Below are 144,179 nucleotides of genomic sequence, written 5' to 3' on the forward strand. Positions count from 1 at the left end.
CTGCTCTTGGGTGTAAACGAAAACAGGCACCTTCACTTGCTCACTACAGAAAGGATTAGAGCATAGGTTTAATATTATCAGCAATGTTATCAAGCAGGACCCTCAGTGGTGTAGCTAGGGTACCAGGGGTGCTATTGCAGGCAAGGGAGATGGACCCACTGCCTTAGTGCTTTGCAATCAAGGTTGAACTGGCTGTACTGGGCATGGACACTTCCCGGAAAGGCAGGAAGGGTCAAGGTGTTTTTTTACTGCAAGCATTCAAGACCTGTTATAACTTCTCTTGTGAGCTTAGAGTCATTCTCCTGCTTTGTATGTGTCTGTTTCACTGTCCTTTAACTCAACTCTATGCCACTCCACTTTCCCAAACTCTACTCCACTCTATTTCACTCCACACTACTCCACTCTATTCCACTCTATGCCACTCTTCACCACTCTACACTACTCCGCTCCACTCAATGTCGTTCTACTCTTCGCCAGTTCACTCTATTACACCCTACTCTACTCCACTCTACTCCAAAACACTCTGTTCCACTCCAGTATATGCTAATCTACTATACAACTCTCTCCTCTAATCAATGACACTCCACTCTATGACACACCACCAGACTCCACTCTAGGACACTCTACTCTTCTCCACTCTACTCTACTCCTCTCCATAACACTCTACTCTACGACACTCTACTCAATTCTATGAAACTCCACTTTATGACACTCCACTCTACACCATTCTACTCTACGCCATTTTAAGCCACTTTACTCCACTATGCACCACTTCACTCCATGACAATCTATTTCACTCTACTCTGCTCCACTCTACAACACTCTTCTCCACTCTACTATACTTTATGCCATGCCACTCTATGCCACTCTGCTCTAGAACATTCCCCTCCACTCCATGCCAATCTACTCTAAGACAATTTACTCCACTCTGTGACACTATTCCGAATACGCCATACCAATCTTCATCATTCTACACCACTCCACTCTACTCCAACCTATGCCACTCCACTTAACTGCACTCTGCTGCACTTCACTCTATTCATCCTCATCCTCAGTAAAGTGTGGCCTAAGGCGACTACACTGGCTCCCCGTTAGGGAAAGAGTCACCTTTAAATCCCTTTGTATTGCACATCAGACCTTTTGGTCGTTAGGCCCAGTAATCAATCAACCCCTCATCACGCCCTATCATCCTGCCAGACAGCTGCGCTCAACCCATGCCAATCTGGCTACTGTTCCTAAAATAAAGAGAACAAGATCAGGAGGCCGCTCCTTTTCCTATAATGTGGCCAAGATGTGGAATGCTCTTCCCCAGCACCTAAGGTCCAACCCCGATCTTATTTCATTTCGCAAACAGCTGAAAACGCTCCTGTTTAACAATCAGTAGTCGGGTAGATATCCGTCCTTTAAGCAACCTAAATCTCAGCGGTAATCTCAGCGCTTGGACGCCTCAGGGCAGCTATGTGCGCTCTATAAAAATCATTTCATTCATTTCATTCTAAGCTACTCCACTCTATGCCACTCAACTCTACTCTACTTCACACTACTCAATGTCACTCCACTCTACTTCACTTTTTGATACTCTACTCCACAACACTCTACTCCACAACATTCTGCTCCCCTCCAGTCTATGCTAATCCACTATACCACTCTCTCATCTAATCTGCAACACTCCACTTTATGACACTCAACTCAGACACTCTACTCCATTCTATGCCACTCCACTCTTCTCCAGGCTACTTTACTCAACTCAATGTCGCGCCACACCACTCCACTCTATGATGCTGTACTCCACTCCACTCCACTCTACAACACTCTACTTCACTCTATGCTACTCCACTCTACTCCATTCTATGCCACTCCACTAAATAACACTCCACTCAAGACACTATACTCCACTTTACGGCAGCCATGCTACTTTACTCTATGTCAATTCACTTCACTCTACACTGCTCCATTCTACTCCACTTCAGGACACTCTACTTTATTCCTTTCTTTAACACCCTACGCTATGACCCTCAAATCTACTTTACTTTATTCTATGCCACTCAACTCTATTACACTCCACTCTATACGCCATTCTACTATATGCCACATTAAGCCACTTTAATCCACTATATGCCACTCCACTCCATGATACTCTATTTCATTCTACTTCACTCTATAGGATAGGGTTGACAGTGGCAGTGTCTCCCCGTTCTGCTTGAGGACAGACAGCTTGCATCAGGACAGGCATACAGGAACGAGGTATTAACTGCCTGTAATCAGGAAACTGGAATATTTTAATTGCGTCGTTTGGTTGATTTTAAAAACCACTCGTTTGACCTGCTCACATAGTAAAAATCTGTTTGCATGCTCTTTAGTGCATTGGGGGTGATTTTAAAACTTACTTGCACTCTGCAGTCGGTGCTCGATGTTGTGGCCTGCCCGCCCCGGTCCGACTCGGCAATTATTGCCGTAGAGCGAAGGGCGGACAGGTAAGAGCCTGACAAACTTCCTCACTTCCGCTAGTGCATCAGGTAGCGGTCTAGCCTCCCACAAGGAGGGGCTATTTAGGCAGCGAGGAGCTGCGTGCTGTTCGCGGATAGGGTTGACAGTGGCAGTGTCTCCCCGTTCTGCTTGAGGACAGACAGCTTGCATCAGGACAGGCATACAGGAACGAGGTATTAACTGCCTGTAATCAGGAAACTGGAATATTTTAATTGCGTCGTTTGGTTGATTTTAAAAACCACTCGTTTGACCTGCTCACATAGTAAAAATCTGTTCGCATGCTCTTTAGTGCATTGGGGGTGATTTTAAAACTTACTTGCACTCTGCAGTCGGTGCTCGATGTTGTAGCCTGCCCGCCCCGGTCCGACTCGGCAATTATTGCCGTAGAGCGGAGGGCGGACAGGTAAGAGCCTGACAAACTTCCTCACTTCCGCTAGTGCATCAGGTAGCGGTCTAGCCTCCCACAAGGAGGGGCTATTTAGCCCTCTTGTCGCCCTGAGCGCGCAGCGGTCGCGCGCAGGGGAGCGCCTGAGGACGCGCCTGAGACAAGCCAGAGAGAAGCCCGTCTGTGCCCGTCCGTGACTGGACGGGGCCAGGGGCAGGACACCATGGCTGTCTCATCTATCATCTCGAGAACTCCTGGTGTTGGACGCCTAACATATTCCTCACAGGTATTATTGGACCTACGTAACAGCACATGTAACACATGCGATGTCACCTTTCATTCGAATCTAGAAGGACCATTCACATGTTATACCTGTTGCACACATTTCGGCCTTGAGGTAGTGGCCGACAGTCCCCTGCGAGCTCCAACCGCAAGGCGATGTTTAACACACAACACTGGCCCAGTAAAGACCACAAAGGACCCCACTCCCATAGGAAGTAAACATCTGCTATGTAACGTGCGTTCATTGACAAAGCACGCTATACAGGTGTGGGACTTGATATCCACAGAGAAGCCTGACCTCTGTTTTTTAACGGAGACATGGCTCAAGCCTTACTCAGTCCCAGCCATTACACTAGGCATCCCGATGGGATATAAGGTCTCCAGATTGGACCGCCTACATAAAATAGGAGGTGGAATAGCCATCGTATACAGGGAGGAGTTAACTGTTACAATACTGGAGGAAATTAGCACCCCTCTGATGGAACTAATGATTTTTAAACTCAGCTCTGCCTCTAGGGAGAATAGAAGGGGTGCGGTTTTATATCGACCCCCAGGTTCGAGTGTGGATTTTTCTATCTCCCTTATGGAGGTTCTGGCACCATTTATTGTGGATAATCAGAACTTCCTATTGGTGGGAGATTTTAATTTCCACAGTGAATCAGAGACATGTATGGAGGCCAGAACACTTCTTATGGATATGGAATATCTAGGTCTCAAAAAGATGAATCAGGGACCCACACATGAGGCAGGCCATACGCTGGATTTGGTGTTTTCCAACTCATTTTTAAATATGTGTACACCCCCCACTCAGGTAGAATGGACAGATCACTTTATCTTAAAATTCTACACTGAGCCTATGGGCAAATTAAGTGCGCCGACCGCCCTGTCGACCAAAAGGAGACCATGGCACAAATTAACACTGGACACCTTTCGAGGAGCCTATCAAGCTCCTATAATTAACGATCATAAGGGAATTATGCCAACTGAGCTCAATCGGTTTGTAAATGCAGTGAGCGAAGCAATTGATGGCATCATTCCGCTGAAAACGTATAAACCCCGCCAAGCAGGCAGACAAGAAATCTGGTACTCCGAAGATCTGAGACAGATGAAACAAAAGTCCAGGAAGCTGGAAAAAGTATGGAGACAATACCGGAGATTGGAGGATAAACAATGCTACTTAACATCCCTCAGGTCATATCATAAGGCTATAAGGACGGCTCGAAAAAGTTATATTGCTATGTAACTTGCAGAGGCTGGAAAGGACTCTAAAGCTCTTTTTCAAATCCTGCAAACTTTTACTAAGCCTGCAGCATGCGAGACGGCAGAGGCTGCTTCTCAAGAATTATGTGATGAGATCTCACACATCTTTATGAAGAAAATTGATATGATCTATGCAAAGATATTGGCCACAAAAACGACTGAGGTAGCCGACCCCAATAACCCCCCTCATAATAGTATACAGCAGAATGTGCAGGTCAATTGTCTAAAAAACTTTCCCCCTATTTCCTTAGAGGAAGTCATTGCCCTAACAAATATGATTAAGAGCGGTAGCCCGCAGGACATTGTCCCCGCCCGCATCATGCCCATGTTGGCCGAAATCCTTGGTCCAGATATTCAGAAACTAATTAATCTATCATTAAGTACGGGAGAAGTTCCGAGAGACTGGAAAAGGGCATTGGTAAGACCGTTGAGGAAAAATACCACCATTCCTTGGACGGATCTTACTAACCTACGACCTATCTCTCTCCTTCCCTTTATGGGTAAAATGATAGAAAAATTCGTCAATAGCCATCTGTCCAGTTTCGTCGAGGAGACACATGGACTGGATCCATCCCAGTCGGGTTTCAGGCCGAGACATAGCACCAAGACCACCTTGCTGTCAGTCGCAGACGATCTACACATGTTCCAGGATGGGGGTTATTCTGTCATCCTGGTTCTGTTGGATCTGTCTGCGGCATTTGACACCGTGTCACATGACATCATGACCACCAGACTTGTGAACATCGGTCTGGAAGGTGGAGCTCTGGCATGGTTAAGGAGTTTCCTGACAGATCGCACCTAGACAGTCACCTTGGGTGCATACCGGTCAGAGGAGTTGGGGATCTCAAAGGGGGTGCCACAGGGCTCTTGTTTAAGCCCGACCCTGTTTAATATCTATGTGGCCCCCCTAGCGAACATCATGAGATCCCATGGGTTCATCCCTATGTCATACGCGGATGACACCCAACTCCTCTTTCCATTTAAACATCTTACGGACAAGGTCAGGAACTCTTTCTCCCTGGGGATGAAGGCAGTGGCCCACTGGATGGCATCTAACTTCTTGCAATGTAATGTTGCAAAAACAGAAGTGATGCTGTTCGGTGAGGCAAAGCTCCTATGGTCCCCAGACTGGTGGCCGCAAGATCTAGGCCCAGTCCCAGAGCCAAAGCAGGTGGTCAAAAATCTCGGTGTGCGTCTGGACCAGGAGCTCTCTTTGAAGCAATACAGCAACCAAGTGGTGAGCTCATGTTTTCATGTGATCGCCATGTTGAGGAAAGTCTTCCCTATGCTCCCTGACTCAACTAGGAGGACGCTAGTGCAGGCCCTGATACTGAGTCGTCTGGACTACTGCAACGGGATGCTCCTATCAGCAAACGAGGGAGTTATTGCGAGATTGCAGGTAGTCCAGAACACTGCGGCCCGTCTTGTCCTAAATCAGCCTCCCCGTACTCCATCGAAACCTCTCTTGAACACCTTACATTGGCTTCCCATTAAGCAAAGGGTGAAGTATAAGATAGGTTGTATTATACATAAAAGCCTTCAGAATAAAGGCCCAGGGTACCTAAATGACAGATTCTCCCCCTATAAACCTGTAAGATCCTTGAGATCTAGTGATCAAGCTCTATTACAGGTCCCGAGAGCCAGAAAGGCCAGGCAAGGTGGAAGAGCCCTTTCAATCGCCGGACCAAGGCTGTGGAACAGCCTCCCTCTCTCTTTGAGACTCTGTCAGGAATATCTCCCGTTTAGAAAACAGTTAAAAACCTTTCTATTTCAAAACTAGCGATACCTGACAACCTACTGTCACAAGCTGAAAGGTTTTCAAAGGCGCGGAGATACTCCTCCGGGAGGTGATCCTAGCGCGTTATAAACCCGCAAATAAATAAATAAAAAATAAAATAATGCACTCCACTCTACAACACTCTTCTTCACACAACTACAATGTACAACATGCCACTCACTGGTTCTCCCTACAACAATTCGATCTAATGACTTGCAATGTAAAGGTATCACGTACTAACAACGTTGTAGAAGCACTGCAATGTAATGGAAAAGTTGTCAACATTACATAGGGGCACTTGGCAGCTATGAGCATAGAATAAAACAATTCCTTGAAGTGACAGAATACTCAATGCTTGCACCACTTTGTCCTATATCCAGCCGAGCACCATATGCTAATTGTTAGGGGTGAATTTAAGTCAATGCCCCCAACCACATTTTAGCATGATAATACCACAACTGTGTTGTTACCACAAGTTCCATTACAGTGCAAGCCATTACAAAGACTAACTTTAGGGAAGCGCAAGACTTTGGTATAGTTGAAATTACTATTCCAACTCCAGGCGGTGTATCAGTAGGGAGGGTGCTGGACTTAAAATCCAACACCAGTTCAACACCACTTTCCCTAAAGCAAGTCGTTGTAATGACTTGCGTTGTAAGGGAACTCATAGTAATGTTGCTGTCATAGTACTGCATGTGTTGTAAAGGCACTACGTTGTAATGCCTGCGTCGTAATAGATGTTTCCCAACCCTAACATATACCTGAATCTGACTAAAGATCAACACAGCAAACAAGCTGTGACAAACATCCATACTTTGTGATTTCATGTCTAGCATCTCTCTCTCTGTACTCTGACCAGATCTTGCATCTCTCTCTGTTCTGTAATATCTGACTGTGAGGATTCTCCTCTACTACCACGCGAACCATCTGACCATTCCAACATGGCAGCCGCCATGTGGAATACAGGAAGTTGGGTCGGCGGTGTAGGGGGCCAACTGGACATTCCAACATTGTACCAATCAGGGAACAGACAGACGGGGCCTTGGGAGACAAGAAAGTGGCGTTTGAGGCACCAGAGAGTCCGGAGGAAGGAGTGGAGATGAAGGAATACGGTACGTGGGAGACCAACGAAGAGAGCGAAACTGATGAGGACGGAGCTGAAACCAACAAGGAGTAGAGCGTAGCAGAGGAGCAGGTGCCCGAGGACATGTGTCCCACCGATGAGGAGGAGCAGTGTGCTGAAAACCGCTCTGGGAGCAACGCGACTAAGTCCAGCACTCCAACCTTGGAAGGAGACGCTGCGACTTCCAACTCCATGGCCCAGGAGAGTCATGAATTCAGGCATGTGCCCAGGACTGGATTATTTTCATTTAGGGGTTGGTGGGCGGGAGTGTAGGGCCACACCACCTCCAGTCACTGAACTGTTCCTAAACACTTAGGCACAGCACGCTAGGGACACACTGGTGACGGGAGCACTTTTTCCCTCGATTTGCTTGAGACCCAAAATGGAGGTCTAATTCTATTTTTTTTGTTATTTTACTTTTATCCCTGTGACGCCCACTGTCAACATCCATCTCCTGCTGCGCACCGAGGAACGCCAGAAGGGCAGAGACGACACCAACATGAAGGAAATCACCACCAGCGGATGTGGACTGTGTTTTATTAACCTCTCAATCAAACTGCGTGATTTTCTTTTCATTTTCCCAATCCACAAACATAAAAAGGGAACCCATGACAGACATCCAAGATGTATGGGATATCTGACTGATTTGCTGTTAATAAACATCCTCATATTAATCTCCTTAAAATCCCTTCTGTGTATTCTTCTTTGCGGTCAACATCGACCGTTGGCGACTAACTCACAGTGTTGTCAGAAGTGGGATTGGGTGTCTGGTGAACATGACACAACCCCTCACAATGGAAGCAATGATAACCCAATTAGCAGAGGTACAAAGCCACCTACAGTTTCTGTTTGAGGAACAGACAAAAATGGCACAACAAGAACACAAAGCGCTACAAACAGCACTAAAGGAGCAGGCTACCCATATGTCAGCCAATTAACAACTCCAAGACGCATCCATTTTGCATCTTACTGGAAGAGGTATGGCGCCACGGCCAGGGCGACTGTCTGACTCTGGAATCTGGGGATCATGGTTCGATCCCCGGTGCCAGCGGCAGATTAGCCCAGCACCATGTGACTCTGGGCAATAGCTTGCTTAATCTTCCCGACGGCCCCCAGCGCCTAGAGACCCTTGCGGGTGATTGTTCACCCTTTACAAATGTGGATTATTATATTATTATTATTATTATTATTACTGACTCTATAACAAATGCCAGAGTACACCCCAACGTCCCCAGTACTAACTTACAAAAATATCAGGAAGGGGATGACCCAGATTTTTTTTCATGAATTTTGAAAGGTTTGCCTCCACGGCCTGCTGGCCCCCAGAGAGATTGGGTCAGTATATAGCCCCTCTGTTGTCCGGCGAACTACAAGCGGCCTTCCAAGCCACCAATCACGCAGGTACTCCCCCCATACAGAGATGAAATGGGCCATTTTAGAGAGATTAGGGTGCGACCAAGAGTACTATCGAGCCCGATTCCGTAAGGAGAAATGGACAGCTGGGGACAGTTCATGGGCCCTTTACTACAGGATTAGAGACTTGGGGAATCGCTAGCTCCAACCCTCCGCTGCAACCATGGATGACGTGACTGAGAAGATCTATTGGGAACAATACCTGGAGGCCCTCCCTCCCCAGACTAGGTCATGGGTCAAAGAATATCCCCACCTCACAGTGACAGTCGCAGTCGACCTGGCATGCACCTAGTACAGGTCCCCTGAATTCAGAGCACAACCCCAGAGTCTACCCCCGAAGCCCCTGGGACCCAAAACTAAAATTAATAATAATAATAATAATAGGCACATTTATAAAGACCATGGTTACACTTGGCCAGTGTGTCCCCGCACTGTGGTGCAACTGCACAGATTGCCACAGCCTGACCTAGACAGTCCTAACTATCCTGGGGGAAGAGATGCATTTTCAAATTTTTCATGAAGGTGCCCACCCGGGCCTCCACCCGGAGACTCAATGGAAGTCTGTTCCATTGCTGGGCAGCCAGAAAGCGCAAGGAGCGCTCACCCATCCTTGCTTTCTTAATAGCAGGAACGTACACCAAACCCGTCCCCATGATCTTAGTTGGCGTGTTGGGAGATAAGGAGTGTGTAGGTCAGACAGATAGGAAGGAGCCGTCCCCATAATAATACAGTGGCAGGCGCACAGTGCCTTGAACAAGACTCTCTCCTATCGGCAGTCAGTGGAGTAGAGCCAGCGCTGCCTTCGAGGAGGCCCTTCTCAGGCGCATGAGAACCAAGCGAGCTACACCCAGGAGTCTAAGCATACACTTCGTCGTTGCACCCATGTATAGAATGTTGCCATAATCCAGACGCAATGTCACCATGGCATGAAACATGGTCTTCCTGGCTGCGGTCGGCAACATGTCCAGGGTTTTGCGAAGGCTCCTCAGGACTCCAAAACAGGTGCCTGCCACCTGCCTGGTTTGGTACTCCAAGGAGAGTTTTGTGTCCAGCAACACCCCCATGTTCTTTCCCTGAGCGCAGGGCATAGGGGTGGACCCCAAACTCTGGGGCCACCAGGCCGATGACCACATCGACGGGGCTCTCCCTACCACAAGCACCTCGGTCCTATTGCCATTCAATTTCAGGCATTTGTTAGCCATCCATGAGGCCAGCTCTTGCAAGCATGCCACGAAATTGGAGGCTGCCGTATCCTGTGCCTGCGTCAGGGAGACCACCAATTGAGTGTCATCAGCATAGGACACGACCCTGATCCCAAACACATCAGCAATCTTCGCTAATGGAGCCACAAAAAGATTGAACAAGGTCGGGCTCAGGTTCGTCCCTGCGGCACCGCCTATCTTAGTTTGATGACTTTCGAATATTGGGAGCCCTGCCTCACCTGAAAACTGCGCATCCAACTCAGTGCACTGCCAGACACACCTCCTTTCCTCAGGCACTGCACCAGAGTGTGATGGGCAACAGTGTCAAAGGAGACATTTAAATCCAACATGATTAAGGCCACCGTCTGACACGCATCCACATATTGCCAGATGGTTTCCGGGGCAAAAAGCTGACCCCTAAGGAAGTAAACTGATGTTTATGGCTGATAATAGCAGCAACCCCGCCTCCAGCTTTCCCTGAGGACCGGTTTGCCTGAAGGATGTGTTAGCTGTCTGGAACTGCTGCTAAAATATTCGGGGCAGACTCTTCAGTAAGCCACGTTTCAGTGAGGAGGAGTATATCTGGGTTTTCGGATTGAAAAAGCTGAAAAATTTCAAGCTGGTGTTTCATCATTGAGCAGGTTTTCAAATAATAGATTGTGAGTCCCGTAAGTTTCTGAACCTTGCGGGTATCAGAGGTGGGAGAGGTCATGTTGTGGGGAGAAGGGCTACTACACGTTTTCGAACAAACCGTAAAACAGAACATTTAAATGTACCACATTGATCTCACCTTGCTCACCCGAACCTGGCTTTTGTTTCACCTTTTCGCAAACACGTGGATTTTGTCACCCCGTTTCACTGTTTCGTATCACCATATGATTTGTTTTGTGTAGGCTCACTAATGCAACATGAGCTCACGCACACACCGTTTGGGATATAAGGTTGATTATTACTACTAGTACACATCCCGTGTTTTAGACAAAATGTGAAACGCAAATGTTGAAATTACAAAGATTCTAATGTTGTGTATATTTTCCTTGTCAGATTATGAAGCCCCTGAAGAAGGGCTAAGGGCCCAAAATGCATTGGGCAATTAATTGAACATGAGATAAAACAATGATGTGAAGATAACATCATCAAAAAATGATTTAATTTGAGAAGAAACTGAATAAAATTCCCTTGTGAACTTACAAACAAAGGATCACAAATCATTTGAAAAAACTTTCATTTTGAGTGCATTTGGGGACGATGTCCACACTTGGTATAACGCTTTACTATTAATTTCTATATCCTCTTACTCAGGAGGAGTTACCAAACAGCACCTACCTACCATCAACACAGTGCACACCAGCTGACAGAACAACGAGTGCGGGTGCTTCCCTCACAGGATCACAATCCATTCAAGCTGTCTGAGTAATAAAGCACCATGCACCAACATACAATATGCAATTCGAAGATATAATCATTCTCACGGATCAAAAAGCTGACACCTTTAGATATTCTGAGGAAGATACACAACGGTTATATGCACTCATCGGAGAAACAGAGAAAGTAACACCAAGCACTGGATCTAAACAAAACATCATTTAGCAATTGCTCTACATGTCAAAAAGAACTGTAAATCAACGGCTGCATGCCAGTACGCTAATAAAATATCATAGGGTGCAGAGGATACCTCGAGGGCTACGGATCTCGTTGAAATCCACCTAGTGCAAAAATAATTAAAAATTCACCGAGAAATGGCAAGCTATACTTAACAAATGTTTCTCTCGATCTTATCCTTTTAATTATAGAGGAGTTGGCCAAACTAATTGAAGAGCTTACTAAGGAAACCCAGCAACTCCAACAAGAATTGAGTCAGATGCCCACATCTGAAGAAATGGATGAGATTTTGGATGATATAAACAAACAATTGGATGCATACACGAAAGAAATTAATGACAGAAAAATCAGGAAGTTTAAACGAGACACCATGCATTATAAACTGGGGGAGGTTTATAACTGGGCAGATATCTATGCCCGGCATAGACAAGAGAAACCTAACTTTGGGTCCACGGACGAAACATCGTCGTCAGATGACTCCCAACACAGGAAACGTGCACCATTTGGGAATCAAGATCAAAGAAAAAGAAAAGAAACAGCTTCCACATCCACAATAGGTGGAGCTACACAATCGAATTTTCCCAATGTGGCTTTTTTAGAGAAAGGCCAGATGCTAACAGAAGAACCAGGAGGAGCCAAAGGAACTACCCCAGAGGACTCTATAGCGAAGAACACAAGGAGTCAAAAAACCTAGTTATCAACCTGTCTAAACATCAAATCACCCCTTTTGAAACACAAGTCTTACAGAAGGGACCCTCTTTTGTATCCACATTTCATTCCACCGCATTGGATTCTCAAGTTTGTGTTTACAAATTTATGAGATTGTTGAAATTAAAACATTTCTTTACCAATGTTATTCCAGTATCTGAATGACCATCACCAAAAGATACCCTCATGGGATTAAGAACTAAGAGTAAGTTCATACCACCAACTTCCCACAAGGGGCTAGACGCATTTGAGAAAGTCGTTTCCAAGGACATTGAACATATCTATAAACAACCTAAATCCAAATCCACAAACCTTACAGTGAAAGAAAAACAAACTCTAAAAAATATGGCTAACAATCCCAATATCACTATACAACAAGCGGATAAAGGAGGAGCCCTGGTGATCATGGACACACAATTTTACATTGACCACGTGAATGAACATGTATCGGACGTCAACACTTACTACAGAATCGATCAGGATCCGAGAATGGAATTCACCAAAATACTAACTATCATCATCGATAAAGCCATAAGTTGTGGAGCCATCGGAAGAAAGGAAAAAGATTTCTTGCTAAAACAAAATCCATCCACACCATACATCTACGTGATTCCAAAAGTACATAAGCATCCTACTCATCCTCCTTGTAGGCCCATAGTATCTACCATCAACTCCATTCATGAGCCAGTTGAAAAATACTTGGACAAACACTTACAACCCATAGTCCAAACCATGTCAACATATATTAAGGACACTACCAACTTTTTGAAAATACTGGAAGAACACGCCACAACTTACACCGAAGAAATGATCATGTGCACCATTGATGTAAAATCTCTATACACATCAATACCACACAATCTTGGCATAGAAGCAGTGGCATCATTTTTAATGTTGACTGACATGGATGAAGATCTCAAAACTTTCCTTATGGAATTATTACATTTCACCCTTTACCACAGTTATTTCAACTGGAATAAAGAATTCTTTATTCAATCATCTGGAACTTCTATGGACAACTGCGCGGCTCCCGCGTACGCGAATATATTCATGTACCGTTTTGAACTAGACAACATTCTTGCCAATCATGAATGGTCAAAAAATCTTCTACTGTACAAAAGAAGGGTACATTGATGACATTTTTGTACTATGGAAAGGAAATTAATCTGAATTGACCACACAGCAATTTCCAAATTAAATCAAATAAATGAAAGAATTGAAGTCACGCATACCATAAACAACAGCTGTATAACATTGTTAGATGTCATGATACACCACACGAAAGGAAAACTGAATACTACTGTCTATACCAAAAGTACAGATAGAAACAATCTTTTACATTTTGAAAGCTTCCACCAACCATCTCTCAAGAAGCATCTTCCTTATTCTCAAATGTTAAGACTAAAGAGAATTTCTTCCACTGAAAATGCTTGCAATGACAGCATACAGACAACAACATCCAAATTCAGAGATGGTGGTTATCCAACAGGTATCCTAGATGAAGCTGTACTTAAAGTACAAAAAATAGATCGTACCAGCTTACTCAAAACACTAGTCAAATCCAAAGAGGAACAAAGAATGGTCTTTATTTCCAAATACTCTAAAGAAAGTCAACAAATCAAACAAATCATCTTGAAACATTGGCCTTTATTAACACTAGAAGAGGATTTCAACGGAATATTTTCTAGTCCACCTAGATTTGCATATAAACGCAGTAAAAACATTAAAGAATTACTCACCCAAAAGAAGGACCCAACACATCGTTGTTATAAAGGCACTTTGCCATGTCATAACTGTGCTAATTGCAATGCTATCATCAAAGGAACAAAGGTTCAGCATCCCAGCCAAGGAACCAAAATTAAGTTGAGAGTGAACGCTACATGTGACAGTCGGAACTTGATTTATATGATTAAATGTCCATGTGGACTTGCCTATGTGGGCAAGACAGAGCGTAAAATTAAAACCAGACTGACAAGAGTAACATCCGCACAAAAAACTGTAAATCACCTCTGGCATCAAACTGTAACACCCACAATCATAACCCCAGTCAAATCAGATTTTTGGTATTAGAACAACCTCAAATTCTCCCTGGCAGAGACAACTCTCAACATCTCCTAAGACGCGCAATTTTTTGGATTCATTTCTTAAACACGGTTCATCCGAAAGGACTTAATGATCGGATGGATTTTAATTGTTTCCTGTAACTGTGCACCAGACCTTTACCATTGATGAGTGATGGGAGCCAGATTTGTTGACATTATACTGTTTTTTGAAAGTACTCCTTTCTTAATCAATTCCATCTCTCAAATAATGATTTTGTATCACTGTAATGTGACATGTACAGCAAGTGTTTAATTTGAATTGTCAATATCAATATTCCGAACTAACCGGCACAACACACACATATTACTTATTTTATTCTTTATTTTTTATTTTATTTTTATTATTACTTTATTATTACTTGTTTACTGCTCGTGATTCACTTTAAATCAGATCTCACACTTTGTGCATTCGCATATAGTATTTTTTCTCTGTTTATCAGTGCGCACCTTTATCGCGTCATCCAACCGCGTCCTTTCACCCACCCGGAAACACGGAGGACACTGCATACGCCGAACGCTCTTGCCAAATATGGGGTAAGGCGGACTCCCTCCGCTCTCATTTTACATTTTGGTGTAATTCACGACGGATTGAATCAATCACACAGACCTTTATTCATTACAGAGTGTGAAACCGGCATCGCCCAGATTTGACATCTCGTTTAATCGTGTAAATGTATTGCACTTTATCTGGGGTTCTTTAACCGATTGTGATGATGTTTTACATCACGTTGACCATCTTTATTTGAAACGCTTACAGATATTACGGGGCGGACGCGCCCATTTAACATTTCTTTCCACGGGCTACTACGCGTTTTCGAACACACCATAAAACGGAACATTTAAAGGTACCGCATTGATCTCACCTTGATCACCTGAACCTGACTTTCGTTACACCTTTTCGCAAACACGTGGATTTTTTCACCCATTTTCACTGTTTCGTATCACCATATGATTTATTTTGTGTAGGCTCACTAATACAACATGAGCTCACGCACACACCGTTTGGGATATAAGGTTGATTATTACTACTAGTACACATCCCGTGTTTTAGACAAACTGTGAAACGCACATGTTGAAATTACAAAGATTCTAATGTTGTGTATATTTTCCTTGTCAGATTGTGAAGCCCCTGAAGAAGGGCTAAGGGCCCGAAATGCATTGGGCAATTAATTGAACATGAGATAAAACAATGATGTGAAGATAACATCATCAAAAAATGATTTAAATTGAGAAGAAACGGAATGAAATTCCCTTGTGAACTTACAAACAAAGGATCACAAATCATTTGAAAAAACTTTCATTTTGAGTGCGTTTGGGGACGTTGTCCACACTTGGTATAACACTTTACTATTGATTTCTATATCCTCTTACTCAGGAGGAGTTACCAAACAGCACCTACCTACCATCAACACAGTGCACACCAGCTGACAGAACGAGTGTGGGTGCTTCCCTCACGGGATCACAATCCTCCTCTAGAACTTTGCTAATATAGGGCAGCAAAGAAATGGGGCAATAGTTGCTGAGGACCGACGGGTTCGCCCCGGGTTTCTGCAGAATTGGAATAATATCTTCCCTTTTAAATGAATCAGGGGTGATGCCAAGCTTAAGCGAGTTGTTGAGAAGTGAAAGGCGAGGGTCCGGGCAAGTGGTGAGGGCTTCTTAAAATATGTCAGGGGGACAACAATCAGTTGGGGAACCTGTGCAAACCTTTTTAAGTAGATCCAGAAAGATGTCCTTAGAGATCAGAGGAATTTGATCAAGCCAATGTGGATTCTTGCCAATGTTCGAATCCTGAATGGGAGAGGCAGGGGCAAGGATACTGGTTTAATGGCGACAATGAAGTATAAATTAAGGGAGTCACATATAGACTGTGAGGGAGCAGGTTTGATCTCAACTCTATCTGGTTTAGAGAGCTCGTCAACTATAGCAAAGATCTCTTTAGACTTATTTGTTGAGTTAATGAGTTGTTGGGAGAAGTAGTCTGCCTTAGTTTAAAGAATCATGTTTTTATATTCTTTCAACAGGGTTAAGTATGAGTCCTTTTTATCTGGCAGATAATGGCAACGCCATCGGCGTTCTGCTTGTGTTAATGCAAGTTTCTTAATTTTAGGTCATCAGAGAACCACCGTTGAGCATCATGGGGTCTCATGATCTTTGTATTCTTGAAAGGGTCAAAAACGTCGCTGGCAGATTCAAGCCATGTCTTAATGCTCTCAGCCTGAGTTTGAAACGACTCCAGTGCAGATTGGGCCATACCAGTTAAAAGACAACAGAAGTGGTCGATGTCTGCGCATCTCCATTTTTTAGTCATTTGGTTCTCTATTCGTTGGGATTTAGAGGAGAGCACCTACCTACCATCAACACAGTGCACACCAGCTGACAGAACGAGTGTGGGTGCTTCCCTCACGGGATCACAATCCTCCTCTAGAACTTTGCTCATATAGGGCAGCAAAGAAATGGGGCAATAGTTGCTGAGGACCGACGGGTTCGCGCCGGGTTTCTGCAGAATTGGAATAATATCTTCCCTTTTAAATGAATCAGGGGTGATGCCAAGCTTAAGCGAGTTGTTGAGAAGTGAAAGGCGAGGGTCCGGGCAAGTGGTGAGGGCTTCTTAAAATATGTCAGGGGGACAACAATCAGTTGGGGAACCTGTGCAAACCTTTTTAAGTAGATCCAGAAAGATGTCCTTAGAGATCAGAGGAATTTGATCAAGCCAATGTGGATTCTTGCCAATGTTCGAATCCTGAATGGGAGAAGCAGGGGCAAGGATACTGGTTTAATGGCGACAATGAAGTATAAATTAAGGGAGTCACATATAGACTGTGAGGGAGCAGGTTTGATCACAACTCTATCTGGTTTAGAGAGCTCGTCAACTATAGCAAAGATCTCTTTAGACTTATTTGTTGAGTTAATGAGTTGTTGGGAGAAGTAGTCTGCCTTAGTTTGAAGAATCATGTTTTTATATTCTTTCAACAGGGTTAAGTATGAGTCCTTTTTATCTGGCAGATAATGGCAACGTCATCGGCGTTCTGCTTGTGTTAATGCAAGTTTCTTAATTTTAGGTCATCAGAGAACCACCGTTGAGCATCTTGGGGTCTCATGATCTTTGTATTCTTGAAAGGGTCAAAAACGTCGCTGGCAGATTCAAGCCATGTCTTAATACTCTCAGCCTGAGTTTGAAACGACTCCAGTGCAGATTGGGCCATACCAGTTAAAAGACAACAGAAGTGGTCGATGTCTGCGCATCTCCATTTTTTAGTCATTTGGTTCTCTATTCTTGGGATTTAGAGGAGAGAACACAAGAGAGAGGCAATCTAACCAGGTGGTGATCCGACCAGTTACAAGGAGAGATCAGGGGAGTGGAGACCTTCAAATTTGATGTCCAAACCTGATCTAACGTGTACCCTTTAATATGGGTGGCTACCCTCACATGCTGGGCACAATTCATCCCAGAAAGAAGATTTACCAATTCCATCGAGCTTGCGCTCTAAAGTTCGTCATTGGACCAATAGTAAAAATCACCAATTGTAAGAATTGTTGCATGATTGATGACAATATAAGAGATCATTTCACCCAGAGGCCGAGGAAATGTAGGCATATGATGTGTAGGTCTATAAAAGAGGGCGTAGATAAAAACCGACTAAGTCGATTCACATTTTAAGACTAGGCTATCAACTGAGGGTAAGCCAGTGACCCCTAAGGAAGTAAACTGATGTTTGTGGTGAATATTAGCAGCAACCCCGCCTCCAGCTTTCTCTGAGGACCGGTTTGCCTGAAGGATGTAATAGCTGTCTGGAACTGCTGCTAAAATATTCGGGGCACACTCTTCAGTAAGCCACGTTTCAGTGAGGAGGAGTATATCTGGGTTTTCGGATTGAAAAAGTTGAAAAATTTCAAGCTGGTGTTTCACCATTGAGCGGGTATTCAAATAACAGACTGTGAGTCCCGTAAGTTGCTGAACCTTGCGGGTAGCAGAGGTGGGAGAGGTCATATTGTGGGGAGAAGGGATTTTAAAATAAATTTCAGGGAAGATGTGTCTGTGTGTTAAGATTCCCGCCTTATCTAGGTTGCCTTGGGTATTAGCATTAATTTGAATATTACCCTGCAACAGTTTCAGCCTTTCAGAAGAGTAACTAAATAATTGGGCATGGAGTGTGGCCCTGTTTGGCCGAGGACGGGCTCTGACGGGCTTGCCTTTGGTGCACCTGCTGTGCGCGTCCGCTGCACGTCCGGAGGGGCAGCCTATTTATATCCTTTCTGAAATCTCACCACCAGCCCGACAGCCAGCAGGAAGTGGGAGTGGTCTGAGAGGGTAAGAGGTGTGGCCTAAAGTGTTTCTCTGTACAATCAGCACAGAGATGCCCTGACGGACCGGAAACGCTGAAATTGGCAAAGTGTACAAGTAAGCAGTGCAAGGAGTGCAAATTCGTAAGTTGAAACATCCAGACAAAAATTAAAAAGTTAAAAATGATTTCCCCAAGATAGCCCAGCCCTTGCCAAGCAGACCTCGATCCGATGAGCACCAGAAGTGCCTCAAGTTTTTATCCTTTCTGAAATCCCATCGCAAACCCGCCAGTCAGGCGGAAGTGGGGATGGTCTGAGAGGGTAAGAGGTATGGCTTAAAGCTTTTCTCTGTACAATCGGCACAAAGATGCCGTGACGGACCAGAAACACTGACATTGGCAAAATAATGCATAATCTGAGAGAAAATATGTTAAGTCTGTAAAGTAACAACTCTGACTACAAGAAAAAGGATATATGTGTTAGAGTCTGATTACTGTTAGACTTCTGTATTCTCCTCATTTCAATAGGAATTATTTATTCCTTGTTTTTTGTTCCCCATTTGTGTTTTTAGGATACTTTCACTGAATACAAATGTATATGTTTACATGTATTGTTTTTTAATGAGTAATTCTGTATTGGAATTAGGTTTACTGTGTTTTTACTGTGTTTTTAATGTATTTGAATAAATTGTGTACTTTTATGAAGGTATCTATACATTTCCTCTTTGCTAACTTTTTTTGAATTGCTGGTGTGGATGTGAGTATATGTGATACATAATTCTACCCAAAAGGGAAATTCTTGTTTTGACATTTGTCTTTTTTGGTACCCTATCCCTTTTGGCTGTTGGGTCCCTCTCTTTTACTAGAGTTAAAGTGTACAAGTAAGCAGTGCAAGGAGTGCAAATATGTAAGTTAAAACATCTAGACAAAAGTTAAAATGGATTTCCTAAAGATAACCAACTCCTGCCAAGCTGATCTTGATCCGCAAAAGAAGATAATAATAAATGGGAAAATAGGAACAGCCCTACTAGATAAAGGATGTCATCACATTGTTATTAGTGAGGAACTTTTATCTGACACCAAAAACCCAGGGAAAGAACAAATACAGGATACTTGTTTATATGAGGAAAATAAATGATACCCTTTGATAGAGGTCCTGTTGACCATAGATTGGGAATCACTTTTGAGAAAAGTATGGGTGATACCCTCTCTTCCTGGAACCTTTTTCTTGGAGACTGACCTTCCCTGTTTTCATGACTATATATCATCCTTCCCCCCCTCCGCTGGATCAGAGTGGTTGGGAAGTGCCCCATATGCACAGACCCCAATAGATGGAGCCCCCTTCAAGAGAACAAAGTTCCGTAGGTAGAAGAGGGAAGAAAGGGCAAAATATCACCAATCCTGTGAGATTTTGTCCACTCCTGTTCTTTTCTCCCCAGAAGATCCACAGATACCGAGCCGGATCTTTTGAACTGCGCAAATGGATGACACAACATTGGAATCAAGCAGGAAACAGGAGTAGAACCCGGGGAAGGAAGGCCCCCTTTTTTGTGTATAAAAAGGACTATTATACAGGGTGACAAGGGATACAGGGTACTCGAAAGAACAATTACTAGTACCCAAGGCCTTTCATGAATACATCTTAAACCTTGCACAAAACCAGGCAGGAGGCGGTCACTACGGGAAGGAACATACATTGAAGTATTTGCTCCATAGCTTCTACTGGCCTGGGGTGTACAAGGAGGTGGCGAGATATTGCACTTCTTGTGTCTGGTGTCAGTTTGTGAATAACCCTGTCCTTCCCAGAGCCCCTCTCCAGCCGCTACCAATCATCGACACCCCATTCCAACGAGTTGGTAGGGACCTTGAAGGTCCCCTACTCCCATCAGCATGGGGACACCAGTACATATTGGTCCTGGTGGACTATGCCACCAGGTATCCAGAGGCGATACTCCTAACCAGTGCAACCACAACAGCCGTTGCGCAAGCCATGGTCGCCTTTTTCTCTCGTGTAGGGTTTCCACAGGAACTCTTAACAGATCAGGGTAGGATAACTCATGAAACAAATCTGTACGTTGCTTGGCATCAAACAGATCCGAATGGCTGTGTACCATCCACACACCAATGGCCTAGTGGGGAGATATAATGCAATGATCAAGGCCATGCTAAGGAAGATCATAGAACAAATGGGAAGGGATTGGGATCAACAGCTACCCCTGGTTTTATTCACCATCAGGTCACATGAGCAGAAGTCTACAGGGTTTTCTTCCTATGAATTACTGTTCAGGAGACCACCTCATAATCTTCTAGACATGGCAGTTGAGCAATGGGTTGAGGTAAAAGATGACAGTAAACCGCTATTGCAATATAGTACACCATTAAGAGACACCCTAGTTTCTCTTTGAGAGAAGTTCCAAGCAACAGAAACGCTGGTATGACAAAAACACCAAATTAAGACAGTTTAAAGCTAGATATCTCGTCATGATACTAATGCCCTACTCTGGAAAAAAACTGTTAGCCACATGGCAAGGGCCTTATAAAATCCTGGACAAAGTGACCTTTGTGTCTTACCGAGTGGCCGTACCCCACAAAGCCCAAACAGGACAAACATATCAAGTTAACCTTCTGAAAGCCTGGGAGGGGCAACTACCAACAACGACACTCAGAAGCGCTTCCATATAGCACATCACCCTGTACCGACCCCTATAGATTCCATCGGTCACTTCTCGTCCAAAGCCATCCAACTCCGTACACAGAGGTCCCCGACTAACAAAAAAACAGAGGCAACAGTTATTGTCCTTGTGTTCTTCTTTTTCTGACATCCTGTCAGGTATACTAGGATGTACAAACTTGGTTGAACACCACATAAACACAGCAAAAGCAAGACCCATAAGGTTAAGGCCATATTGCATACTTGCGGCCAGTAGACAGGCTGTAGACCAAGAGATACAAGCAATGCTAAAAGCAGGTATAATAGAATCCGCCCACAGTGCATGGTCCTCCCCAATCGTTCTAGTCCCCAAGCCCAATGGAAGCATCAGGTTTTGTATAGACTTCCAGCAGCTAAATTCCATTTCCAAATTCGACGCCTACCCGATGCCTTATGGACCGTCTAGGAGATGCCAGGGTGATGTCCACACTTGACCTCACCAAAAGCTACTGGCAGATTCTGATGTCCTCAGACTCCCGAGAAAAGACAGCCTTCTCAACCCCCTTTGGTCTGTTCCACTTCAAAATCCTTTCCTTTGGGCTACACGGGGCCCAGCGACCTTTCAGAGGTTGATGGACGTCCTGTTACGTGCTCATCAAACGTATGCAGTGGCATATCTCGACAACATCATAGTCCATAGCCCTGACTGGGAGACACACCTTGTACACCTATCCAACGTTCTACTAACTCTCAAGAAGGCCGGTCTTACAATCAACCCCAAGAAAACCACCATTGGTACAGATTGTATCCGTTACCTTGGGTATGATATCCAGGCCGGACTGTAGTGTAGTTCCTATATTCCCAATAGGCTCTGCACATTTGAATAATAAATCCTGTAGTTTAGACGTAGGACTGAGGTCGACTAGGTCTCTACCGAATCTATTAGACTTAATTGTGAGTGCCAGCTAGCTCAGAGGTCACTAGAAACTTTCTCGAATTCACAAGAAGGGATTAGTTTCTGACAGCCGCATAAACATGACAACTTTGTTTCCGAAGAATAAGAAATCAATCTCTAGAGTCGCGGAAACAATAGATAGCTATTTTACTCAGTCATTCGTGCATGCTTCGGTCCACCAGAGGTGCTGAGAAAATAAAGAGACAGGAGTTTTCAATAAAAAGTATTTATTGAACAGTCTTCTTTCTCAAGCATAAGAAATGTACTGCTACAATCGTAATGCTGGTAATAAAGTACATAGTATATAATACGAACAGTATTATAAAGTAGTACTGTGAAAGCATGATATGGTTTCTAAGCCATAAATTGCCTTAAAATGGATAAAATACATACAGTGTTAAAATGATGGCTAAAAGTACTCAACTGGTGCTTCTAAAACACGCCTACCCCGGTGTACCTGACCTAAGCCTAGCACAAGGGAAGAAGTAAGTGAGGAGTAGTTTAAGCTTAGTATTTTCTGCCATGAATCTAATCAAGAATTCTCTAAGGGTCTAATCAGCTCTGTACCTTGGTTTAGAATGAAGGAGGTCTTGTATCTCTCTCTCAGGACTCAATTTCCCAGCAACCCGAAAGGGAAGTCTGGAAACACTGGAGCTGGATTTCTCGGCAGGAGAAAAGATAGAGTCTCTCAGTGCGTCAGCTAAAGGGTCAGCTTCCTTCAGCACTTTTGCTCCTGCAGGGCGTCGGGCAAGTAGTTAGTCGATCTGCTCCAAACCACAGTGTGTCTGCTTGGGCAAATCTAGGCATATTTATACTATGAAGGTGCAGAGTTTGACGCGTGATTGGACTTAATAACGTCATAGAAGACTTACTTCTTTGAAAACCCCAAGATTTCCTAGATAAATTAGTATTCAGGCAAGGGGATGTCCCTAGCTGCAGAAGGCGGGTTTCTCTTAGAAATCGTTGCTGATTCTTGGACCATAGTGGAAGTAGCCATGCCGTATTTGGGCTGCATAGGCTCAGTCTAAATCTTGTAATGATTTCTATGCCTATATAAGGATAGGGTAATCCGTATCTATATAAGGGCATGAATCGGGAACATTTACACTAGAGTCCTAGATTCATTTACAACACCCACTCCACGATCTTAAGTTCAATAAAACTAAACCTGTAAGCACTGAACATATCTAAAGATGGTCTATACAATCCCACCCAAAATACAACATACAAAATTGCATTTGAAAAGGCTTGTTTGAATGTAATGAGTATAGAATAAGCAGGTCTTTATAGACATGAAGCATAGTATACATTCTATCATTGTAAAATATATTCATGAAATGTCTCTGAAGCTTTTTACAGAAAGGAAAAATAAATTTTCGAGACCATCCCATATAATACTTTAAAAGACCTTTTTGTTCTGATTATTAGGCCAAATATAGTCATTTCGGAAGTTCTTAAAAATAAATCTTGTTCTCTAAGAATAGTTCTACTTTAAGCAGATTACTCTGTGCCAAAAATTCTATTTTGGAAAATGTTCAAATTAGTAGATTGTTTTGAAAAATGAAGGTCGAATTTCAGAGTTCAGAGAACGCTGTGTGAAATAATCAAAAGTTATTCTCAGGAGTGTCAGGAGAAAACATCAGATCATCTAGGCTGGCAAAGAAACCATCTACCGTAGTAGGTGAAAGTGGAACCACTTCAGTTAGCAGATCAAAAGTACAGAAGTGCTGATCATCCCTGTCAGCGTTTGATGCATTAGCAATGTCCATAGTAGATGGTACCTGTATGCCTGTAATTTCTCGTATCTCACCCTCAGTTAGACTTGCCGGTGAGACCTCAATGAATGCCGTCATCAGAATAGGCAGCCGTTTTGGGCAACACGATGCATGAGCCGTTACTGGACCTAGCAAAGCGTCAACATCTGATGGCAGTACGGATGGAAGTGTAAGACAAATGTCCAACATGTATTCCTGTCCGCAAAGCAGGCATCGAAGAACAGGTAAGATGCAATCTTGCCAGATTGGTCTGAACGATAGAAACCAGGTTGTGTTCAGATCTCTTAAACGAGCCAAGCCAAGAATCTGCGAAATTCTCTCACGATACCTCATGGCAAGGAGGCATTGTTCCATTGTAGTCTGGGTGTTGCTGGTAGCCGGACTTGCCATATCGGAGCAGAAGGAATAAAAATAGAATTCCTGCTACTAGTCCCAAGATGAGAGGCAGGCCGCCGAACACAGAGTGCACGAAGTTTGGAAAAATGCCGAGGACTGCTTCAAATGGTGTTAACAGTCCCGAAAAAATTGTCTTAAATACATGTGCAATGCCGCTGGTATCAGACATGTTTAAGATTTGACTTTACATTTCTGCGAAATGTACTGGGCAGTTTGTTGATAATAATGCATGTATCTCTGCAGAAGACCTTGCAACCTGCAGATCATACGTTTCTCTAGACGAGGTCAGTGGAACTTTTTTTTTTAAAAGAATGACTTTCATTCTGCTTAAAGTATCAATTCGTATAGAAGATATATTCAGTGAAGGCCATAAGTCCGTACCTCTGTCTGCCTTGTGCCTTGGATACAATACTTGCATACAACAAGTGACCATGGACGACACACTAACTAGATAAGCTTTTCCTGGCAACATGCCACAACAGCTGTGATCATTCAGCATAACGTAACTGCCATTGGATAGATGCCTGAAAATTGGTTCTATCACTGTGGAGGGTGTCCCATGCAGATGGCATGAAAGGTTATTTGCAGAACCATCGCAGGCTCCGTGTAAATTAATACCTTTGCACAAAAGTGTACGGCTTAGTGAGTTGATGCAATTATTACTACTAAGGAATACCTCTTTTCCCTTATTTCAACATTTATGTGTGTAAGTCGACTTAATGTATTCTGTACCCAACCTTTCATACAGGCCCGCTGGTATACGTTGTAGACAATGCTCGAACTGGAAAATCGTCACTGGTATCGTAATGGTGCCATGTATTATCCATTCAATGACAGGCTTCTCAGAAACTGTTAAGGGTAATCTTTCCAGTTTTTCAATGCTGAGCACCGTATAGTCTGCTCCTTTTTGTGGCAAAGATATTTGTTTATCTGTAAGGTTAAATACAGAAAACAATGACGTTGTGTTGATTAGACGCCATGGCACATAGCCTGAACGCAGATTTTGCAACGTCCAGCCCAGCTGCATTATAGAACGTAATTGAGATTGGCCATGTTGTAACATTAGCAAGTCCTGCTCTATTATGTCAATTGCAGATGATACAATGCTGTCCAATGAATATATTCTGGACGACAGAGTTGTTAATCCATTGTCTACTACAAAGAGAGTTTTCTCCAAATTAATACGATCAATTTCTCGTATTCTTTCTGCAGTTTCTATTTGCATCACTTTCCATGCCTCGTTGTTCGCAGCATATATACCAGCGTATATGAAACGTTTTTGACATGGTTTGCAAGGCCCTATCAAAAAATCTTGCAAATCATTGCCTTCTTTAAGTAAAGATAAGTGTTGTTTGATTTCCGGAAGTGTAGATTTCTGTAGCCACTCAAGGCATAGTTTTCCTTCACTGTATGTTGTTACTATCCCTGGATGTTGTCTCTGGGAATATCTTGGATCTGGCCTGTTCATTTTGAACCCCTGTATTTTTTCCAGGAATCTATCATGACAGTTATTAGTGTCTGTGAGCCAGATTAACCATTTTTTCCAATCAGGATTAGTTCTGTTCTGTTTTAAAATATAGGGTACGTCTACCTCCTCTTCTGTAGCATTATCACTGTCAGATGTGGGTTTAGGTATAGACAGTTTATTTAAATATTTTATCTTAGCTAGGCCAAGACAAGAAGTTTGTTGAACAGTGTCATTTAAAAACATTATTTGTTCTGGTATAATGCAGGCTCTGAACAGGGCTTCTAAACCTTGCACCTGCCAGTCTTTTGTGCCCCAGACAGTTTTTGTCTCGATGTTGTGTTTCCAAAAGTCAAAACCTAATGTAGACAGCTGAACATAAAAGTTTGCAGAATAAATTTGTTTAGTATTGGTCAACATTGTTTTCATTCCTGTCTTATTTTCATTTTTGAAATAAAATGTTTCTGGATTCGTAACATTAAACCCTGTGAAGTATGGAAACTTTTCATAGAACATTTTTGAGCTGCCTTTTAGCGGCGTTGGACAGTGTTTCCATTGATTATATGTATAAACATTTCTAGGGTTTGCAGATTTATGCAAATAATGGTGACCATAATGATTAAAACAATACATTTGTTCATAATCTGATGAACCTTGTAAGTATTCATGTTCAGTAAATGTAGCTGACATCTCTAAATCTGACATCATATTATTAATAGTCTCAAAGTCCCAATCATCAGAAAATGTGTTTGGTGCTACAAAGTCACTTAAAGAGATCTTGAACTGGTGCGGAATCTTCAGCAGCTCTACCGGGCCATAGATATCATACTCAGTTCCGTCCCATGCTATACCACCAGGTATAGGAACGGCTGTGATGTTCACTGATGACAGATCTCTTCTTTCACAATGGGAAGATTTATGAGGTTTCAGGACCAAGTTGATTTTCTGACTTGCTGTGTCCATTGCATTATATTTTCCATCTATCATTTTTCCCAAGCTCAAATCCAGAATGAGCCAGAGCAGGAGGAAAAGTATACCTAACACAATTCAAAATTCAATCCATGGTTCAACCAGATATATTTTCTCAAGTTGATGAAATATTTCTTTTATTTTTAATTTGAAAGTTTTATTTGCTGGCGTATCTTCGGGTTCACTGGGATCCTCAGAAAATGTATCAAACAGCCAGTTATATCAATAGTTGGAATTGCATCAGGATTGTTATTAATCTTTGCAGCTGCTTCTTCCTTTGTCATATTTGTTTAGTCAGAGGCTACATCATTGTAGACAGGTGTTTCTTGACAAACTGTTATTTGGGTATCAAGAGGCACGAGTTCCATGGCTTTGTTACATAGTCCTTCTTTTCTCACTGCAGGTTTATCAAAGGTGATAAGTCTTTCAGTTTGAATCCCTTGAATAGTAGCGAGATTTGGTCTTCTGCTACTTCTTGGGAGTCCACTGGGCCTACTACTTATTATTGGCCTCATGATTGTGGTTTGACCAGGTCGATGGACACAACTCTGTTCTCCCTTTTACCAGCAAGGGGCGGTAGTACTACTGATCTTGTTCCTTGGATTGCCAAGACAGGTACTGCTTTTCTGTAAGAAGGCCCAAATTCCTTCTTCACCGCGATCTTCTCTCTGACTAGATCTCCAATTTTTGGAATCCAGACAGGTCTTGCTGGGACAGGTGGTTTTTCTTTGGTGGATGTTGGCTTTTGTGTTGCGTTACTTAGACTTTTTCTTGTTTCGTTCAAGTCCTGTAAAACAGCCAAATGATCTTTGACATCAAAGGGTTTTAGTTCCACCACTGAAGTTTGACAATCGAGGTCTTCGATTAACATTCTAGTACCAAACAGTCATTTATACGGAGTGATTCCACCCAGAGAATTTCTTGGCAGATTGCTAAGACTATGTTGGACACTTATTAGATGTTTGACCCACCCATCACCCGAACCTAATAACATAGCTGTTATGGATTGCCTTATGTCACAGTTTTTTCTTTCCACTACCGCAGTACCCTCAGGATGGAAGAGACTAAAATACCGCAATGCAACGCCCAAACTAACCATGGCCTCCATGCAAGCTTGAGAGCTGAACGCAGGACCCTGGTCAGAATGTAGCGTGCCTATTGCGTATGTGCCGATAAAGACTCGCAAATCCTTCATAACAGTTCTGGCGTCAGCCGAGCGCTGGGGCCACATCCAAATAAATCTTGTGCAGGAGTCCACTGCGACCATGATATATTTATAGTTGCCATCCCTTGTTAAGGGACCACAGTGGTCCAGGTAAACGCATGCAAGAGGTTTATCTGAAATAAGAAGGGGCGTCTGTGCAGGTCGTTTCACTGTTGAAACTTTTATTTTCTGGCATATTTCACACTCTAGAACATAATTTCTAGTTTGTTTCCTCATAGGCGCGGCCAACAATATCTCTGTTTTAATAATGATACTGTTGCGGCAAACCCCTGAGTGTGCAGACGCTAGTCCTTCATGTGCTGCTAAGATTAGTCCTAACCTATGTTCCATGTTTGGAATTGCCCTATCCCTCACTCCAGGAATTTGAGCAAAAGGAACATTATTCGCATCAGTTATATATGAGTACTTTACTGGAAAGCCTTTCGCGACCGTCTTACCACTGTCTTTGACTGAAGCAGTGACAGCTTGCATTATTTTGCTGTCTATTTTTGTTTTTGACCGAGTGATCGCATCCACGGAAGCCGTTTGCACAGCTGCCTTCTCGGCTTCATCAGCGAATGAATTCCCTGCAACGTTGATGACTCAGTGTATGAATCACCTGAGTCTTTTGTAGTTTTTTCTGCAAAAGAACTACTTGTTCCCAAAGCGTTTTATGCTTAATTGTGCCACCTTTTGCGTCTTTGAAACCATTTTGAACCCAGTTCTGTGAATACTAATTGTAAGATTGTACGCAGTAATACGAATCGCACACTATTAGTTTGGGGAATTCGCGATCGGTATTTTCAAGCGCCATCTTGAAAGCTTGAAGTTCAGCTCGCTGAGCTGTACAGTCTATGAGTGATTGCGTTTTAGTGACCATAGGTCTGAATTTACCTTCGCGCCAACGACCTTTAACGATTGCCCAGCCGCACTATAGGCTTGTTTACCCCCAACTGCGGGCTGCGCTGATCCGTCTGTATAGATAATACATCCGTAATGTTCTAGAGGCAGAATCTCGGTCGGCAGGGGACATTCGTACTCGTATTGTAGGAATTCTTGTGTTTTTAAGAGGGGTCAAACACGTATTCAACGTCTGTTGCAGCAAGAGAGTTAACCCATTGTATCCATCTTGGATGTAAAGCTTTTGCATTGGGAATGCTTGCTTTTGTCACTGCCTCTAAGGCAGGTACAGGTGTAACGATCATTATACATTGACCCTGTGCTAGAGCTCTCTCCTTTGCTACTGCAGTTTGAACCGCCGTCAGAATTTTTTCAGTAGAAGTGAATTTTATTTCCGCTTGTGTGTAGAAGTGTGATTTATATGCTATTGGTACCTTTTCACCTTCATTAAAAGTCAGGTACGTGTATCTGCATCTCCCTGGGATGATTCGGATCACAAGGTTGCGTGCATTTTCACGTGTATCTAATTGTGTTTTTGCTAACATGTCTGTTTGCACTGAACGCAAAATATCTGTGTGCGTTTTAGTCGAATTAGTTGGTTTGAAATCAGGTTTGATTAGTTCGTAGAGAGGTTTAACCCTTTCTGCGTAATTCAGAACATAAGTTCTTCCAAAATTCAGGAAACCTAGAATTGACTGTAAGTTCTTCAGCGTTCTTGGAGTTTGGAGCAGCGCACATTTCTCTCTAAAGTTTGCTGCCAGGCTTTTGCCTTCACTTGATAACTCGTATCCTAAGAATAGGGCGTTGAGGTGGGCAATTCATGATTTCTTAAAATTGAATTTGTACCCTTCAGAAGCAAACCCAAGTATTATGGAGTTCACTTTTTTCAAGTGCACGTCCAAATCATCATCTGTAAGATAGATGTCATCGACATATGATAATGCCTCATCATCGTACATTTGTAGTAACTCTGTTACTCTGGCTGAAAATAACCCTGGACTATTCTTGAATCCCTGGGGGAGACGGCAAAATTGTCGCTGTGTCCCCATAATTGAGAAAGCGGTCAAATGCCTGCTTTCAGGTGCAATGTTTTGAAAGAAAAACCCATTTGAAATGTCTAATGTGGTTTTATATTTTTTCCGCACAAGGTTATTCATCAGTGCTGCACTATGTGCATTTTGTACTGCAAATGTTTTGCAACAGGAGTTTAAGTGTCCGTAATCCAAAACTAGACGATATGAATTGTCTGGTTTGGAGACAGGAAACAAAGGAGTGTTCATTGACGAGGTGCATGTTTCAATCACCCCTTGGTATTCAAGTTGATTTAAAATCTCCCTGACTTGTTTCTTAGCTTCTTGCTTAACAGGATACTGCCTTTGTGCAGTAGGTTGATTTTTTTAACTGAATTTTATGGTGAGGAGAGTCTTCATCCCATCCTGTAAGATTTTAATATAATGCTGGAGCTTGGGCCACAGCCCATTTTCTGGCATAGGTGTATTTTTTATGAATAGGAATGTGATTTGAGAAGGCTGGCATAATTACTTCCTCGCCATGTGGGCACTCCCTAACAAATTCAGGTGGCCAGACTTTTTCAGCTAGAAGTATTTCATAGCCCTTAGAGAGCTTTTCCCAAAAGAGTGCCCTTATTTTTCTAGTTATGTCCCCCTCCATCCGGAGTGTTACTTCATATAACTTATGAGGTACACTAACCCTGGTATCGGCAGTTTTAACCTGAATGCATTCATTCAAGTCCACTGTCTCCAGATGATCCATCAGGATATTGCGAACTATTGTGACTTCTGCTGCGCTGTCTAGCATTGTCTGGGCTTACTCCCCGTTCTTGAGTTGTGTCCTCAAGATCCTCGGCATGTCTGATCTTTATGCTTGCTACCTTCTTTTTTGTGAATTGGGTTTTCTTATTTTGGACTTCACGCGTTTCTCTTTCTGATCTGATCGTCCTCTCCTCTCGGATTTCTGCGTAGAAGTCTGAGAGGTACAAGAGGAACGAGTATCAGTATCTTGATATCTATCAGGTTTTCTTAAAGTATCCCTATTTCTAAGGTTATACCTTCTTTTAGAGGGTTCCGGTTGGGGAGACCTATCTCCCTTTTGGGGAGATCTTCTTCTGGACTGAGAATATTTCTCTTTAGGAAGTGACTGTTTAGTATTTTCCCACTTCTTTTTAGGAGTAGTGAAATTATTTTTAATAAATACCTTTTCAGGATTTTCAGTTAGCTGGGGTTTTTATGGTTTCCCTCCCAAACTATCTCTTCCTAGTTCATCATATGATTTTTCAATAATTCTTGCAAGCTCATATGGTTGGCCTGCTATATCTGTTTCTTTTTACTTCTGGCGGAATGCCACGGATGCTGCTTCACCTTTGATGTTGGCTAATAGTATAGCCGAGACCTGTTTGAAATGTTTCAGTAATTTCATACCTAGATTTAGGGCTGGTTCTGGACCGTAACCATTTTGAATCTGTCTCAGAACGTCTGGTTTCTGCCATGAATGATACACCATGTGTTTTTGTGTAGATTGAAGCAAAGACTATACCCCAAGTGTCACAGTCCTCCACATGTGGTGCTATCCCCATTGGTAAACAGATTGTCAGAATTCTGTGTTTCTCATGAGGTGTACTATCAGGGAATACTGCCTCAATTTGAGTAATTTTTGTGCTAACCAAAATGGAATTTGTTCCCTTTTGGCAGGCATTTTACCAATGACTGATTGTAAAGTCTGTGGTGTGATTTTGTTTGTGTTCCCTTGGTGAGGGGTGTGCTGTGGAATCCTTAGAGTAGGTTGTACTGTTAAAGTCCGCATAACATATTGAACCAATTGTCTATGTATTTTAATTAACTGTTTCAGCTGTGCTAGCAGTTCTCTACCTGTCATACTTTCTATGTAAGGATGTGGTGTATAGTTGGCTAGTACCGGCCATGTAGCTCCTGGTCTACCTAGTGGACCGAGCTTGGTAATGTGATTTTTATGTTTTAGGGCGCCTTTGAACCAGAGCTGATGCTCTTGGTAAGTTAATGGAATTTCAACGTCCTCGTAAGGAACGTATTCCTCGGGAGGTTCCTCTACTTTGTGGTAGTGAAACTTGTGTGTTCCACCATCTGCTGGAGGAAAGTGAATCCATGAATAAAATACTTCTGTCTGCCGATATTCATGTGCCTCTATAACAAATATTACTTTACCACCTCCATTGTGTATGAGTTTGTAAGTTATAGTTTTCCTTACGTTTACCGGAATGATTATAGCATCCGGGTCATTCTGTAGCCTATTTCTGTCATCTAAATCTGCTTGTACTGCTGCTGCAGCTAATTCTTCATCAGTAATCATTATTTTTACTGTTTGAAAAGTTTGCAGAACAAGTTTCAAGGAAACAAAGATTAGGTGCACAATATTTTGGAACACTGTATCCTTCAACGTTGAACAAACCAAAAACTAATACATAGGATTTTCCTCAGTTTTGGTGGATATTTAGCCTTTCACCCACTCCAGACGTCTATTGGAGTTTTTACGGGAAAAAGGGGTCTGTGTGAAAAGCACGACTGAGTTACTCTAGTATGTAGCGTTAAATTATCGCCTTACCAAACGTTGGGCGCCATGTAGTGTAGTTCCTATATTCCCAATAGGCTCTGCGCATTGGAATAATAAATCCTGTAGTTTAGATGTAGGACTGAGGTTGACTAGGTCGCTACCGAATCTATTTGACTTAATTGTGAGTGCAAGCTAGCTCAGAGGTCAGTAGAAACTTTCTCGAATTCACAAGAAGGGATTAGTTTCTAACAACTGCATAAACATGACAACTTTGTTTCCCAAGAATAAGAAATCAATCTCAAGAGTCGCGGAAACAATAGATAGCTATTTTACTCAGTCATTTGTGAATGCTTCGTTCCACCAGAGGTGCTGAGAAAATAGAGAGACGGGTGTTTCTATAAAAAGTATTTATTGAACAGTCTTCTTTCTCAAGCATAAGAAATGTACTGCTACAATCGTAATACTGGTAATAAAGTACTGAGTATATAATACGAACAGTAGTACGGTAACAGCATGATATGGTTTCTAAGCCATAAATTGCCTTAAAACGGATAAAATACATAGTGTTAAAATGATGGCTAAAAGTACTCAACTGGTGCTTCTAAAATACGCCTACCCCGGTGTACCTGACCTAAGCCTAGCACAAGGGAAGAAGTAAGTGAGGAGTAGTTTAAGCTTAATATTTTCTGCCAAGAATCTAATCAAGAATTCTCTAAGGGTTTAATCAGCTCCGTACCTTGGTTTAGAATGAAGGAGGTCTTGTACCTCTCTCTCAGGACTCGATTTCCCAGCAACCCGCACTGAAGCTGGATTTCTCGGCAGGAGAAAAGACAGAGTCTCTCAGTGAGTCAGCTGGAGGGTCGGCTTCCTTCGGCACTTTATGCTGCAGGGAGTCGGGCAAGTAGTTAGTCGATCTGCTCCAAACCACTGTGTGTCTGCTTGGGCAAATCTAGGCATATTTATACTATGAAGGTGCCGAGTTTGACGTGTGATTGGACTTAATAACATCATAGAAGACTTAGTTCTTCGAAAACTCCATTATTTCCTAGATAAATTAGTATTCAGGCAAGGGGATGTCCCTAGCTGCTGAAGGCAGGTTTCTCTAAGAAATCGTTGCTGATTCTTGGAACATAGTGGAAGTAGCCATGCCGTATTTGGGCTGCATAGGCTCAGTCTAAATATGGTAATGATTTCAATGCCTATATAAGGATAGGATAATCCGTATCTATATAAGGGTATGAATCGGAAAAAATGTACACTAGGGTCCTAGATTCATTTACAACAGGACAAACCAGGCCACAGATAGATAAATTAGAGGCAATAACAAATATTCCCTGTCCCACCACAAAGAGAAAGGTCTGTTCATGTCTTGGAGTTCTAGGATACTACTGCCGATCCATCCCCCATTTCTCAACCATTGCAAGCCCCCTCACTGATCTTCACACAATGGCCATGTCAGGGCAACGCCTTCACTGGTCGCCTTCACAAGAGCAGAGTTTTATCCAACTTAATGAAGCCATAAGTAATGCACCTGTCCTTATATGCCCCGACTACCAGAAAATATTTGTGCTTCAAACAGATGCTTCAGGTAGGGGCCTTGGCGCAGTCCATTTTCCTTTCGCACCATACACACCCCGGGGAGACGGCAGACAAACGTTGACTTTCTTTCCCGGTGCCCAGTATCTGAATGGCCCCAACGTCCATTCCAGGAAGGGCGACAATGTGAGGATTCCCCTCTAGTAGAACGCAAACCACCCGACCATTCCAATATGGCGGCGCCATGTGGAATACAGGAAGTTGGGTCAGCAGTCTAGCGGGCCAACTGGACATTTCCAGCATTGTACCCATCAGAGAATAGCCAGGTGGGGCCTAGGGAGACAAGAAGGCAGCGTTCGAGGCACCAGAGAGTCCAGAGGAAGGAGTGAAGATGAAGGAAGACGGAGCAGGGGAGAACAAGGAAGAGATCGAAACTGACGAGGACAGAGCTGAAACCAACAAGGATGAGAGCATAGCAGAAGAGCAGGTGCCCGAGTCCATATCTCCCACCGACGAGGAGGAGCAGTGTGAGGAGAACAGCTCTGGGAGCAACATGACCAAGTCCAGCACTCCAACCTTGGAATAAGACTCTGCGACTTCAAACTCCACGCCCTTGAGAGTTGTGGGTTCAGGCAAGTGGCTAAGACTGGATTATTTTCATTTAGGGGTTGATGGGCGGGGGTCAAGGGCCACACCACCCTCAGTCACTGAACTGTCCCTAAACACCTAGGCACCGCACGCTTGGGGCACACTGCTGACATCCATCTCCTGCTGCCCTCCGAGGAACCCCAGTAGGGTAGAGACTACATCAACAAGAAGGAAATCAACAACAGCGGATGTGGGCTATGTTTTGTTAACCCCTCAACCAAACTGCCTGACTTTCTTTTCATTTTCACGATCCACAAACATAAAAAGGGAACCACTGACAGACATCCAAGACATATTGGGATATCTGACAGATTTTCTGTTAATAAACATCCTCATATTAATCTCCTCTAAAATCCCTTCTGTGTATTCTTCTTTGCGGTCAACATCAACCTGTGAAGACCCCCTCACACTGACACTCTCCGACTGTTGCTCCTCTGCTTGCTGCCTCTTGCTTCTGCTAGGTCAGTTCCAAATGTTCTCTGATGCTGGTGAAACATTTCTCTTTAGGTGGGGACTTTGCTTCCTCCTCTTTCTGTCTAGCTGGACACCACCATCAGAGAAAATTGAGTAGGGATTCTTCTCAGCTGTGCCTGTATGCTGTCTCTGCATAGCTCGAGGCCTGGTGTCTTTACTCCTCATCCGTCTGGACACTTCAGAGTGTCTGAGAATGGATATAAGTGCCTGTCAGGAATTTGACGGGGGGCGAATGGCCCAAGTGTCCTGCTTGCAAGCAGCAAAGGCTAGAGAAGAATCACTCCAGGATGTGGCTCTCACTTTAGTCTTGTGCTGCCAGGCAGTAGCCAAGAGACAGAACTAAGGTGTGATGTAGACTGTTGATGTCTCTGCAGGAAATTTATAAGGCACTTCCGTTCCATTGTGTCAGTTACACGCTTATTCGGGTCAAGTGATCTACGCCACCAGCAGCAGCCAACATGGGGAAACCAACGTCCCTCAGCATCTCTAGCCCCAAACGTGCTCTGGGAGAAATAAGGCAAGTGGGCTTAGTGCTGCTACGAGGTGAAGGAACATTCCTGTGCCCATTCCCTCCAGAGTCTAATGATGTGAGAGTGACTGGCAGCCAAAATCAAAGAATCCTACCTATGTTAGGCAATTCCTTCACCAATAATGGTTTAGATGAGAATGGGCATTGGTGGTTCCTTAGCATGGTCAGCTTGCATCCCAAGGATTCCTGCAGCCAGCCAGTGGACATGCTGTTTAGTCATATTGTAGGCAGAAGGAGTGTCAAATATTCAAGAAGTAGGCTGTTAGCCGAGCAGAGCTTACATGAGAAAGCTAGTGATCTGTGTGATTATGTGTGGATTTCATTCAAATGCATAGCCTAACTTCAGAAATGTGACCCTCGCAATACAGATAATTATCTTTGTTGGCTATATGTATAAGAACACCTAGAACAAATTAAGACAGAGCTCAAATTGCCCTTGAATCATAGGGGGCACTAAGTAGTCTTGTACAAGAACAAACATCTCACCCTGGCTCCCAGCATGCTCTTAGCTATTTCTAAAACTGAAGACATTGATGCATACACCCGGGTTATAGCTGTGTTCAATGTCCTTGAGAATGACACAGGCATGGAGCATCGAACACTGTCATCGGATAGAGGTAGCATGATTGTATCGTGGAGTCCAGCTACTGGATGTCATGACAAGCCAGCATTTAGCAAGGTTTGGATAAATATAGAAGACAATTTGTTTTTATGCAAGTGGACATGGGTGACTACACATGGCCCACATAAATAAATATGTGCATCGCTACTGATGTCGAGGTGCTGTTTATAATTTAAGAAATTTGAGGTGCTCAGGATCTTATTGTAGTACCCCCAAAGACAGAAACACTCCTGACTGCAGATTTGATGTTCCCTAAGAAGCAATCTGCATCAAATTCTAATTTCTTGAGAACAAAAGTGCTAATGCAAAGAGGATAGGATGGGTGGGGCTGAGCAGTAAATCTTGTAGGAATCCACACCTAATTGTGAAGAGGTCAGTGACGCCATTAGCGTATTTTTTACTGCATATGATTTTAAAAGTCGTGGCACAGTCCCTCCATTGGTAGTCAAGCACTCTGGATGCATATGTGGGCACTCAGGACAGCCACATGTTTTGATGATGGTACTCTGTGTTGGAGAATGCGGCGAAGCCCAAAAAATCCCTCAACTCATTCACTCTTTGTGGTCAATTACATTCGGGTTTGAGTCCAGGTGTGCAAATGATACATTGCTGTAATGTACTCAAAATGCAAACTGCCCACAAACTACAATATAAAAATTTCGAATTGTATGCAGTTTAAAAAAAGTTAAATTACTTCAAATGAGACCCAAGAAATGTGGATGGGTTGAAGGTAAATCAGCATGACTTTTTCCACTTTCTGCAAAAAGGGACAGATGAATATTCATATGTAGATAGAATAAGTACACTTCTGAAGACATGAACAATGGAATTGCCTTTGCCAATGCCCTTCATTCCCCAAACTGTAAATTACCTCTTTAATGTTTCATTTTGTTACTGGGGTATAGGTGCCGCAATAGATATACAAAAGAGCATAGGTGTTCAGTGTAGCTCCAGCATGTGTGGATTCATCCTAGAATTTCTGCACCTGTAAGAGCACCTGATGAGGCTATCCTGAAACGTTGTATTGGACCTGGAGAGCTAAGCCAACACTGGACACTCCAGCAATGAAGAGGTCTGTAATAATCTAAGTAGCTATTTCTGACCATTCCAATGTATCATTGTCTAGAAGAAATTGTAACATGTCTCTCAGGGTCAGTAGCTGGAATTGGCAGTTTTAGTTGTCATCAGATATGACCCGTAACTTCAGCAGATTTATTGATGGGAATGAAACACAGGGTATGCGGCTAAGCTCATCAATAAGGATAGAGTCATGTGTAACACTGTGTGCAATGAGTAAAGAGTAGCAAATGTGAGATCTCTCCTTTGGCCTCTTAGTTTGGTGGTGGTGGTACACATGAGGAGATGGCAAATAAAGATCAATGCTGCCTAGGGTGTTCTACCCCAATAACATTTTAACCAGCCCTTTCATTGACTTCATAATACGATTAGCAAAATAGGTTCAAGTTAAGTAAAAGTGTAGGTATGAATAGCATATGTATACTTCCCTACATATGATAACCTTGATGATTTGTTGGTAGTCAATATTATGAAGTCAATGTGCATGCAGGATATTGATGTGGATATTGTGACATACAACCCTGTCCAAAGGATTAGGTGAAAACTGAGAGCGATTTAGTCAAATAACTAACACGTGGTCATACAGATGTTAAAAACTATCATTATTTAGGTTAAGCCTAGGCAGTATGTATGTGCTATTTTTGAAATATGTAATATTCACTCTATGTGCTTTAACCCCTTCGCTGCTAGGCCTCCCCGACCCCACCCCCACCCCCACGCAAAGACTTTTTTTGGGCTATTTGGAGTAGTTCGCGCTTAGGCCCCTGTAACATTTTGACCACATAAGGTATTCACTCCAAGTTTCAATCAATCAATCAAGGCATTTGAATAGCGCGCTACTCACCCGGAGGGTCTCAAGGCGCTTGGGGTAGGGGTGGACCGCTACTGCTCGAACAGCCAGGTCTTGAGTTGCTTCCTGAAGGCGAGGTGGTCTTGGGTCAGGCGGAGGTGGGTGGGGAGGGAGTTCCACGTCTTGGCGGCCAGGTAGGAGAAGGATCTTCCTCCCGTTGTGGCTCTTCGGATGCGGGGGACGGCGGCGAGGGCGTGGCTGGTCGATCAAAGCTGGCGGGTGGGAGTGTAGAAGTTCAGGCGGTCGTTGAGGTATCTTGGGCCTTGGTTGTGGAGAGCTTTGTGTGCGTGGGTGAGGAGTCGGAACGTGATTCTCTTGCTGACAGGGAGCCAGTGCAGGTTTCTCAGGTGTGCGGAGATGTGGCTGTGTCGGGGGATGTCCAGGATGAGTCGTGCTGAGGCGTTCTGAATGCGCTGGAGTCTTTTCTGGAGTTTTGCGGTGGTTCCGGCGTAGAGGGAGTTGCCGTAGTCCAGTCGGCTGGTGACGGGGGCCTGGGTGACCGTCTTCCTGGTTTCGGTGGGGATCCACCAGAAGATCTTACGCAGCATGCATAGGATGTTGAAGCATGATGAGGAGACGGCGTTGACTTGTCTGGTCATGGAGAGGGAGGAGTCCAGGATGAAGCCCAGGTTGTGTGCGTGGTCTGTTGGTTTGGGTGCGCTGCCCAGGGCAGGGGGCCACCAGGAGTCGTCCCAGGCGGAGGGCGACGATCCCAGAATGAGGACTTCCGTCTTATCTGAGTTTAGTTTCAGGCGGCTGTTCATCATCCCCTCGGCTACGTCTTTCATCCCTTCGTGTAGGTTGGTTCTGGCGGTGGCGGGGTCGTTGGTGAGGGAGAGGATCAGCTGGGTGTCGTCGGCGTAGGAGATGATGTTGAGGTTGTGTTGGCGTGCGATGGGCGCGAGGGGGCTCATGTAGATGTTGAACAGCGTGGGGCTGAGTGATGATCCTTGTGGTACGCCGCAGATGACTTCGGTGGCTTCTGATCTGAACGGGGTGTTGAAAATGGCAATATATATGCACATAAGCGGCGTTCATTTGTGTTCACTGTACCCCTTGTTGTAAGCAGAACGGATATCGCGAAACACTGACTGTGTTATCCCGCCAGCATAGACCCATGCACACACGTACACGACAACAATTTTAGGCACCATGGCCTCTCTGCCCGTTTGTTAAACCCCCGGCACCCCTCCCCGCGCGCACTGCTCATGCATCGGCCATAAAACCCTCTCCCTCTGCGTGACCCTGCTCTAGAAGGAACACTCCTGCTTGACCCACACCCCCCATTTCCTCCCAAGAACACCCTTCCCCTCAGCTGACGAGCCCCCCCCCCCCAGCTGCACTTGGCCTTTCGACCCGGTCCCAAGTCCTAAGACCAAGCCTCGTGGATGTACACCCCCCTTTTCCTGCCCAGCATAACAAAACCGTGATACACCAACCGAAGTGCCCGATCTTATAGCCTGCCCAACCTTTGATCTGATCATCCCCTCCTGCCCTCGTGTCCTGTAGGAATGTCCGGCTGAGAGATCACAATCTCTTGTTACATTCAGGAGGGGAGGATGACATCTGAGCGACTGGTATGGGAATAGGCCTGAAGCTGGGATTCCAAGCATGCTTTTTCCTACTTCAAAGCGTCTTTATTGCAATAAGGAATGTTTGTGCATCATAAACATGTGTATAAAAGACGAAGCCTCAGAGAAACTTGTTATAGCACCTCCTGAAGACACTATGCGAGTGTCCGAAATGACAGGCTCTCCTCATGAGAAATAAAACTCTGTTCTTGTTTTCCTGCTTCCAGCGCCCGTCTCTTTATTTGGTAATTGTTCAAGATGGGAACTAAGAGGCGTCTTGCGCCAACAGCCTGGGCATCAGGTGCATTATGGGCTGACTTTTCCACAATTGGCGTCCCAACGCGGGATCCATCAGCGACATAAGGTCCGGTAAGAGAGGTCCAGACGATGGGGTGAACATCTAAACGATTGGAGTATACCTGCCTTGAGAGGGCCCTCGTCCGGCTGCCGATTGAATGAACTTCACCGATTCCAAACGGACCTCTCTCAAGTGACCTACTGTCCTGACTGGAATCCCACAGGAATGCTGCGGTAAAAACATGGAGAAAGAGAACGATTGGGCGCTGGAAAAGGGAAGGCGAAGAATTGCCCACACGGTCCGGTCCGGGTAAGGTTAAGTAGGACGTCTTTACGTCCGATTGGTAGGATGGCTTTATCCATCTGATTGATTGATTGATTGTACTTGAAGTATTGGTTCTCTTTGAGACATTTTCTATTTGCAAACAGCGATGAATAGGAACGTTCCTCTCTCTTTGCAAATAGTGAAGGATAGGTAATGCAGACGTTTGTCCCCCATTGTAATCCGTCATGCCTATCTTTCTCCCCACTGATTGTTTGTTATCGATTTTTATCGATTATTGCTCTTTGAGATATTCCCTGTCTACAAACAGGGAAGAATAGAAATATTCTGCCCCCCTTTGCAGATAGTGAAGGATAGGTAATGCAGATTTTTGTCCCCTATTGTAATCCGTCATGCCCATTTTTTTCTCCCCACTGATTGATTGATTACTTGGACATTTTATTGTTCAAGGAATAGTTCGTTCGAGGCATTCCCTGTTTGCAAATAACGTAGAAAAGAAATATTCTGTCTAATCTTTGCAAGTAGTGAAGGGTAGGTAATGTGGACCTTTGTCCCCCGTTGTAATCTCTCGTGCCTATCTACTCCCCACTGATTGGTAAACTAGTTCCACCCGGACCATTTATTAGAGGTAGGTCATCTGGCTCGACCGGAGGGCCCCCCTAATAAAAAGGACATATGCAACAATAACGAAGTAATCACCGTATCCTGTTAACAGAAACTTTAGCATGAAACACGCTAGAAAGAGAAGAAAAAAAAAAAGAAAGAAATAAGAAAGCAAAATCAGTAGGCCACTGATGAGTTTTTGATTTCGCTACAAATAGGAAAACGTTAGAAATAGCTCACGATAAAACACATGATTTCGCTAGAAATAAGAAACGTTAGAAATAAGCCCGTAATAAGAAACATGAAAATGGTGAGAGAAGCCAAGCTTGACATCGCGACGGCCACGAGGCAACTAGGCTTCGCCACCCCTCACTGCTCCAAACATGTCTGTCCCACCCCCTGCCATGCCCCAATAACGGTAACATGAGATAGATACAAGTCAGCAGATACCTACCCCCATTCTGGAAACTCCCGAAGTGCAACAGGTCCGCGGCTACGCCCATCCGGAAGACGAGATCTTCGGCACGTGTAGGGCGGGTCCTGCTGCCAGCCGTCGGCCGGGGAGGTCGTCGCATAAGGGGGGGCCAGAAGAGGAGCCGAGGCCGACGGGATCCGGGCGTCCCCTCCTCTTCTTTCTTCAATAATGGCTGCGACAACACGGGGGGGATGTCTTGCTCATGCCATCGACCCCCCCCCTCGTATCTCCTGGTCCAGCCCCGGCTTGGTATGAGCTCCCCGTTCGGCCCTGAAGCGGCGCCTTGCAGGCCACCGGGGGGGGATGTCTTGCCTATGCCTCCGACCCCCCCCCTCTCATTGCCTGGTCCGGCCATCATGAATGTTAAAGCCGAGAAAAACGGCATGGGGTGCGCTGGGAGGGAGAGGCGGCGCGAACGAGCCTCTCCCACCTCCCCAGGTGGAGGCCCCCAGTGGCACCCCCAACGCTCCAATCACCCGACAAGGGTTCGTCCACTCTTGTGATGCAGTGACTGCTGGAACTCGTAAAATGGCGGTCGACCCTGCAGGAGCGGGCCCGGCGTGAAGGGATGGCCCGGTTGCTTGTTAATTAAGAAATGAGTCCCACAATCAGAAGTGTTCTCCTCGACTTTGAAGATTCTATAAGAGCCACGGGGGCCCCCGACCCCCGCAGACACCCCCGATGGGGAATGACTGCCATGATTGCCCGCGGAACGATGAAAATGTAGCCGCGAGACGTCGGCACTCCCATGCTGGCGCCAGCCTCAGTTTGAATGACTAAAATCCTGCAGACTACTGTTCGGATCAGTTCCGGTGAAAACCCAGTATGACCCGGTAGAAAAAAAAAAATAATTGTTGCCTCCCTCCCCCTTTGACTGATGGTTCATACCGCCGATCCTTTCTGTTGCCCTTTAACGGAACTTTTGGACTGCCGAAAGAGGCTCTGGGCCAACCACGAGTTGGTGGAGATTTTGACTATGCCTGGATCTGCCTGGCTGCACCCAAAATGGCGCTGGTACAAATGAAACTTTCAACTCCTTGTTGTACCCCGATTGCTCAGCCTTGGTGTCATGAGATATGTATGCAGTTTTTTTAAAAACAATGAATTGATATGGGATGGGTACTGATTATGTGTTCGGACAATGAATTGACATGAGATGGGTACTGATTGAACATTCGGACAATGAATTGTTGTTAAGTTTTGGCGCATCATGATTATTGAAAGTTCGAATTTCAACCCTTATGATACTCGCTCACACTGAAGTTTCGATATGATTTTATTGCACTTGTTGCACTTTTTATTATGAAATCAACGACCACCGACTCCATTAGGTTTTCCACTAATAAGTATCCCCACATGTACAGTTCCAGCCTGCTCCGTGGCCGGCCCACGGGGTTGTAGGCCCGTATTTGTGCACCGACATTCTTATTAAAGATTTTTGGAAAAAGCAAACGTAGTTGTCACGCGTAGATTGGTAAGTTTCGAATAAATGACCACTATTTCCGATATAACTAAAATACAGGTGAAATGGCTCAGCTCGATTAGTTAAGGGTTAAAAAGTATAGTACGCAAAAATATTGCAAATATGAACGGTCCGGGTTTTTGTTGTATGTGTTTTTGATTTTTGTACAGCCTAAAGCAACCGCTAAAGATCCTGGTATTTAGCCTATACTTTATATGCTACCTGTATCAGGAAAGTTGTTTTAAAATGCCCCTAAGTCGCCCCGAAGGAGTGCCACCTGACCCCCCTAGTACGAATGACAACGACCCCGTACCACTGTAGGTTATCCCTTTTCCTCAAAGGAGAGCACGAGCTCGCCCCCCACTTTGCACCGACTGCCCTTTGTTCTGACCCCCCCCCTGCACACGATCCGTAATACCACACTTGGGCGACCTATGCTATCCACAGGCTTCTGATAATCATCTCTCCCACACTAAACGGTCCACCTGGGCTTAAACGCCAAGTTGGCAGGGACTGCATCCCGTGGAGATAGGCCGAGTATGTAGTAAGTAAAAGCCTTTTCGGGTTTATGCGCGCTAATGTGTTTTTAAATGCTGCCCCCGCCCCCCTTCTTTTTCCCTCTTTCTGCAGGTCACATCGGAACGTCGATTAAAGTACGAAAAAATAAATAAATGGTGATCTAGCGGACGAAGAGATGGGAAAAAGGGGTTCGATTATGGTGCCTACACACGACGAGCAAACAATGACTATTTCTCTCCCTGACCTTAGCGCTTGGGAGGACAGCCTGAAGCGGAAACTACAAAATATGACTTCGCTCGGCACCCCGAATAATACAACCAAGAATGACGTGCACTAATGAATAAATTCCTACGTTTAACTAAATAGGGAAAGTTTAAGGAATATTCCGAGGTGAGGTTTACCCAAGTACCCTCCGCTTGGAGGACTAGGAATGTTGCCAGTGTTTAAAATCGACTACCTCCTTTTCGCACCCTCATAGACATGAAACTCAAAGCTGCCCCATTGTTCTCCCAACTGACACCCACTGTTGCCTCGGCCCACCGTGAGCATTAGCCCGACCAGGTTAGTTCTTGACCAATTGCCAAAGGCGTAAGTGTGTGCAACCAAAGCCACCAGTGAAGGCAGCCGACGATAAAAGAGAAGAAAAAGGTAAAAAGAGCTTAGGATGCTAAGGATGCGCAGCATACAGGAAGAGATCATTTTGGCCAATAACTGTTCTATGTTTTGTCTTGGATTTTTGTATATAATACCAATAACTGTTCTATGTTTTGTCTTGGATTTTTGTATATAATACCAATAACTGTTCTATGTTTTGTCTTGGATTTTTGTATATAATACATGTACTGTCTCCCCCGCCTGAGTTTGTGTGTACGTAATGTATGGATCTACGTCGTCCCTCTGCCTGTGTTTCCATATTACTTGACCCCTGCTGTTCTGTGTTGTGTGCGCACTAAATGGCCTATTATTATACACGTTTCTCTCTCTCTCTCTCTCTCTCTCTCTCTCTGAGGATCCCTCTGCGTGCCTCCTCCCTTGTGTGGTAACGTTGTGCCCCATCGGCACAAACCTAATTGGGTCTCTTCGAACACAAAGGTGTTCGGCAAAATTGACAGGAACTGAAACGATTGTAAATTGCCATATTACTACCTCTCCTTTCTGCAAAACGATAGAACCTGAGTTGGTAATGAAAGAAAGGACAGGTAAGACGACTGATGTCCCCTAATCTGGCCTTTTTATAGGGGGACTATAACGTCAATGGTCTTCTGTTTTTCAGTTCGTTAGAAATGCAATCCCCAAATGCCCAGATTGCCTCACCCCTCTGCACTTAAGTGCGGATGTCCAAAGCGTCCTCGCTTCTCCCGATTGACCCCAGCTCCCTGTCCAAAGCGTCCTCGCTTCTCCCGATTGACCCCAGCTCCCTGTCCAAAGCGTCCTTGCTTCTCCCGATTGACCCCAGCTCCATATCAGCTATCCCCGAAGCGTAATTGATGACCTTGATTAACCGTCGCTCCCCAAAAAAAGCATGTTTAACCTCTGCCCCCCTCTCATGATGATAAACCCCCTGCTTGCAAGAGTTAGCCGACCCCGAAGGGAAATGTAAGATTGTCAGTACTTGGGTTAAAAAAAAAAAAAAAAAAAAGGGCGAGTCTCTACCTAAGGACTCGATTTCGAGTTTGATAGAATACACTGTCGATGGGAGTTCGATTTCTCTCCACGTACGTCACGAATGAACGCCAAATAGGCTTACGAATTCAGTGGAAATGCCCGCCTACATACTCCATAAGTGATGACTTCTGACTGTGACCGATGAACCTATCCCCCACCTACTTAGGATTGGGGACGGAATTGAGATGTATAAATGTCTTCTCCTGCCAGTTTTTCTAAAACTTGTTTTGTACCCATTCAAAGATACAATCACCGGAGGAGAGGAGCTGGACGTGACGCACAGCCTGGCCACAGATCATGAAGCACGTGTGACCTCAACCAAAGGTGGAGTCGCAGAGCAACGAGACGTGGGACGAGGCACCACTCTCAAACTCGGCAGATGAAGGAATGAAGGGCTGCCTTGAAGCCCTCGATTTGCTGACCCACTCGTGCCTGAAGTCCCCGTCCCTTTTGAGCCCGACTGATGGGCCTGCCTGCTCGTCGTCCTTTGCTCCTTTGGTCCCTTGGTGTGTTCAAAGATCTGATCCCACTCCGCCCTCTCTTCCGTCGATTATTCAACAACATCACCCTTTTCGCATAACTTTTGACTCAGAAAAGAAGAGCAGCATTTAGATAGAATAAGGTTTTGCCACGGAAGAAGAAAGACACGCAGGTGCCCAGCATGAGGCACCCCTAAGAAGATCAGTTAGGAAACAGGACTGTGATCTAACAGCAGAGGACTGATCGCACCCTGCAACGCATAAGGATGAATCCGAGCTGGACCTATAGCTCCACCGCCGGTGCTCAACAGCGCCAACGAAAGAAGACGGACTACCAGAGCCTAACAGTGATGGCTCGCTGTTAAAAAGACATTGTGACGAAGACCCCCCTTCCTGAACTTTTTACCCACCCCTTGACTAATTGCTTGTATCGAACTGAATTCCTCCCTCAACCATTTTTGTATTGCTTTCAAAAATGTTTCATCGGTCACTCATGTATTTAGTTTTCCAAAAGTCTCTTATAGCACTGACAAGACCCGAAGGTATCAGAGCACTTTTTACTGTATGTTGATGTCACCGGAGAGAAAGTCAGAACCTGATTCTATAATGTGTCGGAACCTTTTTCTTGATTGACCCCGACTAAGTATTATGCCGATCTCTAGACTTGTATGAATAACCCAACAAATGTAAATTCATATGTACCGCATTCCGCCAATCGTATCGACTGTATATGGTTACACGCAATCTGCTAGTATTGACAAACGCTATTTCATTGGCCACACATGGCTATATGTACACTCCGTCAGTTGAGGTAAACACCGAAATGAACTAACTTATGTAAAAAAGCGGCGACTGTTGAAAATGGCAATATATATGCACATAAGCGGCGTTCATTTGTGTTCACTGTACCCCTTGTTGTAAGCAGAACGGATATCGCGAAACACTGACTGTGTTATCCCGCCAGCATAGACCCATGCACACACGTACACGACAGCCATTTTAGGCACCATGGCCTCTCTGCCCGTTTGTTAAACCCCCGGCACCCCTCCCCGGGCGCACTGCTCATGCATCGGCCATAAAACCCTCTCCCTCTGTGTGACCCTGCTCTAGAAGTAACACTCCTGCTTGACCCACACCCCCCATTTCCTCCCAAGAACACCCTTCCCCTCAGCTGACGAGCCCCCCCCCCCCCAGCTGCACTTGGCCTTTCGACCCGGTCCCAAGTCCTAAGACCAAGCCTCGTGGATGTACACCCCCCTTTTCCTGCCCAGCATAACAAAACCGTGATACACCAAGCGAAGTGCCCGATCTTATAGCCTGCCCAACCTTTGATCTGATCATCCCCTCCTGCCCTCGTGTCCTGTAGGAATGTCCGGCTGAGAGATCACAATCTCTTGTTACATTCAGGAGGGGAGGATGACATCTGAGCGACTGGTATGGGAATAGGCCTGAAGCTGGGATTCCAAGCATGCTTTTTCCTACTTCAAAGCATCTTTATTGCAATAAGGAATGTTTGTGCATCATAAACATGTGTATAAAAGACGAAGCCTCAGAGAAACTTGTTAGAGCACCTCCTGAAGACACTATGCGAGTGTCCGAAATGACAGGCTCTCCTCATGAGAAATAAAACTCTGTTCTTGTTTTCCTGCCTCCAGCGCCCGTCTCTTTATTTGGTAATTGTTCAAGATGGGAACTAAGAGGCGTCTTGCGCCAGCAGCCTGGGCATCAGGTGCGTTATGGGCTGACTTTTCCACAGGGGGAGGCGGACTCTCTGTGTCCTTCCGGCGAGGAAGGAGATGATCCATCCCAGTGCCTTTTCCTGGATTCCGATGTTGTAGAGGCGCTGCACTAGGGTGCGGTGGCAGACCGTGTCGAAAGCCGCGAAGAGGTCCAGGAGGATGAGGGCCGCTGTTTCCCCGTTGTCGAGCAGGGTTGGGATGTCGTCGGTGGCTGCGATGAGGGCGGTCTCGGTGCTGTGGTTGGCCCGGAAGTCGGACTGCGAGTGGTCGAGGGATCCATTCGTCTCAAGGAAGGCGGCCAGCTGGTCTGTTGACGGTCTTCTCGATGACTTTGGCAGGAAACTGGAGGAGTGAGATGGGGTGGTAGTTTTTGAGGCCGGTGGGGTCTGCTGATGGTTTCTTCAGTAGGGCGCTGAGTTCGGCGTGCTTCTAGCTCTCTGGGAAGGTTGCGGTGTCGAAGGAGGCGTTGATGTTGTCCTGTAGATGGGGTGCGATGACGGAGCCGGCCTTGTTGAAGACGTGGTGAGGGCAGGGGTCGATTGGTGATCCGGAGTGGATGGAGTTCATCGTGCGGATGGTGTCTTCTGTGTTGATCGGGGTCCAGACGTGGAGGGTGGTTGTGGGGGGCGCTGGTGCGGTCGTAGGGTGTGTCGGCTGTGTGCTGAAGCTGTTGTGTATGTCTGCGATCTTGCTGTGGAAGAACGAGGCGATCGAGTTGCAGAGGTCTTGTGATGGGGTGATGTCGTTGTTTCCGGCGCTGGGGTTGGAGAGCTCTTTGACGATGTTGAAGAGTTCCTTGCTGTTCTGGGCGTTGTTGTCCAGTCGTTCCTTGAATGCGGTTTTCTTGGTGGCGTGGATCAGTTGGTGGTGTTTTCGAGTGGCGAGCTTGAGGGTGGTCATGTTGTCTGGTGTCGGGTCTCTGCGCCAGGCTTTCTCGAGGGCTCGGCAGTTCTTCTAGGAGCTCTTGAGTTCGTCGGTGAACCAGGATGCTTTCTTGCTGCCGGGTCTGCTGGGAGGGGTCTTCAGTGGAGCGAGGTCGTCCGCGCAGTTGCTGATCCACCTTGTGAGGTTGATGGCGGCTTTGTTGGGGTTCGCTGAGCTGGCGGTTGGGTTCTGGCTCAGGGATGCGGCGTGCTGGTCGGCTGTGATCTTGTTCCAGCTTCTACGTGGAACCTGTTGCTGGTGGTGGTGGAGCGTGGTCCTTCTGAAGCTGAAGTGGACGCAGCTGTGGTCTGTCCAGTGGAGTCCGGTGGCGTGGCTGAAGGAGATGTCCTTGCTGGAGGAGAAGACTGGGTCAAGCATGTGGCCGGCGTAGTGGGTGGGGGTGGTCACCAGTTGCTTGAGTCCGAGGTTGGCGAGGTTGTCCAGCAGGGTGGTGGTGTTGCGGTCGTGGTTGTTCTCCAGGTGGAAGTTGAGGTCCCCGAGGAGGATGTAGTCAGCGGAGGGGAGGGCGTGGGGGCTGATGAAGTCGGCGATATCTTCGCTGAATTGTGTGCGTGGTCCCGGGGGTCTGTAGATGAGGGTGCCTCTGAGGGTGGTCTTGGGGTCGGTGTGGATCTGGAAGTGCAGGTGTTCGGCAGCTGTGAAGGTGTCCTCGGAGTTGGTTGTGATGCGGATGGTGTTCTTGTGGACGATGGTGATGCCTCCTCCAGTCTGATTGACGCGGTCTCTCCGGGGGATCTTGTATCCGTCCGGGATGGCGATGGCGATGTCTGGCGCTGAGGAGGCGTTCATCCAGATTTCCGTGAGGATGGCGACGTCTGGAGCGGTGGTGTCGAGGAGGTTCCAGAGTTCTACGGCGTGTCTGTGGACGGAGCGGGTGTTGAGCAAGATGCATTTCAGGTGGTTGCCGCTGGTGCTCGGCTTGGTGGGTGCGGTGCAGGTCCGGACGCAGGAGAACTTGCAGGATTGGCAGGTGAAGGGTCCGTGGGTGCGTCCTGGGGTGGCTCGGTGGCAGCCGGGGGTCCGGCCGGTGTTGAGAGCGTTGAGGATGGCGTGGTCGTAAGTCCGGCGGGTGTGCTGGCATCCACGGGGGCCAGGGGGTCTGGGGCTGGGCGCGGTCCAGGCGCGGACGGGCGCAGATGGACTTACTTTGGCGCGCCTTCGGCGCGCAATCAGCGCGCCCGCTGCGCGTACGCATGCACTCTGCCATATATGGAGAGTGGGGGGGGGGCAGGGCGAGGGAGGAGCAGCTGGGAGGCGGGAGCGGGGTGGTGAATGGGGGGGAGCGTGCGGGGATGCCGGAGGGAGCGGGGGTGGGGCCGCGGGAGAGCAGCGGCAGGGAGCGGGGTGGGGCAGGGAACAACGAGGGACAGAGGGAAAAACTGAGGGCACACACGAGAATGAGAACGGCAGCAAAGTAAAAGTACAGTACAGATAACAACGAAAAACGGCAGCAGTAGAACAGCTACAGCAAGCAGGCACAGGGACAGTCAGGGACAGGGGCCAAACCAAGGCAGGGGCAGTCTTGACTCGGCAGTGGCAGCGGGAGGAGAGCGGGCACACTCGGGGTGGCCTCGCGACAGGAGGAGCGACCGGGCCGACCAGGTCAGGTCAGGTCACAGCTCCTAGTCCCGTGAGCCACTCCTTAAGTACCTATGTGGGAGGGAGGAGCAGCTGGGAGGCGGGAGCGGGGTGGCGAGTGGGGGGGAGCGTGCGGGGATGCCGGAGGGAGCAGGGGTGGGGCAGCGGGGGAGCAGCGGCAGGGAGCGGGGTGGGGCAGGGAACAGCGAGGGACAGAGGGAAAAACTGGGGGCACACACGAGAATGAGAACGGCAGCAAAGTAAAAGTACAGTACAGATAACAACGAAAAACGGCAGCAGTAGAACAGCTACAGCAAGCAGGCACAGGGACAGTCAGTCCTTTGCGTCCTTTTTTTCCAACATCATGGGAATTCCAAAGGTACCCAGGGTTTGACGATTCCCCTGGAGGGGACCTAGAAAAGAGACAAAATACAGCTACATTTTGTTTTTTTGGGGTAGGGGAATGGGAAAAAAGGGCTACAGATGAAAGGGTCTGTTTTTTCCCTGAAATGGTATCAAAAAAGGGGTTGTCTGGCTGAAATCACCATCTTCACAGCTTTCAGGGACAAGAAGATTTTTGCTATTTTTGTGCTTTCAACCTCTTTCCAGTTAATGGTAGAAATGGGTATGAACGCAATAATGGATCCTGGAAAGCTATACATTTTAGACAAGTAGACAAAATTCTGAATTCAGCAAGGGGTGATTTCTGTAGATCCTTCAAGGTTTCTTTATAGAAACTAACCCATTGAATGTAGGAAAAATTAAAAAATACTTTTTCACATGTAACTTCTTCTAATTATGACAGCTGTTTGAAAAAAATAAACCATTACATCTGCTTGGCCTTTCTGGTTGTGGGGATATATAGGACTTGTAGGTTCACCAAGAACCCGACGAACCCAGAGCCAATAACAGAGCAGCGACTTGCAATGGTTTTTTATTATATACTGGGTATATAGCAATTATTCTGGGAAAATGTATACATGGAAAAATTGATATGAAAGACACCTATGTATTTCTAAAATGAAACAAAATATAGAGTTTAGAAACAGTAAATATTTGCACATTTCCGAAATTAAGAATACTCCTACTGGCATTAGAATTTTAGGTCATTATTCAAAATGACTTCTTTTTTTAAATATTGTCTTTCATTTGGAAGGCAGAAATGCATCAAAAGTAAATAGGTAATAACAGTTGCTCTACAATTCTGTATTACCCTAAGTCGCTCGATAACAATGATACCTCACTTGTGTGGGTCGACCTAGTGCCCACGAAAGGAAACTGCTCAAAACGCAACTTGGACACACCACGTTTTCACAATGAAAAATTACCTTTTTTTGCAAAGTGTCTAGCTGTAGTTTTTTAACCTTAGCTCTTCCTGCACTTAGGGAAACCTAGCAAACCTATACATTTTTGAAACTAGACACCCAGGGGAATTTAGGATGGGGTGACTTGACTGGCTCTCACCAAGACCTGTTACCCAGAATCCCTTACAAACCTAAGAAATTGTAAAAAAAAAAAAACATCTTTTCCTCACATTTATGTGGTGGAAAGTTCTGGAATCTGCATGGATCCACATAATTCCACGCATCCTGCGTTCTCCAAAGTCTTCCGAGAAAAATGGTACCTCACTTGTTGTGAGGCCTAGTGCCCGGGACAGGAAATGGCCCAAAATGCAACATGGACACACCGCAGCGAGGTATGGCCTGCATGGGTCCCACAACGTTTTCCTACCCAGAATGCCCTGCAAACCTCAAATTTAGCTGAAAAAATCACCTTTTTCTCAAATTTCTGACTGGGAATGTTCTGGAATCTTAGTGGATCAACAAATGTCTTTCCACCCAGCGTTTCCCCAGGTCTCCTGATAAAAATAATACCTCACTCACGTGGGTGGGTCAAGAACCCGCTACAGGCATGGGTCCAAAATGTATGGAGGAGACATCAAAATTACCTATAACAAATCAAACTGGTTTTGCAAGTGGGGTCTACTGGGTTTTTGGCCACGGGCTTGGCGGCCATCTTGGGAAACTACCAACCCTATACATTTCTGAAAATTAGACACCCTGGGGAGTCCAGCGAGGTATGGCTTGCGTGCATCCCCCAAAGTTTTCCTACCCAGAATGCCCTGCAAACCTCAAACCGTCATGAGCACAGGAGCACTGGTGCTCATGACGGAACCATTCCATCATGAGCACCGAAGGATTAAACACGGCCAGCACTTTCCATTGGTTCTTCTGTCTGCCTTTACAAACTCCCTTGTTTTTGTTGGTGAATAATATACATTTGTCCCACTTTTTTGGTTGTTTTGTTCCACCCTAAAGACTGTCCATGCTACATTGATCCTTTCACGATCAGCCATATGTTTTGTTTCAGTGCACTACATTTTTATTTCTGCTCTCTCCTCACCACTCACTGGTACATGGTGCTGCATTCAGTTAACTCAATTTCCCTGTGCCATTCCCCCAACAAAACCTTCCACCCCTCACAGCTTGTTATTTGCAGTGTCATTGTTCTGTGATTGTGCCACATCCGGCCCATTGCTGCTTCTACGGCGCTGCTCCTAGCTGCTTGTTTATTTGGGTTTAATCACTCTATATTCATGTGGTTGCTAGCCCCCACCCGCACTTTCATGCCCATACTGGTTCTTGTCTCCAGAAGATCCCTCCCACACTGAGGGGCATATTAGCAAGGGATTTATCTCTGCTTTTTTGGCTTTAAAAGCCAAGAAAGCGGAGATAAAATTATCTCCCTATCAGCAACAGGGTGCTAACATGCAAATTTGCGTGTTAGCACCCTTTTTCTCTACGCTTCCCCTTGCATCTCTAATAAGATGCAAAGGGGGCGTTCCAGAGAAAAATAATATTATCAAGGATTTCACTAACCCTGTTAGTGATTAAAAAAAGCAGCGCTAACTGCGGTTAGCACTGTTTTTTTTACACCTGGCATTTTCCTGACTTAGCCATGATATCCTATGGAAGATGGATATCATGGCCAAGTTTGTGAGCCCCTATCATCAAGCTAACACCAAACTTCGAGAGATTATCGTTGGTTTTCCAGCGATAATCTCTCAGTTGGCAGTTAGCCCAAGGATTTTTATCACTTCTGAGATAAACCTTGCTAATAGCAAGTTATCTCTGCGATAATTTCCGGCGATGCTTAGCGTTAAAAAATTCGTTGCTAAGCATCCTTAGCGATAAATGTCGCTCATCGTTGGTAATATGCCCCTCTGTTGTCTGGTTGCTAGTTCTTTCTGTTTCCCATCAGAGAAGGAGTTCCCCTGTTCAGGCAGACACCTTCGCGAATATCCCCTACCTCCTGCAGCCATCTGTTTTCCATCCACTGGGTTGCATGACCTCTTATTTGGACATAGACTTTCTTCTTTTAATCTCTACCCCACACACAACTGCATAGCTACCAAGCTTATGTATTTACACCGTATGTCTATGTACGTTCTCTATTTAAAATGTTCACAATAGTCACTTCAGTTTTACTTTTTGTATTTGCGTTTGTGTTTAATTCTGTGCACGCTGTTTTTGTTTCTTTCCATAAGCAGGTATTTATTTGTCTTATATTCCTTAAAAGACTTAGTTAAAAACTGTTGTTTTCAGGTGCATGAAGATGGGAGATGGCTGATGATAGGACACGGATTGTACATGGTGTGTGGACATGACAATAAGGGACAAGTTAGCATAGGCAGTGTGCATTGTCATTACACAAAAATGTCTCACATCAAGTGCCATCACAGCCATACAAAGCCCTTGACTTTAAAGGAATCGTTCCAATCATATCAAATAAAACTTTATACGGTTTTTATCAAAAAATAGAAGTCACAGATAAAAAAGGCAATACAAGAAAAAATATCAATTCAGTTTGTACATCAGTTATGTTGCAATTGTACAAAATGTGACACCTCTCCCTATGTGTAAACAGTTTCTTTATTTAAAAAGTGCATTGTGCCTTTAACTAGCGGGCCCAAAAAAAACAACTCAATACATTTAAAATTCATGAGGACACAACAAATCAACGACCATTCAGGTCAATTCATTTTAAAATTCAATGGCCTAGGTTGTGGAGAAGCGTGGCTCAATGGTTAGAGCAGCAGACCCTGATGCAGAGGTCTGGCCTGGGACCAGGGTTCAATTCCTGCCTCGGCGGTTCTTGGACTCAATATCCCCGGACCTGATAATTCTCGCCTTGGTGCCTAGTCTAATCATGGGTCCGACTCTGTGACTCTGGGCAATAGCTTGCTTAATCCCCGCAACAGCCCCAGCAGTGCTTGGACACCTGGCTTCACCTTGGGGCTACCCAGGAGTGGACATTTCACAGGAAAGCCAGGATGGGTTCCACAGTGGTATGAATACAGCGCTACAAGCCCTCTGGGTAGAAGTGCGCTATACAAACACATTTACATTAGATTAGATACAGAACAGCAATATTCATTAATTTTTCATTATAAAGTGCATGGTGCCTTTAATTAATGCCTAAAAATTCTAATAAAAATAGGAACCTAGAGCCAGGCAGTTATACAAAGTGCATGGTGCCTATTAAAATTGCCAGAAAAGGTTTAAAAATCTCCAAATGTATGAATAACCTATATAGGCTAGTGGGAAAGATCAAGTTTAAAACATAATCTTACAAGTGAAACAGAGCAACCATTTTCCTACTAGCCTCCTTAAACAAGTTGCAGCAGAAATGAATCTGTAAATCATTTCGCAGATATATTCTGATTGGAGTAGCCGAAGGTAAAATAGGGCTGGCCTGCATTTTCTTTTATTCAGCACCCTCTGGAGTGGTAAAATGAATTCCCTGCTTGGATTATATTATAGCTGACAGAAAAAAAAAAGCAGCAAGTTGTGCGATGAATTATAATTGCAGAGACAGGTCAGTGTTGTGATACATTTTACTGGGATATGACACCAGAAGGAGCGCAATGCCAAATCAAAATCTTGAAAGATTTTTTTGCGGGGAATGGCTCAAAGGGTACAGAAGATATGGCTCAATTCTGTCATTGGTAACCAGAGGTAAATGATCGGCTTCAAGCTTTTTGCTAGCCTCCCCCTGTTCTTGTCTAACCATTAAAAGATCTTTTGTTAATTGGGATTTCCAAACAGGAATAATAAGATAAGGGTTGGCAAAGCAGTCTTGCCCACTTACAAGGGACAGTTGCGACTTAAAGTGGCAAAATGAATTGTTGTTTTCTCAATTAAGTGCTTAATATTAGGTCTCTTCATCTAGGAAGCCTATAGCTAGTTATCTAAATGTGGACTAAGATATACATGTCTTAAATAATTTATTTTTTAGGTTGAGCCTGGGCAGCGCATGCGCTGCTCTGTGAAGCATGCAGTTTTCAAGTATAGACTTAAAGCCCCGCCCATTCTCTGCTCATATTTGTAATAGGCTTGTGTCAAAGTCCTTCGTAAATGCTGGCTTCTGATTCTCTAATAGGTTTGTTAGTACTTCATTAGTACCGCCTTGTCTTCATTTGCATCCTCCCGTGAGGTCTGGCCCTTTTACTTCTGTTGTTACACACTACGTCATATTTAGTCTGTAAGCACTATTTTCTTTAATGAGTTTCTCCTACTGCAGTCACGACATGCTTTCCTGCAATATTCAGCACGCCATGCATGCGTTCACTTTCCAAGCAGTCCGGGACAATGGTGGCTGCTTATTTTAAATTAAATATGTCTTGCATTTACAAGAGTTTTAACTATTGGCATTGTAAATGACAATACATTTTATTTATGTGTTAATTATCAGAATAGATAAATAAAAGGCAATCTGGCACATGCATCAAGCAAAAATATCCTTGGAAAAATTGCGAATCGGTAAAATAGACTGTTAGCGCCCGCAAATCAGCACTTCCCAATGCAGCAATCAAAATACCGAAAATGCAATAATTTCGCAAAGAAATCTGCAAAATTAGCGAGAAGCAAAATTGCGAATCCTTAACAGTGAAACAGCAACCACAAAAAGTGATTAGCAATCAAAGACCCGCAATGCAATGCATTGAAAATCGCATTTAGCGATTTTCATGAAAATCTCTATTTTGCAAGTGCAGAGTAAGGAGAATCACAATCAGGTGGTAAAATTTTTAAAAAAATGTGCACAGGTGCTACCAATCTGAAACCCTTCAAAAATGACTCAGGAGACCCCAGAAGCCTTTAACAATGGCAGCCCTCTATGTGCTGGCAAGTAGGATGAAGATCAATGCAGCAGCTCAGCGCAGAAGGAGGATACAGGAGAGGATTTTCCGATTGCGCATTACATTGCTGGGCCAGACTGAGGAGGAAATCTACAATAAGTACTAGCTGAACTGTGCAATGATCATGTACCTAATTGCTCAATTGGAACCCCTAATGCAGCACCAGACACGTAGGACACATGCAATCCCCGCACATGTACAGGTGCTAGGTTGCCTGCACCTACTAGCGTCAGGCAGTTTCAAAGGGGTAGTAGCCGTGGCCGGAGGGTTTCACAAAGCTCACTCTCACGCTTCTTCAAAAACTTCCTTGACGCCTTCAAGTGCTGCAGAATGCGGCGGCACGCCTGATTCTTAGGCTGCCCAAAAGGGCGCCCTCGAAGCTGGCTCTACGAAAACTCCACTGGCTTCCGGTAAAGAGCAGAGTTGAGTATAAAGCTCTCTGCACGTGTCATCGGATTTTGTATGGTAGGGCGCCACGACCTTTGCAGAAATTGATCGAAGCCTATGAACCTCCTAGAGCGCTTAGATCTGCGGGCGGAGGACTGCTGAGGACTCCCAGGGTAAAGAAAGCTCGGATGGGAGGCAGGTCCTTTAGGCACCTGGCCCCCAACCACTGGAACAAACTCCCAGTAGACCTACGCCTGGAACAAGCAGAAACGAGATTCCGAGCTAAGTTAAAAACCTACCTCTACACCAGATAACTTTGGCCTGCCAGTACTGTCTGCCCCTGTTTTTTTGTTTCTCTCACCGTCAGCGCGGGGACACGCCGGTGTGCGTAACTCAGCGCTTTACAAATGCCCCTATTATTATTATTATTATTATTATGATGACAAGGATCCACACACACGTCACCTTCCCCACAACCCAACAGGAGTTGAATCAGACTAAACTTGAGTTCTACCAGGTGGCCCAATTCCCTCATGTGATCGGATGCATTGACTGTACGCATGTCCCCATCTGTCCCCCAGCAGCCAACAAATACATCTTCAGGAACAGGAAGCCTTACCACTCCATTAATGTGCAAGCTGTATACAATTCTAAGCATATTATAACGGACATTGTGGCACAATTTCCAGGAAGCACCCATGACTCCTATATATTCCAGCACAGTGGCATCCACAGGTGTCTGCCCAGGGGTGTATTTGGCGAAGAAAATCTACTTGGTACACACATATACCTATTTCCTACATCAATCAACCAAATGTATTAGCATAACTGTGACTAACCATTTGCTTTCCACCCAGTAGGTGACAGCGTATACGCCGTGCGGGACTCCATCCTGACACCGTACCCCAACCCAACCACACCACATGAGCAGAGGTACAATGCGGCACACATAAGCACAAGGAATGTGATAGAATGCACCTTCGGGATACTGAAAATTCATTTTTGCATTCTTCACAAGACTGGTGGAGCGCTTCAGTACAGCCCAGAGACCTACTGCAGGATCGTGGATGTATGTGCCATGTTGCACAACATTGCCACCAGAAGAGGCATACAGCTTGAGATGTCCGACACTGAGTCTGATGGGGACGACCAACCACCCACACAACACCGACAGCCGCATGTGGCGAATTTAGCAGAAGGACAGAGGAGACGTGCACACATCACCCACCATTATTTCTGAGGTACATAATGACGACCCATAACAACTAAATGGTGAATGCAAAGGTATTTATTGACATGAGCCCATGTCTAGCCAAAATCAAATAAGTGCAAAATATGACTGTGATTGCATTAAGGTCCAAAGTCAAATTAACAGTTCCACGCACTAGATAGCAATCACCAGTTTGTAATTGACCATGGTTACCCCGCCACGATCAAAAAAAGGAGGACATGCCTGTCTAGCGCCTCCTGCCACACACCCCTAGCCTCCTTTCACCTGCCTCTGCTACATCACCCTGAAGCGTGACAGAATATGTGTTGCTGTGAGAACTGCGCCTCATGGCAGGGTCACTGAGGCTTGATGCCTCCCACTGCCCTACTCACCTGTCAAGTTGAGGCCACCAACAGTTCTGCCCTGTATATGTTCCACAGCAGGGGCCATTTATCCTAGGGCCCTGGCAACATCCCCACAGAAATGTCTAAGATCTACTTGCATTGCCAGCAGCTCCGTGCCAGCAGCTCAGTGGTGTTGCTGAGCTTGTTGATGGCCCTTGTATTAGCTGACATGCGGATCATGCCCTGGCGATGCCTATTACCTTCGGCAACCACTGTTGTAAGCTCACGCACACTATCTGCCATTGTGCTGATGTTCTTTGCCAGCTTTGCTGTAGAGTAATACTGCCCATGTGTCTTCCCTGCAGGCGCTTCACGCATAACATCTGTGACTCCAAGCCTCTATATACATTTGGAGCCGGCTCCTCCCGTGCAGCAATACGTGCACTGGACCTGCACCGCCAGACCTGTTGGACCTGTGCTTGTGTTGGAGGTGTTGCAACATTTTGCTGGCTGGAGTCTGTAGTGGCTGCAGGAGTCAGCACGGCCTCCATTGGCTGCATTGAGGGGACACGTGCCCTGCGTTTTGGTGGTGGGGGTGGTGTGCATGCAGGGGCCACAGGAGTCTCTACATCGGTCTCAGCAGGTGTCTCTGAGATGTGAAGGTGGTCACTATCTTCAAAGTCATCCTCCGCTGCATCTGTGATGTGAAATACTGCAATGTTATTTTGGTTAATTCTACAATTGTTGTACATTTGGCAAACTTTGTTCTGATTAAATCACTGACTGCAAACACTGGGTGCCATGCAGTGTTGGTGTTTTTTGCTTGCCATTGTTGCTTTTGAATGCCCACTTGGCTGACATGACTACAACTCCCATGATGCATTTGGAGTATGAGGGGAAACGTGGCCTGGAGTTTTAACTGTACACTGTGATTTGCATGTGCACAATTATACATTACGCAGAGGAATAACGCTAGCATGCATCTTACCTTGTGGGGTACTTGCAGCACCGGATGTGTCCAACTGAGTGACTCCAACAACTGCCTCAGGCTGGATTGTAGCCTCAACAAGGACCTCCAGGGCTGTGTTTGTGGGTGCAGTTGATGGTCCTCCTCCTGTGGCACCTGCTTCCTTCAGCCTTTTGGCTATGCGCTCTTTGGCACGTATGCTCAGGTCATACCACCTTTTCTTCAAGTAATCAATGCTACGGTGTGTGACTCCCACAGCATTCACTTTTGCCTTGATGCACAGCCATATCTTTTGCTTCTTTGCCTCAGGCCCTTTCAGGGACAGTTTGCCAAATAATTTATAATTTATCATGGCTTCTGCTGACCTCCTCAATTAGATGTTCCAATTCCCTCTCAGAGAACTTCATTTTCCTCTTCCTGGGCGTGGCACTCTCCCCTGATGTTGTTTTGGCCATCCTGTCTCTGGCAAGATAGCTGGATAGAGATATGGAAGTGGTTCAGCTCTGCTTCAGTACTCTGCGTCCTTCTCTGAATTCCTCAGGGCACTGAATGAAGCATGGGCTGGCTGACTTCCTGGTTGTTAAGTCATCAGCCTGCATCCAATGCAACACGCTTTTTGCGATTTTCGCTAATAGCCAGTGGAGGAGTGTGGCTCACTGATTAGAGCGGCAGACTCTGATGCAGAGGTCTGGCCTGGGACCAGGGTTCAATTCCCGACGCGGCAGGGTCCTGAGCCCAAAATGTCCACGGACTCGATAATTCTTGCCTCGGTGCCTATTCTAATCATGGGGTCCCATGCTGCAACTCTGGGCAATAGTTGCTTAATCTCCACTACGGCTGCCCACCCGCTGCGGGATGCCTGGCTTTCACCCTGGGGATACCCAGTAGGGGTTATCTCACAGGGAAAAAAGCCAGGACGGGTTCCCAAGTCAAGCGCCTTGATGCCTTCGGGTGATACGTGCGCTATATAAGTCGCAATACATTTACATTTACAGCCATTTCGCAACTAGCGATCTCGCAAATAGCGGGTTCGCTATTTGGATTTTTCAGCTTCAACAGCTCACAAATCGAAACTCGCTATCTATTTTGCGATTATTTGCGAATCACTATTCGCGATTCTCTTCATGCATTCCGGATCGCAATTTTTAATTTGCGATTCCTTAATTATCGCAAATAAGAAATTGCTATTTTGGGTTTTGATGCATGTGCCCGTTAGTAATTTACAATGCCTATTGCTTAAACTCTCTCAAATTTGAGACCTATTGCATTTCAAATGCATGTTACACTTGTTAATACTGTCTGGAATGTGTTGCAGCTCATTATTACAAGTTTAGCATACAAACATAGCGTAAGGAAGAGAAATGTTACCAGTCAACCTTTGAATAGGGCCTTCCAATGTGCAGCAACATGTTTTGTAGTTTTTTTTGTAACTTTGGATCCGTTTGAGCTGGAAACAAAATTATTTTTTCATTAACATCGTCAGATAATGCAGCAGATGATGGTTTATGTGGTACATGTGGCAGAATCCTAATGATGTGAAAAATGCTGTGGCTGCCCAATTGCATAATTCCAGAGTATGGGGCCTCAAGCTATCAATCCATGCCATGGAAACACGAGCTGCCAGAGAGCAAGAATCTAGTCACCTTTCATCTTCTATATGTATGGGAGCCCAGGCTGCCTGCTCGAAGTTATCAACAAATTAAGAATATATCAAGTCTTACAAAAATGAACAGGGTACATTTGAATGAGACCAATAACATCCACAAATGCAACAGAAGCAATCATATGTTTTTAATACTGTTTTCATATTTGTAATTTTCTTGCATACCCCTGCACTCTGGTAATCTATGCAATAAAATCAATAAATAAAGTTTGGAAAGAAAAGTCAGAGAGCACAGGGCTCACCTGCAGCTATGAAAGCGCAGAGGAAGCTGAGGCAAGTGATGAAGGCGTTCATGGTGATGAAGAGGATGGAGCTGGATATGCAGACCTCGGGATGTGAAGTTCTTGTGTCTTGCCTTCTCTTACCTGGGGAAGATGCTATTTATACACTTACCTACTCCTCTGAGGGAGTCTCTGATGAGGTCACGTGCCTCAGGCTCATTTCCATAATTGGTGGCATTTGCCTATCCTGCTGCTGCTGGTATTGTTTGCAATGCAAATAATTGTGCCTACAAATCAGAGTGCTCTTGGGGGGGAGGGGCTAGACCCCCTGCCTCCCCTCTTGCCCATGTTCCCAGACCTCTTCTAATAGTTCATCTTATGACTGTATTGTTCACAGCAGAACCTCAATGTTTCAGAGCGCCCTTAAAACACACATCTGGTGCGATCATTGAAATGATGGAATGAAATTAAATGAAAATAGTTTTATAGTGAGCATTTTAGAAATCAGCCTCCAGGTGGTTTCCTGTCACTGTGAAAAATCATGTAGAGAAAGGGGTGCCCATAGAACTCTGGCTGTACCCTGCTTGACTGAGTTGTTTCCTTGAAATGCTGATATCAGTGAACAACTTTTCTTTTGTTTCTTTGCCATTTGTGTTTATCACTCCAGGGAAGTGCATGGGCTGCTCTTGCCCCTACATTTCTTTTTTATTTAGCTTTGCCCTATTCTAGCTCATGCTCTATCCCAGTAATCCTTTGTTGCTTCCTCCCTCCGGAACGAAGTACGGACTTCACAAAGTACTGACATCTCTCTCTCTCTCTTCTCTCTGTATCCGTCTCTCTCTCTCTTTCTCTCTCTCTCTCTCTCTCTCTTAATCAGTCTCTCTCTCAGTCTCTCTCTGTCAGTAGGTCAATTTCTATCTGCAAACCAGTCTCTCTGCCAGTCAGTCTCTCTCAGTCAGTCAGTCTCTCTCAGTGTCTGTCAGTCTCTTGTTCCTCGTGCGTAAGTACATTTTTACATATTTTTGCATGAGAAAAGGGAACGCTGAAACATGTCCAGGATTCTGCTTCCAAAGCTGACCCACGTTTCTAGACTTAGCCTAACACTTTTCATAATTACAAAAAATCGTAAACCTGCGCCCATGGGCTGTCCTCAACGTGTGTGAGCAGATTTCATATTTTTCCTGACAATCGCCTGCAGGTCCTGAATACAAAACTGGAGAATGTTGTGTGCAGTTGGAGATTTCTTTTATAATTAAATTATTGTAATTTTGAAACTCCTCACATCTGTCTGCCTCCCTGAAGTCGCTTTACTCAGCCGCTCTCCAGGCCCCTTGGGGCTGGCCGGGGGCGTTGGGTCAGGGCTATTAAATCTTCTTTCTTCCTTTGAAGTGCAGAGGACAAGCCGTCACCTCGGGCCCATGAACCGACTTCAAGCCAAGGCGCAAATAGGTTCTCAAGATGAGTTGTGCGTAAAGTTTTGTCAACATATCGCTACAATGTATTCCCTAGTTTATGTAGTGCTTGCTCTCGATGTTATCTATCATTGGCACTATGCCAGCAAAAGTATGCTCTGGAATTACATATTTTACATCAATTCCGGATTATGTAGTTTGTCCTTGTGCTGGTGCAATTTTGCATTTTGTGTTTCAAGCAATCACAATCACGTTATTCACTGGTCAGCAGTCTATTTGTACACATTTCAGGAGCTGGAAATGTCAATGATAGCTCGTGCTTGGAGCAGATCTATCAATATAATAGGGCCCTGATATTGAAAGGAAAGGGAAACTATTCGGCTTTGGCTTGAGGTAGATGAGGAGGAAGACCCCATCTGAAATATCATCCCATACTAATGTCAGTAGTACATTTATTTTCTTTCTCTTCATCACTTGTTGTTGATTCTCTAACTTTAGCAGGGAAGACCAGACACGGGTCCTCTACTCACTGTACCACTAGAGTTAATCTTACCCGGCTGATGACCCCTAATAAGGGCGGAACCGGTCCTGGGTGGATCCGTTCAGGCTCAGAGGACCTGGCTTGCCAGTTCGGGCTGCACTGTTTCCATTGGAGCAGGGTCAAGACTGATTTGCGTATAGCTAGGTCCAAGCTGAGGTGGCATGGTCAGCGAAAAATGATGGATTGGAATGTAACCCCAAGAGATTAATCAAGCATTCCTTCCAGGGTGATACGCACGGTTCCAGAAGCTCCCGTCATGCTCTGCGACTGAATGCGAGGTGGGCTAGGTGTCTGACGTTGTTTTGCTCTCAGCATTATTAGAGGAAGAAGAGCGACTTCGGATTTCTTCCGCAGCTGCACTGAGCTCAGTGCAGCTTCTTAGCCTCAGAGGGCGGATGACAGGTTGTGTTTCAACCCTAGAAAAAGGCACACAATTGATGGATGGAATGCAGAACACATTAAAACATTCACGCCAAGACAAGCGATCTGGGTTAAATCCATCATTCTTTTGCTCACCATGCCACCCCAGTTTAGACCTGGCCATAAGCAAATCAGTCTTGACGCTGTGCCTCATGGGAACAGTCCAGCCCGAACTGCCAAGCCAGGTCCTCCCTGGACCGCAAACTAGCACCCTAGGAATGGTTTCGGGGTGTCACCCATCTTCAGCCAGGATAGCTTGATTCCAGTGGCACTGTGAGCCCAGGACCCATGTTTGGGCATACCTGGTGCACTTAGGGCGAGAAAGCAAAAGACACACTATTGATGGACGGAATGCAGAACAAATCAAAACATTTACCCCTAGTCATGAAATTTGGGTTAAATCCATCATTCTTTTGCTCACCATGCCACCCCAGTTTAGACCTAGCCATATGCAAATGAGTCTTGACCCTGTACCTCATGGGAACAGTCCAGCCCGAACTGCCAAGCCAAGTCCTGCCTAGACCGGAAACAAGCATCCTAGGATCGGTTTCGGGGTTTCACCCATCTTGTGGGTATGTGGAGGCTGACTCCATGCAGGGGTCTCACAGCAGCATAGCATCACCTGGAGCATCAGGTAGCTGCTTTACCATGGATCAGGAGACTCTGGAGGGTTGATGGGTATGTGAGTCCACTGCGTATCTTCCATCAGGTTAGAGATATTGACTTTTCCTTTATTGATTGTACCATGGCGTTCTAGTCTCCTGGTCTGCTGTTGCTTTTGGAGAGGGTACTGTAGTGCGTAGTGGACCAGGAGAGTGGGCGTGGAAGATGCCTAGCTATGTTTGTGTGCTGCTTTTAGGTTTCCTTCTCCCAGCACACAGTAAAAAGAATTTCTTGTGACATTACTGCTAAAACCTGGCTAGTAACTAGATCCACATAGGCTACAATAATCACAATAGGAGCCACTCCACAAACGAAATGGAATTCAGGTTTTTCAGTGCGGAGCTCAAGGATGACTCTACTAATAGGAATCTGCCCCTCAAAAAATCTGGTGGGCTACAGGAAGCCCGCAAGTCAGCTACTCCTTGGAGCTCAGTATCAGCCAAAGGTACTCATCATTTTAAGGGGCACCCTTTCATAAAGTAAGCCAGGCCCCTCCATCAAGTGCAACACCCACAGTAAAATTTCTCCGAGTAGATATACAGCAGGGCACCTACTCATTATTTTCAGGTGTTAATACAAAGACTCAGCAAAAAACAGCCAGTTTATTTACACCTATTTAAACCTAAATTACCGCCTTATTGCGCTTATAGACGTTGAGGCCAAAATGTATGCTTCGAACCTTCTGTGGGCCTTGGAAGACTGGGTTAGCACAAACAAGATTCTGCCGATCACGCAGACAGGTTTTAGGCCGGGAACAAATACATCATGCAACCTGCTGGCGCTAAACCTCTTGGTGGATAAAGCACGGGAAAAGTCAATCTCAGCAACGTCGGAATCCAGGAGAAGGCACTGGAGTGGATCATCTCCTTCCTCGCCGGAAGGACACAGAGAGTCCGCCTCCCCCCGTTCAGATCAGAAGCCACCGAAGTCATCTGCGGCGTTCCCCAAGGCTCCTCGCTCAGCCCAACCCTCTTCAACGTCTACATGAGCCCCCTCGCAGCCATCGCACGCCAGCACAACCTCAACATCATCTCCTACGCCGACGACACCCAGCTGATCCTCTCCCTCACCAACGACCCCGCCACCGCCAGAGCCAACCTACACGAAGGGATGAAAGAGGTAGCCGAATGGATGAAGGACAGCCGCCTGAAACTGAACTCGGACAAGACGGAAGTCCTCATCCTGGGATCCTCCTCTCCGCCTGGGACGACTCGTGGTGGCCCCCAGCCTTAGCCAGCGCACCCAAACCATCAGACCACGCACGCAACCTGGGCTTCATCCTGGACTCCTCCCTCTCCATGACCAGACAAGTCAACGCCGTCTCCTCGTCGTGCTTCAACATCCTGCGTATGCTACGGAAGATCTTCCGGTGGATCCCCACCGAGACCAGGAAGACGGTCACCCAGGCCCTCGTCATCAGCCGTCTGGACTACGGCAACTCCCTCTACGCCGGTACCACTGCCAAACTCCAGAAGAGACTCCAGCGGATCCAGAACGCCTCAGCACGACTCATCCTGGACATCCCCCACCGCAACCACATCTCCGGACACCTGGGAGACCTGCATTGGCTCCCGGTCAACAAGAGAATCACCTTCCGCCTCCTCACCCACGCACACAAAGCCCTACACAACCAAGATCCAGGATACCTCAACAACCGCCTCAACTTCTACGCCCCCAAACACCAGCTTCGATCGACCGGCCACGCCCTCGCCGCCGTCCCCCGCATCCAAAGAGCCACCACAGGGGGAAGGTCCTTCTCCTACCTCGCCGCCAAGACTTGGAACTCCCTCCCGACACACCTCCGCCTGACCCAGGACCACCTCGTCTTCAGGAAGCAGCTCAAGACCTGGCTGTTCGAGCAGTAGCGGACCCCCCACCTTCCCCCAGTGCCTTGAGACCCTCCGGGTGAGTAGCGCACTCTATAAATGCTTTGATTGATTGATTGATTGAACCAAGCTGTATACGTGCTTTGTAGACCTCAAAGCGGCGTTCGACACAGTCCCGAGGGAGGCACTATGGCAAAAGATGGCCAACTGGGGAATCCCATCAAAGCTGTTGCGGGCCATCATAAACCTATATACTTCCACTTGGGTGAGAATTAAACTAGGCAATGGCGACAAAACAACAGAAAAAATCCCCACCCATGTAGGCCTCAAGCAGGGCTGTGTGCTGGCACCAACTCTTTTTAACATCTTTACTGCGGACTTGGACAAGTGCATCGCAGAGACACATAGTGATCCACCGAAATTGGCCCACCACAAAATTAGGAGCATACAGTATGCAGATGACATCGTACTTTGTAGTCAGACCCCGTTGGGCCCACAACGTTCCATCTCGAAGCTCCATGAGTATATTGTTGCACAAGGCTTACAAATTAACTACAAAAAAACGAAGATCGTCTGTTTCGCCTCACGGGCAGTGAGGAAATTCCCCAACTGGCACATCGCAGGCAACACAATAGAGCATGGAGTAGTAGTCGACGACAAGTGGAGTATAAAAGAGCATCAATCATATAGAAAGGAACAGGCAAACAAACTACGGTTCGCTCTAAATTTATTAAAAACGAAATTGAAATGCCCATCTAATTCACACCTGTTGAAGGTAATCGCGGCGAAGTTCTTACCATCTCTTACATACGGGTCGGAATTGTATTAAGGAAAAGACACAAATTTCCTGAACACACAAAATCAGAGTTGTTTAAATACATTTTTCGGATCCCGAGATTCGTATCCCAAGCGCAGATACGCTTGGAATTTGGTCTACAAAATCAGCACCAAGTCAGACAAGCGGCCGCACTAAAAACAGGCTGGAAATTAAGGGCAGCACAAGAGGACTCGCTCATGGGCCTCTGTTGGACTGAGATGAAAAACCAGACAAATCCGAAAAACGCCTGGAATACAGTATTGGAGGATGCACTGTCAAACCTCAAAAAGGAAAAGGCATGGAATACCAACCAAACGTTTGCGGCCTTCAAAAAAGAAGCCAATGGGGCTGCAAAGCAAAGATCTTGGATAACAGATAAAGCCGCATTAGCGAAGAAAAAACATGGTTGGACGGTGCTGGCCACGTATGAGAAAATGGAGCCTCAACCTTATTTAGTTAACCATATAACTCCAGCTACCCAAAAAGCATTACTAAGTTTACGGCTAGGATCCTTCATTTTAAAAGACCAGACACCGCATGGAAACAAACATGGCCGACTTCTGCCTGTAGATTATGTGGCCAAATGGAAGAATCAATGGTGCATATATCGTGCATTTGTCCGTCTTTGAGGACTTTGAGACGTAATTATCTACTCCACATATTCCGTCTCTTTCAAATTAGATCACGCCGTCAGGCCGTCATGCTAGCACTGAACAGCCACCAGCTGCAGACAGCTTGCAGGGCTTCCAAATTTTGTCAAAAGGCATCATAGTTAATCGTGAACACTGAGAAAAAAGAGAGAAAAAGGCACAAAACCGAAGTGTGAAGTGCTATGAACTGAGACATTGTAATTTTATTCAGAATAATATTACTCACATAGTTATTACAGAAATTTTTATTTTATCCACCCTGCTAGTGTGTATATTTTACCTCTAAATCATTTGTTTTTATGCAACAAAATTGTAAAGGTTTTAATTAACTACAAACAATAAACTTACTTACACCTAAGCCAATTTCAAGTCTCGACAATCAGGATGGGTGTTCTTCTGGAGAGGCTGTGACAAACCTGTTCCCAGAGGCCTCTTTATTCAGCACGGCTGCCAAAGCCCCGAATTAAACTCTACCCATGACTGCTTCCCTAAGTCTTTCAGCTCCACAGCTCCACAACCCAGGATTCCTGAAACCACGGCAGGGGTAAAGGATACTGTGCACAGCGCACACTCTACTACAACAAATTTTTGCAGAACTCAAAAGCTTGAAACCTCCCAGGAAGAAGCACAAAAGAAAACCGAATCTTAGCTGTGTTCTATTCAAGCTTATACTCAGCAACATTCATCATGTATTACGGACACAAAACAACACATATCAGACCTTGAAGACAAGATGCCTCTGCAAACTGATCAAATCTCACAATGCTGCTATGCGCCGAGCAGGCACCCATGCACCATGGTTCAAGGGTGCCTGCTTGTGGGGAGATTGTTCTTGTGCAGGAAGGGGCACCTTCCAGTACAAAAACAATCCATTGAGGTCATTTCCTTTTCCATTGTGTGCTGTAGAATGCCGCACGCAATAAAAGAGGAAAAAGATGAGGAGAAATAAAAAAAAAATGTCTTCTCATTGCACCTCGCTACACCACCTATTGGGTGCCATAGCATTGTGATGCATTTCCAGGTTTACAATTGCTCGTAAATCTGTAAATGCATCAGTGGACATGGGTGTTGTATGGGAACACCCACAGCAACACCCATGACACACCACTTTCACGCAATGTGTTACATGAAAAGGGGCGATATTTACAAAAACAGGGAATGCCACACGGTGGCTTTATGTGTACTTGCAAATATCATGCATCAGGGTGCGCTGCCCTTGCGTCATGCAACGTGACGCACTGGTAGCGCCTTGGTACTAATGAATAAAAAAAAAAAATCTGTTACATCTTATATATAACTGCTCACCAAGCTACAACTAACAACAAAAAAACAGCTTATTATTAATCACATAGGCGAAAACTAATGCATTTCCAAGCTTAAAAGGAGTGAGCATTTCCAAGTTTGAGGCTTAAAAATGTCTATGGTCTGTCTGTCATCAGACAATTATGTGAGAAGCAAAAGGAGACGGTCACTGCCTCTGCCCACATGTTGGGAGCGAAGAATACATTGTGTGCTTCCACAATAAAATTGCACGCTCTTCACAGTCCAACTGCCTGAGGTTGAGTTTTCAAGGGACACACACATGATATTAAACTGTCTCATACAGTGTTTTTCTCTGACAGAAGGACATATGGCGGAGGACAGTCATTAACCTACATGAAGTCAACTGTCACTTGACCATTTAACTTACACAAATATTATTCTACAGGTCTTTGCTCCTACAAAAATACACATCCATTCCCATGCTATGTACTTATTATGCTTAAAATTTCAATACAACATTCATTTAAAGCCAGTCCGACTGGCATTGTAAATGCTTGTTTGCTTATTTACAGACACATCCTGCTAGAATAGGCAGCCACTGCCAGGTGTTATACTGAGTGTAAGTCATGTAGCTTTCAGGGCGGTGAATGCATGGCTCATTCACCAAACTGTCTTGAGACATAGATGCCCTGACCCCAGGTAGCGAGGATGAAACCACACAGCGGTCAGGAAGAATTTCTCAGGTATTTAAAGTCTACGTCGAGAAGGAATCTTGATGCATCATGATGTTGTCTTGATTTCTGACTAGCAGGGGATTAGTGTCAAATACGAGTTGAGGAAAGAGAAGTGTGGTTCAGAAAGACCATAGATTACCATGTGCCATATTACAGAAGTGTCCCGGGAGGCACAACTGGCATTTGTCCTGCATTGCGAACACCCTGGACACTTCAGTATTACAGAATGGCTGTAGATGCTTGTGCATCCTCTGCTGTAATACTGATGGCGCTGGTGAACATAAAGCAACAGTGGCCCCATGGAAATAAGGCAATCGCTTTCCTACTGTGCCGTAGCCATATTACAGACACAGGTGAAGAGGCAAAGAAGCTGAAAAGGTGGCACACTGTCAGTGCGCCCCTTAATGGCAGTGCCCTGGAGTGGATAAAGGGAGTCCCTGGACCCCCAGATATTATTTTACAGGCTGGTTCAGTCACTCACTGCACCCGCCTGCAAGGGGATCTCTAATCTCCCTTAAATGCTTTGGTGGATTGCTGCCTGCACAGTGAAACAGAGAGCAGCAGCTTAATTTCTCGCATGAACACACTCCCCTGGGCGCCGCATGAGTTTCGCCGCTGCCCTGGGGGAAGCGCATACATTCTAATACAATGCATTTTTCTTGTTTGTTCTGTGTACACCATTTAAACTGTGGGCCCAACGCAAACAAGGAAAATGAGCCATTTGTATGATATGGCCCCTGTTTTTCATTCTAAATATACATGTTTTAACGATTTTCCAAAACGAATAGGATGTATTTGACGCAGGATTGGAGGAGAAGAAAATTTTGATGCAGGGTGAGAGGTACCGTGGAATAGAAGTATGGAGGGATGGGTGCATGGTGCCTTAAAAGAACTCCCCAGCTACTCCAAATGCAGGTCCCCTGTAATTATGTGGCAAGGGAGGGCTAAATCATGTGGCAGGATTGAGGAAATTACACAGCAAGAAAGGGCAAATTATTATGCATAATGCTGTATATTTTCCAATAGCATTAATTCATTTTTTGGTCATTTTTAGGTTGAGAATGAGCCAGCACGCAAGCGCTGCTCTGCCAAGAGCTATGGTAGTTCATAGGGAGAGAAGCTTCGCCCACTCTCCTGCCCTTATTTTGTGTTGGCTTGTGTGTTTGTTCTTTGTAAAATCTGTCTTCAGATTCATTATAAGGCTTGTTAGTCTCTCCCTAATACAGCCATGTCTTAATTTGTATCCAACCATGTCTACTAGCCCCTTTACGTGGTTGTTACTCCGGTGTGTACTATTTCCTTTTGGAGACAGAGCCCGCCGCAGGAAACGGACCAGGTAAATAAGTGTTTTGGTGCCTTCAACCCCCCTCCCATTGTTGTGCCTTCTTCCACCTCCACCCTCCCTCCTGTTGTCCGTGCCTTCTTCTCCCCTCCCCACCCTCCCCCCGTTGTCCATACCTTCTCCTCTCCTCCACCGCCAGCCCTCTCGTTGTCCATGCCTTCTCCCCCCACTCCCTCTCTACCATTGTCTGTGCTTCCTCCCCCAATTCTCCCTCTTGTTGTCCGTGATGCCAGGTTGTCAAACATTAGCAATGCAATAGGTCTTGCATAAATTGGAAACCTATTGCATCGCAAATGCTAGTTTAGGTCTTGAGGCCAGTACGTAATTCAGGCTGCAGACTAGGTCACAAGGGTCACGGAAGGCGAGATATTGGTCCAACAGTGCTCGTGATGACTTACCAAGAATGCAGCTAAGTGTGGGCGCCTACTGGGATATGGTAGCGAGCGAAACATCGAAAAAGTCAACAACTTCTTGTTGTAGTACGACATAACAAATGTTACTGGAACTGCAATGCTAGAAGGGGGTGCAACACAGCACTGAAAGAAACACATTAACTGGTACATATTTCAACTGTGCCAACAAAAGGCACATTTAACCAACAAATACAAACTTTTAATTTGTTTTACATCAGTTCCCAGTCCTGCTGCTGTAATGCCTGCATGGCAGTTATTCCTTTTTTAGCTTAAAATACGTTGTCATTTAGACTGTTTTGGCCATTACCCACAGACAATTTGTCAGAGTTAGTAATGATGACTGACCCCTTCCGGTTACCACCTGAACACCTGACAGCCCAGCTACACAGAGGGTGCAGCGCCAGTTATGCCATACACAAGGAATGCATTGCGTCTCCCCACAGGAGATAAAACAAGTATTCACCCGACTTTGACCCCGTAGGAAACAGCAAAAAACACACGATCAGGGCAAGGACATAACTCTCCTTTTTTCATAGCATGGCAACCTATGCCTATTTACAGCCCTGTCTGCAATAAGTCATTTAGATCCCCCAGTGGAGGTTATTTGTTTAATAATGTGAAAATACAGTGCATCAGGTCTCTCAGTGTGCCTCTTCAAGAGACTGAGACGTCCACATTATTTACAATCATAAATGCCCTGAGAGCTGCCACTGTGTGCAGATTCCCTGGTGCATGACATCCATCGGCATAGGAAAAGCACCACCCCTCTGCGCATGTCGCGCACCTCTCATACGGCCAGGGACTGCCGGAGGACCCCCACCCTTCCGTTAACCAACATAACATTATTAACAGGATGTGAGAGGGCTTTCTTTGGAAGGCGGGGGATCTTTTGACCCCCGGACGTATTTATTAAAATATACAAAATAAATCAAAAATTTAAATAAACAATATTTACAATATTACGCAGAAAATGTGACAATTGATATATAGAGGTGGCTAACCTTAACATATTTCTAGTACAAGATATTTCCTATCCGAAACTAACATATCAATTCACATTATGCCATAGTTAATTTTCTGCGTCTATTTGGGCCTACGGCAAGGTCAATAACTGGTGTCAGTCCTTATCCCTAAACCATGCCCCCCTGAAGGAGTGCGCATGCTCAGGAGGGCCCGTTTACCCCCGTACGCCCTAGTTAACCACACCCTACTGTTGGAGTGTGTGTGCGCAGGATGGCCCGTTTACTGTGGGGGGCACATCTCCTCACCGGTTACCCCAGTACACCCTATTAAACCACGCCCTTCTGTCGAAGTGTGCATGCGCAAAGGGCCCGCTTACCGTGAGGGTACTTTGGTGCCCCAGTTACCCCGTATGCTCCATTAACTCTATTAAAGGGGGGTCCTTGCATCTCTGCGCCGTTTACTGGCATCATTGTGCAGGTGCGGGGTGGCCAAAGAGCCTAGAGAAAATGTGACTGTCTTCCCCGCACCCATGTACCCAACAGGCTGTACCTGCCCCTGGAGTTCTATGAGAGACCACTTGTCTCTCCCTTTGGGCGACCCCATAACCTTAAATTCTCACACCTAGCCCTCATATGTTTAGTCCAACTATCGGGCCCTACCAACTCCTTGGTAGATCATATCTTCTCCCTATACTCCCTCTCGTAGGCAAGAAAATTCTCTGCAATGGTTTCAACCCCAGACGTGTACAAACGGACGCCGTCTTTCAAGAAGCACGACTCCCCCCAGATGAACCCCTGGGCTACGGTCTACCATTAGCAAGCCTTACTACTGTTGTTACTATGTATTTGCTTCCATGGGCACAATGTGGCCTCACAGACTCGCTTCCCCACTTCGGGAGATCTGAAATGTCCGTGCCAGGGTGTACCCCAAGTTCGGACATGTCGACCCCCCTTATAACCAGGAGTCCTGGTGTACCTGTTCATTTAGGCCCCCCCAAAATGCGTGCTAATTATGCTAGGACTGACTGATACAGGGCAAGTAACGTGCCGCCATAGGCCACCAGATGGGTTTAATTGAATGGCATTACGCTGCGCCCGATAATACACGGCGCTACCGACGCTGCCACCCACTGTCAGCGCATCTGAAAAAGCTACCCGTCATTGTATGTCTACCCCCTTACTATGGGAATACCCAAACACGCTGTGTCTACTAAAATGGCGACTGAGAGCTCGGGCCCCCGTAAAGGCAGAGTCCAGCTTCCCGACAAGGGGTGCTGAGGTGTTGCATAGGCCTATTACTCCTGAGTTTGGCCAGGCTGGCCAGGCACACCCCTGTGCACTGCCACATCACTATCATTGTCCCTACCAATTGTTAATCTACGAATATACTATGACGATCACAGTGGCCCTGTGAGCACAGGCGCTGTTACTGTAGAAATACAGTTTCCTGATAAGGAATATACTGCCATCTTATGTGAAGCAACATCCCACTACATTACTGCGGCTAGCCAAATCTAGGGTTAAAACACCAATAAATAATCAACCCAGTGTTGGTACCTCCTGAGTCCATGATCGATCGCCCATCACACTTGACGTCGTTGCTCGCCATTCCTGTACCTGATGTACGCGTCCCTTTGGCTGACCACCTGTTTCAGTTGTTGCGGTGTGGAGCACTTCCCAGATATCCGCCATAGACCAGGCCATACTTAAATTAAAAAGACAAACACAAACAATTAGTGTTTCTGGCTTCCTGACGAAAGCTGCAGCACACATGCCCGTATTACATTGCCGTCACATGCTACCTTGCAAAGATTAGCACCAGACACAGTCCCATTAAGCTTGCAACTGCAAGTGTTTAGCATAGCATCAGTCTGTGTCACATGCGGAGTATTTGAATTAGTGTTACAGATAGGGTGCCCAGTAGTAAGACCCTTATTGAAATAATAGACCTGGGGTCAACAGTGAATACAATAGTGCCTTCATGGCTCCTTAAAGACTCTGGGTAGTTCTCAAGTTTAAGTGGAAAGCAGCTCCCGTATAGAACACTCTCAGCATCAGTAGCACACTGCGTTTTGAACTCCCCCTAATAATAAATGAGACAAGAGTCTCTTACAGACTACTGCTTTCCCAAATAGAATTCATTACTAGGCCCACCACGGTGTTATTTGCCTTCAAAATTAAATATTCAAGTCCCTTGTTTGGTTTTCTGCTTTGAGTTGCAAAGGAACGTGGTTAACGTCTGTGCTTAGTAATAGTGTGCCGCTCAACCTGGGAAACTGGCTTTCACACCATCGTCCAGACCTACACTTGAATACATGTTACTCGCAGGGAGGACCTCAAGAAAGAGATCATTAGCATAGAGAAGTTTCCCCGATTGTTTTAACTATCAATTCAGTTGATAACAATGATAGTAATTCTAAAGTGTTATACTTAAACTTATAATTGTGAAATAAAACATTCAACCCAGCAACAACTCAATGCGAGATTTATATTATAAGTATCAAACCCATAATTCCTGACTATTGGCTTTGTCAATGGCTGTTCCTTGCGTAAGATAAATAAGCAGCAACCATGGCTTGTATATAATATTGAATAGGCTACCAAACTGACACCCAGGGTACACCACGACAATATTGCTGCTCTTAAGTCTTCAAAAAGAAAGCAGTAACCATGGAACCAGTTACACAGTTTCAGTAAAATTGAGCATAAGGATAATGATTCCCCTATTAGGTCGAATTTAACGGATGTCCCCCTAGCTGCCAGCTGCAGTGTCTACTGCCATCGCTAGTGCGACCCCACCCTATGCGTATCGGCAGACTTCCGCCGCCAACTTTTTACGCGCTTAACATGCAGAGAGGATATCCACCCTCAACAATGTACCTAGCAATATTTAAAGCGGGCCCCGTCTGCAGTTGTTGTATGGCTGCCCAGCCTTAATTCATTAAAATTAGCTAATGGTGAAACATAACCTGCGACAAACAATAGAACAAGTGTTTGAGTCCTGCCTCTGACAGTCATTTTGGCAAGACAATCTGGTTAGTTGAAACTTCTGCTATTTACCACATATAAGATTAAAGGTCCTTTCCTCACCGGAAAAGGATCAAGAGGACGTAGGCATGTGGCCTTGTTTTAACACAGCGCACGTATGGTAAAGTGCTTACGGACAACAGTGCTAAATCACATATGAACCCATCTGCTGGTATTTATTTATTGATGTAAGGGTTTACTTCCCGCATACATACATCACACTGAATTCATTACTATGCCCACCATGGTGTTATTTGCCTTTGAATGAAATATTATCATCCCTTAATAGCTTTCCGCTGCAGTAACAACTAAAGTTAAGAAGGTGCAGCGACAGTAATGACAAAACACTGGGCTGCACACTTGTAGTTTTTCTGTCATTACCGAAAGGAAAGGAGAACAGGAATAATGATGCTGAACTATAAACCATCAAAACAATCACAGAGATAGAAGATTATTTTTGCAACTCACCAAGAGAATTATACACTGGGAATTATCTGGTAGGGTGTTTACCTAAATGAATAGTGATGTGTAGGTACAGGAAAACGAAGGAAATGTTAACATAATAAGTTCCACTTGAAGGACCCCTCAAAAAAAGTCCCTATATTCCTAAATACCAGCAAAAAAAGATAACTACCATGATTACCTCTATTATTCCGAAACTAGGGAGTAAAACTAAAAACGGACTATAAATCGAGTCATCATTCCACCACTCGAAGGATATAGATGAATATAGAGAAACATTTTTAGTTAAACAAGATATTAGGTATGATCACCAGTCGGATAACTGCTCAAAACGCGAAAAGTGGTACAATATTTAGTAGGTAAATGACATTAGATTAGATGTAGGAAGAAAAACGAAACATAGACCCCATTCTAAGATGGCGGCGCTAGAAAACATAACAAAGGAAGGCTATGCGCATGTGAATATGCGCAAAAGAATAAACAGCTGTAGATAATTATAAATGATTAGTCACCCGATAAAAGCGAGTAAACGGATAGCTGCATCAGAAAGGAAAAAACGAGGCAGAAGTACGGACCCACGAGAAATCAGGTTAGTGTACCCGGTGGGCGGGCAAACTGTAGCGGCGAAGGATACGTAGGAGTGAAGGTGGAGCGGTTTGACTGTGAAACGAAGCTACTGCTTTCCCCACTGCCTCTGTGCATAGTGCTTTATCATGCAGCCAATTTTGAACCTAAACTAGTGGGGAACAAAGCTACTGCTTCCCCCACTACTTCTATTTACACTGCTTTCCCATGCAGCCGAATTAGAACTTTAACTAACTAGGTGGCGGCAGAATGGTTAACGTATTCTTTGTATTTTTTAAAAAAACGGTAATGATAGGAAAAAATAATGTGCATTTCATGAGTACGATAAAAAAACAAAATGGAAAGAGTAATGAGATCCCTTCATGTGGAAGGGCACTAAGAAGTGATGGCAAAGTAATCTCAACGTAAAAATAAGCTACGGCTACCTTACGCAGTCGAACCTGATTTTAAGCTAAGAGGGTGGCGGAAGAAGGGTGAATGCATCCTCATTAAATAAGAGCAAGAACGTGGAAAAATAATTAGTACTCCCTAGAAATACGATAAAATATAGGACATAGTGTAAATAAAGCAGAATGACGGCACTACCAATGTTACTAACACAAATATCAATCTACAGAGCATATCCAGTTCAAGAAAAGTGGGACTACGAAACTCTGAATAGCGCCTGACCACATTATCCCTCGTTATACAAGAATTTATTTTAAAATACAAAGGTAAGAAGTAACCCAATTAAATAAGGACAGCCACATAACTGGTAGGGATGGTGATAATAACTGGTATATTTCAATAAACCCTTAATAGATTTTGGTAGCGGATACAAAGAAGTTCACAGCTCCCACCAAAAGAAAAAAGGAAAAAAAAGAATAGCAAAACAAGACGTCCAGTCTGATTTATGTGCTCTACTCAAAGGTAAATCAAATTATAAATACAGGCGAAAAAGAGTAAGAAATAAAAGATATAGAAATGACATCTAAGGTCATGTATCTATATATCTAGGTTTACCCTGGATAAAAACAACAATTGGATGGAAAGAAAAGTGAGACGGGAATATCAACCCGGCCCACATATCTAATCTAAAGGTAAATTTATTGTAAAAATTGTTAACTTGGGTAATGGTGAGAAAAGAAAAAAAAGAGAAAAAAAATCTGAATACACTCAATTTTCTACTCAGGTCAAGCCTTGAACTAGAAAATGAATATCCTCGATAAAGCCCCATAGGAGAAGAGTTCACTCCCGGGTGTGATAGTAGTCCCCTTATTCCAGAATAAGACGAGTAAGTGGAATAGTATGAATGATGGTAGTGAATGGTGGGTGCACTAGGCAAATAGACCAACACTAAAAAGTAACGGAGGGAAAGGCAAGCTCTCTCACATATAAAAAAAGTTAGTCTGTAAACGTTGAAGTACACGATAATTTTAGATACATACGAAAAACTACATGCAACTGGGAAAATGAAATAAAAACAACAAGATGCATTAGAATGTACTTATACATTAGACTAGTAAGTAATGTGAATGAGGAGAGCATTTAGCATCTTCACTTTTTACTGATATGTATTTTTTTATATATACAGAAAGGATACCTAAATTGGAAACGGTGACCCCCTTGAATTGTCCTGTCCTGAAGAAGGTGTTACTGTATCAGTGGTACAACACCGAAACACGTCGACACATTGAAAAATAGAATCCAAATAGAGCCCCAGGGAATAACAGATATACAAAAATTTGGATACTGTAGTTCCCTTTAAAAAGTACTGTAAGGCTATTGGATCAATATAATGTGTAGCGAGAACAATTGATGCTATTGAGAGAAGGGGTAATGTTGTGACTTTATAATGTACTGTGATTATATAATGTATTGTGATTAAGTGATAAATAGGTTATGTCTATATATATTTTTTTTTTTTAAAGTTTGTTTTTTTGTGTCTAATGAGATATTGGGAACATTTATTTTAATGTGATATACTGTACATGTTTTTAACGATGGATGCTTTCAGAAGGTTTTTCAGAAATTTTAATCTGTGATGTAAGGAAAGATTCCTCTTCATTTTATATGCAAAATAAAAAGAGTGTAAACGTTACATTTTAGTGTGGGTGTTATATATAAAACGTTTTCTTTTCTATTACGACTGAGACGCAGTAATATTGAGAATAGGATTGCTTTTCCAGGGATTTCCTTTGACTTTGAGTTTTCTGTCATTACCCCCAGCTATATATTACAAGTATCATACCTATAGTCAGGACTATTGGCTTTGTCAGTGGCTGTTCGCTGCCTAAGAAAAATAAGCAGCAACCATGACTTGTATATAATATTGAAAAAGTTTACATCTGAAGCCCTGGGGATACCACGACAATATTGCTGTTACAAGTATCATACCTATAAGTCAGGACTATTTGCTTTATAAGTGGCTGTTTGCTGCATAACATAAATGAGCAGCAACCATGGCCTTCATATAATATCAAAAAACGCTAACATTTGAAACCCTGGGGACACCACGGCAATATTGCTGCTACAAGTATCATACCTATAAGTCAGAACTATTGGCTTTGTCAGTGGCTGTTCGCTGCCTGCGATAAATAGGCAGCAACCATGGCCTGTAATAATATTGCACCTGCTAACATCTGAAGCCCTGGGGACACCACGACAATATTGCTGCTCCTAGGTTTCAAAAAAGAAAGTTGAAAACGATGCACCCGCACATGATGTGCCTGCAGCCCACGGGCCCGACAGAGTACCGTTTCGAGGCCCCCATTTACCAACCAACTACTCACGTAACTTTAGGTAATACAGCGTCAAAGAGTAATGCAAAATTTGCTGGATTGCGTTTTAATTCTATTGTGTTCAAGCCACTATACTTTGCTGAAAAGTCTCCCATTCTGAACTGTTGGAGTTCATTTTAATTAAAGCAAACTAAACCTATTACTTAAAGCCAAAAGAGGAGTGCATATTTAACTAGTGGCGATATTCTATTCAGCAGCAGAGATGCAGAGCGATTTTTTCGTTTAAAACCCAAGCACCTAACCATGTTTGCTTTAAACACAAAGACATGGAACGTATGCACCAGTCAGCTGAGCCACAAGACCGTGGACTGAAAGACTAGAAAAAACTGGCACAACTAAGGCAGTACCTTTTGCAACTGTAAACAATTGTGTCAGCGCTGGTTGTTTTCAAGAATGTGTCTCCCCCAAAGAAAAAGAATCCTCTCTTACGTCTGAAAGGCATGCAATTTTAAAATTGTTTCCGAAATGTTTTGACATGACCACTAGATGGCAGCAGAGGCAGCCAGATCTAGTCTTCTGTATGCCGAAAGTAGCTTCCTGATCTCCAAAGCCCGTTGCACCGATTCCTTCAGTACTCTTTCATTATATTACATCGGTGAGAGCTGGGTTTCACATTAGATTTATGAGGCCACTGTAGAAATGAGCTACTGGAAAAGAAACGCCTGTCGACATGATAACTTAAACATTGCTAGCATAAAACATAATTGGGTTCTCATCTCACAATCTAGTCTCTCAGGGGCGAGATATCTCACTCGCACTAGCTACCTGGCGTGACTGGACGGAACTGCCCCCAGCCAGGCGCGCAATACCCATTGGGATCACCGGGCTTCAGCCCCCCCCCCTTCGTTTTCTTCAGCCCAGGCTAATTTGACACGCACTGAAATGACTGCGCATCGGAACTGAGAATGTAATTTTTATGATGCTTTCTGAGAGGCCCAGCAGCCCGAGCCAGCCAGCCTCTGAACAGTATCAAGTAAACCCCCAGCCCCCACCTCTTGTTTTCCTTTACTGGCGCCGAGGTGATATCCTTGACTGAAGGCAGGGATTTCACCTAAGCACTTGATGTGTTCAGCATGGGGTGGGAGTGGGAAGATGCATACAGCAGGGGGAAAGGGACGGCCAGTGCAGGTGCTGCTTTTCCTTTGTAAAGGAATTTCTGCTGGCTTCATAGCCCAGGGTTTGCTGTCTGTGCATTTGTATAGATGTGTATTCCATACAAGTGCACAGACAGCAAACCCTGGGCTATGACACCAGCAGGAATTAATTTACAAAGGAAAAGCTTCACCTGCACTGGACATCCCTTTCACCCTGCTGTCCGTGCACTGGCAGGGAATTCGCATCCAGGGCGCTGCTCACCAGATAAATGGTGAACAGGGCCATGGAGCGTTCTCTTGTTGCATCCGAGGGCACCAATGACGCAGAAGCAGAGGAGGGCCTGGCAAGGAGTAACCAGGAAACATTTGACCCACACCTGTCCACACTGTGAGATCTTCGGGGGGGGCTGGATGCCAGGACGCAGTGCTGCTGATCAGCCCAACTAAACTGAATAGTGTCAGAAGAGCAGGCAGCCGTTTCTTTATGTAAGTTTCAGTAACTTTAATGCATTCTTCAGCACAGCATTACCTACTGCCTGGATATCTAGGTTACTCTAAGCGAATGTTGTTTTTGACTTGCATACATGGAAACGTCAAAGAGGAGAGTTTCCTCCGAATATGCAAATGTAGTGTGTGTTTGTAGTGTTCATTTTTTGGGGTGCTAGTGGGTAACTGTAGGGTTCAGGGTGGGTGTGGGTTTTAGGGTGCCAGGGAGTAATTTTAGGGTTCAGGGTGGGTTACGGATTGGGGTGCCAGGGAGTAATTTTAGGGTTCTGAGTGGGTATGGGTTTTAGGGTGCCAGGGGTATTTTAGGGTTCAGGGTAGTAATGGGTTTTGGTGTGCCAGGGGGTAATTTTAGGGTTCAGGACGGGTGTGGGTTTTGGGGGTCAGGAGGGTAATTTAGAGGTTCAGGGTGGGTGTGGGTTTTGGGGTGCCAGGGGTAATTTTAGGTTTCAGGGTAGGTATGGGTTTTGGGGCACCCGGGGTAATTTTAGGGTTCAGAGTGGGTATGGGTTTTGGGGCGCCAGGGGGTAATTTTAGGGTTCAGCGTGAGTATGGGTTTTGGTGTGCCAGGGGTAATTTTAGGGTTTAGGGTGGTTAAGGGTTTTGGGGTGCTATGGGGTTAATTTTAGGGTTCAGGGTGGGTATGGGTTTTGGGGTAATTTTAGGGTTCAGCGTGGGGTTCAGCCTGGTTATGGGTTTTGGTGTGCCAGGGGTAACTTTAGGGTTTAGGGTGGTTAAGGGTTTTGGGGTGCTATGGGGTTAATTTTAGGGTTCAGGGTGGGTATGGGTTTTGGGGTGCCAGGGGGCAATTTTAAGGTTTAGGGTGGTAATGGGTTTTGGGGTGCCATGGGGTTCATTTAAGGGTTCAGTGCGGGTATGGGTTTTAGGGTGTGAGGGGGGAACATTTGAGGTTTCAGGGTGGGTGTGGGTTTTCAGGTGTCAGGGGGGCAATTTTAGGGTTCAGGGTGGGTATGGGTTTTGGGGTGCCAGGGGAGAATTTAATGTTCAGCATGGGTATGGGTTTTGTGGTGGCAGGGGTAATTTAAAGGTTCAGGGTGGGTATGGGTTTTGGGGGGCAAGGGTGTAATTTTAGGGATCAGCGCGGGTATGAGTTTTGGGGCTCCAGGGGGGTGATTTTAGGGTTTAGGGTGGTTAAGGGTTTTGGGGTGCCAGGGGGTAATTTTAGGGTTCAGGGTGAGTATGGGCTGTGGGGTGCTAGGGGGGTAATTTTGGGGTTCAGGATGGTAATGGATTTGAGGGGGCAAGGGTGTAATTTTAGGGATCAGCACGGGTATGAGTTTTGGGGCTCCAGGGGGGGTGATTTTAGGGTTCAGAGTGGTAATGAGTTTTGGGGTGCCAGGGGGTAATTTTAGGGTTCAGGGTAGTAATAGATTTGAGGGGGCAAGGGTGTACTTTTAGGGATCAGTGCGGGTATGGGTTTTGGGGTGCCAGAGGTAATTTTAGGGTTCAGGCTGGGTATGGGTTTTGGGGGGTAAGGGTGTAATTTTAGGGATCAGCGCGGGTATGGGGTTCTAGGGGGATGATTTCAGGGTGGTAATGGGTTTTAGGGTGCGAGGGGGTAATTTTAGGGTTGCATGTTTTCTCCGCCTGACCTGAGCATTAATCGATCCTGATTATCTGCCATTTTAGCCCCGCCCCATTGATTAACATTAGCCACGCCCCTTCATTTTCCATGTTAGCCCCCCCCGAAATTAAGACCTAGTTGCGCCCCTGGGCCCCAGCTATAGTAAGACACGCAGGCAACATACAGATTACCACAACTGGTCTTTACACTACGATCACTTTTTGAAATACTCTAACCTCCTGGACTTGTGCACAAGCTGCCATTCTGTGTACCCTTTTTAAATCAATCGGATTTCAGAAGTCCCCCTTCACTGTGCCCTCTTTCCAGCTGTACATGTTTTGTAACTGCACGGACACCCCACAACGTCTGCCAGGACACCCCCGAGATCGGCTGCCCCCACTACATACGCCCGCTTCAATCAACTGACACGGGCTCGGGGCAGGGCTTCCGAAAGTGAAAAGCCCAAATTCAACTAACGTGATTTCTACACTTACAGAGAACCGTGTTGTACAATTCCAATGGTAGAACCGAAAGGGTTTCAAGAGATGGCTAATTCCAGACGATACAACTCTAGTGTGAAATCCAAAGGAAGACGGTCATTGTGAGGGAATAAACCAACACAAAACTTTCCTTCCGTTTTTTAAAAGGGGCTGATATGTGCACCATATCCCTACTCTGCGGTGGGAGCAGAAATACTTAACTCATCAGGTGCCGCCGGAGCAACCGCTTTCAGTAGGGTCACACGCTGTAAAAAACAGGAAGCCGGTGAACGAACTCCGAAGCCTCAGATATTGTCCCACAGAGGAGCCTCTTGCTATACTCCTCCGACCCCAAAGGAATACGCGCTCAACGATTACACTGATATGCCCACGACCACCTGAAAGATAAACCAAAAATTAATTACAGCCTTCTAGAGGCTGGAAGGGGCAGGCCGTTGCGCGCAGGAGTCAAAGAGGCCGACTCCCGCGCCGCACGGCCTTTTAACCCTTTGCAGGCTAGGCCAGATCTAACCGTCCTGGCCTTTGTTCCCTTTGTGGCCCGGAAGTGACTCAGTCACTTTCGGGTCACCAGGGAACCCGGGATGAGTGGGGGCCCGTGCGCCCCGCCATAAGTGCAGCGGGGCCGATGCCGGCCCGCCTTTCCGCTCCATGAGACAACAGTTGACGTTGTTGGCAACGTCACGTAACGTGATGTATGTTACAAGTGCAACGGCATTTCGTTGATGCCCAATTTATCCTTGAGAATAGTCGGGCAACAGGGGCAGCATCATTCCTCGTGAGAGAGCGCGTGGGAGACAGTGGAACCGCCAGAGACCCTGATGGCGCCCGCATTCCATGCACAACAACAGAGCAACGATTTACCAAAACGCCATGCTATAGGGCTGCCACGTTTTCAGTGTGGTTATGTGTGTCCTTTACACATTAGAAGGGTGATTATATGCGACTTTTTCATTTCTTTTAAGAGACACTTTTAGTGATGCCGTAACTGAAGCAATTGGGTCCATATCTCATTAATTACACGAAGCACTGCATTTTACAATGCTAAGTGCTACACTGTTAGATTTGGGGGTCTCTAGTTGGCACAGGTAGGTACTTGTGACAAATAGGGACCATTGCCTCTAGTCAGGGTAAAGGGGATACACTCCTAAAATAACTCACCCCCTTGGTAGCTTGGCACGAGCAGACAGGCTTATCTCAGAGGCAGTGTGTAAAGCATTTGTGACCACATACAGTAACCCAGTGACAACACTACAGATGTAACACTACAGATACAGTTGTATATTAAAAATAAGTATTCTTTGTATAGATTTAACACAAGACCACAAACAACAAAAATCCACAATACTATACTTAAGATGGTTGTTTTAGCTTAGGTCAGTTCAGTTCTTAAGATTCAACACTTTGCGCCAATGTACCTCACGATGCATTGTGCTTCCACAACAAGCAATGTTGCAGCGATCGAAATGTGGCAAAGTTCCGGTGCAAAGAAATAAATACGTGAAGATCTTCCAGATGCGTCACGCTTCTCCGATGATGTGAGCAGTCTCCTTTCGATGCATCAGCTGCAGCGGCGACACCCTTGTTCAGCGATGCGACGGCAATAGCTTCAGCCGCGACACTCTTCTCCGACGTTTGCGAGAAGCTCCCGCACGATGCGACAACTACAGTGGCGACATCCAAGATTCGACGGCAGCAGGTCTGTTGGTGGCGCGCTTCTCCATGGATGCGAGGCGCTTTCCTTAAAGCGGTGCAATACGACAGCTACAGCGCCGACATTCACGATGCAACGGCTGCAGGAGTTACGGCAAAACGCTACTTCCTCATTGCGAGACACTTCTCTCGATGCGATACAATACAACAGCTACATCGGTGACACCCTTCCTTGGAGTTGCGACGGCAGCTGCAACGACAGCGACACGCTTCCTCTTCGTTGCGTGACGCTTCTCTCGATGCGGTGCAACACGACAGCTATAGCGCTGACATTCACAATGCGACGGCAGCAGCAGCAACGGTGACACGCTTCTTCCTCTTTGAGTCACCCTTCCAGCTCCTTCTGACATGCAGTCCCTCTGAAGGCCGAAAACAATAGCAGGCACTTCCAAAGAAATCTGGGGAGCTGGGGGTTGAAGTCTGTTTTCCCTGAGACCTCAACAGGAGGCAAGCTCTGTTCCAAGCACTTGGAGATCCTTCACATGTTGAAAATGCTGCACACAAATTTCTTTCTCCTTTCTTTGCCAGTCAGGCAACCATTGCAGACCAATCCCCTAAGCAGCACTTCAGCTTATGGATAGTCTCTCTTAAATTTCTTTAGGTTCCTCTGCTCAGCAAAGGTTTCTTCTTGTAGTCCAAAAGTGATCTAAATTCTTGAGATCAGGGTCCCAAAATGTATACCCCTAAATACTATTTTCTCTGAGGGCAGAGGGGCCTTTGCCTAGTCCAAATCAGTTCTGGAGCACTCTGTTTACATGGCTCCTTCTTTCCTTTCACAGTGCAGGGCAGGAACATAAGACACCCCACAGGAGGTGGAGCCAGCATTGTAGAGGGAAAGCACAGACCTGAAGCACTTTGTTGACTTGATTCCTTCTCTCCTTTCGCAGGGCAGAGGCATCAGACACACCACAGGGGGTGGAGCCAGCACTGTGGGGGCAGGCACAGTCCTATTCAGGTCCCAGGAGCAATTCCTCCCACCGGTCTAGATGCAGCTCTCTCTATTCACGACTGGGCTGACTCATTCTGTCTTCTGGAATCCCCATCCCTGTCACTCAAAATCCAGAAAAGGAATACACAACCTAGCAGAGGTAGGCCTGGATTGTTAGACAAGAAAATATCTACTTTCTAAAAGTGGTATTTTCAAACATAGAATGTTAAAATCAACTTCTCTAAAAGATGTATTTTATCATTCTGAGTTCAGGCACACTAAACTCTAATTTCTACTGTGTTCCCTGAGTCAGTTAGGATTATAAAATGTAATAATCTATCTGCCCATTCTGGCCCATGGAGAACAGGTAGCCTTGCAATAGTGTAAAAGAAAAATGGCTGTAATTTACTATATGGACATGCCACACACAACAGGCCATGCCTTACCTTATACTTACAATGCACCCTGCCCTTTGGCCTACCATAGGGGTGTCTGATATGAAGAAAACGGAAGGTTTAGGGACTGGCAAATGGGTGCACTTGCCCAGTCCGCATGGCAGGACCAGACTGCACACAGGCTCTGCAATGGCAGACCTGAGACACACTTTTACAGGCTGCTTCTGTGGGTGGCACAACTAGTGCTGCAAGCCCACTAGCAGCATTTGGTTTACAAGCCCTGGGCACACTCATTGCACTGTACTAGGGTCTGACAAGTAAACCAAACCAGCCAATCATGGGATCACTAATCCATACATCAATTTACAACAGAGAGAGCATATGCATTTTAGCACTGAGCAGCAGTGGTAAAGTGCCCAGAGTCATGAAACAGCCAACAGCAGGTCAGAAAAAATAGAGGAGGAAGGCAAAACATTCAGGGATGACCCTGCAAAAAGGGCCAAGGCCAACATACACCATTTTCAATATTTTAACTACATATCAAATTATTCTGTCTTTCTGGAACCCAATGCAATCTGTATTCCATTGCCTTCACATAAGCCCAATCTTCCATCCACACATGACTTTCTCTGTGCCCCATATGCCTCAGGTAAACCTCCTTTGAAGCCTATCCCTGGCACTTCATTCTCAGTCCTAACTCCAATCCCCTAAGGGACACTCACTACTGCTCACTTAGTCTCCTTTGCTATCCCAGCAGGCACCATGCTTCCTCTCAGGAATTTTCTTCCACCATGTCCTCTCATACTCCTGCGTACATCCCTCTTAGGAACTGTCTATATCTCTTTTGTACCCTCAGGTGCCCACTTTTTCACCATACTACTCAGGTACTATCCCCTGCCCCCAATCTGCATGGGACAGACCCTTCTCTACCAAACCCACTTCCTTACTCTACCTATATCCGCCTGCTCCTAATCTTTGCCAAAACAAATGGTTTCTCCTGACTTCAACCCACTCCCTTGCCATACATACAATAGCTCTACAGTGTGTTCTATGTTTGTTGCATTCATTATAACTGAGCCCTTAAAGATAGTGTACTGGATAAGTAATTCATTTAGTATGTACCATTCTGTAGTATGGAATCATTGCTTGCTTTTTCTGTTTCTCATAACAGACGTTGTGGCGAAAGCTTGTCTTTAACATTCTAACAATAATGTAGCTGGAGGGGCGTGGCCAAGCGCCTGCGAAGATGGCCGCCTAATACCGAAGCTCCGCCGGGACTAAAGCTGTCCCCAAAAATCCGGCCATAAATCCTGATCGGGCGGAAATCCTGATCGGGGCGCCCTCCCATCGGCACCCTGGTTCACTGCACAACGGAGCGACTACGGCGTGAAAGAAGCGGAGCCTGAGCGCCTTTGGTGACTGAGTCGCGGCTCGCCTTTCTGCCGAGGCGGACCCGGGGCCTGTGGCTCGAAGCTTCGTGGCCGGAGGGCAGCTGATATCGAGGCCCCAACTTGGGGCCTGCCGTTGCCGATCGCCCGGGAGTGGGGCAGAACTTCCGCTGGGTCTGCCGTGTGGCCCAAGCCGCGCGGCCGCGGAACGACCGGTGGATCTGGTACTGTGCGGTCCAGGAGGGGGAGTGCGGGCCCCCCCGAGGGGCGCTGTGGCGGACCCGGAGGGCGCTACTTTAATTTGAAGATCACGACCGGGCCCAGGGACACGAAGCCCGAGACAACGACCAGCGGGGCACAAGGAGCCCCAGGGGACACTCCAGACCTAACGAGTGGATACATAAACTGGCACCAAACACAAGAGGCCCGGACTGGCAATATTGGAGACTTGTGGCCGGGCTTGTGGCACAATCTATGTGAGGCAGGTCCCTGAGTACCCGAAGTACATTGACTGCCTACTGGCCCCGGTGACTCGGAGCCAGTGGAGGTGCGGTGGACCCGAAAAATAGTGGGGCCAATTGGAAGGGTTGCAGGCATCCATTCGCGGTGTGGCAAAAATTGGGCCCTGAGTGCGACACCCCCGGAGGCGGCATAGTCCTGCACATACCAAAAACCACTACTGTGCCACCTGGGTTCGGGGTGAGGACGCCCTTGGCAGCGGCCGGCAGGCTGGGACCAGAGGTGGGGTGCATATCGCGGTGCTGGGTTGAGCCCTCCCTAAGGTACAACAAACACGGATCATACGAGGGGGTGACTTTCGTCCCAAAGAACTTTCCTGAAGAGAGCTGACTCAGTGGTTGGACCGCAGGGATGCTGCCAGTACAAGATGTGACCCAAAGGGGGATCTACCACCCAAACGAACAAATTGGATAATTATGCGGTGCCGCTGAGTCAGGCACAGAGGGGTGCTACGGCCGGAGACCAGACGGGCCAAACGGAGCCTTCCCTCACTTCCATCATGGCCGCTATCCAAACTCTAGGCACTAACCTTGAGTCTAAAATGGACAAGATCTCAATCGAAATGAACCTCCTTCGCACAGACCTGGGGAAGACCACGGAGCGCTCCAAATCCAACGCCACGGACATACAAGAGCTGAAGACCTCAGAGAAAAAGCTCGGAAGCCGGATCAACGAACTAGTCTACCAGCATCGGCAAATGACCCTACGGCTCGAGGATCAGGAAGGGAGGGCCCGAAGGAGTAACATCCGCGTGGTAGGTGTGCCGGAAGAAACCGAGGGGCACAGTGTGGAACTGTTTCTAGAGGACCTTATCCTCAACCACTTGAAGCCTAAGAGACTGTCCACGCTCTTTACCATTGAACGGGCCCACCGGGCGCCAGTCCCTAAACCTAAACCGGGGGCCCCACCCAGGACAATAATTGCCAATATATTAAACTACAGAGATCGCGATGCCATCCTACAAGTGGCCAGGCAACAGGGCGATCTGCAATTTGAAGGTGCCACTATCCATTTCTTTCCTGATTTCACGCTGCAAGTCCAGCAGGAAAGGCGTTCATTCCTAGGAGTGGAAGCGGCGCTCCGGGATCGGGGCATCAAATACATGATGTTCTCCCTGCCAAGCAAAAGATAATCGTAGGAGGAAAATCCCACTTCTTCACATCACCATCGGCGGTCCAGGAGTGGCTCGATACGGCGGCGCCAACGACTCAAGAGCGGCAGGACCACGGCAACTGGAGAGAAAATCGGGCCCGTCTCCCGGGTCGGCTGTGGAGCAATCAGAAGGGGAGGCACGGAGTCAGAGGTCTTGGCGCTCCAGATCAGCAAGCCCTCGCGGGACCCAACCCGAGACACGGCAGCTCGTTGAAGACCTGGACTGCGGCGCCATGCCCTGCTGAACTGTAACGCATTGTGTGATTGTGATGTTTACACCTTTTCTCAAATGCAGGGGGGGAGGACGCTGTATCCGCCCTAGTGACTCTATTGCTGGACGTTGGGCGCTCCAAGGCTGCAGGCTTTCCAGTTTGGGGACAGCACCGGGAAGGCGGCCGGAGTTGGGGCCGGCTCACGTACTCCCATACAGAGTTCCCTCGGGGGGGGGCAGTTCCCTCACTCCGGAGTTTTAGGGTTGGGCGATAGGAGCTCTGCTAATTTGGGCAGAGGGTAGTTCAAAACCTACAGAGCAGGGAGCAGGGTGGGGGGGTTCTGTGTTTGATGGAGGGTGGAGATGGGTTCATGGGTGGTGGGGAAGGGGGGGCGGGGAGGGGTTGTGGGGGGGACGAAGTTGCGAGATCTTGGGGGGGCAGTTTGATTGGTCATGCTTGAGGGGCTCCGAGGGGATTCAGGGGCGCGCAGAAACACGGTGGGCAAAACGGAAAGTGAAACGTGGACATGGCTGAGCGATGGGACAAGAGCCTCAAGTTATTGAGCTGGAACGTTAATGGGCTGGGGGATAAGCTCAAACTCACCACTGTGTTGCAATTCGTGAAGCGCCATCAGCCTGATGTTGTTATGTTACAGGAGACTAATTTGCTAGGCAATACTTGCCATGCCCTAAACAGAAACGGTTACACCCAGGCGGTACACTCCGGCTTCACCATGGGGTCCCGGGGGGTGGGTATCCTTCTCAGATGAACTTTGCCATTCCTGCCCGGATCACACTGTAACTGACCCGCAGGGCCGCTTTGCCACGCTCTCGGGGAAGTGGGAGGGGCGCAGGCTAACGCTGGTGTCCGTCTACGTTCCGCCTGGCCTCCAATCGCAGGTGTTTAATGACCTTGGAACTCTCCTCCTGTCCCTCCCTGATGGGCAGCTGTTTCTGGGAGGAGACTTTAATGCGCTGGTACCTGGGGCTATGGACAGGCACCCTCCTAGAGACACGCCTAAGGGACAGAGATGGCTGGGGGACTTCCTGGAAACATTTGGCCTCACGGATTTATGGCGCCTCACACACCCTGCGGACACACAGTACACTTTCTTTTCGGGGCCGCACCATTCTTTCTCCCGTCTGGACCATATCCTCACCCCCTTGCACCGAGACACAGAGGTGCGCACAGCAACTTATCTGGCGCGAGGTATCTCTGACCACTCGCCAGTCCTGGTGCACATTACCGTACAAGCTCAACCTATCATCTACAAACGTCGTAAACTCACACAAGCCCTTGAATGCCCCCCTTCTTCAACAGACGTACCCTAGCAACCCCCCTAGCAACCCCACTATCTACACTATTCCGATCATCACCTCTGTCAGAACAAAGCATCCACCTAAACCTTCCCGAGCACCCCCACATAAGTACAACATTCCAATCACCCTTCGGAGCCCAAGTGCCCCCGTCACCAAAACAGTCTTGACAGAGCTGCGCTGTATGCTTCACAACTGCAGATCTGCAGTAAAACATAAACTTGAAATCTCCGATACCATCACCCTTCACAAACTTGACATGCTCTTCCTCACAGAGACCTGGTTCAAAGATACCTCTCACTCTATGTTTGATCTCCTATTACCCACAGGTTATTCCATATTTAGGAATGACAGAACTGAAAACACGGGGGGAGGTGTTGCAGTCATCTTTAGAAACGCCCTCAAACTTAAGGCTTCTCCAAGCAGTTCCTCCCTCACCTTTGAATGCCTTTCTCTGGAGCTTCAATTGAAACACCGTTCACCGCTCAGATTCCATATCATCTACCGCCCGCCTCGTAGTGGCCCTTCGTTCATAGAAGATCTCACTGACTTCATCAGCGACCAATACACACAAAGTGACAATCAGACCTTCGTGGGTGACTTCAATCTCCACTGGGGCGTACAGCAAGACTCCTCTGCGAGCTCTCTGGCCACCTTCCTCTCCACAAACGATCTTATCCAACACTGCATTGAACCAACCCACTCTAAGGGCGCAATCTTGGACCTTGTTATTTCTAAAGCAGGCATACTGTCTACCACTACCCCAATTCATGTAGATTGGTCTGACCACCACCTCATCCCATTCTCTCTCCAACTTTCACACTCTATAACTCTTGGCCAACCCAAGAAGGCCATCTCCTGGTTTCGTGATGCCAAAAATATTGATGTCGGTCCCCTCTGTGAATCAGCTTTGCTATCACTCCCAAAGCTAGACCCGAACATAGCTGTTGACGATCTCACCTCCCAATGCCTCACAGTTCTTGCAGCTGAAATCAATAACGTCGCTCCACTCAAAAGCAAAAGGATCAGGCCCACTCCCTCAGCACCTTGGTTCAACAAATCCCTTTATGAGGAAAGGAAGCAGCTCAGATTCCTGGAGAAGCAATGGAGGCAAGTGCCCTCCACAGACAATTTAGCCATGCTTCGCACAGCAAGATCAAAGTACCACAAGCATATCTTCCTTGAGAAAGTGGCGCATTTCAAAGCCCTCCTTGACTCTGCCAAAAACAGACCCAAAAAACTATTCGATCTCATCAAGATTCCGAGCTGCTCTCCCACATCCTCCGAGGTGGAGAATTCTACTAAGAGAGCAGCGGACTTCGCTGCTTTCTTCGATGAAAAAGTGAAATCACTTGTGGATCAGGTCGCTCATCCTACACCTCCAGAGGAGTGCAAATCCTTAGCCATTTGGTAGAGCTTTGACCCCATATCTGAAGAGCCCTTCTCAAGTGCATACGCGAAACAAAGCCCTCCAGCCATTCTCTTGACCCTATCCCCAGTGCCATTGCCGTTGACTTCTATACCCATTCCCTTTCCTATTGGACCACTCTGATCAACCTCTTCCTATGGCAAGGCTCCCTTCCTGTCGCCTTCAAAACTGGGCAGGTCACACCTCTGCTTAAAAAGCCCACTGCTGATGCGAAGGACCTCAACAACTTCCGCCCCATTACTAACCTTCCCTTTCTTGCGAAGATCACAGAAAGATGTGTAGCAAAACAACTCTCTCGTCATATCAAGGACAATGATCTTCTTGACCATTGTCAGTCCGGCTTCATCCAAAACTGCAGCACTGAAACAGCCCTACTGCAAGTTGTTGATGATGCGCTGAGGATACTCGACTCAGGGGGGTCCTGTCTGCTAATTCTCCTTGACCTTTCTGCAGCCTTTGACACTGTCAATCACAACACCCTCCTCAATATCCTTCAACAGAGAATGGGCATGGAGGGCACTGTGCTTAAATGGTTTGCATCCTTCCTCTCTGACAGATCTCAAATGATCAAAATAGCGAATAGTCTCTCTTCTCCTGTGGCGGTGGGTCAAGGTGTTCCCCAAAGCTCTATACTTGCACCCACATTGTTCAATCTCTACTTAGAACCACTGGGAAACCTCCTAAGCAAATCCGGGATTCACTATCATCTCTATGCAGACGACATCCAACTCTACCTCAAGGTTACCTCCACTCATGATCTCTCCATCCAAAGCTCCACTCTCGACTCCATCCAAAACTGGATGTCAACTCATCAATTGATTCTGAATCCCTCCAAAACTGAATTCCTCCTCTTCTCCTCCTCACTCTCTCCTCCCCCGGTTCAATCATGATTGGATGAGATGAATCTACTAAACAATAAACCCATCATTGTCGACAGCGCAAAATCCCTTGGTGTCATTCTCGACAAAAAACTCATTCTAACTCCCCACATCAATTCTACTGCAAAATCTGCGTGTTACCAACTGCGCCTTCTTTGGGGAATACGACGCTTCTTCCCGGAGCAGGACCTTATAACCCTGGTGCAATCACTGGTCCTCTCCAGACTAGACTACTGCAATTCTCTTCTTACTGGCCTCCCCAAATCTCACCTGTCCCCACTTAAGTCTGTTTTTCATTCAGCAGCTCGTTTCATTTATGGGGCCAAAAGAAGCGATCACATCACACCGTTGTTATCTACCCTCCGCTGGCTTCCCTTCGAGGCTAGAGCTATCTACAAGACCGCTTGTATCACCCACAAAGCCTTGCACTCCTCCTCTCCTCGCTACCTGGCGAATAAACTGAAACTCTCTGGATCTCTAGACCTTCACGCAATGTGGAAAATCTACTGCTTGAACCTCCCACTTTCAAGAAGGAGAGAACAATGGCCCAATCCTTTTCAGGCAACGCAGTGAGAATCTGGAACTCTTTTCCGCCTCAGCTCCGGACCACCGCCTCCTCCCAGGCCTTCAAAAGGGACCTCAAAGTTCTCCTCCTCCAGAGACACCTCCAAAAGTAATTCACGTCCTCATGTTATTTGGAGGAAGACTTCCCACTACTGAAAATTTCTACCTCACATGACCATGGAAGTGCCTTCCCAGTGTATTCTTGTGGTTGGTGTGGCTGTCTGTTTGTAGTGTTCTCCATGTACTTGTGTTTGGTGCCCTTTTGTAACATGCACACACCACTTTGCCCTGGTAACACACGGTTTGCTACCTCTCACATGTTCTACCTTTGTTACCTGCACAAGTGCCACCTCTGCCTACGTAACGCTTTTTGTGCATGAGTGTCTAGCACCTTTTGCAGTATTATACCTCAAATGATACTTTGTTTTGTCTTGTAACTGCACACTTGTCACTTTTTCCTCTTGTGCACTTTTCACTACCTCATGTATTTTTGGTTGCTTACAATTTTTACTACCTCATGTATTTTGTTTGCTCACAATTGTCACTTTACCTTATGTAACGTAACGTTTGCTTTTGTAATATTTTAATGTGTAATGTTTCTCATTATGTTTCATTTCTGTTCCTATTGTGAAGTGCTCTGACGCCTTCGGGTGAAGTCCGCGCTATATAAAAATGCATAAATAAATAAATAAATAAATAAATAAAATAAATACCGTAGGAACGAGGCGGGAGGGGTGCGTTGCGCCTATTAATGCCTGGCACCTGCGCAAAGAGGACCTCCGAAAGGCACTGACTCTCTCAATTGCCAACTTTATCGAGACCAACGATGGTTCAGGGGACTCGGCGGTCACTCTATGGGAGGTCTTCAAAAAGGTCCTCAGAGGAGAGGCCCTATCGGCAGTTGCTGGTCGGCGTAAAGAGAGGGAGGCGCAGCTGATCAAAATCGAGGCTGACCTCGGGACGCTGGAGGAGGTGGTACACACTGATGGTACTCCCGAGGCTCGCCACAGGTTGTCCTTAAAAACCGCGGAATATCAGGCGATGGTCACGGAGGCTGCCAAAAAGATGGCGGCCAATAGAGAGGGTAACATTTATGACCAGGGCGACAAGGCGGGTAAGCTCCTAGCATGGCTCAATAAAAAGCAAAATGCAAGCAGAGTAGTGGCGGAGATTTGTACAATCGGTGGCACAGTACTCACTGAGCCACGAGACATAGTCATGGAATTAACCTGTCACTTCCGGACAGTTCACAGCAAGGGATCTGACCGCCCGGAAGAAGACTTGGTTGCCCTCTTGGCAGATCTGCGGATGCCGACCCTCTCTGACAGAGAGCGCGACCTCTTGGACGCGGCGCTCACAACGGCAGAAGTGGACCGTGCAATCGGGGACCTCCGTCCTGGTAAAGCGCTAGGGCCCAACGACCTACCGATTGAGCTTTACAAGCTCAAGCCGATTACATCAGCCCCTATCTCAAATGAATGATCGATGAGAGTAGGTCCAAGGGAGTGCTACCCCATGACCAAAGACTAGCAACAATTGTCGTTATTCCGAAGGAAGGTAAGCCCAGGGAGCTGTGTGCCTCCTACAGGCCCATCTCCCTGTTAAATGCGGAGCCCAAGATACTAGCGAAAATCTTGGCCAATAGACTCCAACCGGTCCTTGCCACTTTGGTCCACCCGGACCAATCCGGGTTTATGCCCCACCGAAACACTGCACTCAACCTCCGCCATCTGAACGGGGTGCTGGGAAGATGTCACACACTGAGCGAGGATGCGGTGGTGGTGTAGTTGGACGCCGCAATGGCCTTCGGCACCCTTGAATGGGCGTACATGATGGCTGTCCTCCGTAAATTGGGCTTCGGCCCCGGTTTCATTTCGTGGGTGCAACTCCTCTATTAGGAACCTCTGGCACAGGTAGTTGTCAACAATAAGGTCTCGGAGGCCTTTCCCCTAGAGAGGGGGACGTGCCAGGGGTGTCCGCTCTCGCCTCTTCTATTTGCCCTTTCACTGGAGCCGTTGGCCACCTGGATCAGACAGGACGTTGCGTTGAAGGGGATCCGATGGGCAGATGGTTGGGAGGACAGGATCTCGCTCTATGCCGACGATATCCTGCTCTATCTCTCACGACCCCGTAGATCGTTGATCGTAGCTCTGGATATTTTCACTAATTTCAGGAAAAACTCTGTATATACTATTAACTGGAGTAAGTCTCTCCTGTACGTCCTCCAGGGTAGTGCCGCCGCACCCCCACGGGACTGTCCCATTAAGGTGGTCACCGAGGGTTTTACGTATTTGGGCATCTTTGTATCCAAAGACAAGGCTGCAATGTATGACAGGAATTTACTCCCGCCCCTTCGGAGACTTAAGCACAACTCTACCGCCTGGCAGAAGCCCCCGGTCTCCTTGTTGGGCCGGGCGGCGCTATTTAAAATTATGGCGCTGCCCCAGTTCTTGTATGCCCTCCGCACTACCCCGATTTTGTCCCGTCTTCCTACTTTACGGCCATAGAGGTGGCCCAGAGGAACCTATTGTGGGCCGGCGCACCACAAATTGCCTTACAAAAATTAACTCTAGGCTGGTACGATGGTGGGATAGCCCTACCCGACATCCGCAGGTATTACTGGGCGGCGCATCTCTCGCGATCAACCAGGGTACCTATTGCGACTGCAACGACCCGGGGTACGGTATGGATAGGTGGCTCCTGCCTGGTGGAAACTAAGAAGCCGTGCTTTATGCACGGCCAATCAAACACGCCCTCACGGGCCCGACGCTCCACTCTGTGCAAATTTGCCACATTGTTCAGCGGAAGATGGACTGGCATAATGTGCTCACATTGGCTACACCACTATGGGTGTCTGAACGACTTGGCCTCCTGGGTCGCACTCGGGGATTCCGAAATTGGGATCTCATAGGTATCTCGCGGATCGGGGAGCTATGGGACAAAGACGGGGTTAAATCCTTTTCATCCCTCCAAACTGCATATGAGCTTGTGAACACTGAGTACTTTCGATATCTTCAAGTCCGTCATTCCTTGCAAAAGAACATCCCACGCGGTACGCTGCCCCCACCAGCCTCCCCCTGGAGGATAGACTGTTGGACAGACATCCGCCTGAACATGCAATCTCGCTCACTTACAAGAAACTGATAAACAACCTCCCCGACTTGCTCCAGGGCTGATGGTTTGGAAATTGATGAAGAGGAGTGGAAATGTGCTTTGGCTTCCCCTAGGGATGTTGCTATCTCGTCAAGGCTACTGCTCATTCAACTAAACATTTTACATAGAGTTTACATCTCCATCACCAGACTGAAGGGAATGGGTAGGAGTGTGGATGACTGGTGTAGGAGGGAATGCGGAATGAGTGGCTCCTTTTTCCACATGATATGGGAGTGTCCGGTGTTGCAGGCCTATTGGGTGAGGGTGGTGAAATGTATGCAGGAGGTATGGGGGGCTGAATTGCGCCCAGAGGCGAAGCGCTGCATTCTGAACATCTGGGAACCAACGGACCTTCCAGCTAGAGGCAGATTGTGGGTCACACTCGGCCAGATGGTGGCGAAACTAAACATTGCAAGACTGTGGGGGCGGCCTCGTCTCCGCGTCTCGTGGAGTGGAAGCGTGACATGGACTGGTGCATGTTACAAGAAAGAACTGTATATGTAGCCTGGGGGTGCCCCCAAAAATGGGGGGAGGTATGGAGCAAATGGAATGATTATAGAGGCAATATATGCGATCCCCCCCAGCCAAGAAGGGCAGCGCTTGAGGTAGATGAATAACTGTCTAGAGTTGCTAAATCCCATTGCTATAACATGACTGTAACTGATAGTGCTGCATGTGTTCTATTGTGCGCCTTCGTAGCTCGCTTATGTGACCATTGCATCTTTGTTTGTTCTTAAACGTAATAAAGAGAATTAAAAAAAAAACAATAATGTAGCTGCTACATATATGTTGGTGCTTTCAGGCAAACAGGAGAGCAAATGTGACTGATTTTGGTTTCCTGGTAGGGAGTTGTGGATCTGCTTCAACCCAAGACTACGTACCTAGGGGCAGGTCTCACTGAGCTTCCAGGTGGTTTCATGTGATATGTGATAAACTCAGTCCTTTTTTTAATATATAGAAGCACTTTTGATGATGGGATTGTTCAGCCTATGTTTACAGTCCTAAACGTGAAAGTGTTACAATTTCCATAATGCAACATTTGTAGTAAGAAAAAAGTCAGAAATGGCTGAAAGGAATACAGCATGCTTCTATGCATGCTATTACATATTTTTGTATTACAACGCGGTTGTTATGCACTGCTATCTATGCACAAAGGTTTAATCCACAACATCATCCTCATACTGAATAATGGCTAACTCATGCACATGAACTGTATAAATACAGCACCTTTTGCTATCGGTAGGCAGGAGGGAACCAAGACTTCAATTCTGACACACTGACCAGAGATGCTGCGGCTCCGTCATGCCATCGCTTTAGCTGACAGTGGTCTGACCATCCCTTGCAGGGTGTCCAACTCAAGTACAGGACAAAGTCCCACACTGGGATTCTTTGCTTCTTGGCTCTAGACTCTAGACTCTTAGACTATTAGGCTCTTAGGCTTATTAGCTCTTTAGCACCTACTCACATGCTAGGTACACTGAGGTACATCTAGACAGGCATCCTAGGAGTACACCCTTTATTTTATAAATGCATTCTATATTCATGTACATGTTCATGACTATTGGAAAATGGTAGAGATGTACTATTCCTTTTTATTCACTGTACTGCTGATACTAGATCTCTGCTACCATGTTACAGTTGTAGCAGCCCATATATTTTACATGAGAAGAACAACGGTACAATAAATTCTTATTGTAAACACGCCCGACTGTTTCTTTTGTGTATCTTTCTGAGAGAAAATGAGCAAGCACGATTGACTCGGTGAAAAGTAGTATATTGTTTCCACGAGTCTGAGGAATCAGGTTTTGTTGTGTTCTGAGGTTGCCAAAAACTCATCTCTCTGATAGAAGGAGATTCTAGTGGCACTGCGAGCTAGCTAATGCAAAAACCTAGGCTAACATACTCGGCGGGGGTGTAACAGAGTCAGACTACCACCAGAGCCACAGTTTATTTTATCTATAAACAGCACAGGTTCTGCATGATGTGTATTAAGGAACTTAACTATACCTTTAGATTGCAGATTGACTTGCTGTAGGGGGCGTGCTGATCTTAGGAAGAGTATAGTTTACTATTCCAACTCCAGCGTGTGCAACAGTATTGAAGGTGTTGTAATAGTAAATTATACAATCCTTAGTTTAAGGCAACCCCTTCAGCAAGTCAATGTAATGACTTGTGATGTAAATGTATCACATTCTAACAATGCGGTGGTTGTAACGACCGCGTTGTAAAAGCACCGGGATGTAATGGCAGCATTGTAAACTCTGTTTCCTGGCTGAAAGTAGTCAACATGACATATAGGCACTTGGCCGCTATTGGCATGGAATAAAATAATTCCTGGAAGAGACTGAATACTGAGTGCTTGCACCATTTGGTCATAAATCCAGTTGAGCAGCATATGCTAATTGTTAGGGGTGGAATTAAGTTAATACCACTAAAGAATAGCATTGGTTACCACACATGCTAAAGACACTTTGGCTAAACAGCACGGACAATATCACAACTGTGTCAATACCACAAGTTCCTTTACAATGCAAGCCATTACAAAGACTTGCTTTAGGGAAGCGCTGGACTTTGGAATAGTTTACATTATTATTCCTACTCCAGTCGGTGTATCAGTAGAGAAGGTGCTGGACTTAAAATCCAACACCAGTCTAATACCATTTTCCCTAAAGCGCATGTTACAGCTCCTAGCGCGACCTGGTTGAGGAATTTGCTCTTTGTGTATTGATGTGAAAATTACACTTAGCTCGATCTCATTTTTAAAATTTGAATGTTAAATTTTGCACTGTGTTTTTAAATTGTACAAAAGCACGTTTGCACTTTTACCTACCTGTCTGTGGTGTTAATTGTCGCTCCTGCTACCCCGGTCCACCGCAAGCACTCGGCTTGATTGTTGTGGAGGGTGCAGGGCGCTTCCTACTTCCGGGTTCCTTTGCCGGCGCAGGACAGGGATTGGTTAGAGGGGAGGGAGGCGGTGCTGAATGCTAGCGCGGCCCCTACAAAACTCTCAGATGCATAACACGCGCAGCGAGGACGCGCAGCGAACGCGCCGATCCCGCGCCGAAGACCCGCCAAAGACAAGCCCGTCTGTGCCCGTCCGTGCCACGACGGGCCAGGCGGAGGGTCATGTCCAACATCCTAGCAATATACAGGTACTGTCATCCGACCATCTAAAAGCCCTACGCCCAACACCAAATCACAACTGCATGTTGTTGGAAATCCCTGACTCAGGGAAAAATACCTGCCTCGCTTGTAGTTTTACAATATCATCTATTCAACCTTATCCTCCTCGTAGGAATAGACGCAGGAATCAAATAAAGCAATCCTTCCTCACTAACGACCCCTACCTGTTCTACAGCACAAACTGTCGCTCCCTGCCTATGCACAGGCTAGATATCTATGATTTGTTAACAGACAAAAACCCAAGCGCCCTGTTCCTTACGGAAACCTGGCTTCACACGGGGTCTGGCCCTGATGTAGCCATGGCTCTTCCTCCGAACTACGCGATCGTTAGGATGGACAGAGTTCGGAAAACTGGGGGCGGAATTGCAATTGTTTATAACAAAAAATACAAATGTTCTCTTGAGGAAACACTAATCCCTGATTGTGAGTCTGCCTTTTTTAAAATCTGCCTCAATCCCAATTTCACAATGTCTGGCATTCTTATATACAGACCGCCTGGAAACAGCAGTAAATGGGCAGCAGAATTGGCTAATCACATAGCCCCTTTCCTTCTGGCAGCCAAAAATTTCTCCATCATTGGAGATCTAAATCTTCATCTTGACGAGAAATCAAATTCGACATGTATCAATTTGCTGGAAGATCTCACAGCACTCAATATTCACCTACTTAACACAGGGCCCACCCACAGGGCAGGACATTTATTGGACCCTTTATTGTCCAATCTCCCCCAACTCATCTGGCTGGATACTATCCCCATCTGTTGGTCTGACCATTTTCTAATTAAGTTCAAGCTTGAGGCACTTAATGCTTCTACTGTTCAAGCCAAGGTGGTGCCCCCGTTAAAGAAAAACTGGAAATCCTTAGATGTCCCTAAACTCAATGCAGAACTCAGTAGGCATCCACCTAGCACTAATCAAACCATGGAATGTATTGCGATGGCCACACAACAATGGCTGACAAATGCAGCTGAGTCCTGCCTATCCATTCCTAATGTCAAAAAGAAATTACATCGCCCCCCGGCCCCTTGGTTCAATGAGTCACTAAAAGAAGGGAAAAAGAAATGTAAGGCCCTCGAAAGAGTGTGGCGGAAGGATTTTGATCCAATTAAAAAATCCTTATACCACACAGCTAGGAATCACTATCATACTGCATGCAAAAAAGCACGGGCCTCGTATGTAGCTAACACCATTTTGGGAGCTGCAAATAAAGCAAAAGTACTGTTTAACACTGTAAAAAACCTTGCTGGAGCACAAACTACTGCTCCATCACGCCCCTTGAATGAGAAACAGTGTCAGGAATTAGCTCAATTCTTCTCAGACAAAATCGACAAACTAATCATTGAGATAGATGGGAACAAATCTGACCCATCTGAAGAAGATGGTGAGCATACGCCGACTGTAACCCAGACCCTTCAAAAATGGCCTCCTATTACAACAGACACCCTTATAGCCATTATGAAAACAATCAAGTCTGGCTCTCCACAGGATCCCATTCCCATTAATATAATTAAAACACTGGATGTACCAGCCCTTGAAATTTTAGCTGACATTCTAAACTCATCTCTGGAGCTTGCCACAGTACCCTCTATATGGAAGCACGCTATTGTGACCCCATTGCTTAAAAAACCGACAGCAGACCCCGACATACTGGCCAACTATAGGCCTATTTCACTCCTACCTGCTTTCTCTAAATGTCTGGAGAGGCATGTGCATTCTGCCTTATCTCTCTTTGTAGAGGAAAATGCCCTTCTTCACCCCACCCAATCAGGTTTCCGCACAGGGTTCTCTACGGAAACCGCTCTACTGGGTATCTCTGAAACAATCAGGAAACTCCTCGATGATGGTCAGACGGTTGCGCTTGTTCTACTCGACCTAAGCGCAGCCTTCGATACCGTGTCGCATACAAAACTAATCACCCGGCTGGAAAAAAATGGAATCGGTGGAACTGCTCTGAAATGGATCAGATCCTTTTTGAGCCAGCGGACATTCCAAATAGCCTCGGCTGATGCATGCTCGGGACATTTCAAATCCCCACATGGAGTACCGCAGGGTTCCATCCTCAGCCCCCTCTTCTTCAATCTCTATCTTAGACCTTTGGCAGACCTTGTTGAAGAGGCAGGACTAACCTTTATGTCATATGCTGACGATTCTCAGATTGTCTTCTCACTATCTAAACCCCAGGCTTCATCTTCGTCTCCCTTAAGAGATGGCCTTCTGAAAGTCTTCAATTGGATGACAACTAACCAATTGAAACTAAATGGAGATAAAACGGAGATTCTCCTTCTGGGCAAACAGCCAGAGCTGTGGGGTACTCCACACTGGCCTGACCAGATGGGCAATCTTCCAACTCCAGTGACTCATGCTAGGAACTTGGGAGTAATACTGGACAATTCCTTGTCCATGAAGCACCAGGCCAACAAAGTAGTGGGCCTCTGCTTTACGATCATGAGGTGGCTCAGGAAGATCCTTTGGATGCTGCCTGTCCCCATGCAAAAAACAGTGGTCAACGCCTTAGTTACATCCCGGCTTGACTACGGGAACATCTTATATTTGGGTGCAAACAAGGCAGTCACAAAGAGGTTGCAGCTTGTTCAAAATGCGGCAGCCCGACTTCTCTGTGTTATACCCAAGAACAACAGCGTGTCTCCTTACCTACGTGAGCTGCACTGGCTAAGGGTTGAAAATCGTATCAGGTTCAAGGCGTTGAACTATATGTTCAAAATCAAAACTGGTACCGCACCCAAATACCTCCAAACACTGGCCTCTCCCTATATTCCAGAGAGAAATCTACGTTCAAAATCAGCTGAAAAATTTGGCGTACCTAGATTCAAACTGGCCAGGATGGGAGGAAGATCATTTGCTTACCTAGGCCCATCCATCTGGAACACCCTCCCTATCCATATTCGAAAGGAGCAAAGTCTCACCAGGTTCCGGAAAGAGATAAAGACCTGGTTGTTTGACCAGTGTCTTTAAAATATCCACTGCTGTTTTATCATCATTGTGTCTGTGTGCTTAGGCGCCGGGAAACCCTTTTTGGGTAGCTGTTTGCGCCATATAAGTTCAAAAAATAAATAAATAAATAAATAAAGCAAGTTGTTGTAATGACTTGCTTTGTAAGGGAACTTGTAGTAATGTCGCAGTCGTGATACTGACTGCTTTGAAAAGGCACTACGTTGTAATGCCTCCATTGTGATGATTGTTTCCCACCCTAACTTATACCTGAATCTGACTAAAGATCAACAGAGCAAACAAGAAGCAACACACATCCATACTTTGTGGTTTCATGCCTAGCATCCCTCTCTCTGTATTCTGACCAGATCTTGCGTCTTTCTCTGTGCAGCAATATCTGACACTCTCCGATGTCGCTCCTTTGCTTGCTGGCACTTGCTTCTGCTAGGTCAGTTCCAAATATTCTCTGATGCTGGTGAAACATTTCTTTTCAGGTGGGAACTTTGCTTCCTCCACTTTCTGTCCTGCTGAACACCACCATCATAGGACATTGAGGTGGGGATCGTCTCAGCTGTGCCTGTATTCTGCCTCTGCATAGCTAGAGGCCAGGTATCTTTACTCCTCATTCGACTGGACCCTTCAGAGTGTCTGAGAAGGGACACAAGGGCCTGTCAGGAATTCGAGGTAGGCGGATGTCCTCAGTGTGATGCTTGCAAGCTGCAAAGGCTAGAGTACAATCACTCCAGGATGTGGCTCTCACTGAGGCCTCGCACTGCCAGGCAGAAGCCTCGAGGGAGAACCAAGGTGCGATGTCGACTGTTGGTCTCTCTGAAGGGAATCTATAAGGCACTTCCCTTCCATTGTGTCAGTGACACGCTTAATCTGCTCCCGTGATATACACCACCACCCAACATGGGAAAACCAGCATCCCTCAACATCTCTAGCCCCAAATGTGCTCTGGGAGTAATAAGGCAAGCGTGCTTGGTGCTGCTACGAGGTGAAGGAACATTCCTGTGCCCATTCCCTCCAGAGTCTAGTGATGTGAGAGTTACTGGCATCCGAAACCAAAGAATCCTACCTATGTTAGGCAGTTCCTTCACCAATATTGGCTTAGATAAGGATGGGCCTTGGTGGTTCCTTATCATGGTCAGCTTGCATCCCATGGATTCCTGCAGCCAGCCAGGGGGCTGGGAACAGGCTGTTCAGTCATATCATAGACTGACAGAGTGTCAAATGTTTAAGAAGTAGGCTGTCGGCCGAGCAGAGCTTACATGTGTGCAATACGTTTTAATCTGTGTGAATATGCGTGGATTTCATTCAAATGCATTAGCCTATCTTCAGAAATGTGGCCCTTGCATAACAGTTGCTAGGTGTGCTGTTTAGAATGTTGATGTGCACTACTTGAAGTTGTCATCACATTGCTTCATGTCAGGGGTACAGATAATTATCTTTCTTGTTTATATGTATAAGAACACTCAGAACTAATTAAGACAGAGCTCAAACTGCCTTAAAACCTAGGGGACACTAAGAAATATTGTACATGAACAAACATCTGACCCTGGCTCCCAGCATGTTCTCTGCTATTTCTACAATTGAAGACTTTGATGCATACACCCGGGTTATAGCTGGGTTCAAAGTCCTTGAGAATGACACAGGCATGGAGCATAGAACATTGTCATCAGATAGAGGTAGCATGATTGCATTGTGGAGTCCAGCTCCACATTTGCCAAGGTTTGGATACATATAGAAGACAGTTTGTTTTTATGCAGGTGGATATTGGCGACTACACATGGACCACAGATATGAATATGTGCATTTGTAGAAAAATCAAAATCCACTTCTCAGGGGTTCCACTGATACTTAGTCCGTTTAAACCAACAAAGAAGAAATTGGCACAGAAGCTGAAATATAAAAGAGCATCTTTAATAAACTCAAATGAGTTGAGACTACGTCACACAGAAGCCTTAGCAACTGAATGAGGCAGTCTAAGGAGTACAAAAAACAGAGGCTTTTATAGGGTAAGGGTTACATACTCAGCATAAGACTAAGGGGCCGTCCTGGCTCATGTAAGCATGAAAAATGACTAAGTTGGGCATACAAGATCTAATTGCTCAACAAAGTGGGAGGAGAGTAACCCTGGGCGGGCGGCTACGTTCCGTGCATGGAGTGTGCGTAGTGCCGGCTTCTACGCATTTTGCGTAGCAGGCGTAGAATCCGGCACTATGCACGCTCCGCAGACGGAGCGTAGCTGGCCGCCACCCGCCTCCCTCCCGCCCTCCCTAAATACTTTAAATTAATAGTGTAAAAGAATTAAAAGGCACTTACCTTGCCCGCCGCTGCCTGCCGCGTCCCCGGGGCTCGCTATCTTCATGGCTTCCGTCTTGTGTATCTAATGCGCATGCGCGAGCGGCCGCGCATGCGCATTTCTCACGAGAAATGCGCATGCGCGGCCGCTCGCGCATGCGCATTAGATACACAAGACGGCAGCCATGAAGATAGCGAGCCCCGGGGACGCGGCGGGCAGCGGCGGGCAGCGGCGGGCAAGGTAAGTGCGTTTTAATTCTTTTCCACTTTTAATTTAAAGTATTTAGGGAGGGCGGGAGGGAGGCGTAGTTTCTCGTCCACTTCACGTAGCTCCGCGAAGCCCCACTACGCCCACTACGCCCAGGGTTAGCGAGAGTTACTTCTCCATACAGCAGCAAAAATAGCCTGACAGTTATACTAGATGGGCAGGTGCATTCTACTAGCTAGGCCCTTCTGGGCATGTGCAAAGTGGAAGATGCTAAACATAGTTTGTCTCTAGGCAGACTACAAGAGCAGTTAATAGAAAGGTAGGACAGAGCACCTGGCAAACAAAATGGAGGCCAGAAATACAAAATGTCTTTCAGAAAGCGGATAAGATAACTTCTAAATACAAGATGGCTTCGGCTAAATGCTAACCCATTGCTGTCAATTTACGACAGACGACCGTTTTAGCATTAGCTGAAGACAGTCCTATGATCCAGTAGGAACATAGAAAATATTTGTACATTCATTTTTCTTACATTTTATCAATTTCCTAATTCATTGGTAGATGGCATTTTCCATTCTAAACATTTCATTAAGCTGGCATGAGCAGAAATACAAAAAAAATAAAGCATCGGGTCATCATTAACATTCAGATAGCAGAAGAAAGTAATGACCACTATTACCAATAGAATTATCCTTTTTCTAGTCCTAAGCAAAAGCAAATCCTAAAATCATATGGTAAATATTTTCAGGTCTCCTATATATTGTTGAGACAGTGGCGATCCTTATCAATGCTCGTAGGTGAAATGGGAATACCCTTTATCAGAGTACAGACAGAACATTACTTTAAAACGGTGTAAGCAGAACAGTAAGAACAGTCACACAAATTTACTTATGGTGGACCATTTTGGATGCTATGGGTGGAGCCACTAGAGGCTATTCCTCTTCCATGGCAGTTCAGTCAAATGGGAACATATTCAACACCTACTTTATACATTGGCACTGGAAACAATGGTTCAACTATGCCAAAGTCCGTTCTAATCCTCTTTGGTTGTCCATCAAATCTACTTCCGTTGTCTTCTTCCACGTTGGGCCTCTTGATCCAGGCCTTCCATTAAAATAACGCTTCTCAGTATCTGTTGGAGTGCCCTCCTGGCAAACACTCACAGCTCACTCGAAAGTCTCAATGTCTCAATGCAGTGCACCAGTGTCTCTCATCTGCGGCAGTCACTACAGATATTGTGCTCTTTGTTGGTCGTGGGCACAGATCATCTCGGGCAGACCCGGGTCTACATTCCCAGGCTCCAACACTCATTATTCAGTGTCAGAGGATGCTCAGGCTGCTCTTTCCTTTTATTTTTCCTTTCGTCATTGGTACCACAATGTAGTGCTTTTTGCCAATCTTGGATCCTTCGGTGCATTGCCCTTCCGTTGGAGCAAAGAAAAGGGGGTGGCCAAAACTCAGGCGAAGGGGCTCAAGGGACCGTGCGCTGTCAGAGGTTACCAGGACATGACAGGTAGAAAACTAAAACCTCAAACAAGCCCTGCCATCAACAACAGGGATCCTTCTCTTTTGCTCTTTTGCACTGAAACTCTTGTTCTGTGGCAAACAGGGAACCAGCTCTTCCTTCTTGTCTGATATCCAACGCCGTCTGATGGAGCAAGCACCATGCTTTGAAGATGCCATTGATGGCGCGCTGGCGTTTGCTGTCCAGCCTTGCTACTTTCTGAGTGCTGGGATTGTAGGTCCAAGAAGTCTGCCCTTCATCTGTCGCTGTCACTGATGGGAATTAGGACTCAGCTTAATCTGTGTTCTGCAGGTTATTATGACTCTTCCTTTTACTCTGGAAGATCCCTCAGAACCTAGTGACGTAGGAAATGTGACACAGTTGTTAGTTTCATTCAAATTAGCGCAAAAACAGTTCATTGTATTTAACAATGGGACTGCAAGCAGGTGACCTGCAATCATCAAAGGAGTGGCCATACGCCATGGTATTACTCTGGTCTAGAATACACTGTCACTCTCAAAGGCAAAAGCAGTACTTCTAGTCTCTTCAACTGGGTACCATTCATTATCCTTACTAACTTCAATGTGGGAGCATTATCCTCTGCAATTTAAGGGTAGGTAGCTACATGGAAATTCTATCTAAATGTGTGTCCTCACACATAGTGGCACTGTCTAATGGGGTAAATTCCTTATCTAGAACACCTTAAAAGGGAAATCACATGATATAGATTATCAGGGACATGTAGATACCTCCCTTTAATAATTGTGCATCAGGTGCACTATGCAATACACAGGCTAATGATCAAAATGTGGAAACAAAAGACAAGAACTAGAGAGTCCTGGTATTTCCATGATTAGAACACATCTGATCCCACCAAAAATTAAAGCAGCAGGAACAAAAGGGAAAGAAAAACCAAATTAAAATAGGCATTACAAATTTGTCATGTTCAAAAAATAAACGTAAGGTATCTCCTATTGAGGTGGAAAACTTGTCTTACTATAGTATTGAGTCAGTTAACCAGTCCATCACTACCCTGACAGTCAAACTGGAAAACATCGAAGTGGGCCTAAAGAAAATTCTTGAAAACCAGTCTGGCCATACAAAAGGGAATTATACATAATATAGGGGTCCCTGGTACATCACTGCAGTCTGGAAGTGTGAACTTTAACAATACACCAACAATAATAAAAGGGCTGACTGGTGAAAGGAATACGGAAAAGGGAAATGGGACTTGGAGACAGCTAAAATCCCCAAGAACTAGGCATAATGCAACATCAATCAGGGGAGAAGCGGCAAAAGAAAAATCTATAGGAAGAACAAGAAACTACTTGGGTGATAGTCAGGCATGTGACACAACACCAAGAGTACGGGTGATACACAAAAGACACAAATAGTACACTAATTTTAACTCTACCACCAGCCGCTACACCATATACTGTAATCTCGGCTACTGTTCCAGTTCCTTCCCCAGGGAAAATGAAACTTGGTTTCCTTTAACCCCTTGGGCGTGGCCGCGATTCTGCACCTGTGCGGCCTTTTTTAAAAGTGGGCGGGTTCATGATGGCCCCCAGCCGTCATCGGCACACGAGCACCGTGATGCATGACGGCTGGGGGCCGTCTTCAGCATGGAAGGGGTTAAGGAACAAAGCCATACACTACCTAGGAAGCAGAACAGGATTAACTAGTGCAATATCATGAGAAAAGTTTAGGTCACCTTTAGCAAAAGCCGCAGATTTATAGTTCCTCCTTAGGGTCCAATCAGGGAACATTTAATCAAGGGCTGCCCGTCCCTTAAGGGAAGGGGCAGTAACATGGCTAACTGCAGGTGACACACTTTTAATCCTATATATGTCTTTTTCTTTTCTTCAATGCCATTATAGCCAAATAAACATACACTGATGAAGTGTTGTCTGTCATGTTCACAGCATGAAGTATCAGATCTGTGAAATTTAGTAACCAGAACAAGTCCATCCAACTGTTGCATAGCGATGGGCATCGTCATGACCATCCCCTCACAACACAGAGGAGCTTGTAATAGTATTAAACAACAAAAGCATAGAAACAAAAACATGCATAACAGAAAAACACACATGCCAAGCCATCAGGTATACTTGCTGTATACCAAGCACAGAAAGCATAGATAAATTACAATAGCATATGTAAATGAGTGGTGACGCACCACACCATGTCATGCACTTTATGCACAGTGAACCTGCAGCCCAAAACCCAATATTCTGGCCTGCTTAATTTGTCAGGCTTAAAATTAATATTCAATTTCCTTACTTTCTTTACCCCCTTTGACAGCAGGTCACCTTAGTGGTGATTGGCTCAATTACAATTTACTGTGTCGCTTCTGACACACAGGACCAGCAGGAACAACATGTAAGCATGTTAAGGCACCTTAATTTTGACTGTCCAAAAGTAAAACTGTTTCATAGACACTCTGTGTGTCCCTTGCGCCACAATTTTCCTGTGAAAAATAAATCTGAATTTGCTAATCGTTTTTACCTAGGCATGTAGCCCACAAAATTTTAAGAAAGAGCTTCATCTTATTTTCTGTCTAAAACTAATGCAACATTTTATTTTCTGTTAAATGAAGGCAACTATGTGGACATTATTTTTCAAGAGCAGAAGCAGTGTGCAATATATTTGTCTAATAATCCAGAAGTCAGCTATTTGTATTATACCTAAATGTATGCATTTACTGAAGCTTGAGGCACCCTAAAGCTACTGTAAATGGCAGGAATGCTGTTTAAATAGTCTATTTTACCCAATTTTGACTTTGATATTTGGGGCACTGAAACATGAATATCCTATAATTTATTTGCATAGTATTCATTATCAGAATGTTCATTACAATACCCAGAAGTTAGAAATAAAAAATAATCACTTATACCTTTATAAAAATGAGGGGTTTTTACGCCTGCGCAGAGTGATATTCCAGATGCAAATGTCCTTATTATGCGATACAACACAACTTAAATTACATTTTAATGCTGGAAGCTCATGGTATGAGTATTAAGCTTCATCAATATTAAACAACACATTTAAAAACATTTATTTTGTTTAAAAAAAATTTATAATTAATATTTTTTCTTTTAATAAAACCAATCGTTTTTGATAATTTCACATATAAAAAGCATGCTCCATCTCTTGTCTATCATTTTTAGACACATTCATTCATAAGCCCAAGCACAGAAGCCTAACTTAAAACATGACAAATTTTTGCGCCACCTTTTTTAAAAGGACCATTATTTTAGCATTAGAACCAAGAATATGCTTATAAAAATGCTTAAAGAGAGGAAACCCTTAATTGAAATGTATTCCTGTAATACAAAATAATGAACCAGAAGATCCCACCCACACTTCGTTGCCTGGTTGCTTGTTCTTCCTGTTTCCCCTCAGAGAAGGAGTTACCTTTATTCTGGCTGACACCTTCGCAAATGTCATCTACCTCTTGCAGCAATATGTTTTCGATCCAGTGGGTAAATGAGTTCTTGTTTGGACACAAACTTTCTTCTTTTAATCTCTACCCCACGCACAACTGCATAGCTACCAAGCCTATTTATGTAAACCACATGTCTATGTACGTTCTCGATTTACAATGTTCGCAATTGTCACTTCAGTTTTCCTTTTTGTATTAGCTTTTTGTATTTGCTTTTGTAGTTAATTCTGTGTATGCTGTTTTTGGTTCTTTCCATAAGCAGGTATTTTACTGTCTTATATTCCTTAAAAGACTTAGTTAAAAAGCTGTTGTTTCCAGGTGCATGAGGATGGGAGATAGCTGATGGCAGGACAATGGATTTACATGGTGTGTGGACATGCCAATGAGTGACAAATTAGCATAGGCAGTGTGATGTGTAATTACACAAAGGGCATTCACAACCATATGGAGCGCTTGACTTTAAAGGAATTGCTCAACTCAAATCAAATAAAAGGTATTCTGCTTTTTATCAAACAATAAAAGTCTCAGATAAGAAAGACAATACAAGAAAATACATCAATTCAGTTTGTACATCAGTTACGTGAAAACATTTTCAAAATGTGACACTCACCATATGAGTAAACAGTGTCTTTACTTTATAAAGTGCATAGTGCTTTTAACTAGCAAGCCACAAGTAAAATAGGGCTGGCCTGCATTTTTTAATATTCAGCACCCTCAGGAGAGGTAAAATGAATTCCCTGCTCGGATTATCATATAGCTGACAGAAAAAAGAAAATGCAGCAAGTTCTGGTATGAATTATAATTGCAGGGACAGGGATCCAGGTTGGTGTTGTGATATGTTTTACTGAGATACTACACCAGAAGGTGCGCAATGCCAAATCTAAATCTTAAAAGATTACATTTTTGGGGAATGGCTCAAGTGGTATAGCAGATATTGCTCAATTCCACCATTGGTAACCAGAGGTAAATAATCAGCTACAAGCCTTTTGCTAGCCTCCACCTGTTCTCATCACACCAAAAAAACATTTAAAAGATAGTTTTTTAATTGGGATTTTGGAATGGAAGTCATAAGATAAGGGTCCCCAAAGCAGTCCTGCCTCCCTACAAACAATAACTATAACTACGCCGTGACTCGTCCATGCCGCAGCTCACAGATTAACTCAGTGTACTCGGAACACGGCCGACTTCGACGGCCTGTGAGAGCGCTAAGACTACTAACTAAGTTCCTGCCCGCAGCCCAGACCCGAACCACGTCGTGGGTCTGCGCATTGCCTACAAAAAACCCATCCATTGCTGGTTTAAAGGATTCCATCCAATCGGGATCCTCCAAGCACTCCTTCATTCAGACAACCAATCCTGATGTTGATCCTAAATAATCCGGATCGAAACGCCGTCGACCTAGCAGCCTGATCTATAGGCGCACCTCTTTCTTGTGGCCTTAATTTCAAACTTAATCAATCGTGCCCACTGTGATATCACTATGTCACATGTGCCGTTAAGCCACTCACTGTAAATAGCTTGCACTTTATGCACAGTGCGCCGTCAACGCTGTTCACCCTTCACTTGCGTCGCCACTTTCACCCTTGTACACGTTTTTTGCACCAAGTCTTATGTGGTTGTCATTATTACAAATTATGCAGTGCTGTTCTTAAATGTATATGTCCGACCTTGCAAATATTGTAGCTATATAAAGATGAATAACTGTCTTTTGTACTAAAAAAATGAGTATTCTCCTTCTTGTCCACCCTAGTAATGCTATGTGCATGCTATTTATAATTGTCTAGCTAATTCCTACCTCTCAGGACATTGTGTTCTAATTGCATCTTACCTACCCAGTCCTGACCTGGTCTATGGGTTACACTCCTGTTATTCCTACAAAATCCCTACAAACAATAACATCCACAAATTCCACAGATCAGATCAGAAAATCTTTATTCGGTTTTTCAAACAGAAAGAACCGTTAAAGTACAATAACACAATTAATAAATGGTGCACAATAAAAACTGGATATATAGTCGTAAAATACTCATATGTTAAAATAGGTTTTAGTAACAACAATCACTGTTGAGCAGATATAATTGTAGCAGCATTTATGAACCATTAATTCTCCCTACTATTTCTAAGTTTCAGGGCTGATTTTAAGAAGCCAATCAAAAATAAAGTGCATTCAGGCTTTAACAATTGCAAGTAGCAAAGGGCTGGTCGAACCTGGGTAAAATTCTGTTTTTTTAAAAGGAGCTTCAAAAAGGACCTCCGAGGTGCATCATAGGGGAACAGATAAATAAAAAGTGCACCAAGTCCTGCGGAGACTTACTGTCACAGCCGCAGGACAGAAGCACTTGACCTCTATGAGAACCCCTTGGAACAGTTATTAAAAAGTGATAATAGTCCAATCGGAACCTGGTTAACAGGAATCGTTCATAGCCCGATATTGGCCATGATAAATAAGGCTCCATTAAAGGTGTGGTTTTCAACATGACATATTTGCGAACACTGGGTTTAATTAATTCCACCTCTTCACGAATCATTTGTTGTGATGAAGAGAAGGTTTTTCTCACAAACTCTACGTCTGCAGATGTGATCGTGTCTGGGTTTAGGAAAAGTTCTAAGCGCCCCAGTGCAAGAAAACAATCTTTTAAGTATTTTAACCAAGGGATTTTAAGCATATAGTCCATGGACAGTACTTCCTTTAAGAGCAGGTGATTTAGGACAAAATCTTTGTTGAGCCAGCATTTTAGCCAAAAGGTTAGAGGCCGTAGTGCTAGGGTATCACTAATAAAAGGTGTGCCAGTTTATTTGTGCACTATTAGGTTGGAAATACCCTTTGGAACCCCCAACAGCTGTTTCAAGAAAGTATTCTCTGCCACCACGATATCGTCAGCTGCCACATACCCGTAAAGTTCACTACCGTAGCTACCTAATGCCACACTTTTTGCCTGGTAGATCTTCAGTAGTGTGGCAAAAGGTTGTTTGCCCATTTTCCACGCAAAATTAAATATAACTGCATTTGCCCGAGTTATCTCACCCCTTTTCCTTTGGAGTAATGGTCCCCATTTTAACTGATCATCGAACAGAACTCCCAAGTAGGAGAATGTTCTAGTCATGGGGACCTTCTCCATATTAACCCTAAATGGGTACGGGTTCTTGTTACGCTGCCCCACCTGCATTGTGTAGGATTTGGTGTTATTAATAGATAAATCACGGGCAGTAAAACTGTAAAAGGCACTTAGTAGTGTTTGGAGACCTCTTGTAGTCCTACCCAAGAGGACGGCGTTGTCCGCATATAATAAAACAGGCAAACCCTTATGGCCAACATAAGGATAATCAGCTCCAGTATTTAGTAGGGACTCCTCTAGGTCATTAATATATAAATTAAAAAGAATGGGGGCCAAGATACAGCCCTGCCTAACGCCCCTATGGACACTAAAATCCCTCGATACCCCAAGGTCCTGCGAATACCTCTCGTTGGCCTTTGTATCCCGATGCAGGTCCCTCAGAAAGTTAACCAAAGTAGGCTCCACCCCCATGGTGCCTATGGACTCCCAAAGTTTCCTCTGGTTGACACAGTCAAACGCGGAGGAAAGATCCATGAACGCCATGTGGATGGTGCCCTGCCGGGCCATGGTATACTTCCCGATGACGCATTGCGCCATTGTGGAGTGACCTGGCCGAATTAGTCAAAGGGAAATCCCTGGGTGTATACTAAAGTAGATGCGTGTTATATTGCTGTATGGGTTATAACCAGTCATACAAACATTCCTCATAGGTACATTAAGGGGAAAATTCATATAAAAATAAAACATTAGATAAGGAGTTCCACACTAAAAGTGAATGTTCACAATCTCTTTAATGTTTTTATAAAAGTAAAACCTCTTTTCACAGAAAAGTAAATTAAAAATCCAAAGAAACCACTCTTTGGACAAGTACAATAAAAATTCAGTGAGCAATTAATAACAATTCATTACACATAAAAAAACATAGTATCACAATCATCAAAATTATGTAACAAAGGAGAAATGATCAACACTAATACAGTACACAAAAACGATTGGATCCTTTTCACAAACCCCCTATCACTGTGGCCTTGATGTTTTCCCGCCACTACTAGTATAGATCCACTGGTCTTTTCTTTGATGCTGGTGGTACAGTAGACAGTATCAAAAATGCATGGATATCTGCTACCTCCTTGACCTTGTTTGGATTCTAGAAGCAAATGCGTCGCCGCGTTTTGGTGTTATAATACTTGATGTTGTAACACCTTCATCAGAACCTGCAGTCTCTTTGGGGTCACCGGCTTCTAGACTTATATATAAAAGTCTCTGTGTGGGTCTATAGAAAAAGAGACAATATCACTATTCTGGGGACATGTTATATAGCATCCTATTTCTTATCCCCAAATTGGTCAACTCCGCCTAATGTAGACTCTCTTGTTTTTTGGTCTTTTGTTTGGACCATCTTTTCCTTTCAGTTTGGCCTATTCACAGTTTCATCAAAACATTTTTCATCAGGTGCATATGTGGTCAAACACTACACATTCCCATTGTGTTGTAGCAAGTATTATTTTAAGCAGGATTCATATTCCAGCTGTTCTCTTCACCCTCTAAAAACTCAGGTGGCTGTTGCCATATGTGGCCTTTCCCTCCGTTTCTTTTTAGTGTGGAAGCAGCTAAGGGCTTTCATTCATTCTCACATTCATAGTGCCATTCATCCTTCTGTCATCTAGTGTTGCTACCTATTTTGGTGTCCCTCTTACCCCATAAATCTTGTAAGATTCCCCTAGGAAATACCGCCGTCAGGAAGCCTTCTCCAGACGTCCACTGTAGGTTTTTTGTTATACCTATGGGATAACAGTTTAATTTACTTTCATTAATTTATCTTAAATCCTATATTTATACCACTCAGAGCATTTGTGGTTCCCTATATTTACCTCCGGGGTGATGAGAATTCTCAGATTAAAAATCTTTCTCCTGTTCTATGATCAGGTGGGCTAGGATCCCCTCTTTTTATCGATTTTTTGTCAACATTTGTAAATATCTGTGTAGGCAAGGGGGTCATAATTAGCCGTTATCATTCTATGGGTGGCAACCTATCTTATACAATTCAAACCCCTTCTTTCTTACCTTTATATAATTTAAAACGCTCTCATGAACGGGCATGTATCGATTTTTCTTTGCTTTGTAACTGGATATGTTCTGTAGGTAAGAAAAGTTTATTTAAATTTCCGTTGCTTTTCAGGGGTCTCTCAAGTCTACCCTTTAGTTAATTTCTATCATGTATCCCTTATTGGGTCTCTTGGAAATGCCTTTTTATCAACTATGGGCTTATGTTCTTATTTGTTCAAAAAATGCCCCTCCTCTTTGGGGTAACCCTTTTATCTAAATTCGCAGGCATTTTTTATCTGTGTTTCCCCTCCGTTTTTTTAGAAATGGATAACTCGTTAGCTGTCTTGCCCTACACCTTGCTGCTTACGTTGTCTGTGGGGATAACATGTAACTAGGGAATTGGTAAGATGCTGCCCTGGATAACACACATTGTCATGGAGTGTGTTCCCGTTCTATCCATGCATTGCCCATGAAAAAAACGGGTCTCTACGGTATGTCAGGGTTATCGCGATCCTTCTATGGCTCTCCCTGCCATTGTAAATTAACCTCGTACTTCCCCCGATCTATGGAAGCTCTAATCAAAGCCTTCCCGTTTCTGTTTACCTGCTCGGAAAAATTGTCAGCGCTTCTGCCGCGTTCTTCTCCTTCTCTGAGAAGACGCTGTGGGCGTACTATTTTTATAATGCGATAATCCCTGCAATTGTTTGCAGCTGGGGATCGCGTATGCTCAGTTCTGTTTGTTTTGGCCCTCCATTATCGGTGCCATCTTAGAGTGATGTTTATTCCCGATACTGTTGATGAAGCGTGACATTGTATACCCTCCTACGCTATTGCATTCTACTTTTATTGGCTTTATTTTATTTCTACAAGGAAGTTTTATACTTATATATAATCATTTGTTATTTGTCTAAAAGTTAAACTTATCATGGTTTTAAGACAATAAAAGAGGGTCGTATATGATCTATTTTTTCCCCCCGGAAAGACGAGCTATTTACCACCCTTTTGGGTATAGTTCTTTGTTATTCCATTTTTCGCTTCCATAAACCGGCCAATGAATTTACCTACCAGTATGGGGTGATTTTGCCTTCTCGGTTAGAGTATTATGGGCATTTGCATGCACATGCCCGGAATGTATCTCTCTTTCTCGTATATATTGTTTTTTGCTTTAAGTACATGGTTATATTTTACTAGGTCCTACATTTTCTACTCAGTAATTCTACAATAGGAAAACACACTAGAAGTGAACCGTATTGGGTGGAACGAGGGCACTTCTAGTGTTGTTGTATCTTTCACTCGTTTAGAGTCCCTACTTTCAATGTCTTATACTGTTTCATTAATCCTCAAAGTGTGCATTTTATATTTATTCAATCCTATATTTCTTTCGTATGAGACCCTTACTCCTATCTACTCCATTTTATCATTCTATTTAAGAATTTAGTAGGACTCATTTGTGGATCATATCATATATATTCCTTTGTATGTATCTCTGGTTCTTCTGTCTATGACTATATCTTAAATTAAGGTTTCCCACTCTTCCCTTGAATTTAGGCCATGTTTGATGGTATCAAATTTAATCATGAACCATTGCTCCTGCTGTTTTCTTCTTTTTGAGCTATCTCCCAATCTGGTTTGATTCTTCATTCTTTCCAAGATTACCCATCTGATATCTTTTACATTATGTCCACGTTCCTTCCAGTGATTAACCAATGGTGCATTTTCTTTGTTGTTTTTGATCGCTGATTTGTGCTCTCCTATTCTTAGCCTGAGTTCCCTACCTGTTTCCCCTATGTATCCCTGATTACATGGGCATAGGATTAGGTATACCACATTTTTTGTTCTGCAGTTGTTAAGTGTGGTAATTTTCTGTATGGCTCCATTTAGTTCCACTTCTTTGGTTACTAAGCAAAGTTCACATATACAACAATTGCCGCATTTGTGATTCCCTACTGCCTTTGTTCCTGTCATAGTCATTTGTCCTTCTATTGTGTCGTCTCTATAAGTGTGTACCAAACTACACCTGAGGTTCTTAATCTTTCTGTAGGCATACAGGGGACGTTCTAGGATAGTCTCAGCCCCCTCATTTAGAATTTTCCAGTTGTGATTAATTATGTTCTTAACCTGGTTCGCCACTGCTGAATACTGGCTTACCATGACTATTTTTTCATTAGTTTGCTTCTTCTCTTTTTTGGTTAAAAGACAGTCCCTGTCGTAGTATCTTGCCCTTTTTAGAGAGTGGTCTATGAGTTTTTTTGGATAGCCCCTATCCTTGAATTTTGACTTCATCTCTCCTGCGTGGCGATAGAAGTCCTCAATGTTGGTACAGTTTCTCCTTAACCGGAGAAACTCACCGAAGGGTATTGAATCTTTCTGACTCCTAGGGTGGTAGCTGTTGTAATGCAATACAGTATTGCGGTCTGACTCCTTCTTAAATAGTTCCACCTTCAGGTGTTTATCTTCACTCTTTATGCTTATGTCTAGGAAGTTTACTTTGGTTTTGTTGTATTAAGCAGTAAACCTAAGATTTGGATCTCCTAGATTCATCCAGGTGAGAAAGTCTTCCAGGAGATCTACTGTTCCAGACCATATAAAGAAGATATCGTCTATAAAACGAGTCCCGTTCCGAATGTTTTCGTAGTATGGCTTGACCTCGTTGTAGATGTGTTTGTTTGCAAACATACTAACATAGATGCAGGCCAGACTTGGCGCACAGGTAGCGCCCATGCTGATCCCCTTACATTGGAGGTAGAGATCTTTTTTAAAAAGGAAGATGTTGTTTAGAAGAACCATAGAGACGCATTGCACTATAAAATCCTTACTCCCTCCTACAATCTCTGTCTCTTCTAGAAGAGTCCTGACTACTTCGATGGTATCCTTCTGCGGAATATTGGTGTAGAGTGACTCTACATCGAGGGTCACCATGATTTCATTTACACCATCAAACTCTACGCCTTCTGTCTTAGCAATCATATCCGAAGTATCTCGGATATATGATTTCTGTTTCTCTACTAAAGGTTTAAGGAACCTATCGGCATATTTGCTAAGTGGTTCTAGCAAGGAATCAATGGAAGCCACTATAGGTCTGAGTGGCGGATTGTCTAAGCTCTTATGGACTTTTGGCTGTCCATAAAAGGCTGGCGTTTTCGGACTTGTAGTGTTTAGAAACTTCCATTCTTCTTCTGTGATATCACCCTTCATCTTGGCTTCTAACAGAAGTGTCTCTACATCTTTTTTAAGATTGGTGAGTCTAGTTTGTGAGACTCTCTTGTAATGCAACTCATTGGACAGTAGGCTCAACGCTCTGCGATCATAGTCTTCAGTGTTGAAGACTACGACCCCTCCGCCTTTATCCGCGGGTTTAATTGTTATTAGAGTGTCATTCGATAGGGAGTCAATCGCATCCCTCTGTGTTTTACTGATGTTATTTTCTTGAAAGTGTTTCTTACTAAGTAGGTTTCCTATCTCTAGTTTCACAATTGCCTCGAATAACTCCAAGTTTTTATCTACAATCCCTAAACTGGGGGTGAAGGTGGATTTTGCTCTTAGTCCCGAATCCTTGGACTCTTCTCTGACTGGTCTGTTTTCGAAGAAACGGCGTAGCCGTATTTTTCGAAAAAATGCCCTTAAATCTTTTTCTAACTGGAATTTGTTGATCCCTGTTGTCGGTACAAAGTTGAAGCCCATTCCTAGCACTTGTTTTTCTACCGGAGTTAGTGTTCTACTTGATAGATTGATAATAGGTGTTAACTCTATCGCCAATACACCTTGTTTCTGGTACGTTTGTACTCCTGAGGGGCCTGGTTCTGCTGGTATTCCTGTTCCTGTTCTCTTTGTGCTGGCCTCCTTGTGTATGGTCCTCTTGCTCTGTTGTGGAACCCTCTCTGTGCTCTCTGCGGGCGCTGTTCTAAAAAAGCCTTTTCATAGTCTCTATTGGGGCCTGCATACTCTTCATCTTCTCTGGTGGGCACTTCCTCTTCCCCACTACTCTCTGAGGTACCTGAGAAGTTCAGATGTCTTGGTCTCCTAGATTGGAATCTCACTCTAGGGCCCCCATTTCTATTTTGTTCCTCCTTCTCGGTATAATAGTCTTTCCTCAAAAAGGGGTATACCACTTCCTGGGTTAATTTATTAATGTCCTTCCTCAGTTTCTGGGTCTTACGGTTTGTTAAGTATTCGCAGTACCCATTCATATCCTGATTTATTTCATCAATTTTCTTCTTGGCTTCTTCAACGGCATTACTGTCTAGGAGAACTTTTTCTAATTCCTCGATCTCCCGCATTTCTATTAAGATGGTGGTCTGAGCTGTCTCAATTATCAGTTTTTTTAAGACACAAGGGGGACCCAACAGATAGCTAAGTACCATGGGTATAACAACGTTATAGTGAACAAGGGTCCTTAGCTTATTTCAGAATCCAAAAATCAATACTGTATAGAAACACAATGGAAAGCTATACGTTATAAAATTTCCAAACCCAGCCGGGAAAGGAGTTTATTTTATCAAGAAACAATGTTCAATCCAACAATACAAACGTAATAACGAGACACAAGCCTGTGCCGTACATAAAGGGGGGAAAAAGAAAAATAGAATAAAGGTGAAAGCGGTGTCTATCAGGCAAAGAAAGAGAGCAAAGACAGGGTACTGCTGATAAGTAAAAAATCAATAACAGTATCGCCTGGAGTGGAGTATACACAATCTTATATGTCAATATTGTAAATGTAAATCCACTCATGGGTGTCGACGTTTCGATCCCTATTGCTCAAATAAATACATGGGATCATCATCAGGACATTTGTAATGAACAAGACATGCCTGATTGTAAGAAAGCCTGTTTAGGAGAAACGAAGAGAAAAAGAGATATTTCAAACACTTAAGAGTAGTTTGCAGATGTATGCCAACTCTGTAACGAATTCGCAGTGTGTGACCAAGTGCACGGTGTTTGTGACCTAATCAAGCACAAAATAACAACATTTTCATACTCCTCGGAATCGCAGTGACGTGCGTGAAGGGCTGCGACGACCAGTTGTGCCGTGATAGTGATCAATGCAGTTTGTAGCTTACTAGGGAACAAGGACTCCCATCGTGAGGTGATGGTGCCGGTTCAGTAGTTGCGTGACTAGGGGTAAGTAGGAGAATGGGAATAGCCCTATGGATTACGAGTCACAATAAGCGTAATCATACCTCAGTGGATCTGGGCACAAAGCCTCACATGGGAGGTGTGCTTCACTTCGAAGCTTTTAGCCGAAGTGATCATGCTGAAATGGGAGTAAATTTGAAACACAAGGTTACAAATTCCCTGGTTTACATTTTTGCGAACCGTGATGTCAAAAAATAAAATTAAACACGTACCACGTAGTAAAATGTCGCGGAGGTCTTTTATGGGGGTCCAGAAGAATTTTACAATAAAATTCGTATTTCGTTTCCAACTGCATACAATGGCAGCGCTGAAAACAGAGCGGGATTTCAGTATCAGGGTGCAAGGGGGCTACAGAATAGGGTGGTAGTGTGCGGAAGGGCCTTCCTTACCTTACTTAGCTCATCAGGGGAGCCGGATAAAAAGTTTTCGTGTAGGCAGCGGTGGCCATACACGGGGGTTGCCAACAATGTGGCCTTCAGACGCTGTAAAAGCAAGGAGTATATATCAGCACAAACCTACGGGCGGGCCATAAACGGACAGTGAGAAAACTCCGCAGTTACTTACATAGTCAAGGTTAGGACTCGTCTTGCCCGTGGCTTCTCGGTCAATGCCGGTTGCAAGTCAGCGGAATGGGAGTGCGCGCAGAGTTGTATACAGCCGCGCTGGTCACGTGACCTTCATTACGGGTGCCATAGTAGAGAGGCAAGTTGTTTTCGGTGGGGGCCATCTTGGAGTGGATGGCTGCGCGGGCTAATGCTGCCAGTGTGCGGGAGTGCAGGGGCAAATAGGTGGTGATAGTGCCAATGTGACATTAAAAACGGTGATAAGTATTCAATAAAATAGAATAAAAAACATTTCACTCCCAGGAGTTCAGATTTCTTTGTCTTCCAGCCAGTCATGCATTCCATCATGGAGTATTCATCTAGGAACAAACCCCTTACAAAAAGGTCATTCCATTACTGTTACATGATGTAGTTTCATTGATCATTAGTTCAATCACAGTAACGTGGTCCAGTCCTCACTTCGATTCAGCCCTGTCTGGATGGTATTAAATTGAATGATGGATTTCAATTCCTCACGGTTTAGTAACTGCTGTAGGTTGCCACCTCTTTGTGGTAGTTTGATGGATTTCAGGACAGTCCATTGGAGGTCATCCGCTGTATGCTTCATGCTGGCATAATGTTCAACCAAAGGGGCATTAGGAGTGTTGCACCTAATGCGACTTCGATGTTGACTTATTCTGGTCCTTACTTTTTGTGTAGTTTGTCCCACGTACATCAGAGGGCAAGGACATAGAATTGCATAAATCACATTGTGACTGTTACAGTTTGTGAAATCTCTTATTTCAATTGTGATGTTATTGTGACTAAACGTGCGCCCCTCAAGTGTCAAATCACAAACAATACAATGTCCACATTTAGCATGACCCCTCAGCGGTGGCAGGCCCCAGTTTGACTCAATCGTACTTGTAGGGGGTGGTGAGGGTAGGGCAGCACGAACCAAGTGGTCCTTTAAATTTCTACTTTTCTTGAAAGCAAACAGAGGTTTATCAAACGTTAACTGGCCTGAGTTTAAGGTTGGCCAATACCGTAGAATTGTTTTACGGATTTTATCAGAGATTGGGGAAAAAGTTGTGACACAGGCAATTCTCTCTGCGCTAGGCCTCGTCTTGGGTTGGAGCAGAACCTCTCTAGGGCAATACCATGCCCGTTTCGAGGCATTCCTCACTATCCTGTTTGGATAACCTCTTGATTTCAGTTTTGAGGCTTTCTTACAATCAGGCATGTCTTGTTCATTACAAATGTCCTGATGATGATCCCATGTATTTATTTGAGCAATAGGGATCGAAACGTCGACACCCATGAGTGGATTTACATTTACAATATTGACATATAAGATTGTGTATACTCCACTCCAGGCGATACTGTTATTGATTTTTTACTTATCAGCAGTGCCCTGTCTTTGCTCTCTTTCTTTGCCTGATAGACACCGCTTTCACCTTTATTCTATTTTTCTTTTTCCCCCCTTTATGTACGGCACAGGCTTGTGTCTCGTTATTACGTTTGTATTGTTGGATTGAACATTGTTTCTTGATAAAATAAACTCCTTTCCCGGCTGGGTTTGGAAATTTTATAACGTATAGCTTTCCATTGTGTTTCTATACAGTATTGATTTTTGGATTCTGAAATAAGCTAAGGACCCTTGTTCACTATAACGTTGTTATACCCATGGTACTTAGCTATCTGTTGGGTCCCCCTTGTGTCTTAAAAAAGCTATAGCGCAATCACCAGGATTGCAGGGTTGTTCTAAACTCTATTTACCTCGGCACCGAGGTCGACCTTCCTAGTGGCCCTGTACACACACCTATATATTCCCGAAATTACTTTTCGTTTTTCTCTTTTAGCCTTAGGAGATGTCAGACCATGCCCCTCTGTATACGATAGACCATATCAAGCATTTATGCACATTACCGTCACTCTTATCAGAAACCCCAGATGCTCCAACAACTGCAGCGTCCAGTCTTCCAGAACAGTTAGAAAAGCTACAAAAAAAGCAGGTTAGATTAAAATTGATGATATTAATGCTAACTGATTATCTTAAATCCGGAGTAATCCCACTTGGTCTTCAAGTGCGCAATATCCCTGGGATCTTCACGGATAATCCTAAATATATTACAAACTTCAGCCATATTGGGACCACATGCTCAAGGCAGTGGTTGGCGCTTGGCATAGATATTGCTACAGAGACATTAAAAACACTTGAGATAGAAATTGCTGACTTGCTTAAACAAATTAATGACTCTGACCCCACAGCTGAGTGTAAAAAATTACTGGAACAAGTAGAGAAAACCATAGCCGATTATTGCCGTATCGAACAGAACAAAAAGGCCAATAAAGTTAAAAAGGATATCAGAAATTATAGCGCTGAGACAACTTATCCATACTTGAATAAAGATTTTTACACCAACAGACCATACTTCAACCCGCAGAATAGGCCCTGGGGTCATTTTAATAAACGACAGAACATAGTTGGGTTTTCGGACACCTCAGAAGACTCATCTGACAACTCAGATCCAGGTGAGGGAGGTAGCAACCGAGGTAGAGGGCGTGGTGGTGCACAAGGCAATTTTTTAGCCAGAGGCCAGCCTGGAACCCCGCAGAGAGGGAGGGCCAAGAAACCCAGAACATGGTTCAACGCTCCAGGGGAGCGGAGGACCCGCAACAACTTCTATCAGTGGTGATACCCACAACAGAGAATTTGACTGAAACATTACCTATTTTTAATTTATCTAACCATATTTTGCAGCACTCTGAATTAGAACTTTTGAAGAAAGGACTTTCCTTTGTCCCCACGATTCGCCCAAATTATATGGAGTTACAAACAGAGTTACTTCGTTTTTTCAGACTGGTTCGGCTTAAAGCATTTTTTCAATTGCACCCTACGCCTGAACCAAACCGTAACACCCCATTTGCCCCACCCTCTACTTTCCTACCAACGGCGAGCATGATTCCGCCTGAGATCATCACGTTTGAGAAACTTATTCTCAAAGAGCTTGAGATTCTAGAAAGGAAGAGGTTATACATTCCTTACAATATTTCAAAAATCGAAAAGGAGGCAATAGACTCACTCAAATCTAACACTAACTTAATCATTAAGAGCGCGGATAAGGGTGGTGGCATTGTCCTGCAAAATATTGATACCTATAAAAACGAAGTTAACCGACAGCTGAGTAACAGGGAACATTACTTGAGACTTGGCCGTAATCCAACAATTGAAATCCAAGCCCTGATAAAACAGATTACCACGGCTGCCAGGGATGAGGGTTTTCTTAGCAAGAAGGAATTTAATTTCCTTAATGTTAAGTGTCCTCGCCTTCCAGTCATCTACACCCTCCCTAAGGTTCATAAAGACAGTGAGAACCCGCCAGGCCGACCAATAGTATCGGCCTGCGGCTCTATTTTGGAACCATTAGGGTCCTATGTGGATTTTTTCATTAAGGACTTTGTGCCTTCTACGTGCTGTTATGTCCGTGACAGCATGGAAATGATCAATCTTGTTGAACACCAGCCCTTTGATCCTAACATTCAAACACTATGCACATTGGACGTAGAGTCGCTCTACACTAATATCCCTCAGGGAGCGGCTCTACGGGTCATTGAAAGAATACTTGATTCCAGACCTAGACCACATAGGGTACCGACACTTTTCATATTGCAATTGCTAGAACTATGTCTCACCAGAAACTTTTTTGTCTTTGACGGGACCTTCTACCAACAGATAAAGGGTTGCTCGATGGGAGCGATTTTTGCTCCCCATCTGGCCATTTTGTACATGGATGCGCTTGAGACCGGCACAATCCTAGCTGACACAAATCCATTCAGAACCAGCATTGGGATTTGGCGCCGGTACATAGATGATATTTTTCTAATTTGGAACTCGGAGAGAGAAGGTTTGAATTCGTTCCTACACTGGCTGAACAACAACTGCGACAATCTGCAGTTCACTCTCTCATATCACAAAACAGAGATACCATTCTTGGATCTCATGATTTATCATGAGACAGGGGAGTTACTTACTCGCCTCTATAGGAAACCGACCGAGCGGAATACATTACTCAGATACAACAGTAACCACCCCAAAGCTCTGAAAGATTCACTTCCCTATTCGCAGTTTCTGCGGATTAGACGGAATTGCTCCTCAAAAACTGATTATTTCAAAGAGGCAGGGATTTTATGCTCAAAACTGAAATCAAGAGGTTATCCAAACAGGATAGTGAGGAATGCCTCGAAACGGGCATGGTATTGCCCTAGAGAGGTTCTGCTCCAACCCAAGACGAGGCCTAGCGCAGAGAGAATTGCCTGTGTCACAACTTTTTCCCCAATCTCTGATAAAATCCGTAAAACAATTCTACGGTATTGGCCAACCTTAAACTCAGGCCAGTTAACGTTTGATAAACCTCTGTTTGCTTTCAAGAAAAGTAGAAATTTAAAGGACCACTTGGTTCGTGCTGCCCTACCCTCACCACCCCCTACAAGTACGATTGAGTCAAACTGGGGCCTGCCACCGCTGAGGGGTCATGCTAAATGTGGACATTGTATTGTTTGTGATTTGACACTTGAGGGGCGCACGTTTAGTCACAATAACATCACAATTGAAATAAGAGATTTCACAAACTGTAACAGTCACAATGTGATTTATGCAATTCTATGTCCTTGCCCTCTGATGTACGTGGGACAAACTACACAAAAAGTAAGGACCAGAATAAGTCAACATCGAAGTCGCATTAGGTGCAACACTCCTAATGCCCCTTTGGCTGAACATTATGCCAGCATGAAGCATACAGCGGATGACCTCCAATGGACTGTCCTGAAATCCATCAAACTACCACAAAGAGGTGGCAACCTACAGCAGTTACTAAACCGTGAGGAATTGAAATCCATCATTCAATTTAATACCATCCAGACAGGGCTGAATCGAAGTGAGGACTGGACCACGTTACTGTGATTGAACTAATGATCAATGAAACTACATCATGTAACAGTAATGGAATGACCTTTTTGTAAGGGGTTTGTTCCTAGATGAATACTCCATGATGGAATGCATGACTGGCTGGAAGACAAAGAAATCTGAACTCCTGGGAGTGAAATGTTTTTTATTCTATTTTATTGAATACTTATCACCGTTTTTAATGTCACATTGGCACTATCACCACCTATTTGCCCCTGCACTCCCGCACACTGGCAGCATTAGCCCGCGCAGCCATCCACTCCAAGATGGCCCCCACCGAAAACAACTTGCCTCTCTACTATGGCACCCGTAATGAAGGTCACGTGACCAGCGCGGCTGTATACAACTCTGCGCGCACTCCCATTCCGCTGACTTGCAACCGGCATTGACCGAGAAGCCACGGGCAAGACGAGTCCTAACCTTGACTATGTAAGTAACTGCGGAGTTTTCTCACTGTCCGTTTATGGCCCGCCCGTAGGTTTGTGCTGATATATACTCCTTGCTTTTACAGCGTCTGAAGGCCACATTGTTGGCAACCCCCGTGTATGGCCACCGCTGCCTACACGAAAACTTTTTATCCGGCTCCCCTGATGAGCTAAGTAAGGTAAGGAAGGCCCTTCCGCACACTACCACCCTATTCTGTAGCCCCCTTGCACCCTGATACTGAAATCCCGCTCTGTTTTCAGCGCTGCCATTGTATGCAGTTGGAAACGAAATACGAATTTTATTGTAAAATTCTTCTGGACCCCCATAAAAGACCTCCGCGACATTTTACTACGTGGTACGTGTTTAATTTTATTTTTTGACATCACGGTTCCCAAAAAAATGAAAACCAGGGAATTTGTAACCTTGTGTTTCAAATTTACTCCCATTTCAGCATGATCTCTTCGGCTAAAAGCTTCGAAGTGAAGCACACCTCCCATGTGAGGCTTTGTGCCCAGATCCACTGAGGTATGATTACGCTTATTGTGACTCGTAATCCATAGGGCTATTCCCATTCTCCTACTTACCCCTAGTCACGCAACTACTGAACCGGCACCATCACCTCACGATGGGAGTCCTTGTTCCCTAGTAAGCTACAAACTGCATTGATCACTATCACGGCACAACTGGTCGTCGCAGCCCTTCACGCACGTCACTGCGATTCCGAGGAGTATGAAAATGTTGTTATTTTGTGCTTGATTAGGTCACAAACACCGTGCACTTGGTCACACACTGCGAATTCGTTACAGAGTTGGCATACATCTGCAAACTACTCTTAAGTGTTTGAAATATCTCTTTTTCTCTTCGTTTCTCCTAAACAGGCTTTCTTACAATCAGGCATGTCTTGTTCATTACAAATGTCCTGATGATGATCCCATGTATTTATTTGAGCAATAGGGATCGAAACGTCGACACCCATGAGTGGATTTACATTTACAATATTGACATATAAGATTGTGTATACTCCACTCCAGGCGATACTGTTATTGATTTTTTACTTATCAGCAGTGCCCTGTCTTTGCTCTCTTTCTTTGCCTGATAGACACCGCTTTCACCTTTATTCTATTTTTCTTTTTCCCCCCTTTATGTACGGCACAGGCTTGTGTCTCGTTATTACGTTTGTATTGTTGGATTGAACATTGTTTCTTGATAAAATAAACTCCTTTCCCGGCTGGGTTTGGAAATTTTATAACGTATAGCTTTCCATTGTGTTTCTATACAGTATTGATTTTTGGATTCTGAAATAAGCTAAGGACCCTTGTTCACTATAACGTCTCAATTATCAGTAGCATAAGGTCTCTACTACATCTATTACATATAAACGTCCAGGTTTCTAAACATTTTTGATTGTCTATGAATAAACCTGGTTCATTCCGTATCTGGAGTCCTATCGGTATGGAGCCCCCCCTCACATATTGTGTTAAGAACTCTGCATGAAGTTCTGTTCTAATAATTTTCTTTTTGAGGTTAACTAATTGGTTCCATTTCTCACCTCCCGTTGGGATCACTGTTATATTGTTCCCCCTTCTGTTGGAGCTTAGAATCTTATTCAATTGCTCCTCACTAAAGCCAAAGGTCTTTAGTGTATCCATTAAATGATTGGACAAAGAGACTTTTTGTTATTTTGGAGGAAAAAACTCATGAGTCTGCACGAAACCTAGCTCTCCGGCACAAGGCTGTTCTTTCAAGATAACACAAGAGAGAGTACCCCACTATCACCAGGGAACAGGGTACAGTGACAGTTTAGTCAAAGGGAAATCCCTGGGTGTATACTAAAGTAGATGCGTGTTATATTGCTGTATGGGTTCTAACCAGTCATACAAACATTCCTCATAGGTACATTAAGGGGAAAATTCATATAAAAATAAAACATTAGATAAGGAGTTCCACACTAAAAGTGAACGTTCACAATCTCTTTAATGTTTTTATAAAAGTAAAACCTCTTTTCACAGAAAAGTAAATTAAAAATCCAAAGAAACCACTCTTTGGACAAGTACAATAAAAATTCAGTGAGCAATTAATAACAATTCATTACACATAAAAAAACATAGTATCACAATCATCAAAATTATGTAACAAAGGAGAAATGATCAACACTAATACAGTACACAAAAACGATTGGATCCTTTTCACAAACCCCCTATCACTGTGGCCTTGATATTTTCCCGCCACTACTAGTATAGATCCACTGGTCTTTTCTTTGATGCTGGTGGTACAGTAGACAGTATCAGAAATGCATGGATATCTGCTACCTCCTTGACCTTGTTTTGATTCTAGAAGCAAATGCGTCGACGCGTTTCGGTGTTATAATACTTGATGTTGTAAAACCTTCATCAGAACCTGCCATCTCTTGGGGTCACCGGCTTCTAGACTTATATATAAAAGTCTCTGTGTGGGTATATAGAAAAAGAGACAATATCACTATTCTGGGGACATGTTATCACATTTCTAGTGTATAGCATCCTATTTCTTATCCCCAAATTGGTCAACTCCGCCTTATCTAGACTCTCTTGTTTTTTGGTCTTTTGTTTGGACCATCTTTTCCCTTCAGTTTGGCCTATTCACAGTTTCATCAAAACATTTTTCATCAGGTGCATAGGTGGTCAAACACTACACATTCCCATTCTGTTGTAGCAAGTATTATTTTAAGCAGGATTCATATTCCAGCTGTTCTCTTCACCCTCTAAAAACTCGGGTGGCTGTTGCCATATGTGGCCTTTCCCTCCGTTTCTTTTTAGTGTGGAAGCAGCTAAGGGCTTTCATTCATTCTCACATTCATAGTGCCATTCATCCTTCTGTCATCTAGTGTTGTTACCTATTTTGGTGTCCCTCTTACCCCATAAATCTTGTAAGATTCCCCTAGGAAACACCGCCGTCAGGAAGCCTTCTCCAGACGCCCACTGTAGATTTTTGTTATACATATGGGATAACAGTTTAATTTACTTTCATTAATTTATCTTAAATCCTATATTTATACCACTCAGAGCATTTGTGGTTCCCTATATTTACCTCCGGGGTGATGAGAATTCTCAGATTAAAAATCTTTCTCCTGTTCTATGATCAGGTGGGCTAGGATCCCCTCTATTTATCGATTTTTTGTCAAAATTTGTAAATATCTCTGTAGGCAAGGGGGTCATAATTAGCCGTTATCATTCTATGGGTGGCAACCTATCTTATACAATTCAAACCCCTTCTTTCTTACCTTTATATAATTTAAAACACTCTCATGAACGGGCATGTATCGATTTTTCTTTGCTTTGGAACTGGATATGTTCTGTAGGTAAGAAAAGTTTATTTAAACTTGGCCGAAACCCGTATTGGATTTTGGAAATAACCCTATGTTCATCGGCCCAGGCGGTCAATCTGTTCAGGATTACTCCTCCCACTACCTTAACCACAGAGTCGATGAGTGAGATCGGCCTGTAACAGGTGGTACTATTACGGACTCCTTTTTTAAATACTGGCACTATCGTAGAAGACCCCCATGACCTTGGGCAGCCATGTTCGGTGGCTGCATTAAGCACAGCAGTGAGAACCGGCGCCCAGAGAGATACTTTAGATTTAAATAGATCTGGGGGCATACCATCTGGTCATGGTGCTTTGTTACTCAATTGCCCCAAAATGCCTTTCTCAACCTCGCTCGTTGTAAAGAGTCGTAGAGTTACACTTTGTTCATCTCTATCCACTTCTATCTGAGAATTGTTACTATTAAAGATGAGACTGAAATGAGATACCCACTCGTCTTCAGTAATGTTAGTACCAACTGAGTTATCCCCTGCCCTATCAAACAGAGGTTTGTTAATAATTCCCCACAATCTCTCACTATTACAAAGAGTGTTGGGGTCTAACAGTTTCTGCCAGGTTTTATCCTTTATTTCTGCTTTACGCTTTACCAAGGCCTTTTTATAGGACAGGCGTAGCGACCGGATCATTAGGGGGTCTCTAGGGCTAGTCTTCAATGCTGCCTTTAGCTCTCGAGCTGCTTTTGAACAAGATTGATCAAGCCATCTGGGGTCCCTACATGAGGGGCACGAAGATGGGGCAGTTAACATATAGCCTACTTTTGACACAATCCAATCAAAGGCTAAGAGGATGTCTGGCGAGAGGGATGCAGGACACACACACAAAGATAACTCGGGGCACATGTTTTATGGGTTTTGTCATAAAGTAGGTCTGAATTCACCTGAGACCATTTTAGCCGACGCCTTCCATCCGTGCATTTCAAAACACCCTGGTTTGTTGTCTTTGCCCGTAAGTTTAAAAGGCTACCATCCAATAAAATGCAAACAGGGTTATGGTCACTATATATGCTTTCCAGGATTTTTAAAGCCCGATATATTTGAATGTAGGCCATTAGAAAGCAGAATCTGATCAATAAAAAAAAAAACTTTAAATGTAGGAACGGACTGTTTGCTACAAACATCCACCAAGGACATAGCTGAAATTAGGTCAAATTCATTTAAGAGTTGATTCAGCATATCACCCCGGCCTAAGTGTTCGAAATGGAGGCCCTAAATCCTGTGGCAACCCAATACTCCCATAGCAATATTCATAGGATTCCCACAAGGGTGCACTTTAAAGTCCCCCATAATGAAAATCCGATGAGAGAAGCTGTCACAGTGCTGCCTAATAAAATCACCCAATTCAGCAATCCTACATTCCCCACTAGCATTTACAGCATTGTAAAAATTAATCAAGGACACCATTACATTCCCTCTTTTTATAGTGACTGCTTGGATATCAGTATTGTTGGTGATTATTGTTTTAACAACACAGTTCAAGGCTAAGTCAATGTACAAAGCCAAACTCCCTTTGGCTCTGCCACTTCGTAAAGGTTCGGCCGGCACAAAAAAGCTTTTGTAGCCTTCAAAAAATATATCACATTCCACCATCCAGGTCTCTTGCCGGCAGATCACTGGAAATTACCTTATGAACTATACCCACTTTGGGTCTTTGACCTTTCCCGCCAGCCCAGCAATGTTCCAGGAGATAACATTATAGACCAATTCTTTACATACAGCCATATGCGGGATTCGAGCTCCAGACGTTCTCCCTAATGGGTCATCATTATTGGCTATAATGGTATCCCAGGAAGGCGGATAGGAATGTGGAGAATCACTAGGCAATTGGCTACTGGTTGGCTGCGTAGCCCCCTCAAGGAGTACAATACTCCCACTTTGGGAGGTCCCATGAATTTCATCCCGGACATGCTGAAGTCAGTCGACCATTTCCAGACCGCTGTACCTGTTTTGTGTGGATATTTGGCTGGGTACGTGTGATTGTGCATTCCAGCCCCTGTCCACCCTGCCCACACCCCGGTGCTCTACTAGAGTCCAATCACATTCCATGTCTAATGGATGGGGTGGGGGGTAGAAATATGACAATGGAAGGGGTTGGATAGAGGACCCATGGCTATGGTACCTCCAATTGCAAATATGCTCCACGGTCCACGGGTCCAAAAAATTAACCAGCACACAGTCACCTTTTATGGTTTTTGGCCTGTGCCTCAACCAAGACAGCCTGCGCACCATCAAAATTTCACTGGAGGTATTTATTTTTTAAGAACATAAACAATTCCTTGCTGGGATTACTTATTTCAGGGACCCCAGTCAAAACTACCAGGTTAGGGCTCGATTCTGGAGGCAGATCAATCCTGAGATCCCCAGAAGATCCCGCATCGAGTAGGTCCCGACGTGCTTTTTTTGACTTTACAACAGTGGCCCCTATTGGAGTATTGGCAGGTAATGCCACAGGTGTGGATGGTTTTGCAATAAGAGCATTTAGAGTAGGTGGAACCAGAGGAGGAATAGATTTAGGAATATATTTATGTGTTGTGGCCCCCCATGTATGATGTTGAGTTGCGCATTACCCAAAGACAACACATTTGACTTTATATTGTCCACAGTTTCCAGTGTTGCTTTCTCAATTTTTATCAGCCGCTGCTCAATTTGCGTAAGTCTATCTTCAAGTGATTTAAAAGATGACTTTAGCAAGGCTCCCAGTTTTTTGAGGACTGGATCCTCTGGTACCAATGTTGCACCCACAGAATTGGGCACTCCTGGAATAGTTACAGTCAGTAGTGGTGAGCCATTTTTCTCCGTAGGGTTCAAGACCTCTTGGCCCTGGCATTTTGGCGTTGTATCGCTATTTCTAGCGTGTTTAGCAAGTTTGGGCTTCCTGCCTCCAACGGCAGCAGCAGCCCCCCGCTTCCTCTTAGGTATCGCCCCCTCACGTCTCTCCCGCATCTGTCGAGTATTTGGTCTTTCAGGTGAACTGGTGGTAGACACTATAGTAGACTCGATTGATGCAGAAGATTGGAGCTGATCAGTTGGTGAGGTATGCCCTGGTCCTGTAAATTAGGTGGACTATGAACAATCACAGGGACATCAATAATATTCGCTCGCAGTGTAGGTTCTGGTGTACGAGCATTAGCGAAGTGTCCCATGGAGGATCTCTTTGCTAGGGCGAGGTCTTGAGAAACCCGGCGCTCCATTAAAATTATCCCCTAGTCAATGACTGAATTTGCTCTGATGATAAAGTTGTCCAGTGTCCCTGTTAAATGTCCGCTCGAGTACGCTGCCTTACTCATACTTTCACGCGCTGACATGTTACTGTGCAAATGGTCAACCAAGCAGGTACTTACGGTTGAACACGATATTGGAGATGTAAAGAGCGCCACGTGAAAGAGGGGTGGCCCAGTCCGGTCTCCTCCAGGCTGCAACGGGCTCAAACGGGCCCGCCCTTGGCCCAGGCTTCAACCGGCGCGCGCCCGCGAAGCGGAAAGAGTAGTCCAATAAATACCTGCAGGCAGAGGGCGGAAGCAAAGCGGGGAGAGGACACAGCTGAGTATAAACCGGGCTGCTGGTCCTCGCAGTCCCGAGTTCTAACAATGGTGGTTAGTCCTAACTGCAGACGCAGAGCCCAACACACGCCGACACAGCACACAGAAGCTGGAACCAATTGCGGGACAATTGTGGGACAAATTGCGGCTTGTTTACTGGACGGCTGCGATCCAGAGAAGCGTACCGCAAATCAAGAATGCGGGGTGGCAGGGCTTCTGACACCCTGTTTATCGTTCCTTCCTGTGAGGATCCAGTAATGTAGCTCTGGTAATGCAGCCGCGATTCTGGCTGCGTTTCTGACTGCGGGGGGGGTGCCAGCGGGAGGGAGGGAAAGTAGCGCGGGAGAATGGCGAGACCAGACCGAGTGGGGGGTAGTCAAGCAAGTTAGAGAAGATTCACCACCGCCTCTCTGCCTCTCCGCCACCGCTACCGCCACTGCTTCTGCTCCTGCTACAGCCCTGGGTGCGGGTCTCGAGTTCCCATCTTTCTGTCTTCTCCAGAGTGCTCGGCGGTCCTCGGCGGACCTCTTGCCCTCGCAGCCCCTACAACCTCACGCTTCTGCTGCTCGTGACTGCACCGGAAGTGAACCTGGGCATACCGGATAGGATCTGGCACACACCCTTTCTTCAAGAAAGCAGCAAGACTCACTGCTCGCTCCAGCACAAATCATATGTTTTTAATACTGTTTTCATATTTGTAATTTTGCATACCCCTGCACTCTGGTAATCTATGCAATAAAAACAATAAATAAAGTTTGGAAAGAAAAGTCAGAGAGCACAGGGTTCACCTGCAGCCATGAAAGCACGGGGGAAGCTGAGGCAAGTGATGAAGGCGTTCATGGTGATGGAGTTTCAGATGAGGTCACGTGGCTCAGGCTCGTTTGCATAATTGGTGGCATCTTCCTATCCTGCTGTTGTTGCTGGTATTGTTTGTGAATCAAATAATTGTGCCTACAAATCAGTGTGCGCTTACAGGGGGGGGAGCAACACCCCCAGTGCTGCCACCCCTCTTCAATATATTCCCAGACCTCTTCTAATAGTTCACCTTATGATACTTAGATACAGTTTATGTGCTGTATTGTTTACAGCAGACGCTCACTGTTTCAGAGCACCCTTTAATACACATCTGGTACCATCACTGAGATGATGGAATGGAATTAAATGTAAATACTTTCATAGTGAGCATTAAGGAAATCAGTCTCTAGGTGGCTTCCAAAAGTTCCAGTCTCTATGAACAATCATATAGGGAAAGGGGGTGCTTTTAGATCTCTTTCTGATTTACATCAAAGCGGGAGCAGCCTAAAAACCTTTGACTCTAGGGCACTATCAGTCTATCTGACTGGTCTAGACTGTAGACCGCTTCAGAAGTCTTTCACAGCTTTGCATACCATATTACATAGAGTGCGCTTTGGTTCAGCCCCCTGCTCATGATTGCAAGGCTTTTTGTCCATTCCATTGCTAGATCCTGATTTCTATTCTTGTGCTGTCCCACTCCTAGAAGAATTTGCTTTATCCTGCTTGAATGAGTTGTTTCCTTGAAATGCTGATATAAGCGATCAACTTTTCTTTTATTTCTTTAGCATTTGTGTTTATCACTCCAGGGAAGTGCATGGCCTGCTCTTGCCCCTACATTTCTTTCTTTATTTAGCTTTGCCCTTTTCTAGCTCATGCTCTTTCCCTTGTTTCTTCCCTTCAGTTATCAATTGTTGCTTCCTCCCTCTGGAGCAAAGTACTGACTTCACAAAGTACGGATGTCTCTCTCTCTCTCTCTCTCTCTCTCTCTCTCTCTCTCTCTCTCTCTCTCTCTCTTTCTCCCTTTGTCAGTCTTTCTCTCTCTCTATCTGTCAGTGTCTCCCTCTCAGTCAGTCTCTCTCTGAGTCACTCTCTCTCTCTGTCAGTCAGTTTCTCTCTTAGTCTCACTCTCCCTTAGTCATTCTCACTCTCTGTCAGTCAGTCTCTCTCTCACTGTTAGTCAGTCTCTCTTCGTCAGTCAGTCACTCAATCTCTCTCTCAGTCACTCTCTCTGTCAGTCTGTTGGTCTGTCTCTCTTTCAGTCAGTCTCTCTCAGTCAGTTAATCATTCAGTCAGTCTCTCTTTCTGTCAGCCAGTCTCTCGCTCTGTCAGTCAGTCTCTTTCTCTGTCAGTTTCTCTCTCTCAGTAAGTCAGTTTTTCTCTCTCACACTCTCTGTCAGTATCTCTCTCTCTCCGTCAGTCAGTCTCTCTCTCAATCAGTTTCTCTGTCTCAGACAGTCTCTCTCTCAGTCATACAGTTTCTCCCACCCTCAGTCAGTCTCTCTCTCAGTCAGTCAGTCAGTCTCTCTCTGTCAGTTGGTCAGTCTCTCTCTGTCAGCCAGTCTCTCTGCCAGTCAGTCTCTCTGCCAGTCAGTCTCTCTCTGTCAATCAGTCTCTCTCAGTTAGTTAGTCTCTCTCTGCCAGTCAGTCAGTCAGTCAGTCTCTCTCTCTCTCTCTCTCTCTCTCTCTGGTGAAAAAGTTAGGTTTGTTTGGACTTTCTCTTGTTTCTTTTGCATTAGTACATTTTACATATTTTTGCATGAGAAAAGGGAACGCTGAAACATGTCCAGGATTCTGCTTTGAAAGTGCATCTGACCCACGCTTCTAGACTTAGCCTAAAACCTTTCATAATTACAAAAAATCGTAAACCTGCGCCCATGGGCTGTCCTCAACGTGTGTGAGCAGACTTCATATTTGTCTGGCAATCGCCTCCAGGTCCTGAATACAAAACTGGAGAATGTTGTGTACAGTTGGAGAATTCATTTATAATTAAATTATTGTAATTTTGAAACTCCTCACATCTGCCTGCCTCCCTGAAGTCGCTTTACCCAGCCGCTCTCCGGGTCCCTGGGGGCTGGCCGGGGGCGTTGGGTTAGGACCATTATAATGCTCTTTCTTCCTTGGAAGTGCTGAGGACACGCGGTCACCTTGGGCCCATGGACCGGCTCCAAGCCAAGGCGCAAATAGGTTCTCAAGATGAGTTATGCCTACAGTTTTGTCAACATATCGCTACAATGTATTCCCTAGTTTAAGTAGCGCTTGTTCTCCGTTTTATCTGCCATTGGCACTATGCCAGTAAAACTATGCTCTAGAATTACATACTTCACCGCAATTCCGGATTATGCAGTTTGTCCTTGTGCTAGTATAATTTTGCATTTTATGTTTCAGCCAATCACAGTCACCTTATTCACTGGTCAGAAGATGCAGACTCTATTTTTACACTATTCAGAGCTGGAAATGTCAGTGATAGCTCGTGCTTGGAGCAGATCTATCGATGTCATAGGGCCCTGACATTGAAAGAAAGAAGAAAATATTCGGCTTTGGTTTTAGGTGGATGGGGAACACCCCTCCTAACATATAATTACATATTAATGTCAGTAGTACATTTTTTTTTCTTTATTACTTGTTGTTCATTCCCTAACTGTGGCAGGTAAGACCAGGCATGGGTCATGCACTCACTGTGCCACAGCTTACCCAGCTGATGAGCCCTTATAAGGGCGGATCCAGTCCTGGTTTGATTCTGTTCAGGTGCAGAAGACCCGGAGTGGAAGTTCGGGCTGGACTGTTTCCATTGGAGCAGGGTCAAGACTGATTTGCGTATAGCTAGGTCCAAGCTGAGGTGGTATGGTCGGCAACAAATGATGGATTAGAATGCAGCCCCAGGCAATTGCCAGTGGCTGAGATTCATTCAAGCATTCCATCTAGGGTGGAACGCGGGAGCTCCTGTCATGCTCCGTGACTGAATGAGAGGCTGGTTAGGTGTCTGACGTTGTTTCGCTCTCAGCAATAGTGGAGAGGGAAGAGCTGCTTCGGATATCCTCCGCGGCGACGCTCGGATCAGCGCAGCATCTCAGCCTCCGAGGACCGATGACGGCTGGCATTTCACCCCTATTGGCAGACAAAGGAGTGGCTTTTGGTGGCAGCTGCCAATGGTTCTTTTCCAGCGGCCAACATGGATGAGCCAGAAAGTAGAGAGCGATTTGGGATTTCTGCTGTGGATCTGCTAGGTCCAGGGCGATTTCAGAAGGTGGCTGGCGGCGTGTTTATTCATTCCTGGAGACAGACACAGACTGGCTTAGGTTTTCTGCCACAGAGGTGCTGCCTCAAGAGACCATTTTGGCCATAAAGTCTGGAGGTGGATGCTGACTCCATGTAGGGGTCAGGTGGTGGCCATCTGCGGTGGGTGACTGTGTAGTTTGTTTTCCCACTGCAGCATCGCATCACCTGGAGTATCAAGCAGCTCCTTTACCACAGATCGGGAGGCTCTCGAGGCTTGACGGGAGTGTGAGTCCACCGCTTATCCTCCAGACATTGGCTTTTCCTTTTATTAATTGTACTATAGTGTTCTAGTCTCCTGGATTGCTGTTGCTTTTGGAGAGCATACTGTAGTGGGTCAGGGGAGTGGGCACAGAGACTAAGTCGGGGTAGAGGATACCTCGCAGACTCTACTACAACAAATTTTGGCAGAACTCAAAAGTATGAAACTGTCCCAGGAAGAAGCACAAAAGAAAATTGAATCTCAGCTGTGTTATATTCAATCTTATATTTAGCAACTTTCATCACATATTACAGACACAGAATAATGCGTACAAGATGCCTCTGAAAACCAATCTCGAAATTACAATCTGAGATCATCAGTCTACAAACTAAGGTGGATGATGTGGAAAACTTGTTCATGAAGATTCAATCTTTGCATAACAGGGGTTCCGGAAGGCAGCGAAAATGGCCGATCAGTTGTAGAAGTCGTATCCAACCTCATATCCAAGCATATATGCCCTGAAACTGCAACACAGAAGACCAACCTAACTATTACTCGGCCCACCACATCCCTGCTGTCCAGTAACCTTATGCCATATATTCAAGAACTATTGTCGCAAACTTTGCTCACTTTAGAATTAAGGATAAGGTCTTTGCATGTGCCGTCCAGGATAAAATATACCAGATTTCCGATAATTTTTTATTTAAAGTTTTTTCAGACATATCTGCTTCTTCGACACGGCGGAGAAAGAAGTTCATGGGCATGATCAATTCTTTTCAACAGCTAGAGGCCCCGTCGGGCATTATCCAGCAATCCAAACTGAAAGTTTTGCCTAAAAGGCACGTTTTGATCTTTCACTCGGTTGAACAGTGCAGGAGTTCTTACAGTCCCTACTGCATCCAGGGGGTGGAAATAGGTGCTAGTTCCGCACCTAAATTTAAAAAAATCTGGGTAGAAAATGATGGGGGAGATATGTGTATAGTTTTTTTTTCCTTTTCTCTCTTCCTCTCATTTGGCAGTGTCAGTTGCCCGCTCACCACCTTTGGTGCCATGTCACAGAACCCCAACGTAGGGAAAAGGGGGGTGCTGGGAAGGGCACGTAGGGGGGAAGCAGAGAGGGCGTTAGGTTCACTTGGGGCAGAGGGGGGATCACCCCAGGGAGCCCCAGACGGGGAGGCTCGGGCATCAAGATGGTCCATGGGAGGGGGGTAAATGTTCACGGAGGGTAGACGGGAGTAGGGAGATGGCTTCACGGTGGTGGGGGAGTTGGAAAAATAAACTGTAGCGTATCTTTGGTAGTAAAGCAAGAGATAGAAATAAATTATTCAATCTTTATTTTGTATTCAAATGTCAGCTACACCACTAAAGATTATTTCCTGTAATGTAAATGGCTTCAATAATAGACTGAAACGATGTTCCATGCTGGAAGGGTTTAAGACTTTTCAAACCAATATAATTTTCCTCCAGGAGACTCACTACAAGGAAGGGTCATTGAGGGACAAAACTCCTGCCTTTATCCAACATGAATGTTATGCTCCTGCGAATGTGGTTAATAGGGGTGTAGCTAGACTAGTGAAAAAAAGTGCAGGGTGATATTATTTTGGTCCAAACAGTGCTAGGTGGCTCTGGGTGCAAATGAATTATTTAATTTTGTAAGTCTCTATGGCCTTTTGAGGACTCACCTGAGATGTTACAGTCTTTATATGATTATACTACAGCCCAAAGAAGGCCTATTGTGAACGGGGGGGATTTTGTTTTATTAATTGATCCAGCTATTGATTCGTCACGACCTAAAAAAAATGCAGACAAAACCTAAATCAATCAGGGTCTGTCAAGATTTAATATGGGTCTTCTTCTTGGAAGGAAATTCATCTCCCCAGCATTCCACTAACCTGAAGTTTACATGTCATTCAAAGAGATATCATTCTTCATCACAAATCGATTTTTCCTCTTTATCCATGCACTTTTAAATACTAATCATCCGAGATTATCAAGAATCCCTTCTCGGACTAAGCACTATTTTCTGTGCAATTTCAAATCAAACTCAAGCGCATCATTCGAAAAGTCTCTCTTAGTTGATGAGCAGTGGGTGGCCTATGTGCGCTTGGCATTAGAAGAATTTCTGAAATGCAATGTAGATATAGCTTCCCTATTTTCAACATGGAGGGCACTTAAGGGATTTTTTTGAGGAGAAGTTATAACTTATAAATCGTATAAGAGGAAAAAAGATTACCAAGAAAGGTCTCAATTACAAAAACAACTCTCGTTAACCACGTCTGACTACTTACCCTCTTTCGAAAGTAAAAATAAGCTCCATCAAGCAAAGTATAATATACAAGTCTTTTATACATCTAAGTAGATTTTAGCATATGATGCAGTTCTGCAAAAAAGGAATGGAGAAAATGATCAGATTGGCAGATATCCTGCTTGGTCAGTAAAACGCAGGGCTAATAAGAATAGTATAAAAAAAATACAGTTACTTGGAGATTTACATCTCATCCCCAGGAAATTCCAGCTATTTTCGTCAAACCCTATCGAGAGCTGTATTCTGACCCCCACAATACTTTAAAAGAAGAAGCTTATAGTTCACATAACAGGATTAACTGTTGTTTACATTCTCCACAGCAGAGATCTTTTGCTTACATATATCACATTAGAGGAAGGTAATCATGCAGTGAAGCTATCACCATTGGCCAAAGCAAGCGGGCTTGACAGGATCCCAATTGAGGTTTATGAGTTCTTTTAACCTGAGCTTAGCACCTTTTTGAGATTATTATTTAATGGAATTCTTAAAGGTGAAGTGGTGCCTGCTTTTTTACTCAAGCTGCTCTAGCAAGCTTTGTTAAAAAAGAAATATCAGAGAAGGAGGTCAATTCTTATCGTCCAATAAGTTTACTTAACAATGACTATAGGATTTTTTCAAAAATCCGTGCTAGTCGATTAGCTCAGGCGACTTTATCCTTTATACATATGGATCAGAATCATCTCATCCCTGGCAGACTTCTAGCCGCTAATACTTACTACTTATGTCAATCCAGCGATTATTTCAATACTAATAAGATAAAAGCAGTAGTCTTAATGTTAGATGCTGAAAAAGCAATTTGACAGAGTTCAGTGGAATGTACTATACGCTATTCTGAATAAATTTGCTGTTCCATCTGAATTCTGTCAAGTAGTGTGCAATGTATGCTCAGGTGCTCAGGCATTAATTTTTATAAATGGCAATAAGGCAGATAACATCTCTGTTAGTCGGGGACGCTCCAGGGCTGCCCCCTTTCTCCAACACACTTTTCTTAATTTTTCGAACCACTAGCCTGTGCAATAAGGCAGGATTATACTATTTTATCCCCAGTTGCTGGTTCTAATCTTAAACTGTTCGCAGGTGACATGGCATTGTACTTAGCTGCTGAGGAATATCACATCTGTGCAGCCTTTCTAAAAAAAAGTGAATTTATGGCTATTGGGGGTTATAACATAAACCATGCAAAGTCAGAGGCCCTGCTGGTTAATTGCTTCTTTGAAATATTACCTCCATCATTGCGAGGACATCAATATTCAATGACTCAGCCGATAAGATACTTAGGGATTTTTGTCACCTTTAACCTGGAAGACTTGTTTTCGCTTAATTGTATCCCTACAATTAATAAGATGTGTAAACTGCTTGTACAATGGAAGGACCTCCCTTTCACAAACATGGGACGAGTGGCGCTTAATCAAATGAATATACTACCTCCTTTTTTATTTCTATTTTCTAATTTGATGGTCAAGGTCCCTTAGTCCTTTTTTGACCAGATTAACTCTGAAATGAGGTGCACTTTATATGGCAGGGTAAAAACCTAGATCAAAACTAGAAACATTAGAACGAGACTTGGAAGATGGAGGCCTCACGTTACCTAATTTTGATTGTACTATCAAGCCTCACTTATCAATTGGTTGAACTATAATGATGCAGAAGAAATGTCTTCTGCTAATTTTTTCTTGACTCTAATGCTGGAGGAAACCGAGATTGCCCTAATTCCCTTTTTGCAAATTCCCAAACTCCTGAAAAAAACGCTGTATACAATTCCTGGGCTTATATCCTCTCAGTTCCAAAAGATCTGGGAGGCCTTTGGAATCCCTTAGCTACACCCTCAACTGAGATTAGTAAATTGCCTCCCCCAGGGACTGTGCATGTCTGTTGCCCCCGTGCTATTATATTCTCCAGTCCAACAGATCGTCTGGTAAGCCCGGTGGTTGGGTGGCAGCCATTGTTAGGCACCCAACCAGGTTCTCGTCCTTAGAGGCTGTCGACATCCCCTCGGTTGACTACCTTATTTTAAGACTTAATTCTTCCCTTTCTCCCCTTTATCGCCCCCCCCCAACATATGCCCGGATTTCCATCGCTGTTTGGCGAGATGCTCTCTCAACTGGTGATTAACAACTCGAAATTGCTGATTTTCGGTGATTTTAATTATTGGCCCTCAGATGCTAGGGAGAGCACTTGTTCTTCTGCTTTCACGGATCTCCTAGCGGGCATGAACTGTACTCAACATATTCAGTCGGCAACGCATATTAAAGACCACACTCTAGATCAGGTCTGGACGTCCAATCTGGATATCTCCCTACCTCTTATTTCCCCCTGCCCGTGGTCTGACCACTTTATTATTAAGTTTTCCCTGGCCTTTCCCCCCCTTATTACCCAAACATCTACGGGGAACCTTCTGGCCAAGAACTGGAACACGGTAGATCTTGACAAATTTTGTTCTTTGCTCAGCGCCTCTTCCCCCCTGAACAGGATTCCCTGAACACTCAGGCTGCCAGCGTAGGGCAATGGCTTGAGTCAGCTAGGAACACAGTTGCACCTTTTAGACGCCTTAAATTAAAGCGCCCCCATGACACCCAGAAATGGTTCTCGAATGAACTAAAAGCTAAAAAACTCTCACTTAGACGGGCTGAACGTAGTTGGAGACGTAATTATGCCCCTGAGGAAAAAGTGCTATTCATGGCCCAGCTCAAAGACTATAAACTGTCCATCCTCCAGGCTAAAACATTGTACTTTTCCAAGAGGATCACCGCCTCCGCCTCCAAGGCTAAAGATATTTTTTCCATAGTGGAAGAACTTTCACACCCTGACAGAGTTACTGTTAAACCTCCCCCGTCCCAAGAACTATGTGACTCCCTTAATTCCTTCTTTGTGGAAAAAATTGCAAAAATCAAAGAGAGTATTCCCCATCACACAACACCCTCCACACTCACAGCTGCCCCAATATTCAATATTAGCAACACTCACACAGTGGACCAGTTACCTTTAATCTCATTAGGCGGAATTCTTGGCCTTACTAAAAAAGGTGAGCTCTGGCTCACCCTCGGATTGTTGCCCTCCCCATATTCTACGTGAGGTTCTCAGTGTTTGCCCCAAACCCCCCCTAGCACTGCTCAACAATTCCCTCCAGCTTGGTCTGGTTCCTGACTCTTTTAAATCAGCTGAAGTGATACCCATTTTAAAGTAGCCTACTGCAGACCCATCTATTATGAGTAACTTTCGTCCCATCTCCTTACTCCCTTACCTCAGTAAAGTACTTGAGACTCATGTTTAAGCATGGGCGTAAAATCCGTTCCACTCGCGGATTTTGCGGATTTTCGGCAAATTCGCAATCCGCGAACTCTCGCGAACTTGCCGAAAATTCGTAAAATCCGTGCGAAGCGTATTTTTTGCTTGGTCGCACTTGCCAACTACAATTTCGTGGGAGTAAACACTTGCGAACATGTAGATGCGGCGGGCAGCGACAATCTCGCAATTGCGAGATTGCAAAATTTGCAATTTTGCACTAGAAATCCACCAGCAGGCAGCATAAACCTTGAAAATTATGATTTTTATCTGAATAACTCCTCAGGTTGACATTTGCCTGCACTTTTTCTTTGCAAGGAGTCCATTTTGGGGGGGGGGAAGGAAGTGCCCCACAGTCTCCAACTTCCTGTTCCTGTCCAGCAGGCTCCTCCCAGTGCTTTCTTCATGTGCTGGTCACTTTGATTTGGATCTTGACCTGGAAGGATTACTTTTTGTGGATGCTGCTGGATATTTGGATTTTTGCAAAACTGAAAGCACTCAGCAGGTGCAAAAGTTCAATCTTATCATTAGTAACCATTCCCTGTAGTGCTTCCTGAGGGGCCCCTTCAGAGTTCATTTGCCAACTTGCAACTATAGGCCACATAGGTCCTGTGAAAAAAAATTGCACTGCAACAGAAAGCAAATTACAGATAAGGAAGCAGGTGCCAGCCAGACTGGAAGTTTACATTCAGTGACACATTAATCAACCCCAAATTAATTCATGTCAGTTGAAGCAGGGCAGGAGTGCTTGCTTTTTTTCACCCCCATAATCTACAGTGATAAACCAACCAGAGGGTGGCAGTGATGTACCAGAGGGTGGCATGGGTGTACCAGAGGGTGGCAGTGGTGAAACAGAAGGTGCTGTGAACCTGTGATGATGAACCAGACGTAGAAACAACATAGTCGCGGCCGTTGCGAGCCGACAAGTAAGTTCGCAATTGCTAACTGGTACAAAATCCTCGCGAACTGGCAGAAACCCTTGCGAACACAAAAAAAAAATCTGCGAGAGTTCGCGGATTTTGCGGATTGCGAATCCGTAAATACGCAATTTCGCGGATTGCCAATTCGCACAATCCGCCCATGCTTACTCATGTTACCAACTTCTTGAGCTCGTTCATTGAGCGTACCCAGTTTCTTGACCCTTGTCAGGCTGGGTTCAGACCGGCCCACTCAACTGAGTCAGTTATCCTGTCAGTGATGGAGGAGCTGAGGAGAGGAGCGGACCTTGGGGTCAACCAGGCCTTGGTGCTCCTGGATTTGTTGGCGGCCTTCGACACGGTCGACCATGATATTCTGGTCGACCGTGTCGGCGACGCCGGCGTCCGGGGGCCGGCTCTTGGCTGGATTCGCTCTTTTCTGAGCGACCGTCATCAGGCTGTGCGTCTCTCAAACCTTTCGGCGGATAGGGTCAAGCTGTCATGCGGCGTCCCCCAGGGTTCCTCCCTTTCCCCCCTTCTTTTCAATTTATACCTGACTCCCTTCATTCGGGCTCTGCGGGGGTGCAATGTGACTGCATTTAACTACGCTGACGATATCCAGCTGGTCTTCGACATTGACGCCTCTGCACAATCCATTCATAACTTTCAGTCTACCTTATGCCTTATTAGTACCTGGA

The sequence above is a fragment of the Lissotriton helveticus genome, chromosome 7, assembly GCF_964261635.1.
Source record: "Lissotriton helveticus chromosome 7, aLisHel1.1, whole genome shotgun sequence".
Classification (NCBI taxonomy): domain Eukaryota; kingdom Metazoa; phylum Chordata; class Amphibia; order Caudata; family Salamandridae; genus Lissotriton; species Lissotriton helveticus.